Source organism: Musa acuminata, chromosome BXJ1-9 (genome assembly GCF_036884655.1).
Source record: "Musa acuminata AAA Group cultivar baxijiao chromosome BXJ1-9, Cavendish_Baxijiao_AAA, whole genome shotgun sequence".
NCBI classification, from domain to species: domain Eukaryota; kingdom Viridiplantae; phylum Streptophyta; class Magnoliopsida; order Zingiberales; family Musaceae; genus Musa; species Musa acuminata.
Genome location: NC_088335.1, coordinates 10514793 through 10645273, shown reverse-complemented (window position 1 = coordinate 10645273; position 130481 = coordinate 10514793). Strand labels below are relative to the sequence as shown.

Below are 130481 nucleotides of genomic sequence, written 5' to 3'. Positions count from 1 at the left end.
GAAATATAATATTTCTGCATATCTGATGATATTGCAAGCATAAGATTATAATTATATTATTATATAAAATAAATTTAATATTAAAATTTTAAAATTAAATAAATAATCTATTAAAATTATGATATATATAATATTTAGAATACATTTATTTGAATTGTAGAACGTACTTTGAGCAGTCTTGTATATAAATATTTAGAACATATTTATTTGAATTATAAAATTAAAAATTAAATAATAATATATTAAAATTAGGATATATTTATGTAAAGAGAAATAATCTTGTATATACTAGAGCAAAATAAAAATTAAAGGGAGACGAGAATAGATCATATATCGTATATACTATTTATTTATAGATAATAATGTACGATAAGTAATTTAGATAATCCTTCCCATCAAGGTTATCTCCTAATAAATCCTATCATAAGTAAATTTTATTTCTATTAACAGATAATTATAATCAGAATCCAATCAAAATTATAATATATTTTATTTAATTAAATAAGGTCATATAATCTAATATTCTCTTACTTGATCCATTAATTAGTAAAACATAAAATAATTTAAAATTAAAATAAATAAAATAATTTTTTTATAAAAAAATAATTTTATTTAATTAGATTTTAAAATTTTTGAAAAGTATTTTATATGTGAAAATAAATTTTAAAACAAGCTAATAAATCTAATAAGTATAATAATACTTTATTAATTTCAACTACTAATGCAAGTATTGTATACTATTAATGTTATATTCTCTTATATGTACCACAATACTATTAATCTTTTTTTAATATTTTTATAACTTATCTAATAATATTATAAGTATAAAATTATAATTATATTTTTGCTAAATAGATTTAATATCAAAATATAAAATTAAATAATAATAGATTATGATTGGAATGTGTATCTTTTGCTGACATTCAGAATATCTTTATTTGAATAAAGTACACTCGATAGTTCGGTTCGTAGAATGCAAAAATATTTATTTACAAAAGAATTAATTTCGTATTAGGATCACAATAAATGATGAAATAAAAACTAAAATGAGTTGAGAATAGATCTCATATCATACATAGTCTCTATAAGATCTTGTCTATTTATAATTGACAATAGAGGGTTTAAGATAAGTGATTATGAGAGTTTCTTCCATTTATGTCTCCTGACTATTATCGTAAGCCAACTTTCTTTCTATTAATTAATGATTATAATTAAAATCTAATCAGAACTAGAATATATCTTATCAAATTAAATAAGGCCACACAATCTAACATTCTCTTACATAGTCCACTAATTGATAAGATATAAAAGAATTTAAAATTAAATTAAATAAAAATTTATTTAAAAATAATTTTACTTAAATGAATTCTAAAAAATTTGATAAATATTTTACATATGATCATGAATTTTAAAACAAGCTAATACGTCCAATAAGCTAATATCTAAAATAGGAAATGATAAAGAAGTATCAACTTTCTTCTCCTTAATATCAAAATTAATTTTTCGAGAATTTTCACTCATACTAATTGTGTCATTTTTTAAAAAATCTTATATTATCAAATTCTATTATTCTCATACTATAATTAGGATAATTAAATATATATCTCTATGATTTTTTTGGATAACTAATAAAATATCTAAAAAATAATTTTTTAATCTAATTTCTTTTCATGTGAATTGAAGACTCTTATCTTTGTAGGGCAACCTTAGATATGTAGATGTCTCAAAATTGATTTCCAGCCGATCTCTAACTTGAATAGAATTGATGGAATAACCTTACTCATCATAACTATAATAAAATTTACCATCATTGTCAAATCTAGTAAAGTTAACTTTTTATTTAATTATCTATCGATTTTATTTATATATAATATCAATAATTTAATACTTTTCATGTATTAAATATAATAATCATATTTTGATAGATCATATATAAATGTGATGAGATATCTTTCTATTAAAATATAAATATGAAGTGATCTATATATATATCAGTATAAATAATCTTAAGAGTTCTTTATTTCTTATGATATTTTTCTTTATATGCTTAATTTTTTTTTCTTTAATATAATTTATACAAATATCAAAATCACTAAAATCTAAATCTTTCAAATATTATTCTTTATTAGTATTTCAATTCTTTCTTTGAAGATATACCTAAAATATCTATGCCAAAAGATGGAAAAAATTTTATTATTAAAATTATATTTTAATTCAACATTTGATTATAGGGTTATCAATATCTTTTCAAATTCGAGATTTAAATTAATTCTATACAAACCATCATATAAAATTCTAGAATAACTTTTATTGAATCATAAAATATACAAAGTTTATCATCATAAAAAATTAATATCTTACCTCATCAATTCTAGATAGAAAATTATTTTTTTAAAAAATAGTAATAATATAATATGTCTATAAGATTCATTAGATGACTAGTCTCTAGGTATAGGCAATAAGTTCTCACTACTGTCATTTTTGCTTTAAAATGATTTTCGATAACGATATATCTTCTATGTTCTTTTGATTTCCGGATTGAAAGAAATCTCTTTATATTATTGGTAACATGAGTTGATGTACTAGAATTAATCTATCAAATATTAGAGGAAACCTCTATAATGTTTGATTTAAAATATATAAAAGTTAAATTTATACTTTTCTTTTCGAACCAAGCATTTAATGCAGACATTTTTCATATATTCTTTCTTATCACAAATGAAGTACTTGATTATGAACATTTTATTTTCAGTAATCTGCTTAGCATTTTTAGACTCAATAAATTTGTTTTGTAGATGATACTTTAACCTTATTTTCCTATTATTTGCTCATTGAATAATAGTCAAAATATTATAAGATCTTTTTTATCTTAACCTTAATTCTTCCTATATATATACTAATTAGCTCATTCAAGTTTTATTTATCTTTATTTGTATTGTAGTTAATCTTAAATGGGCTAAACTAAGGAGGAAAGAATTAAGAATGAACTATATGAAGAAAGAAAAACTTATCCACACTTATACATAATGGTTTAAGTTTCACAGTCTTACAAGTCATATTAAGTATATGATCTTGAATCTCTCAAGTGTCATAGTAAGTTCTTTCGTTACTATATCAATCAATAACTTGTCAGCACATTTAAACCTATCTTTAATAGCCCTAAAATATTCTTGTGCATTAGTTATAAGCGATAATTAAGTCTTGATGTTATTTACAATTATCATTGTTATAAACATTCAACTAAGCTTATTATATCTTTTCTATATATTTATTTTATTAATTTATTCTATAGTACTATTATCATTCAAGTATGCGAGTTTTTTAATAAGTACTGATAGGTTAAGAGTACAAGGACACTAAGTATAAGAATGTATAAAAGGAAGTATTATTGTAAAATATAAAATGATATTAATACTTTGAGTTGTCAAAACATGATGAACTATTCATCTTGTCCATATTTCACCTTTAAATGAAACATTCGGTATTCACCTAGAATTATATAGAAAAGAATAATATAAAAAATATAAGGATATCTAAAATAGTATCATTTTACTATATTACATAATTATTCAAAGTAAATTTTAAGATTATCTAAATATTTAAATTGTGAATCATTGTGAATATTATTATTTTAATATTATTTAGGATTAATTTTTAATATAATTTTATAAATAATTTGTTCAAGTCAATTTAGTGGTGATAAGGCTAATATAATAATATAAATATAATTTAGAACATCTTATAAATGATATAGTGTGTTTGGTAATTCACACCCATAAGCCTTATATCCTATACTACTTTGGCAACTACTAATCAGATAAAACTTAGGGTTATAAGTTATAAATAATATTTACTAATTTTTTATTAATCAAATTTATACAAAAATAGTTTAATAATAAAATAATAATTATAATAATGATTAAATATTAATAAAAATAAAAGACAACTCACATGATGATTATAATCATGATAAAACATAAATCATATTTTTATTAAAAATAAATATTATTTTATAATTTTAAATATATATTTGTGAAAACTAAATAAATATCCAAGAACAATAATTAAAATTTAAGCATCACAATAAAAAAATTTACTAATATGTGAGAAATTCATAATTTATATTTTAATTATATAAAAGGTCCAAATCAATCTTATTTAATTGAACAGTCTAAATTGAGGCACAATGAATTAAGCAGTCCAAAATTAGACGATCCAAATTAGGCCCAACAACCAGTCCAATCAATCCAATCAAATAAAATTAGGGTTGTTCAAGGTCAAAATCTGGATTCGATCAAAATTAGGACACAAGATTGGTCAAAATCCCTTGTACAACCTTTCAAATAGGTCAAAATCACTTGTACAACCCTTCTTTAATCTTTCTCACCGCACACATGGTTATGCAACCTCCTTTGCCGTGCATAATTTCCCATCGGTCTGACTACAGCTACTGCGACCACACGCTCTTCACTAGTGGCCAATCTCCACCATCGACCAACATTGTTTGGCAACTCTGCAGTGCTGTCGCTCGTTGCCACACATTATCGTGCACGACCACCATAGTCACACGACGCAACCTACCAGCCGTCGTTGCCACATAACCTCCATACGGCGACGTCCTCTCCGTGGCCAGCTACCCCCCGGTCCAACGATCAATATCCTAGCAATGCAAACTCATACTATCGTAGCCTGTAAATAGGATATTTAATATAGAATTTATATATGTATATGCCTTGCAATTTTATTCATGATTTATATAATATGTAGATAGGCTATAGTAGACTTAATTATTCTATTTTGATTGATTTTTATGATCGTTTCAAGCTTATAAACATAGGTTATGTGGAGTCATCCCATACAGGTAAAACTTACTAGCAATAGGCTATGCAGATAATCATTTTGATCATAATGGACCATCTTGGATTCTTTTATCATATGATCGTTTATAATTTATGAAGTATATATTTATAATTTACATTGTCTATCAAGTGTTTACTGAAATGACTGCTTGTGGATCTCGAGTTGAATGCTTTCTTTAATATATCTTCTCTTTTGCAGGTCCTTAAGAGATTATAAGAGGTTTCAAGGAGATTAACCCTTTGCGAATGAACATATAAGGGCATCGCATGACATAGGAAAAACCAAATAAGTTAGTGACATCTTTGATAGTTACAGGTGCCCTGCAAGCCAATCACATAAGTGATGGCACGTGTAACATGTTGCACAAATTATTATTTATTATTTATTATTTATTATTATTATTATTATTATCATTATTATTATATTTTTCACTTTATATTGGATGATGAATATATTACGTTGTTCTTGTATTTATGCAATAAGAATTTGATCAAGATGAGATCATAATAATGAGACTAATTCATTTATAAATACAGACCCTAAATATCTTCGATCATAGGTTACTCGAGAGAGATACCGAGATAACTAGACAAACCAATGTACTTATTATATACCCGTTCATATGATGGAGACAACTGGTCTTATAACTACTTGTGTAGAGACACTAAGGACATAGTGCATGTGCTCATTAGAGAATGAGTTCACTGAATGATCTGCTTACAGAATGCTGGTTGGTTAATGATACCTTGATATCAAATAATTATTTTATAGTCTTAGTTATGCGTGTGGTCCTTAGACTTAAAGACACTAAAGATGCCCTATATGAGTACTTCGCTTTTTAATACCAGACTTATAGGTTTGAAGGTTCCAGATCTAACACAGTCGATCATCAAGAGTGGTAGCCAATCTTACAAAGATAATTGAGTGTCAATAGAGGATCATCCACTCTCGGTATCGAATATTCCATGTACTCTCACTCAAGCAAATCCTTATTCAGGGTCGATTAGATCATGATGAATCTGATAAGCATGAGATTCGAATTGAGAGAGAATGAGTTCTCTAGGAGAATCCGATTAGAATGAGACTCGGACAGATTTCATATAGGCCTGACAGTGCCATGCCCAATATATGATCTTTGGAATATTAGATAGATGAGGAACTATAGATACATGGTAACTAAAGGTAGGCAGGTCCAATGGCTTATATCCCCTTATACCGTTTGAGGACTATGACGTAGTAGCCTAGTGCTAATCATATATGTGCCCTATAAGCCAATCATGTGAGTGATGACACGTGTGACATGATATATATTCTTTTTGTTTATTATGTTATTTGATATTTTATCATTTTATCTTGTATACTATATATATTGTAATGTTTGTGGATCTATGCAATTAGAATCAGATCGTGATGAGATCACTATAATGAGACCGATTCACCTTTAAACATATACACTAAATAATCTCGGTCATAGGTCACTCAAGAGGGACATCGAGATAACTCGATAGACTAGTGTGTTGTAACCTCGTCCATATGATGGAGGCGGTTGGTCTCATAGCTAGTCATGTGGGGACACTAGGGATACTACGCAGGTGCTCATTGGAGAATGAGTTCACTAATTAATCCGCTTACAGAATGCTGGATGGTTAATGATACCTCGTTATCAAACAATGATTACGTCATCCCAATGGTATATCTGGTCTTTAGACTTGAGACACCAACGATATCCTATATGAGTACCCCACTCTTTGATATCAGACTTATAAAGCTGGATGTTCCAGATCTAGCACAACTGGTCATTGAGAGTGGCAACTGTTAGGATCGGAGCGGTAGTAAGAGGGGGGGGTGAATTAGTGCAGCGGATTAAAACTTCGGTTTTAGAAAAATCTTTCGTACGATAAGAACAGAACTTGAAAAGTTTAACTTGAAAGCGTATTCTTAAAGTTGCGCAGCAAGGGTAATAAGAAACTAAAGAGTAAGAAGGTATGCAGTAATGTAAATAACAATAATAAAATGCAAACCAGAGATTACGCCGATTTTAGAGTGGTTCGGTCAAATGACCTACATCCACTTGCAAGGCCCCTCTTCGATGAGGCTCCCACCTTCCACCAGCAAGTCTCTTGAAATGGAAGGATAAACACCCATCTTACAACCTTTTACAAGCAGCTCAACCTCTTACAAATTTTCAATAAGAAAGAAGGAGGAGAACTCTCTAGCAAATTGAAAACAAGACTTGCTAAGACTTTCTAAGACTTTTCTCTCAATCAAAATGCTTCTCAAAAGTTGTAATCTCAGCTGAGATTTGAGGGGTATTTATAGGCCTCAAGAGGATTCAAATTTTGGGCTCCAAAATTTGAATTCTCTTAGGGTTTCCGATGCTGGAGGTGCCACCGCCCAACGCTCGAGTGCTGGACGGTGCAACCGCCCAGCCAAGGAGGTGTCACCGCCCAGCTCTCGGGTGCTGGGCGGTTCCACTGCCCAGCCAGGCGGTGCCACCGCCTGGCTCTCCGATTCATTGGTTTGGCTTAATTTTAGCCCAAACCAAATCTGACTTTGGGCCCAGTTGGCCCCTAACCAAGATATAGGATTATCTCTTAATCCTAATCCTAATTACAAGTGAACTACATAACACAAAAACATCCTAAGCAAGTTTTCAACCGCGAATGTCGAGTCTTGTTCCGGCGAGCTTTCCGACGAATTCCTTCCGACGGACTCCCTGCAAGCTCCCAATCTTTGTGATGACTTTAACGAGTAGCCGAGCCTTCTCGGTGATCTCCGCGAGCCTCCGACGATTTCTTCGGCGAACTTTCGACACGTTCCCGATTTCTTCTCGGTTGGTTCCGACAGCATCTCCGATGATTCTTCGGTCTCTTAAACGTCCATCGAGCTTGACTCCGGTATCCTTGCTTTATGTTTTCTGGTTATCGTAGTTAATCCTGCACACTTAACTCAATAATATGGATTAGATCAATTAACCCACCAATTGATTATATCATCAAAATCCGAGATTCAACAATCTCCCCCTTTTTGATGATGACAATTAATTGATGATGGAGTTAAACATAACTCCCCCTATCTATATGCCATATTATGAGAAGATAAAAAAAACACTTGAATTCCATCCCATTGGATTCAAGCATAACCCGATAAGTTCTAATCGTAGAGCTTATCGTTATCCTCATTAAACAATAGTAAGTACGAAACTTCGATGAAAATCATAAGTTAAATGATAAGGGACGAATTTTGCTACGACAGAAGATAAAGATTTTCAATATAAATTTCATGATATCAATCTTGTGATATTTTCAAGGATTTGCAAGGCATATAAGACATTCATATCACACAAGTTTTTGTAATTCATATAAGTCATGCTATCGTTATGGTGTAAGTCATCACTTAGTCATCACTTCTCCCCCTTTGTCATCAACAAAAAGAGACAAGCCAGCTAATTGATGATCATAGAAAAAGGTTTAGCATTTAACAAAGTTCATCATTCAAATTTGCCAGAAATAGTTTATCCAAAAGACATCATCATTTATGCAGATTAAAACAGTAGTTATCTAAAAGGAAAGATCAGTTATCGTTCAATCGATGACAAACTTGAACTTGTTGTTAAAAGCAAACAGAACAGAATAAAAAGATACATCAATTTAATCTTTAGGAGGTAATCCATAGTGCTGATACATGATATCTATTTTTTCATTCATTTGTCGTAGTGTCTTCAAAATTTCAACTTGTTGATTCTGAATTTGTTCTTGCTGTGATTTGATCTGAGATAGCTCCGCCATAATGATATCTTCAGAGGAGGAAACAGGAGCTGAAGGTGCTGCGCCAAAGGGACTAGGAGGAGGAGATTCATTTCCCATAAGAATTGGTGTTTCGGGTTGTTCTATTGGTGGAGGAATTTGATCCGTCCTTCTAGGTTGCCTAACCCATATGTCATTGCTAAAAGTGCACATAAGTCTTTTCAGTAGGTTTTTATTTATTATGTTATATCGATCATTTTGAATAGATTCTTCATCGGGTGGAATGCAAATGTCATAGGCATGAAGAATTCTAGTGATTAACCTCCCATATGGCAATATAGTATCTTTAGTCATAATATCCTGCATGTGTTGGCGAATTAAGTACCCAAAACAATTATGCTGACCGGTCATAATCCAATACATGGTTCCTATTTCTATTTGACTTATTTCGTCAAGATGAAATTGTTTGGGGAATATGATGCTTGTGATAATGTGATGAAGAATTTTAGAGTTGAAAGGCAGTAAGTGTTCACAGCTCTTGGGTAGGAACTCAAGGTTTGGATTTGCAAAAATTGTTTTCACGGCTTCAGTATAGGTTGCTCCTATTGTTTTGACGTCCCATTTACCTTTAAAATAACATCCCCTATCTTTTTCAGTTATGCCAATTAGCTCACAAATAGTGCTGTCAAATATTCTAATGGGTGTTCCTAGAAGGTAAGTGCTTAGGCTATCGTTGTCCTCATAAAGGTTGGCATAGAACAATCTAACTAATCGCGGATAGATTGGTTCATCTATTTGTAGTAGAGGTAGAGCTTCTAGGTGTGCAAACCACCTAATGGGTTCTAAGTCCTTTAGTTCATCTAGATCAACGTATTTTCCCTTATGGATACATCGTGTTTCAAATTTTGGAAAGCTAAGGGCTGCCTCTTTTGATCTAAAAAGATCATGGTCAAATGAATCTCCTTCAATCCTTTTTCCTTTTGATCTCTTAGGAGCCATAATCTAGACAAGATGATGATGAAATTGTAAAAAATAAGCAAGGAAAAGAGGAAAGAAAAGAAGGAATGGGATACCAAAAAAGGGATTTCAAGTGTTACCTTATGGAGATTATGTTGAGAGATGGAAAGCTTGGACCACCAAGAATCCTTCTCCAATGCTTCTAAGAGTTAGAATGAGGGTTAGAGGGAATGGGAGAGGGTTTTGAGAGTGTTTTTTTCGGGTTGGAGGCGGTGTCACCGCCGGCCCTAACCCCTCGGGTTAGTAAGGCTCGCTTGGTCGGTGTCATCGCCAAACCGGTCGGTGCCACCGACTGGCGCCCGAGCGCCAGGCGGTGCAACCGCCGGATCTGGCGGTGCCATCGCTGACATCCCGCGGAGGAAAGAAAAAAATTTTTCTTCCTCCCTTTTGTTTAGCTTCTTCTCTCAAGATCATAAGTTATACTTTAATGGATCATTTTGAATTGAAGAAGAAGGAAGAAATCAAATTCACAGAAGAAAGGAAAAGGACGAGTCATTTTTCGTGAAGCTCATTTTAGGGACAATTTAACATGCCTAATTCCCTTCTAATGAATTCAAATTGATCTTCGTTCAAAGCTTTTGTAAATATATATGCTAATTGATGCTTTGTGTCGATGAATTCTAGAACAACATCATTGTTAAGGACATGATCGCGTATGAAATGATGCCTAACGTCGATGTGCTTAGTTCTAGAGTGCAGAATTGGATTTTTAGTAAGACATATGGCACTAGTATTATCACATTTTATGGGAATGTTTTTAAAGTGAATTCCATAGTCTTCTAATGTATTTTTCATCCAAATGACTTGTGCACAACATGCACTTGTAGCAATGTATTCGACTTCCGCCGTAGATAGTGCAACTAAATTTTGTTTCTTGGAAGTCCAAGAAACAAGTGCATGTCCTAAAAATTGGCATGTTCCGGATGTACTTTTTCTATCGATCCTGCATCCGCCAAAATCGGCGTCTGCATAAGCTATTAGATCAAATTTTTCAGATTTTGGATACCACAATCCTAAATTTGGAGTTCCTTTAAGATACTTGAATATTCTTTTAACACTCTTCAGATGAGATAATTTAGGATTAGATTGAAACTTAGCGTAAAGTCCTACATTAAACATAATATCTGGTCTAGTCGCGGTGAGGTAGAGTAGACTACCTATCATTCCCCTATATATTTTTTGATCGAAATTTTCACTATTTTCATCCATATCTAACTTAGTCGCAGTACTCATAGGGGTGTTTATTGCTTTTGAATTATCCTTGTTAAATCGTTTTAACAATTCTAATGTATATTTAGATTGGTTAAGAAATATACCATCACTAAGTTGTTTGATTTGTAATCCCAAAAAGAAAGTTAATTCACCCATTAAACTCATTTCAAATTCATGACTCATACATTTGGCAAATGATTCACATAGTGATTCATCCGAAGAGCCAAAAATAATATCGTCAACATAAATTTACACAATAAGAAAATTATTTTCAAAATGTTTAATAAACAATGTAGTATCAACCTTGCCTTTGGTAAAATTATTTAAAATAAGAAAGGAACTAAGCCTTTCATACCAAGCTCTAGGAGCTTGTTTCAAGCCATAGAGAGCTTTAGTTAATTTGAATACATGATTAGGAAGAAGAGAATTTTCAAATCCGGGAGGTTGTTCGACATATACTTCTTCGGAAATAAAACCATTCAAGAAAGCACTTTTGACATCCATTTGAAATAGTTTAAAATTATTACTACTAGCATAGGCAAGGAGCATCCTTATGGCTTCTAATCAAGCCACGGGAGCGAAGGTTTCTTCGTAATCGATACCTTCTTCTTGATTGAAACCTTTGGCCACTAATCTAGCCTTGTTTCTAACCACGATACCATTTTCGTCTTGCTTGTTTCTAAAGACCCACTTAGTACCTATGACTAAGTGGTCACTTGGTCTAGGAACAAGCTTCCGTACCTCATTCCTCTCAAATTGGTTCAATTCTCCTTGCATTGCAATGACCCAAAAATCATCTTTTAAGGCTTCGTCAATGCATTTAGGTTCAATTTGAGAAAGGAAAGCGGCGTTAGCACAAAAATTCTTGAAAGAAGAACGAGTTTGAACCCCTTTTGTTGTATCTCCTATAATTAGCTCCTTTGGATAAGCATCTACATACTTCCATTCTTTGGGTAAAGAAATTTCGGAAGAAGATGCATTCAAATGGCTATTTTGAGGAGGGGGTTCGTTTAAATTCAGATTATCAAAACCAAGATCATCATCAAAATCATTTTTCTTTAAATTAGAAATTTCATTAAAAACTACATGAATAGACTCTTCTATTACTAAGGTCCTTTTGTTAAAGATACGAAAGGCCTTAGAAACGGTGGAGTAACCAAGAAAAATGCCTTCATCGGATTTAGCATCAAATTTACCTAGGGCATCCTTTTCATTTAAAATGAAGCATTTACAACCAAAAACTTTAAAATAAGAAATATTTGGTTTTTTGTTATTCCATAATTCATAGGGAGTTTTTGATAGAGATGGTCTTATTAGGACCCTATTCATGATGTAATACATCGTATTTACGGCTTCGGCCCAAAAATATTTGGGTAAACTATGTTCATTTAACATAGTTCTTGCCATTTCTTGTAGGTTTCTATTTTTCCTTTCAACTACTCCATTTTGTTGAGGATTTCTTGGAGTTGAGAAGTTGTGATTGTACCTATTAACTTCGCAAAAATTTTGAAAGTCACGGTTTTGGAATTCACCACCGTGATCACTCCGAATTGATGAAATCATGAAGCCTTTTTCGTTTTGAGTGAGTTTACAAAATTTAGAGAAACACTTGAAGCAATCACTTTTGTGAGCTAAGAAATAGGTCCAAGTGTATCTAGAGTAGTCATCCACAATCACAAAAGCATATTTGCTTCCACCTAGACTTGTTGTATCAATTGGTCCAAATAAGTCCAAATGGATCAATTGTAATGGTCTAGTGGTGCTAATTTGATTTTTTGGTTTGAAGCTTGTTTTTATTTGTTTGCCTAGTTGACATGCATCACATACTTTATCCTTAATAAACTTCATATTCGGAATCCCTCGTACTAATTCTTGAGATGAGATTTTAGATATTGTTTTCATGCTTGCATGACCTAATCTCCTATGCCAAAGCCAAGCATCATCATTTACGGCGGAGAAACACATTTCATTACTTAGTTCATCAAGATTGATGGTATAGACATTATTTTGTTTTAAAGCAATCATAGTCATGTTATGATTTGGTTTTTCAATAATGCACATATTTGATTCAAATCTAACGATATAACCTTTATCGCATAGTTGACTAATACTCAAGAGATTATGTTTCAATCCATCAACTAGTAAAACATCATGAAAAACTAAATTTGTTACCAATAGTTCCCTTGCCAATGATTTTGCCTTTGTTGTTGTCTCCGAAGGTGACGTACCCTTCTTCTTTGCTAGTGAGCATAGAGAAATGAGATGGATCTCCAGTCATATGTCTTGAGCATCCACTATCGAGATACCATCTCTTGCTCCTAGCTTATGGGTTTGTCTACAAAAGAGGATGATTTTTAGGTACCCATTTGATTTTGGGTGCCTCAAAAATTGATCCACTAACCTTGTTATTTATTTTTGAATCCTTTATAGTTCCTTTAGGAACCCATATTAATTTTTGTGAACTAATTTTCCTAAATGGACATTTGTAGGCAATATGTCCGGATTTGCAACAGAAGTTGCATTTCATATAAGAGGAAACATGTAATGTAGGTCCTTTTTTGAAAGTGGTAGGATTTTGATGTAATCCTTTTACAAATCCAATTCCATTTCTATTTGCGATGTGACCCTTGTGTGCAAGGATCATATCTAATCTTTTGCTACGAAACCTTAAACTTGTTTAAGGTTTCCTTAAGAAGCAAATTTTCATTTTTTATTGCTTCTAAATGCTTACACTTAGAGCATGGAGGAGTTTGAAGACTATCAAACTTATCTTGTAGCAAAGCATGCTCTTTCTTTAAAATACTTAACTTCTTGCTAACAGTTCTACATTCATCAAATAATTCATGAAAAGCGATAGAGAGTTCTTCAAAAGATAAATCTTCATTAAATAAATCACATACCTCTTCTCCTAAAGCCATTAGCGCGTAATGAGCAACTTGCTCGGTGTTGGACTCCTCTTCTTCGGACGCGCTTGAATCATCTCATGTTGCCTTGAGCGCATTCTTCTTTGATGTCCTCTTTTTGGCTTGAGGACAATCGTTCTTGTAGTGTCCCGATTTTTTGCATTCATAGCAAATCACTTGGTCCTTCTTTTGTTCAAATTTATTTTTTATATTATTTTTAAATGTGTTCTTTCTTAAATATTTTTTAAATTTTTGAGTCAAAAGTGCAATGTCATTGTCACTGTCCTCATCACTTGATGTTCCTTTCAAGTGGTCTTCTTGTGATTTGAGTGCCATATCCTTCCTGTTCTTTAGAAGGGGGTTCTCGAGCTCGTTATAAGCTTGACATGTCATTTCGTAGGTCATTAGAGACCCAATGAGTTCTTCAAGAGGGAATGCTTTAAGGTCTTTGGCCTCTTGAATGGCCGTAACTTTTGGATCCCAACTTTTAGGGAGGGATCTTAAGATTTTAGTTACTAGTTCAAAGTTAGTAAAATCTTTACCAAGAGCTTTGAGTCCATTGATGACATCCGTAAACCGGGTGTACATGTCTCCGATGGACTCACTTGGTTTCATTCGAAAAAGTTCGTAAGAGTGCACAAGGATGTTGATTTTGGACTCTTTCACTCGGCTAGTGCCTTCATGAGTGACCTCAAGAGTTCTCCAAATATCAAAAGCCGAATCACACATTGAAACACGATTAAATTCGTTTTTGTCTAATGCACAAAACAAGGCATTCATAGCCTTTGCATTTAAAGCAAAAACATTCTTCTCCGATTCATTCCATTCGCTCATCGGAAGAGAAGATTTTTGAAATCCATTCTCGATAATAGACCAATGCTCAAGGTCCATAGAAATGAGGAAGATCCTCATGCGAGTCTTCCAATATGTGTAATCCGACCCATTAAACAAAGGTGGTCGTGCAATAGAATGACCCTCTTGCATGCTAGAGTAAGCCATCTCTCTTGGGTATTAAACCAAATATGAGAGATAACCTTGCTCTGATACCACTTGTTAGGATCGGAGCGGCACTGGGGGGGTGAATTAGTGCAGCGGATTAAAACTTCGGTTTTAGAAAAATCTTTCGTACGATAAGAACGGAACTTGAAAAGTTTAACTTGAAAGCGTATTCTTAAAGTTGCACAGCAAGGGTAATAAGTGTAGGGAAATCATGGGGGGCGACATCATATGCGCAGCGGAAGAACAAGAAAACAAAAATCCCCGATTCCCAAAAAGATGTTCGTCGTCGTGCGAAGATTGGTGCGCAAAATCCGCAAAACACAAAACTGCGTATAGAGATTGTGTTACCTAGGGAGATCGTATATCCCTATTTCCTTGCAGATCCTCAGGAGAGGGTGAAGGAGGTCAAGCGTCCTCCTCTCTAGCGATGATCCACACAGCAGGGTTGCGACGACGCTCCTCAAAACTCCAGGCCTACTCTGAGGTGGAGAGGGAGAGGAGAATAGGAAAGGCAAGCAAAGACTCTAGCCTATGAGGCTGTGAATCCCTCCTATTTATAGAGATCCCGTGTCAAAAACCCTAATGGGTCCTTTTCCCTAGTGGGTATTGGATCTGCATCCAATAAGACAAGGGCTCCGTCGGATATCTCATATCCGAACCTCTACTCATCGCAATGCCTACCATATGTGTGTGACCCTCTAGGCCCAATATCGAGCTGGCCGTGAGTCATACCTGTCAGAACTCCTTCTAACTAAGTGAATTATTATCTCTGTAATAATTCACTCGACTCATCGACTACGGAAGTACTAGGCCACTACGCCGTAGTCCCCAGACGATACAGGGGAATCCAATCCATTGGACCTGTCTGTCCTCAGTTACCATGTACCTATAGTCCCTCATCCATCTAATATCCCAGAGACCGTATATCGAGCATGGTGTTGTCAGACCCATACGGTTTCTACTTGAGTCTCGCTCTAATCGGATTCTCCCGGAGAACTCTTTCTCTCTCAACCCGAATGACCCTGGCCAGGGATTTGTCTGAGCAAGAACACATGGGATATTCCTCTCATGATACCGAGAGTGGATGATCCTCTATCGACACTCAATAGCCCTCGTAAGGTCGACTACCACTCCCAATGACCAGCTGTACTAGATCTGGGAACAGCCAAACCTATAAGTCTGGTATCAAAGAGTGGAGCACTCATACAGGACATCCTTGGTGTCTCAAGTCTAAGAACCAGATACACCACTAGGACTACGGAATCGTTGTCTGACAATAAGGCATCATCAACCATCCAGCATTCCGTAAGCGGATCAATCAGTGAACTCATTCTCCAATGAGCACCTGTACTGTATCCCTAGTGTCCCTACACGAGCAGCTATGAGACCAACTGCATCCATCATATGGACGGGTATACAGCACACCAGTCTATCCGGTTATCACGATGTCCCTCTCGAGTAACCTATGACCGGGATTATTTAGGATATGTGTTTAAAGGTGAATCGATCTCATTATCGTGATCTCATCACGATCCGATTCCCATTGCACAAATCCAAGGACATCACTATACATATGCATTTATGCAATAGTTATAAAGTGATATACGCCAAAAATATAATAAGCAAAAGATTCTGTATCAAGTCACACGTGCCATCACTCACGTGATTGGCTTGCTGGGCACTTATGACTAGCAATAAGAAACTAAAGCAGTAAGAAGGTATGCAATAATGTAAATGACAATAATAAAATGCAAACCAGAGATTACGCCGTTTTAGAGTGGTTCAGTCAAATGACCTACATCCACTTGCGAGGCCCCTCTTCGATGAGACTCCCACCTTCCACTAGCAAGTCTCTTGAAATGGAAGGGTAAACACCCCTCTTACAACCTTTTACAAGCAGCTCAACCTCTTACAAATTTTCAATAAGAAAGAAGGAGGAGAACTCTCTAGCAAATTGAAAACAAGACTTGCTAAGACTTTCTAAGACTTTTCTCTTAATCAAAATGCTTCTCAAAAGTTGTAATCTCAGCTGAGATTTGAGGGGTATTTATAGGCCTCAAGAGGATTCAAATTTTGGGCTCCAATGCTGGAGGTGCCACCGCCCAGCCAAGCGGTGCCACCGCCCAGCGCTCGGGTGCTGGACGGTGCAACCGCCCAGCCAAGGAGGTGTCACCGCCCAGCTCTCGGGTGCTGGGCGGTTCCATCGCACCGCCTGGCTCTCCGATTCATTGGTTTGGCTTAATTTTAGCCCAAACCAAATCTGACTTTGGGCCCAGTTGGCCCCTAACCAGGATATAGGATTATCTCTTAATCCTAATCCTAATTACAAGTGAACTACATAACACAAAAACATCCTAAGCAAGTTTTCAACCGCGAACGTCGAGTCTTGTTCCGGCGAGCTTTCCGACGAATTCCTTCCGACGGACTCCCTGCAAGCTCCCAATCTTTGTGATGACTTTAACGAGTAGCCGAGCCTTCTCGGTGATCTCCGCGAGCCTCCGACGATTTCTTCGGCGAACTTTCGACACGTTCCCGATTTCTTCTCGGTTGGTTTCGGTAGCATCTCCGATGATTCTTCGGTCTCTTAAACGTCCATCGAGCTCGACTCCGGTATCCTTGCTTTATGTTTTCTGGTTATCGTAGTTAATCCTGCACACTTAACTCAATAATATGGATTAGATCAATTAACCCACCAATTGATTATATCATCAAAATCCGAGATTCAATAGCAACCAATCTTACGAGGGCTATTGAGTGTCGATAGAGAATCATCCGCTCTCAGTGTCATAAGATGAATATCCCATATGTTCTTGCTCGAACAAATCTCTGGTCAAGGTTATTCAAATTGAGAGAGAAAGAGTTCCCTTGTAGAATTCGATTAAAGCGAGACTCGAGTAGAAATTATATGAGTTTGACAACACCATACCCAATATATGATCTTTGAGATATTAGATGGATGAGTGACTATAGATATACTATAACTGAGGATATATAGGTCAAAAGGATTGGATTCCCCTGTATCGTTTAAGGACTATGACATAGTGGTAAGGAAATCTAGAGATAACATCACATACGCAGCGGAAGAACAGTAGAGTTGCGGCGACGCTCCTCAAATCTCTAGTCCTAATATCGAGCTGGCCGTGAGTCATACCTGTTAGAACTCTTTCTGGCTTAGTGAATTATTATCTCTATAATAATTCACTCGACTTATCGATTGCGGACGTACTAAGCCACTATGTCATAGTCTCCAAACGATACAAAGGAATCTAATCCATTAGATATGACTGTCCTTAGTTACCATGTACATATAGTTTATTATCCATCTAATATCCATGAGACCGTATATCAAGTATGGTGCTATCATACCCATATGGTTTCTACACGAGTCTTGCTCTAATCGGGTTCTCCTAGAGAACTCTTTCTCTCTCAATCCAAATAACCCTGGCCAGGGATTTGTTTGAGTAAGAACACATAAGATATTCCTCTCATGACACCGAGAGTGGATGATCCTCTATCGACACTGAATAGTCTTCGTAAGGTTGGCTACCACTCTCGATGACCAACTGTGCTAGATTTAGAACTTCCAAACCTATAAGTCTAGTATCAAAGAGTGGAGTACTCATACAAGACATCCTTAGTGTCTAAAGTCTAAAGACTAGGAACACCATTGGGTAATGGAACCGCTGTCTGATAATTAGGTATCATTAACCATCTAGTATTTCATGAGCGAATCAATTAGATTCTCCAATGAGCACCTGCATTGTATCCCTAGTGTCCCCACATGAGCAGCTATAAGACCAATCGTCTCTATCATATGTATGGGTATACATTACACTAACCTATCTGATTATCTCGATGCCCATCTCAAGTAACCTATGACCAGGATTATTTAGGATCTATGTTTAAAGACGAATCAATCTTATTATCGTGATTTCATCATGATTTGATTCTCATTACACAGATCCATGGGTATCACAATATATTCATGCAACATGTAATATAAAATAATAAAATATTAAAATATAATAAATAAAAAGAGTGTATATCATGTTACACGTGTCATCACTCACATGATCGACTTGTAGGGCACCTATGACTAGTAATCTCCCACTTGATCTAAAGTCAATCACTTATGTGTCTGATCCCCATCAAACTCCTCTAATGCTCAAAGACAATATAACATAACGACTTTGTTAGTAGATCTGCAATATTATCTTTGGATGAAACTCTTTCCACTACTACATCTCCTTGGGTCACGATCTCTCTAAGTAGATAAAACCTCCTCAGAATGTGCTTAGACTTCGGATAAGACCTAGGTTCCTTCACTTAAATAATCGCTCCGTTGTTATCGCAATATAAGGGAATCAACTCTTTATTGCCTGACACAACTCCTAGATCTATGATGAACTTCTTCAGCTAAATTCTCTCCTTTACTGTCTCTACCGTAGCAATGTACTTCACGTTTGTGGTTAAGTCAGCAGTAGTATCTTGCTTGAAGCTCTTCCAGCATACTGCTCCTCCATTCGAGATATACATATACTCCGAATTCGACTTACTATTATCGACATTGAACTGGAAACTCGAGTCTGTGTAGCCTTCAACCTTGAGGTTACTACCTACATATACCAATAAAAGATTCTTAGTCCTTCACAAGTACTTAAGGATACACTTTACTGCTTTCTAATGCTCCAAGCCTGGATCTGCTTGATACCTACTCGTGATACTCAGAGCATGCGCTATATCAGGCCTGGTATATAACATGACATACATAATAGACTCTATCGCTAAGGTATAGGGTATCCTATCTATGTTCGCCCTTTCTTTAGGAGTCTTTGGAGACATACTCCTAGAAAGCGATATCCCATGTCTCATCGGTATAAGATATCTTTTGGATTTTCCATGCCAAACCTTTTGATAATGGTGTTTGTGTGCCTGGATTGGGACAAGCTAAGCATCCTCTTGGATCTATCTCTATAGATCTGAATCCCCAAGATATAAGATGATTCCTCTAAGTCCTTCATGGAGAAGTGTCTAGATAACCAAGATTTTACTGTGGATAACATTTATACATCATTCTCAATGATTAGAATGTCATCCACATATAACACCAAGAAGGTGATAGCACTCCTACTTACCTTCCTATACACACAAGACTCATCTTCGTTCTTAACGAAGTTATAAGATCCAATCGTCTCATCAAATCTTATATTCCAATTTTGAGAAGCTTGCTTCAGTCGATAAATGGACCTAAGTAACTTATACACCTTATTTAGGTAGTCCTTAGATACGAATCTCTTAGGCTGTATTATATACACCTCCTCCTCGAGGTTGCTATTAAGGAACGCTGTTTTCACATCCATCTGTCAGATCTTATAATCATAGTATGCTACAATAGTCAATAGAATTCAGATGAATTTTAGCATAGCTACGGGTGAGAAGGTTTCGTCATAGTCAACACATTATCTTTGATGATACCCTTTAGCCACTAGTCTTGCTTGAAGATTCACTTGTAATCGATGGGTACAATACCCTTGGGTGCATCAACTAGGTTTCAAACCTTATTGGAGTACATGGAATCCATCTAAAAATTTATGACTTCTTGTCACTTCCCGGAGTCTATACTCATAATAGCATCCTCGTAAGTCTAAGGATCAATATTCTCAATATCCTCTTCTCTAATATGTCTCACATATCTTTCAGGAGGATGAGATATTCTACCGGACCAACATAAAGTTGGAACTTGTGTGCTAGGTACCTGAACTGACTTGGGTTGTGGAGTGATGCTCAACTCTATCACACTCTCATTGTCTTTATCAAGAATGTGTTCTTTCTCAAGGAATTCTGTTCTCTTGGCTACAAAGACATTTTGGTCATCGGGATGATAGAAATAATACCCACAAGTTTCCTTGGGGTATCCCACAAACTTGCACCGCTCCATCCTCGATTCCAACTTATCGAGATTGTATCTTTTAAGAACAAATAGACTATAGATACACAGTAACTAATGACAAATAGATCTAAAGATGGTAGGGCTACTGCCCTCTTGTGCTACCACACCTAGCGCCATTGCTACATGTGCAGTCACTATAGATGGCAAGGCTGATAATTAAGGTGGGCTGCCACCCTCCATAGTGTTGTCATTCTTCAATCGTTGTCCATCGCAACTGTCCTTGCCCATCGTAGCCACTATCCATCGTAGGGCCTACAACCATCGCCCTCAATAAGGCCGCCACACTTTCACTTCATCACCGCGAATAGTCGCCACACAATAGCAACTCTTAACAAGGCCGACAACTCCAGTAGGCTATCGCCCTATACTACACCATCTCAAACAATAGGCCATCGACGGTAATCTATCAACCAAAACAACAATGTTTTTTCGTTCACAACTTCTCTTTATATATAAGGAATCTTGTATTAACGACAAATAAGCGAAAAGATAGAAGTGAGTGCAGACTTGATTGAGTTGCATTAAAACAAACATATCATATGAGGTAAGTGTCATATGATTAGAATAGTAACACCTTTTATAATGATAAGAACAAATCACATACAAAATAGATTTAATATTTTTACTATCTAAGTTAATTTTTATTTTGAAATATTTAACTCTAATACCAATTGTAAATATAAAATCATAATCATTTTATTATTCAAAATAAATTTAATGTTAGAATCTCGAATCAAATAATAATAGATTATATGTACCTTTCGATATTATTCAAAATATCTTTATTTGAATCGTAAATGTACTTTATAATTCAATCCATAGAATGCAATAACACAAAAAAAAAAATAGACTCGCTTTCTTTTCTTTTCTTTCATACGATCACTATAAATAATAAAATAAAAATTGAAAAGAGACAAAAATAGATCATGTATCGCAGTCACTAGAAGATCCTATTTGTTTATAAGCAAGAACAGAAGATAGTAAACAAAGTAAAACATTTGTTCTTTTTCGAAGAAAAGATGGTAAAATAATTTGTGTTTCAAGAGTGCCAGCAACCTAAATGGTCTCATCATCATAAAAGGAAGTGAAAAGAGAAGAGTCAAATAAAACACCACTTTTGTCATGGATATGCAATTCTTTTTCTCAAAATCAACACAGGCTGGACCCTGAAGCAGCCAACAAGTAGACATAAACATCGGGAAGAACTCACTAAATAAGAACTAGACATAAACATCGCCTATATATTTATAGGCGAGAGTAAAAAAAACCAAAGATAAATGATTAAGAGAGACTTCTATCACAATCAAACTGAGAAGAATAAGCTCAACAAAAGGTAAAATAATTTTTTTTTTTGAAAGAAAAGATGGTAGAATAATTTGTGTTCCATTTCAAGATTGCCAGCAACCTGAATGGCCACATCATCATAAAAGGGAGTGAGAAGAGAAGTGTCAAATAAAACACCACTTTTGTCATGGACATGCAATTCTTTTTCTAAAAATCAACGCAGGATGGACAGTGTACAAATCTAAAGCAGCCAACAAAAGAATTGTGCAGACATGAACATGGGGAAAAACTCACTAATACGTTTTCCCTCTCTTGTTGCATAAACTAATTATATCTAACACTTCTTCTCCAGAAACATGTATTTAATGCTCCGTAAGTAAATCTTCATTTTGATCACTCAAGTTTACTTATTACCTCATAGGAAATTAACATACAACTCCACTGTATTATTCTCATGCTTGTTCAATTTTTGTTACAGCAGCTGATGCTGTTTGACGATTAGCTGCGCGTATAGTAGCTCATTCCAAGAATCAGGCACCCCAGGCAAGCACCAATGACTGCAATCCTGATATCTCTCAGGCGATCTCCTCTCCTCCTCTGTCAAATTCTGCTTACGGTATATGGAAGGGTGGGCATCCTTCCTGTAGTCAGTCAATGTCGTAATATTTAGATAACCAACAGGGGTTTTCATTCCCTTAATTACTGATTCCAGAACAGTCATCTTCCATGGATAGGATGAAAGATATTTCTCATTCTTGATGGGTTCCGTCTCCTTGTCGCATTGCCCACCAGAATTCCATCGGCCACCACTAAACAATTAAACAGACTCAAATTTTAGCTACCGAAGCATTTGATGCTAAACCCTGTAACCGAGGCAATGAGGTTCATGAAATACCTGAAATGGGTGACAGAATAGCCTCTGAAGAAAACTAGGGAATTCTTGGAGTTTACATTGGCATCCACCCATTTGGCCCAAGTGTTGAGAGCTTTGTGAAATGCATTGACGACATTCAAGTCACTGTAAATATGGTTGCCTTCTTGATAGTAGTCTTTCCTGTTTGGAAATATCGTATCAGGAAACCATGCAAATAATACAAGGTTTGATTGTGAGACACTCTTGGTTACCCTTTTGAGGTCTTCTCATGTGTCCACCAGTGCCCTGTGTTAAAGACAAGAACATCTGCATCCTTGTACTTGGCCGATGATCTCTCGATTATGTCAAGCCTAAGTGTCTCCTTTTTGTTTCCATTGCTTCCGGGCGTCTCCCATTCCTGAACAAGGAACGGCGAGCGGAAGAACTCCACGGAACAATTGAAGTCCTAAACAGATAAATAGAAACAAATATTTCAATCACTGAGAAGATCATGAAAGCAACAGGAAAATAGACTAGGAACGGAGAAGAACCTCAAACACAAAAGAATAAGAGCCCTCTGTTCTGAATTCATGCCTGCCAGAGGCCTCAAAGACCTTCCTTTGATCCTCAATAGAGTTTCTCAGAATACAAACTAAAGACTCCCACATGTTTCTATTCAGTGAGTCACCAACAAACACCAGCCGTTTTCCTCTCAATCTCTCCAACATATCAGTTGCATTCAATCTAACACAGATATGAGCAAAACATTCAAGTCAGTTGACACACAGGAATCAAGCACATCAAAATCTATAATTTCTAATATTTCTCACCTTGGAATGCTGCAGCCATTAGGCAGCCAGCGGAGCTTCTGGTAAGCCCGATCAGGCCGGCCATTGTGATAACAATCAAAAGGTTCATCGATGTGAGGGCAGGACCCCTCAGGATAGAGTGGGTACGAATCATCTTTCACCCACCTTCCTTGAAAAATATCACAACCTTTCATAGCATTGATCCAATCCACCTGTTTCCTTCCATCACCACCAGAAGTTGGTGCTGACGAACCATTTCTTTTCACGAGCGAATCTGATAAACCTGAAGCCCCTTCCTTATCCTTCTTTGGAGTAGCTCCGGTACTCTTTGTAACTGAGGGAAGCCCACTGCTGGATTGGTTATTTGCTGCAGCTCCATTTTTAGGAGCATTAGTACCTGATTCCTTACCATTTGGGGGGACTGGACTTGCTTTCGAAGCAACCCCTTTTCCCGTCTGATTCTTCACTGGTAAATGCCCATTTTTCAAAGAGCCTACTCCAGTTGCAGTCTCATTATTCTTTAGAGGAGCTCCAGTTACTGTCAGGTTTTTCGCTGCCAAGATTGCATCTTTCTTAGAACCGTCTTCGACCTTAGTCTGATTCTTCGATGGCGAATCTCCAGATTTTGGAGGACCAACTCCGGATGTAGTCTGATTCTTCGTCGTCAAGGTTGTGGCTTTCGCAGAACCAACTCCATCCTTTCCTTGATCACTGGTCGAAATCCCGTTTCCTCCCTTTATCGTGTGGTTCTTCATGGAATCTCCACCTCCCTGCAACCCGCTTCCACTGGCCGTGCGATTTTTCTCCGCAACACCACTTTTCGGCAACCCAATTTCACTTGCCGTCTGGTTCTTCGCCGCCAATCCCCCACCTTTCTTCACCCCCACGCCCTCGACCGTCTTGTTACTCCCGGAAACTCCACCTGCTGCACTCGTCGCATTACCCCCCAAGATCCCGCCTTTCTGGGCCCCACCGCCGTCAGCCGGCATATTATCCGGCGAAGGCGCCACATTTTCCAGCGACGGCGGAGGAGAAGAAATGGGGAAGATGTAGGAGACAAGGGAGGATATTTGAGATCTGTAGGGAGCGGTGGAGACGTTGGCCGAAGTGAAGAGGCTGTTGAACCAAGGCGAGGTCTTTTCCGGTGGGCAGAAAGCTAAGTAAGCACTGAAGGCCACAAAGGCGAAGGCGGATCCGTATAGGAAGACCTTGGTCCTCCGAGTCCTGAAAGGACAGAAGAGTGCCTTCAAATCTGAGACAACGGCCGAACTCTGCGGAGGCTTTGCGGCTTCCTTCATGCCGCAGAACAAGAGAGCGAGGGAAGACGGAAAAAATTGGAAGAATAACGTAGTTCTCGGTGGCTTTTAGCCTCTCCAGCTTCAGGCAACGCCGAGGAGAAGTGGGAAGATAGACGGCAGGGGCGAGTCTAGAACTCTCCGCTGCCACAGAGAGTGTGAGAGTGCGGTGGGTCTGCAGAGTGTAGTCTTGCGATCATTTAAGAACTGCAACCGCGTTCCGAGACTGGCATTCGTATTCCCGTAATATTACTGTTCTGCCACACTGTTTCTCTTCTCATCGTCGGGATTGAATGCAGTCTCCGTTCCGATTTGGATCCAACTCTTTTGATCAATAGAAAAGAGACAAATATTCAAAGATTTTGTTATCTTATTATTAAGTGAATAAAAGCAACTCTTCCTGCCTTCTCTTTTTAACTACATATACATATATTTTAATATATTTGTAATTATTTTTATGAATCTATTTTGATTTTTTTTTTATACACGGGTCCGATGGCAATTGGACAGCCTCCTATCAAATCTCCGTAAGATTGTCAATTTAGGAGAACAATCTAAAGTCATAGATGTTGGAGTAATCAATTGCGAGAATGGCAAATGATATCATGTCGAGGCCCCCGTCGGTTCTCGACAGCAGTGGGACAGCAATTGCCGCGTGGGCCCCCTGCAATTTCACTTACCCCCAAAAGCCAGAGAGAGAGAGTGATGAGTGAAAGCACAGCCTCCTCCTTATGATATGGGTAGGCTTCAAGAGGACGTCGGCTGTCTTCTTGGAGTGAGTAATGAAGGGGGACGATGAAATATAGTGGAGGAAGAGATGGAAGGCATTGACATCGTGGTGTGTGAGAATAAATAAGCTGTGGGGGTGGTACTACATGGTCTATCCGTACAGGTGTGTGTCTCCCTCGTGAAGCCAACTGTACTAAATGTTGTTTCTTTTTATTTGTGCTCTTGTAAGTGTGAACTCACATTTCAGTGGTTCGAGTCGATGTTGCGGAGATCTCTTTTTGTGTTTCCGTCGGAAAGACTATATTAGAGCGCATATGATAAAACTTTAAGTTAGAATTGATTGAATGAGATTGAAGTATCGATCAAAATGAAGATAATGTGTCGATTTGTTAATGATGATGCATTCGGTCGAATATGGATGATATATTTTTTAAATGATGATGATAAGAATTTATATATCATAATCTCACGTCAAAAAGACTGAAGGGTTTGACGTGGGATGATAATAATTCACGCTGACAAACGAGATAAAATTGGAAAATGGAATGATAATTAAACCGCTATATTCAAACAGTAAGAAAACATTGGTCGGCAAGAACAAATGGGCACCTCCACCTCTCTCTCTCTCTCTCTCGTGGTGATGTAATTAGCACTGAATGGTAGTGATGGGGGAATGGCATTCTTTCACGCGTGGGGTAATTTTTCGTAAGTGGATGGGGAAAGGCATGGCATCGGAGGGTGGTCGCATGTCGAGTTGAAGTGGGACAATTAATGACCGGTTGACGACGAGGGAATGGAGGTCGTTGACATTTGGGTCGCACACAATCGACATTAATGATGAGCACGAATTGATCCATTCGTACATGTGAATTGACAGGATCGATTGTTCGAATGACGTGGCACCCTTAAGTTTGAAGATAAAACAAATTTATGTAGGCATATATACTAACACCAACATGCCAGATTTAACAATAATAATAACATTAAATAAATTCTTCAAAAATATCTTTTTTTATTTTTTAATAGAACTCTTCGATTTATTTTATTCCTGCATAGTATCTTAAAAATATATATATTATCCTTAACATCTATTTCATCGTATATCGTCGTCTTCGTTCTTCATTATCATCTTTCATCATCGTCTCTTTGGGGCCATCATGAAATACCTCTTAACAACTTCAGCTCTATTCTTCATCTCTTGCTCCCAATGTCTCCTTTGTGCTCATGCCCTCGAGAAAAAAAGAAAAAAAAAAGAAAAGACAAATACTACTGAGTGAAGATAGTAGGGTGAAGACAATGATAATGGCAACAAGAAAGATAGAGATGACGAGAACGATAATAAGGAGCCTCGATAGGCCTATAAGGACAAAGGAAGGAGGCGAGATGGAGGCAACAAGGATGGTAGTAAATCCTTCACGAGTGGGATAGAGGTGGTGAAGGGTCTCATAAAGCTTACGAGGACGACGACAAAGACGGTGGAGGTGACCATACGAAGGCACTCATGATTGGGTGAAGGCGACAAACAATAAGGAGGGGCGGAGGCGATGAATATCAAAGTTAAGGTGAGAGATATACTCTATCTTTCAAAAAAATAAAGGGGTGCTCTATTGAAAAAAAATAAAAAATTAAGATTTTTTTATGTCATGAAATTTTAGCAAACCTCACATACCTATTTTCTCATGCAATGAAAGTTTTTTTTATAAATAATAAATTATTAAGGTAAATATCTAACGAGATTATGAACATATGTTGGTGTCATATGTCAATTTCATATAAAATTATAAGTCTTCGATTTTAAAATTTTCTTAATCATATTCCCCTTTTTATTAAATATCTAAAATATTCTTTATAAAAAAAACACAATTACAATATTTTTTTATAAAATTGTAATTAAACTTTCGATAATAAAAAAAATGAAAATTTATTTTTTTGGAGCGGCACTTAGCATCTTATTATGGGGCATCAAGTCGTGGGGCCCGTCGCCCTTTGAACAGGGGCAGGACAATCACGTGCGATGCTACGATGGTTTCATTTCGTACATATGTTGCCCAATTAAATTCTTATAATTTTAAGATGTTGGATTATATATACATATCATGGTTTGATTCGAATCAAACCGAATCAGGTCAATAATTATAACGATTTCAAACCGAATAACAAATAAAATGCAATGAGCCCATTTCGAATCAGTAAAAAAAAAAAACTTAAATACATCCATAAATGATGAATTTATATTTTTAATAATCTAATAAATGGTTATTTATAGGGATACTTTTGAAAAATAAAAATAAAAATAAAAATAAAAGGATTAAAATAGTTGATCTAGTTTGAAATCAAAATCATAATGGGAATCATTAAGATAAAATTGGAACCATTGGTTTTGAATTGGAATCAAAACGGATTAACATCTATTCGATTTCTATTATAAATTTAGTAGCACCGAAATTATTATTGTTTTGAAATGGGGATTAGGGTTAAGAAAGAGAGACTAACAAGCAAAACTACAAATACCTTTTCCTTCCGAGTCTAATCACTCTGAGATGGTTTGGGTGTCTTCCTCCCGCTTAAGATTGCCATCATTGTGGTGATTTTTTGCTTGGTTGAGTAAATTACACCGATGGTGATGCTGCCTTTAGAGGCAACTATTTGCTCAAGCCAAAGTCAACCACATTATCAAGCCTCAGTAGACAATAGCAAATGGTCAGACTCCCCTTTACATTTTCATGGTTCACCAACCACAAAACTTGCCATATGAGAGAGGGGAATGAGGCAATGATTCATAAGTATTAGCGTATTATATAAATATTAATTAAACATAGGATGAGAGAGAGAGAGAGAGAGAGAGAGAGATGATATTTAAATTTATGATTTGGTCTCATCCATTCACATAAAAGCAAAGTGTTGGAAAAACATGTATAATTCTTTTTTTTTTGGGTTCCTCATCAAAATATTAACTTGATATCAAAATATAAATATAAATCATAATAACATAAATAATAGAACAATAAATCAATCACACAGTGAGATCAAATTTTTAACATAGAAAACCCAATACGGATAAAACCACAGGATCGTAGTCCACTTCAAACTTTCACTATCAATAATAATGATAATATATTTATAATAAATCTTTTTTAGAATAATCAGAGGATCACATTGATATCAAGAATATAGATCTTGGCTCAAGAATATCATATCATCGTCACATAGGATGAATCTCGAGAATTTTAGGTCTCACAAAGTGGGTATAGCAAGAAAGTACCTCAGAGAGAGTAAACTACAGATCAACACCATTAGGATTGTAGAGCTTGTTGCAAGGATTATCCGTATAAAATTTGGGTCAAAACTGATAATGTTTAGCCACTGATCATCAAACAAAAAAACTCAAAAAACTATATTTTCTCTCTCCTCCTTCTTTCTCTGTTCGTTTCTCCCTCCGTGCTCTGCCATCGCTATCTGTGTATGCTCTCGCATCTTCTCTTTGCCCTCGTGTCTTCTCAAAAAACTATATTTGCCCTCGCGTCTTCTCTTTTTTCTTTTAATAATTAATTTGGGCTCAAAAGATCCAATTGTCCAAGCCCACATATGGGTTGGACTCAACAATTCTCTCACTCCAACTTATAAGGTGAGCTATACCAAATCCGCTCTTCGCTTACATGTTTCAAGCTTCTCCTTAGGTAAAGACTTTGTCAACATATATAATTCATTCTCATTATTATACACCTTTTCCAACTGTAATTCTTTCAACTCAAGCATATCACGAATCCAGTGATATCTCACATCAATATGCTTGGATCTAGAATGATATGTTGAATTCTTAGAGAGGTGAATGACACTCTGATTGTCATAGTAAATAGTATATCTTTCCTGTTTCAAGCCTAATTCATATAGAAACTTTTTCATCCATAAAGCTTCCTTGCAGGCTTCAGTAATTACTATGTATTCTGCTTATGTGGTTGATAGAGTAATACAATTCTGTAACTTAGATTGCTAAGAGACTACTCCCCCTGCAAATGTCATCAAGAACCCCGAAGTGGACTTCCTAGAATCAATATCGCCTGCCACGTTTGCATCTATATACCCTTCTAACACAGGTTCATCATTGTCAAAACATAAACATAATATGAAAGTACATCTTAGATATCTTAATATTCATTTCACTGCTACCCAATATTCCTTACTAGGATTAGAGATAAATTGACTGACAACTTCAACTGCATGAGCTATATCTGGCCTAGTACAAACTATAGCATATATCAAACTACCTATTGCAGATGAGAAAGACACTCTGGACATTTCTTCTTTTTCTTTCTTACATGTAGGACATTGTTTTGAACTAAGCTTAAAATGACCTGCAAGTGGAGAATAAACTGCTTTGGCTTTACTCATGTTGAATCTTTCAAGAATCTTTTCAATGTAAGTCTCCTGAGATAGCCAAATCTTCATTTTCTTTCTATTATCCTATCACAAAGAATCTTAATGCCAAGCATTTGTTTTACCGATCCCAAGTCTTTCATGGCAAAAGGCTTACTTAACTCTCTTTTAAGTTTTTCAATTTTACTAGTATCATGGCCAACAATCAGCATATCATCAACATATAGCAGGAGAATAATAAAATCATCATTTAAATTTTTTTTCATAAATACACAATGATCAGATGTGGTTCTATTATACCTTTAGCTTATCATAAATGAATCAAACTTCTTGTACCAGTCTAGGTACCTATTTGAGTCCATATAAGCTTTTCCTAAGCTTACATACTATATTTTTTTTTCCCTTAACTTTGAAACATTCTGGTTGCTCCATGTAAATTTCTTCTTCTAAGTTACCATAAAAAAATATTATTTTCACATCAAGTTGCTCAATTTCTAAATTTAAGTGGGTAGTCAAACCAAGAACAACTCAGATATAGAACATTTTCACCACATGAGAAAATATTTCTTCAAAGTCAATACATTTCTTCTGATTGAATCCTTTCACAACTAGTCGTGCCTTGTATATTTGTTGTGAGTTATTATTTTCAAACTTCAATTTACAAACCTATTTATTCTTGAGAACTTTATTCTCTTTAGGCAACTTTACTAAGTCAGGAGTGGTTCTCAAACAAGGATCTCATCTCTTCTTGCATGACTTTAACCCACTCATTCTTGTGCTCATGTAAAATAGTTTCTTGATAAGTTTCTGACTTTCCTCTGTCAGTAAGCATAACATACTCATATGGAGGATATCTGGTAGATGGTTGTCGCTCTCTAGTGAATCTTCTCAACGTTTGACCACTGATCATCAAGTAGAAAACTTAAAAAACTATATTTTCTCTCTCCTCCTCCTCTTTGTTCCTTTCTCTCTTCTTGCATCGCCACCGCTCGCTGCGTGTGTCCAAGCCGAGCTGAACTCAACACAAATGATATTTTTATCAAATTAATAAAAATTAAGCATCTTCAGATTAAAATTAATGTGAGATATTATTTGATAAAAACCCAATAGGGAAGATTTTTTACTTAAAATTTCTATAGTTATGTTATGATCACAAGTTCTAGAAAGGTTAAACAATAAGGAAAGTATTCAATATATATATAACACTAATAAATATTTTTCAGAAAATTTATATAACTCAGCAGATCTAGTAATTTGTAGGCTTGAGCTTGAGCTCAACCCATTATATGAGTAAGAAATTGACTCCACGATCTGTTTCTTAATCCAACTAACGACTTTTTGATAGGTTAATCTGACGAGATACCTTGGTATTGGATGCAATCTATTAGAAGTTATATTGAGAAATCATTCAAAAAAAATCCAAAAGTTTTCATTATTTTTTAATCATAATTTTTTTTTATTCTCGTAGAGCATCTTTTGTATTCTAAAAGACAAGATTACTTCGTTTTGTTTATTGTCGTCCTATCGTGATCATCTTTGTCTTGTGAGATCTTATCATTTCTCTTTTCCAGTAACACTTTGTCATGATGTTGTTTTCCGGAACCTTACCTTTACCACTGTGAGACCCTATCATCTCCCTCCATCGTTATGTTCGTTATGTTCGTCTTATATCTTACGAGGCCTCACGTCCACTCTATTATTATCTCCCTTCCTTATCTCCTTCCCCACAACTATCTTAATCACTACTTAATCTTAATCACTACTTATAGAATTGGAAGGATCTTATGAGACAAAGGTAATTATAGAACAAGATAATTTTTTAAAATAAGAGATAACAAAAAAAAGATTATTCTTCAGTAAATATTTACTGAAAACATGGGTTATTTTTATAAATTTTCAAAATTATATCTATCTCGAATAAAAAATTCTCTTAATTCTCTTATCTCTCTCTCTCTCTTTATATATATATATACACGGACGGTCATGATCGGCTTCGCAGGTCTCACTGTCTACCGCGCCTCCGTTTCTTTTCTGACCCAATTTGCCATTTTCTGACGGCATACCTGCCTTTTTGAATGGAGAAATGTGGGCCCCAAACACCGAATCCGATCAGAGGGTGGCCGAGCCGGGCAACGGAAACGGCAGGAACGAGCGGAAAAGGGCATTCCCCGGGGCCCCGACCCACGTCTTCCAAAGCCGTCGACGTGGGAGACACGTCCCCACGCGGCCCTACTCCACCGACACCAATTCGCTGACGACGCGTCACGCGGAGATGGAGAAGCTTCCGAGACTTTTTCTTGAAATCGACGGTCGGATCTTGCTTAATATGGGTCCACATTGCCTTAACGGCTCCCAAACAATTAATTCAAATGAATTCCTTGGTTTCTGATGCGCTGACGCCTATAGAAGATAATTAACTTTCTTTTTAATTTTTCTTTTTCCAAAATGTTATTTAGATAAATAACATTCCAATTCTCAACTCGTTCGCGCTTTCCAAAAACAAAATCGAACACTTGAAAGAGGAAGAAGACTCCCGCTCTCTCTCTCTCTCTCTCTCTGGCCCGAACAAGCTTCTGTTGACTTGTTACCTAAGAATGGCGTTCGGTCAGCGGACGACGGGCTCATCGCTCTTCCTCCTCTTCGTATTCTTCTCGTTTTTCGGCGGCGGGGCACCCGACGATCTCGCCTCCGACCGCACCGCCCTCCTCGCCTTCCGCGCAGCCGTCGTCGGCGTCGCGCGGCGCTGGAACTCCACCAAGTCCTCCCCTTGCTCGTGGTCCGGGGTGACCTGCGCCACTGGCCGTGTGACCAAGCTCCGCCTCCCCGGATCCTACCTAGTCGGCCGAATACCGCCGGGAACCCTTGGCAAACTCACTGCCCTCCGCGTGCTCAGCCTCCGCTACAATCTCCTTTACGGCACCATACCGCAAGACTTCGCCGCCCTCACCAGCCTCCGCCACCTGTGTCTACAGCACAACCGCCTCTCTGGCGAGATCCCGACCGTCGTGTTCGCACTCCGCCATCTCGTCCGCCTCAACCTTGCTAATAACTCCCTCTCCGGCGCCATACCACCAGCGTTCAACGACCTCACCGGCCTCTCCACGTTGCTCCTCGAAGGCAACCGGCTCTCCGGTGCTCTCCCCGACCTCCACCTCCCCGGTCTCTGGCACTTCAATGTCTCCTTCAACCAGCTCAACGGTTCCATACCTGCGGGCCTCCGCAGCCTGCCAGCGAGCTCCTTTATTGGCAACACTCTTTGCGGAGGGCCCCTTCCCGCTTGCCCTGGCGAATTCCCACCGGCGCCGTCTCCATTGAACCCAAGAGGTGCCGGGGGAGGGAGCAAGAAACTCTCCGCCGGCGCCATCGCCGGGATAGCGATCGGCTCCGCCGCGGGCCTCTTGGTCCTCCTCCTCCTCCTGGTCTTATGTTGCCGGAAGAAGGAAAGAGGCGAAGCTGAGCCAAAGGCGGCGCGGAAGATGGAACCGGAGTCTGAGATGGCGCTGAGGAGCAATCGGGAGGTAGCTGATAACGCATCAGGGCCTCGCCCGACGCGGCCTCCGCCTCCAGCGGAGGCGATGGCCGGAACGTCGAGCGGAAGCGTTCGGAAGCTGGTTTTCATCGGGAAGCTTCAGAGGATATACGGCCTGGAGGACCTGCTGCGGGCGTCGGCGGAGGTGCTCGGGAAGGGGACGACCGGGACAACGTACAAGGCGATGCTGGAGATGGGGATGGTAGTGGTAGTGAAGCGCCTCCGGGACGTCAACCTCCCCGAAAAGGCGTTCCATGAAAGGATGGAAGCCATCGGCGCCACGGACCACCCGAACTTGGTGGTTCTGCAGGCTTACTACTACAGTAAGGATGAGAAACTTTTGGTGTACGAGTTTGTGCCCAACGGAAGCCTCTCTTCCGTCCTTCATGGTGAGCTCTCTCGTTCGAAGATTTCGTGACTTCGGATTGATAGCTGTTGCGTGTGTCACTTTCATCTTCTTCGGATTTCACGATCTTGTGCTATTTTCTCTTGTCAGCAATTAGGGTTTCGGATTTCATTACCTTTTCCTCGAGTTTTTCGTGATATTGCAATGGAAAATGTTCAAGTTCTTAGTGACTTGGTCTGTATTTTTGATTGTAGATATCCTTGTTAGCAGTTCATATATCTCACGCATTTCTTCAAACAAGTTGAAATCTCAACAGAGCTTAATTTTTCTTATTATTGACTTTTTGATGTTGCAATCTGTGATTCTTAAGATGTTGATGATATTTGAATAAGGCTTCATGTTGTGTAAAATCTCTCAACAGTGCTTAAGTTTGATTATTATTGGTCTTTTGATATTGCAATCTATGATTCTTAGATGTTGATGACATTTAAATAGGGCTTCATTCATGTGGAATTACTGGTAAGCATTCTACTAGATGTTTGTATGCTCTTAATTGAACTCCATTGGCAGGAAACACCCTTCTCGATTGGGAGACGAGATTGGAGATTGCTCTTGGAGCAGCTCAGGGCATCGAGTATATCCACTCGAAGGGCGCTGGTGTCTCTCACGGCAACATTAAGTCATCCAACGTTATTCTCTCAAGATCAAACAAAGCTTGTGTCGCTGACTTTGGCTTAAGCAGTTTAGGCTCTATTCCGATGCCCAATCAACGTGCAGCTGGCTATCGCGCACCTGAAGTCACCGACGTCCGAAAGGTCTCTCAGAAGGCAGATGTTTACAGCTTCGGCGTGCTCCTCATGGAGCTACTGACAGGAAAATCACCGGCACAGACGCTCAACGATGAGGACACTATCGACCTCCCCAGGTGGGTCCAGTCAGTCGTCAGGGAAGCATGGAACTCGGAGGTTTTTGATCTTGAATTGTCAAGGCACCAGAATGTCGAGGAGGAAATGGTGCAGCTGTTGCAGTTGGCCATTGATTGTGCTGTACAGTACCCAGAAAGTCGACCGTCGATGTCCGAGGTAGTGGCCCAGATCGAACAGATCCGCAGCAGTTTCAGCGTGAGGCAGCAGCAGCAAGGTGGCACCATATCTAGTGGTGTTAGGTTTTCATGAAGGTGACATATGCTCATTTGCACTTGGTCCTATTATCTCAAGGATATCTTCTTCCATGGATGAACCAACGTTTGGATGTTTGTGTGTTTATTATGGGAGCAAGTTGATGGTTCTTTTGTTCCATTTCTTTTAAGTTGAGCTGCTGTATGTTGGTTTTTAACTCTACAACTCATGTTACTATTTTCATTTATTACTTGTGGAGGCTTGTTTGGTGCTGAGGATGACTAACTTTAAAAGACCAATGATGTACTTTTACATTGAAGGAAGATGTTATGGTGGGGTTGGTGACTGCTTGCTCATTGATGTAATTGCATTCCACTCTTCATTACTTCAATCAACAAATGTAATTGCCTTGTAAACCTCTTATAATTCTGTTAAGGTTGTTTTATTCAGAGGTGGAAGGACTAGTTCCAGTTTGTCATGTTCAATATGCTAATGCAGAAGTCAGGGCTTCATTATTGGTCATTAAGGATGACCAAATCTAAATTTCTGGCTCCAGTTGTGTAATCTGTGTCTGCTTCTTGGTGGTGTCTAAAATGAATGGGGATTTTGACCTTTCATCATGTGATTCTTCTTAGTCATGAAATCTGAGGTGTTTCAGACTTGCCTCATGGTATATCCTAATAGCCTTTGCATATGCTTCCATGTAGACACAGTAGAAGATTAGACTTCTTAAGTAGACACTATTGATCTGCCAAGTCTTCTCAGGTGATTGAGATCATGTCACAAGTTGACCAATAACTAGGAGAAACTAGACCTAATCCAAGTTATTTCTAGTGTTCTTATCAATGAAAAATTAGGAGAAATTACATGCTGTCCAACTGTCTTTAAGCTCATTATTATTACCTTGTTATTTCTGTGCCTACCTCTGCCGGTGATAGCTGGATATTTATCATCAAATTGTAATTAATTGGATAAGCAACTTACCAAAAAAAAAATTGATTGGATAAGCCAGCAGCATTTCCAATTATTAAACCAACCATGGAAAGAGGATTAGGGTGGTAACTTTTGTCCAACCTTCCCTTAAGAATTTGAATGGGGCAAAAGCATTTGACTCACTTTAAATCCATATCAACTTCAAGTTTAAGCATCGAGACTACAATGGTTTAGATGGTTGGTCGCATGTTTGACTCAAATTTATTTGATTCTAGGAATTTGATTTATCTTTAAGTGTTAAATTCGGTTAAAATTTAGATCAAATTGAAAAGAAAATCATTTTTGGAGTAAAATTGGGTTCAGATAAATACTGGAGAATTATCTAAATGTAGCCATGTCACTTGAACAATGTAGCAAAATGTGAATTTGGACGCTTGCTTCATATCCAATGCTAACTTCGTGGAAAGAAGAGAAAGTTCACGATAAAAGCAACAGTTCATATCCAAAAGGCTTGATGTTAAGACTGATAAACCCTAAAGAGAAATGCTATGCTAAAGCAAAGCTTTGAGGCATATTTAAAACTTACCTCCGAGAATCTTAACATCTTGATTCTGCAACATGCCAGTATCTAATCATCTGAATCATGATATGGGATGGTAAAAGAGTATGGTTTACTTATGCTTTTAAGATATTCCTCTCATCTGAATTTTCTTTTGCTGCAAGTGTTGAATCCTTGAGTTCCACATTGAACTGTTGACCAATCTTGTATGATCATGATGATGATATATTCTTCCCAGCAATCATGATCATGAATAGTTTGTTTCTTTACACTTCACCATATAAACTATTGACTCAGATGCGCATTAGAATTTTGCATGAGCTTACGGTAAGCATGAAACATCAACTACTGCAACTTTCCAAGCATCATCTACCACCTTCTCTTTGCATCTCATGGAAGTTTAAACATGGAACTTCATATGATTTGCTATCATATTTCCCGATTGCATGAAATTGTGTTGCCAAGGCCTCCTTTAAGATTAGAAACAAAATATGTTAATTGTAATAAATTGATCTAATTATATTAGATTATGTGATCCTTGTGATTGAATTCTAATTATAATTATAAATTAATAGAAATAAAATTCAATTATAGTAGGATTCCTTAGGAGATCACATTGATGGAAATAACTTTTCTAATTACTTATCCTAAATCTTATGCTCTGGTTTATAAATAGGTAAGACTTCATAGAGACTACATGTAATGTGTGAAGATATGGATATGTAACATGATTGAGAGATTACAAAGATTCTCTTATCTCCCTTTAGTCATGTGAATTAGTCAATAAAAGATTACATATCTTCTCTCATATCCTTTGTCCCTAAATCCATTGATCATAGTGGTCCAATGGAGGATAGAAAGAGAGGAGAACATGAGTCTAGTTCTTCTTATAGTTCGATATTGCTATAGCTTTCGGTGTGCCTATAGATTATATAAAAGGTTTTTTGAGTATCATCCAAATGTATGCATCATAAATTTAGAGATATATTATTATTTAATTTCATAATATTAAAATCATTCGCTTAATAATAACATATTATGGTTTTTATGCTTACAATTGATATCAAAGCCATAGTTTTGGAATCAAATACTTCAAATCTATTTGTTAGCACCTCTTGCTCATGAAAATGTATCAATCAATTTTTATTTACGATACGTGAATAATTTCTCAATATTGTTGATTTGCTTTTCTATCTTGTCTATCATATCGCTTGCTTACGATGATGTAAGATTCCTCATATTTGATCGATGGATCGCTGTTGACTATCAACGATAATATTACTGAGAGCGACGACCTCCGATGATCGCCTGCCCAATCGCGAGCAATAACTGTATAGTATCGTTGTGTGCGGCAGCTGTAGCAGTGCCACTACCTATGACAACTATAGTGGCTACGCAACACTACATACGTGGCTATAGTAGCACTATTGCTACCTATAGTAGTTGCGGCAGCATGTGTTGATTGCGGTTGGCATCAATTGGACACCGAAGGTTGCATGTAATTGGCGGCTACTCATGGTGGCGGCAATCACTTCTCACATAGCGATTGTTGACGACTGTTGTGGCATCTAGCACAGTGGTCATGCCTCACACACAACGACGATCATGTCTCATGTAGCGACCACAAATGGCGACCGCTCACGACAACAATCTATGTGCAAAAAGTGAGATAGTTAGGGTCTATCTTAAAATGATTTTTCTACCCTTCAAATGAAAGAATTTTAGTTTGTATCCTTAAATTTTACCTTTCCTTTATGCCCTTTAGAAATAAATTTTTTTTATCATATATCTTAAACCAAAATTATACTTTTACCCTTTTAAAAATTTAAAATTTCTAATTTATATCCTCAATTATAAAACTAATTAATTTGATTTATTTTAATCAAATACTTTGATCAAACTTGATTATAACTATATTTTTATTACTCAATTAGGTTTAGATTCAACTAATTAAGTCTTGATCGAATTCAAGAAAAATTAATTTTTGATTTTGATTGATTTTAATTTTTTATTGACTTAATTGGGTTGATGTTTAGTCCAATTCTAAACTTATCTAATAAAATAAAGTTGACTAATATAAAGGTTCCATGCGAAATTTAAAAAATATATATAAATTATGATTTTCTTTTATGGTTTTCTCAAATGACTTATTGATTCATATTTTTCATTTGATAAATAAAAATTTAATTATTATTCTTAGATATTTATTTGATTATTCATATGTATACATTTAGAATTATAAAATAATATTTATTTTTTATATAACAGTATGATTTATATTTCATCATGATTATAGTTATCATATGAGTTTTTCTTTATACTAATCTATGTTTAATAATCATTATGGTTATTATTTTATTATTAAAATATTTTCAATATAAATTAAATTAAAATAAATTTAATAAATATTATTTTAACTTATATATCTAAGTTTTATCCGATTAGTAGTTGTCAAAATGACTTGGGATGATAGGCTTATAGGATATAAATTATAATAAAATTTTATTATTTATATAATATTTTATATTATTATATTGGTCTTATAGTCATCAAAGTGGTCTAGACTAATAACATATAAAATTATATTAAAAAATTAGTCTTAAGTGATATTAAAAAATAATATTCATAATTATACATATAATTAGAAGATTTAGATAATCTAAAAGTAGAATTTACTTTGAATAATTACGTGATGGGGTAGAACAGAATATCCTTATAATTAAGGTTGTATACCTAAATATAGTAATACTATTCCATGAGAATGATATTAGTTTTCCATAAATAATTTTGTGTGAACACCAAAAAGATAAAATAGAGATGATATCAATAATTCAACATTACCTAAAAAACTCAAATTATTAATATTATATTATGATAGTGATACTTTCTTAATTGTATTCCTGTAAATATCCATATATTTTTTGGATTAAATAACTTGATCATATACAATTTATAATGTATTAGATCTTTATCAGATTAGTTGAAAGGATCACAAACTTAAATACTAAAAGTTATGTAGAATAAATAATCAAGATAACTTATTAGGAAAAGTCTAAAATATTTTTTATAATTACTAATAATATTTAGACTTCATTATAATATATAATTAGCACACTAGAATATTTTAAAAATTAATTTAAACTTATTGATAAGTTATTAGTTGACACTTTAATGAAAGAACTAATTAAAATTTAATATGATAGTATTTGAGAAGTTTAAGATTATATCATCAATATGACTGACAAAGTTGTAAGCTTAAGACTATTGAGCATAAATATAATTACCATTTCTTATATAATTCATTCTTAATTTTCTTTTTTTAGCTTAATTTATTTAAAATTTATTATAACAAAAATAATAATAAGTAAAATTTTAATAAGCTAACTACTATATATGCTTAGAAAGAATTAAAATCAAAGTAGGAAAGACTCATAATATTTTGAATACTACTAAAGGAGTAGGAAATTATAAAAAAAATTAAAGCATAAATCACTCGAGTTTATAAATATTATATGCACCTATAAAAAAAAATCTTTGTATTACATTGCTACTTCTTTGGCAAGGAACATCATGTGAAGTGGCGTCATTTATGAAAGAATATAAAACTTGGTTTAAAAGGGAAAGGTGTAACTCAGACGTATGTATGTTTCAAATCAAACGATATAGAAACCTTTTTCTAATACTTAATAGATTGATTATAATACTTCAATATATGTTACCAATAATAGAGATTTATTTTACCGTGAAAACAAAAAATAAAATACTCATCATTATAAGAAATTATCTTAAGGCGAAAGTGATTATATTTGGTACTTATCGTTTATATCTAGAGACCATTCATTTGATGGATCATGAGGATATATGCTATCTTCTTATAATTTTAGAAATTTTAGTTCTTTACCTAAAATTGTCAAAGTATTATTTCCTTTTTAATGGTCATAAACTTAGTATGATTTAATAAAAGTTAACATTTGAATTTTGTGTAATAGCTTAACAAAATTAATGTGAATCTTGAGTTTAAATGATCTTATAATGAGATGAAAGATAGTTTCATAAACTTCTTGAGGTTATATATACTTATATTTATGGGTTACTCAATTTTTCTATTTTAGTGAAGAGTAATATTTTATCATATTTATATATAACATATATATATATATATATATATATATATATATATATATATATATATATATATATATATATATATAAAGTCTCATTTAGGTGTATATAAATGAAGTCGAGAGATAATTAAATAAAAAAATCAAAATTATCAGATCTGATAGGGGTGATAAATTTTATGATAGTTCTGATGAACCTGATTATAATTTTACTTTTTTTATTAGATTCTTAAGAAAATAGAGTATTTGTTCTTAGTTTGATTTATTAGATGTGTTAGAATAAGATTTTTAAAAGGTTAAATCATACTCTTATGGATATTATAAGAAATATGATAGGTTAGTTTTTCGTATCCAAATTAATGTGAGAAGCTCTAAAAATGATTATGTATATCTTAAATAGAGTTCCTAGTAAGTCAATTCTTAACTTTTTTTGAGTTATGCATTGATATGAAACCCAACTTAATATATTTACATATTTAGGATTGTCTGTAGAGATAAGCATCTTCAATTCATATATAAAAAAATTAGATTCAAGGATTATTTTGAATATTTTATTATTTATCTAAAAAAATTCAAAAGGGTACACATTTTATTGCCCTAATTATAATATAAGAACAGTTGAATCTAGTAATACAAGATTTTTAGAAAATAGTGAATCAGTGAGAGTAAAAATATAAAAATTTAATCTTAACAATGAGTTGATACAAGTTAGTACTCATTTATTATTTGAGAAATTATTATTACTTAAATCATTAAATAATTTAATAAAGATGAATAATAAAATAATATTAATAAATTCTCATATAATATTGATATCATTGCTAATGATCTTGTAGAATAATACAATCGATAGTTTTAATAATATCTCAAAGGGAAAGGAGACCCATCATTTCTAATTATTATGTGGTATATCTATAAGAATTAGATTATAATATAGCAATAAAAAAAATCCCATATTATTTTCATAAGTTATTAAAGATAGTAATTTTAAAAAGTGATATGATGTAATAAAAGAAGAGTTTAAATTAATGACTAGAATAGTATTTGAGAACTCATCGAATTGCCTAATAATTGTAAAAGAGTATTGCATAAACATAATCCAAAAGACAATATCAAATGATATAATGGGTAGATTTATGATTAAAGATTTTATTGATAAAAAATATATCGATCATAATGTGACATCTTTTTTATTTTTTTATATGAACACATTAAGAATCGTCATGACATTAGTGATATTATGATTTTGAGTTAATAGATATGAAAATAATTTTTTTGATTAAAGATTAGTTTTTTATGTGTTAACCTGACCAATTCATAGAGAAAATAAAAGAAATATAAAATTTAACCTAAACGATTAACAGAGAAAATAGAAAAATTAAAATTTAGTATAAAAATTTAAGAACTAACCTTTAACATGCCTTTAGATAATGGTATATAACGTTTCTTATTATTATTATTATTTTATATTTTTTTTAAAATATTGATTATTATTTATATATGAAGATCAATGGAAGAAAGTTTATTTTTTTAGTCTTATATATGGATAATATTTTAATTACGAGTAGTGATCTTGGTTTATTATATTGAACTAAGAAATTTCTCACTAAAAATTTTAAGATGGTTAATATGAATGAGACATATGACTATTTTAGAAATAATATATTGATCGAGTCTTAGAGAGATTTAGTATACAACTTTGTTCAACAAATGATAAAAGTAAAAAATTTCAATCAAAACAAAATAATTATTTTTTTTATAATGAGTTAGAAAAAATATTATTTATGTTTGCATAGTTAGAAGTATATTATATGCTCAAGTCTATGCCAAATTAGATATCAGTTTTGAAGTTAAAATATTAAGTAGATATTAGAGCTACTAGGAATGAAAATATTAAAAAACAACAAAAAAAATAATAAGATATTTGAATTATATGCTCACATATATAAAATTAGATCAACTTGAAATGACTATATTTTTCAAGTGTTGAATTTATAAATTACTTGAAGTTCACTTTACGATTTATATTTATATTAGTTATAAGGGCAATTTATAGGAAAAATATATAAAGTAATATATTATTATATTATTAATAATAAATTTTGATTTTGTGATATGCTTTGAGATCACTAATCAAGTTTTATGATTATGAAATTTTATCTTAGGACTTGGTATGATCAAACTTAATTACTAAGTCATTGAAGATATTTTATGGCATATTATAGTAGTTTTCTTTTTTTTAAATGATAAGTACTATTGTAACTCTATATATTATGGTATAAAGTACTGGATGATGAAAGAAAAATATCTAGAAATAACTAATGCTAATTAATAACTTGAGTTTTACTATACTGATTGTTAGTCCATTCACTTATAACCTAAAATGTTTAAAAAATATATGTTCATATGATTGAGTTTGTGAATGACCCATAAAAGATATAGTAATACATGTTTGAATAAACATTATAATAGATAATATTATTTATGTACTTAAAATTATTTATTTATGCTATTCTATTTATATTTATATATGGACATATCATTGAATATGATGACAAGATTGTCTTGACAAGATAAATTACAAAGATTATTTTAAACTACATTAGGAAAGACTAACAATATTATGATATATTGAAGAAAGTATAATATTGATGATATACAACAATTATGACTCATATTGCTAGTCAAACTTAATATAGTATTATTATATTTATTAGATTTATTGGCCTATTTTTTTTAATTCATGAGTATATGAATATTTTTCAAAATTCAGAATCCAGTTGGATAAAATTATTTTTAAAGAAATTTTATTTTTATTTATTTTTTATTTCAAAATTTTTTATTTTATTAATTAATAAGTGAAAGAATGTTAGATTATGTGGTCCTATCTAATTAGGTAAGATATATTATGGATGTGATCAAATTTTAATTATAATTATCGATTAATAAAAAATAAATTTAATCATGATAGGATTCCTATCTTGATAGAAGAAATTCTTCTAATTATTTATTTAGATCATTTGCTTTCGTTATGAGAATATTGACTATCGTCGCAACAAACGGGCCCTCAAGTCGCCATCTAAACGGCTACGAGACCCTTCGAATGATACTGTTCCCTCCAGACACCGCCACCGACAGAACCTCGAGTTACCGAGAACCCTGACTCCCAACACGCCTCTTCCAATATGCGTCATCTCGATCACTCTCCAATTATGCGTCTTCTTCCTATCGAAGAATCCGATTCTATAAACATGGGACCGCTGCTTTCCCCTTTTGATCGTCACCAAGTGCGTGATCCGATTGTTTTATTCCCCTATCTCTTTTCTTCTCACTTTTCATCCCTATGGCTGTGGAACGAAGCATCTAATATCAATATTACCGATCCTTTTTAGTTCCTCGAAGCGCCTCACCGTTGTCCAGGTGCCTCGATCCCCGTCCACTCTCTCTTCGCCTCAGCCGAGACGTTTTCCTGTGAGCGCAGAGCTGATTACCGGAAACCGGTAAAAAATGTCGTCTTTGAAGCCAGTCGGCAGTCGACAGACAGCTGTTGTGCATAGATTTGACCTAGGTGACGGAATTCAGCTTCAGGTATTGAGGTTGTTGAAAGAATTAATCGGATATCGGGTGTCATTTTGACTACTCTGTTTCCTGTCGACAGGCTAATGTTAATAGAGATTCCAATTCTTCGATTACCACAATCGAGCTCTTGAATTGCTCCAGACCGTTGATTCTTCACTGGGGAGGCATTTGTAGTGGAAAAAAGTGAGTTTTAGCGTACTGCAGTTTCCACTGGATTTGGGAATGTCTAGCTACAGTTCACTATCTTTTTTTTTTTCTTGTAGTCATTGGGTTCTTCCCAATTATTATCCTCCAGGGTCTAAAATCTACAAGGGGGAAGCTCTGCAGACACCATTTGCAAAGGTTCTTGTTTCCCCTTGTAACTTACTGGAACTTTGATATCTGTATCAATGGTTGGTACGACCAGAGATGTCTATTTTATATCTCATTTTATTTTTATGATGAACTGTGATCGAAATTCAGAAGGGAGCAACCTACTCAATTACTATTGAGTTGCATGACCCAAAGTTTGATGCGATTGAATACGTTCTGAAGGATGAAAAACATCATAAATGGTTAAGTACAAAAATTAGTTGTAGTATTTCATTTTTATGAAGCACATTTCTGAGCACTTTAATTATTTGCTATTTCAACCTTTTCTAGGTTTAAATCAAGCCAAGGGAACTTCCGGATTAATATACCAAAGTTTGAGGCTTGTGCTTCTCGTGCTATGATACCGAAGGATATTATAGAACACAAGGCATACTTAATCTGGGAAAGAAAAGGCAGACCAACAAACTCTCCACAGGAGAAAGAGGTCTGTTAGGCACGAAGAAACACAGAATTTTGGACTTGATTAGTTTCCTCAATACTTTAGTATCACAATATCTTTTGAATTTGAAGTTCGTTCAAAGTTTCTGACGATGCTATAAGAAGGTGGTTTCTGGCTATGAATGTGTTGACAGTTGCATGTTTAACCTTGCAGGAAGACTATGAAACTGCTTTAAGAGAGCTAAATGACCAATTATTAAGGGGCATGTCTATGGATGAAATTAGAAGCAGTCTAAAAAATCAGAATGTCCAAACTGTCTCTGGTTTTAAAGAACTACAGATGCCTGGAAATACCATAATCGCAGCTGTATATCACAAGCAATTTGATGTATCCCAGTGGTTATCTAAGCAATCTTTGGGACACATGAAAGGAACTCCTCTGTGTGGATCATCTCTAGTAAATCTTGTCGAGAAGACTCTGGGGACAGACAACGTCAAAATGAGACAAATTTATAATATCGGAAACAATGAGTTGGTGGTCAGTGCTTATCACTCTTGCTAGTCTTGTTTCCTTACACTATCTGCTAATCCGTTTGGTGTTTACAGGTCCTCTTGAAAAATGTAAGCAGTGAGTCCCACATTATTCTTGCTGTCAACCTCAAAGGTGATACAATTCTTCACTGGGGAGTATCAAGAACTTCAGCAGGAGAATGGTTGGTAAGTTAGTTTATTTACTTGAAAGTGACATGATTTATTGTATAATGTGATTATTGCAATTCTTAGAAAGTTAGAATACATATTTATTGAAAATTTTTTATTAAGGATTTTATCATAGGCTAGTCTTGTGATTTCTGGTTCATTTTTATCAAGGTCCCGCCACCAGAGATTTTGCCCGAGAGATCGAAGATGCTTAATGGAGCATGCCAGACTATCTTTAAAGAAATTTCAGATGGACAAAAACAGTTTCAGGCAAGATACTTGTTGCTTTTAGCAAGATAATGTTAGCTTAACATTCAATTTCTTGACATATCACAGAATCAATTGTGTTAGAGATGCCATGACAACCAATAAGCTACAAATAAGGTGCTAACATCAGTGTTTTGTATATCTAGTCTCAGCACTCTTTAAGTGTTTGTATCCTAAAATAATCAGCCAGCATCATACTAATTATCACTTCATTCCTGCTTATGTATATATCCAGTGAAATATGCACTTGGATTTGCAAAATGAACAATTGCAAAACTGTGTATTGAATGAAAATATAAAGTTCATTATAGCTATGACACTTGAAAAATGAAAAGGTTAGTATCGTACATTCATGTCATTGAGGGTAAGTGAAGTTTCTTGTTTATTCATGCAAACTATAATCTAGTAATAAGACAACTAAGTATTTCAAGACAGACAATGGATTGTGTCCAAATGGCAAATTAAAATGGATCTAGTATTGCAGAGGGATAACAACATTCATGGAACGTAACATGCACTGAATAGTGGTGACGCACTAACATAATGTCCAATTACTGCATTGAAATAATAATTGTTGGAGTTGGTACCATGATGTAAAGATCCTAGTCCACTCAGCCATTGTTTGATTTTAATGTAGGCCCTCACAGAAACTAATCTAAGCCAACTTGACCACGTTTAATATTTATCTAATACTTCATCCTTAAATTTTGTTTTTGTGCAGTACGTGGACATCAACCTCAGAGGAGGGCATCTTCTAGGTGTGCAGTTTGTGTTATGGTCTGGTGGGTCTTGGTTAAAGAACAATGGTTCAAATTTCTATATAGGCTTGAAATCATTGGAACAAGCAGGCGAAAAGGTTACTTTTATATTAATAATTTATAGGTTTCTTCTGCCTTGCTATAATTTGATTCTACAAATTTCATCATGAAAAAATCTAATAGAATTTGTATCAGAGGCAGTCTAATGTTTTATTTTCTCTATCAGTATATGGCTTTCAATACCCCTGCTCCTTTAGTTTCCATATATTATTTTTTCCACTAGTCTGTCTTAGAATTTTGCTTGAAGATTTTGTTTATGTTTTTAATATGAATATCAATTGAAGGCTCCTTAGTTTTGACAAGTCCTACACTTAGGTCTCCTGTTCTGCAGTTTCATTTTTGCTGAATTTCTTTAATTCTGGAGTCATATTATATAGCAGGGTGAAGGCAACAAGATTGAAATTTGCAAATGGCTACTTGATGAAATAGCTCAGAGAGAGAAGGATGCTGAGAGATCATTAATGCACAGGTAACCTCAAAAATTGGAGTTGTAGGCAATTCTCAACCATAGATTACTGATCTGAACATTTATTATTTGACTATTATTGTGGAAAAAGAATTTATAGAGTACTTTTCGAAAGGCTAAATTTAACAGAATTTTGACTGCTGATGGATTCCAATATCTTAAGCAGATTCAACATTGCAACAGAGTTGATGGAGCGTTGTCGACATGAAAGGGAGCTAGGTCTTATTGGGATGCTGGTTTGGTTGAGGTTCATGGCATGCAGACAGCTTTGTTGGAACAAAAATTACAATGTGAAACCACGGTTTGTGACAACATTTTTCCCTTCCTTGCATATTTTTTGTATATATTTTATTGTTACCCATCGACTTGACAGGTCCATACCTGTTCAATCTATATACAACTGATCATGGACCAGGTGAAGGTCTGGTTGATGGTCGTTCCAGTTCGTTCAGTCAGTTCCATTTTGAAAAAATAATTGTCTGATCATATGGTCACTTATAAATTGCTAATTAGTTGTACATAGTCCAAAGAAAATAAAACGATGCACTATTGGATAAGAAAGCTTAGAGAAACTTTAATGATGGGTACTTGTGGATAGGTCACTTATGAATTACTAATTGGCTGTAGATGTTTTTTGTCATCATGGAGTTAGTATCTCCAGATGAAACATGTGCTGCATATCTGGAGATGAAAAATGTGTGCCCCTTGTTGCTTTAGCCAATACAAAGGCATGTTTTTTCCTTGCCATGATTTGATGTTTGTATTCCTAACTTGATGAGAGGACAAACTTGAACACCCTGAAACTAAAATTGTTAGATACAGTATCTAAAATAAACTTTTTGAAGCATTATTTTGATTTTTTATGAGATAGATTAACATCAAAACAAGGGAAATGAGACATGAAAGGTGGAATTGGTATTGCCTGTAAAACTTTTTGCCTTAATTTTCATTTGCAATACAGGCATCAGCTACATATAGTGGTTGCATACGTTACCTTTGGGCATTCTATGGGCATTCTAGTCCCTCTAAGATATACATTGCTCTATGTAGCAGACCTAGCCACTGCTGCATTCTCTGAACTTATTTACATGTCTAGAAGAACTGTATGCTTGGTCCTTGGTTGCATGAGCTAAAACTGCCACTAGAAGATAAATATACCTATTGACCAATCTTATGAGTTTTCCTTGGTTAAAACCTTGTTGCCAATCTGAGGAAGTTTAAATTTTTACCAGGCATAAATTTTTTGATTTTTATAACTAAGACAATCAATGGAAAAGGGCTTGGGTGATGATGCTGGTGCCATAAAATAAGACAACAACATTCACAATTGAAATTTAGTTTGTTTCCCTTTATTAGTCGATGCTCAACATATTTACATATGCAAGAGTAGAATTGTCATGTTGGCTACAAAAACATAACTTGTCTTAATTCTGCAGAGAAATAAGTGCAGCTCAAGATAAGTTTACTGATTTACTGCAAAGAACATATCAGGACCAAAAAGATGATCGAGAAAATTTGAGATTAATAATGGCAACTGTAGGTCGTGGTGGTCAAGGTGATGTTGGTCAACGAATCCGAGATGAAATACTGATTTTACAGGTGGGAAACTTGTAATATGTACTCAAATAACTCATAAATAAACATTTTGTGCCCTGTTTATACTCTGTTCACTTCCATTTGGTATTTTGGTATAGAGGAATAATGACTGCAAGGGAGGTATGATGGAGGAATGGCACCAAAAACTGCATAATAATAGTAGCCCAGATGATGTCATCATATGCCAGGCAAGCCTCTTACTCATTTTTTTTCTTTAAATTCTTTCATTGACTTAGTCACTGTTTTGTATTATTTTGATCAGGCCCTACTGGATTATGTTAAAAGTAACTTTGATATAAGTATTTACTGGAGAACACTAAATTCAAATGGTTTGACTAAAGCCATTCTAGCCAGTTATGATAGGCCCATTGTTTCAGAGCCTCACTTCAGAGCTGATAAAAAGCAAGGGCTTATTCATGATCTTTCAGAGTACTTGAAGACTCTTAAGGTTTGTTTTAAATACTTTGTCATTGCTGTATGAGACTGAATTTGATTTATTTCATAGATTTTGTTGGACCAAGGATATATCAATGGCATTAATCACATGAACACCTTATTTGCTAGTTTGGTACAACTACTTAATCAAACACTTGGGTAGCTAGAAGCCTAGAACTACTAGCAAACTAGTGTATGTATGAGTAGCTTAGGTTTATCTTAGTGATTGCTTTGCTTCTGAACTGCTTTTGTGCTGTTGTCAGCTGCACAATAATTGTTACTCTTTAACCACATTTTTGTTTTGTGTAATTGCCTTGAACACAAGTTTTGATGTTTAATATCTAAATAGAAGTTGTGTTTGTGGTAGTTTCCAAGAAAAAGTATACCTGCTAACTTATCTTCATTTGACGGTGTGTTTAATGTAGTATCCAAATATTGTTTCTACTATGGTTCGTCTTTCCGGTCCATACCAGTGTACTGATTGGTATGATACATACCGATATATCAAGACATGATATGGTAGAACGTATCAATAGACCAATATGTACCATGCATACTGGTCCCTTATCAGACTGGCACATACCGCCTATACCGAGCGATATGTGGCGGTACGATGAACCTTGGTTTCTGTCATCTTTGAATTATAGAATATTTCAGAATGTACTTTGTTTATATTTGGAAAAGTGTTTATATCTTATTTTATCATACTTCCATAGGCTGTTCATTCTGGAGATGATCTTGAATCTGCAATTGCAACTTGCTTAGCACACTTGAATGAGGTAAGCTTCCTGATTGTCACAAATGAATCATCTCAGCTCTCATTATTTATCATGCAATTTATTACCTTCCAATCTCATGTTGTTTCTTAAAATTATGACAGAATTACGGCTTTATGAACACAGGCAATGGCCATTCTGATGGCTATTTTTCATTAAAGTTAAAGGTGCTGAGAGTATTTCACAGTCATTTTATCCATCGAGTCAATTGGATTGAAAGACAGTTTTCTGGATCCTTTTGCTGAGCATTCAATGCATTTACTTGTTTTGCTAGTTGAAAGTTGTATATCAAGTAACTCAGATTTTGTGTGGCAGGAGTCCTTGAATTTCATCCAATCACATGCAGGAGATAAGAATATTGTTCCTTTTATGGAGGTTGTAAGAATTCCTTATTAGCTATTTTTCCCTTTATATTTCTAGTGAATTTCTAATTCATGGATAGTTCATTGCCAGAAATTGTTAGAGGCACGTATTGAACTTCGTGGATTACTTTTTGGCACTACTAGAAGGTTGAAATATTTTATTTACCTGGACCTTGCTTTGGAGTTAGCTCTTAAAACATGTATGGAGAAGAGCTTTAGTGAACTTAAGAAAGCACCTATACAGGTAACTAGTAAAGTAGGATATATGGTTTCAATATTTGCTTTTTATCCATAAATCATTAATATGAAAGATGGCCATCTGTAGGGAATAATGTCTATGGTGTCTTTGATGTTAGAAAACTTGTGCCTGTCAACAGTTAACAATGAAGAACTCATTTTTATCACCAAGGTATGAAAGAAACATAATATGTCATAGTATCTTTTATCAATTTTGTAACTTGCTTCTTATTTCTATTCCTGCCTTGATGCGTCATATATGTAAAATGGTAAAGGCACTAAGGTTATGCACTTAAATTCACAAAAAACTCTATTCTATATTTTCAACTAATTCTGGATTGTTTTTCTTCAAGGACTGGTACCGTGTCTGTAACTTATTCAAGCCCAATGATCAACAGTGGTCTCTGCAAACAAAAGCTGTTCTTGACAGAATGCAGCTTGCACTAGCTGATAAGGCTCAATATTACCTGAAAATGATACAGCCAACTGCAGAATATCTAGGAAAATTGCTCAGAGTGGAGACTTGTGCTGTATGTTTCCAGATTTACATTGTTTAGCTACTTTCTTCTTGTTATGAATTAATTAATGCTAAGTTTTTTAAAGTTTGTGTATTTGATTTTCTGATAAAACTCTGTTTATGGAAGTTATTGACTATGCATTTCCTGATGAGAAATTTAACTCACCTAGTATGATGGGACACTTGACTCTGCATAGTGTTTTGGTTTTCTCATTATGGCTCCAATGGATGAAACTATGATAGTTCCTATTGTGCCCTTATGATTTCCAAGTGATGTGCCTCCTGCATATTTAGAATGGTACCTCATGTCAACCAAAAATAAAAAAAAAAAGCAGGAAAAGATTAAAGAACCTGCCAAATCCTTTTTGGAGGTAGTTGAAAAAGATAGTTCCCTTCCACAAGCAAGCATACACAGAGGAACTTTGCAATTTCAGATATGCTACCCACTTGGCCATTGTACTGATAGAGAGGTAGAAATCCTAGGCATGAAACACAATTACTGTCTTTTTGGCAAAATGTAATGAACAAGAGGAATGTCATTTTTGAATCATGCTAGAGAGGCTTCAATTGGTGTCAGTTATCTATGTTGTGTCGTAGCATCCAGAATGTGGACGCAAGGTACTTTCTCAGGTTTTTCATTGGTGAACCAGTAGTCCAATACTTGAGATTTATTTCATGTCCTTCAATGATCTTTATGGCCCATCAGTAAGAATAATGTAGTCTTTATTTGTTTACAAACTAATGCACACATTATTAATAAAACATTGCTCTCTCTACTATTTAGTTAGCTTTATACGTGAGTTTCTTAACTCAGGTTGCCAGCTTTACAGAGGAACTAATTAGGACAGGATGTGGAGCAACCCTTGCAATACTCGTTAATCATTTAAGTCCCATTCTTCGAAATATAGCAAACTTAGGCAGGTAAATGACTAAGTCAAACCATATTGTTGTTATAGATTGGGTTCCTTTGCTGCATCCAAATTGAAATGTTTTAACTTTTTTCTGGCAGTTGGCAGATAATCAGTCCAGTGGAAGTATGTGGTTTTGTAGATTGTGTAAATAAGCTGATAGAAGTTCAGAGCAAAGTCTTCAATAGGCCTACAATTTTAATATCAAACCGGGTAACCGGTGAGGAAGAGATTCCATATGGAGTTGTTGGTGTATTGACACCTGATATGCCTGATGTTCTTTCACATGTTGCCATTAGAGCAAGGAATAATAAGGTTTCATCTTGACAGTAAAATCCAAGTTTTTTCATGTGTCAGATACACAAAACTTTAATTGTGACATTAGCTGCTTGTGGATTCTTTATCAGAATATATTAAATGCTCACCTGCAGATTTGCTTTGCTTCATGCTTTGATCAAGATATCATTCAAGATTTGAAATCAAAGAAGGGAAAGGAAATTTCAATAACATTGAAAACATCAGGTCTAATATACAGGTATATTTATTTTGATTTGGTTGTTTCTTCAATATGCATGAGCTATTCTTTGTCTAAGGATTATTTTAAAATGCAGTGAATTCAAAAGCTCCTCTTCTTCCAACAAACTGAGTTCATTCTGTCCAAGAGTAACATTGCGAAAGAAGAATTTTAGTGGGAAATTTGCTATTTCAGCTGAGGAGTTCTCTTGTGAGATGGTAATTGTGTACTAATTGTGATGTCATAGTTTCTACATATCAGTAAAGACTTCAACCAAAGCATGAGTAGTAACCATTATACTGGCCTCTTCAGCAATTATTTTTTCTTTTGTCTCAGACCTTACAACAATTTAGAAGTTAGCACTCTTATTGCCTCTAAGTTCATTTGTGCTAAAATGAGATATTTATTGGAGTAAATAGAATGTCCTTCTAACAAATTGCCTTATCACCTATGATTTTAAGTTGAGAAGGCAGGTTGTGCCACATATCTTGCAGCCAAAGAAAAGGAAAAAAACTGTAGAATGGGAAGTAAATATCTTCTAACTTACCTGAAGATGATCTAGTAATAGCACATTCTGTTTCTGCATAATAGGAGGATACTGAAATGATAATGACAAATTCAATGAGTCCATTTGATTGCTTCTTATCTTGTTATGTATTATACATTTAATCATTGTGTGCGGCATCAATAATTGCCTTCCGTTTAACAGTATTTTACCGCATGTTATATGCAACACTTTGCACAAAAATTGACACAGGTTTTATGCTAGCTAATTTAAGCTAAACATGTTTCCAAGCTAATCGTATGCCTTTCCTAGTATTTTCTTCTGATTTTTCTTCTATTATTTTTTGGTTTTGTTGTTTAGAGACATATGAATTGTGTAATGATGTCTTAAGGAATGTTCACAATTGAAATATTTCAAAATTTATTTTTTTTGGTAAGTAGAAATCTTTCAAAATTTCTCTTTTCCTTCTAAGTATTTTCTGTTCTAAGTCTTTTGTGCACAACCCTAATTCTTTCTCCATTAACTATGTACTACATTGGAGAGTGATACAGTATAGTGTTATGTGAATTGTGAAGAATTTAAAGAATGAGATGAAAAATAAATGTATTTTTGCAAAAAAAATATTTGATGGAATGCTGATAAGGCAAACATCTCTAAACCATAATGGTGATTTGATTATTGAATGTTTCCTTGATAAGTTCCTGAAGATAGAAAAGTTAAGTTGGTTGCATATAGATTATAAGGTTATGCTTCTGCATGCTGGGATAGTTGTGAAGGAGATCTAGAGGAGAAAGGGCAGGATCTTATTTAAACATCACATTATATAGAACAACTACTGATGTAAGAAATCTCCTTTTAGATTATGACCAATGTTTATTCCAATAGTATCAAGAGTGTGCTGCATGGTAGAAGCACATCCATGATTTCAAGGGGTGTTCCTTAGATTTGCTAAATGATGTAATCATCCATTAATGACCGAGGTTCAGCAACTGGTAAGGTATCTAATTTGGTTGAGGACTCTAATAAGAGATTGGACTAGGTGTAGATGTTATTGAAGTTCTCAGAGGCAGGGAATGTGGCACTAAAGGCAAAGATGAAGCTATAAGAGAGGATTAATAACAAATCTAAGATGCATCATCACCCAGCAGGATGATTGACAAACTGAAGGGACACTGTAGTTGAGATCCCCTTATTAAGACCTACTAAAGCCACCCAAGACATAACAACGACTGAGGTTTTATGCCCTTGTGCTAGACTAGTCCCAATCAAATGCTTGAAAGGTAATGAAACAGACATGGACTAGTTATTTCTCATAATGAAAGTGGGTCAAGATGATTGTACATAGAGAAGAACAAGAAAATGAAGAAGGTACCTCCATGGACTCGATGGAGACAAGGAGTACAAGGAGGACTCCTAGGCTTATGGGATGAGGAATTGGATTACACCTAGCAACACAAACTATGTTACAACTAAAAACCAACACTTTAGTCTTGTAATAACTCATGGTAGTTGTAACTTGTAAATATCTTAGTGGTGAAGTTCTTGGGAACTTGAAGTTGCCAGTTGAAAAGCATCCCAATCCCTATTTCATTGGCTGGATTAAAAAGGTAAGCAATAACCTTATTCTATGAGTTCCAAGGTTCCATTCTCCACAGGCAAGTTCAAAGGAGCGCTGTGGCTAAGATAGAAACTTTTAGAAAGTTGACAGGTCGCCCAATGGCCTCAAACAATAATAATTACCTATCACAAGGCAATCAGACTCATGTCCCTCTCATGCCTTTGAGGGATCAAATCATTTGGGATTTGTGTGGCTGTATCCTATTTGGGCACTTGAATCAAAGAGAACATAATTGTTATTGCTAAGGAGAGTTATGATTGGACTTAGGCGAATAACGATTTTGGTAGATATGTGTAGTGTTTTATATATGCCAATTCATAGAGTGGCTTGCTCAACATATAGGCCTGTACATATGATGGAGAACCATCTAGTTTTACAATAGATTTTAGAAAAGTCTATTCTAGGCAAAGAAATTAATAAAAAGTCATCAATTAGTTGGCCTAAAAATTCTAAGAGTTGTGTTATAAACTAAAAAAGGTCTTTTGGTCTTTCTAGGGACTCCTTTTGTATTAAGTGCACTTTTACAATTTAGGTATCCTAGCAGTCACATTTTGAATTTCTAAAAAAGCATACTAATTCCCTAGGAGATTACTCTCGGGAATCATCATCTTCATTAATTGTACCAAAGCTCCTAAACCCCTATAAATAATGGAGCTTGTCAATGGATCAAGTACTTCGGATTTGAATGAAAAGAATTGCATCTTCTCTAGTCTCTTACTCTTCTCTCTTATTTCACACTTCTCTTTCTTTCTCTTCCTCTCTCTTTCTCTCTATTTTCCTGTTCTATTCTACATTAGTTTGGTATTAGAGCCCATCAAGAAAACTGCCCTGTACTCCATTGTGGTCTAACTAGCAACAAAAGCTTTGATCAACACTCAAGGATTCTTGTACCTCCAACACTTTACTGCTAGTGATTCCAATGAATGGAAGAGGATAAGTATCTTCCATACTTTCATTCGAAACGGGGAAAGAACTTGTAGATTGGTTATTGATGGGGGTAGAACTATGAATGTAGTATCAAAATTTGCTATCAACAGACTAAACCTTAAGGTAGAGTCACATCCAACCCCATTCAAAGTAACTTGGGTTGATAAAATCATTTTACTCGTGATCAAAAGATGCCTGGTACCAATCAAAATAAGCGATTACCTAGATGAGATCTATTGTGGGATCCTACCAATGGATGTTGCCCATATTTTTTTAGGTTGGCCTTGGTTGCATGACCTTGATGTTACCAATCATGGAAGAGAAAAAACCTATGCCTTTCCATACAAAAACAGAAACATCATGCTGCAACTTGCAAAAGGTCAAATAGGGAACTCCCAAGTCTCTTCCATAAGCCTCAACCACCAAGGGACTCCACTTATTGGATCTTAAATCTTTTGAAATAGAGATCCTAGACAACAAATTTTGTGTGACCATCATTGTTAAAAAAATTTGTAGTCCTTGCACTATTTCTAGCGTAAATCCTAAGGTTAAATCCTTATTAGATGAATTTTCTAGTGTCATGCCCTTGGAATTACCTAGTGAGTTGTCACCCTTATAAGAAATCCAACATGCTATTGACCTTGCAACCATTCCACTTGACTATCGTGCCTTAGAACTAACTCACTCCTTCACTCAGTATATTCGTGATTTGCATGCTAAGATTCGACTTAAAATCGTCCTAAGTAATGAAAGTTACAAACTTGCTACTAATGCACACTGTAGAACTCAGGAGTTTCAAGTTGGTGATTATGTCTTGGTTCACATTCGACTTGAGAGATTCCCTAAAACTCATTAAAAAACTTTCATGATCGAGCCATTGGTCCTTTCCCCATTAACCAAAACCTGGAATCTAATGCATATATGCTTGATTTGCTTTCCTACTTAAATATTAGTTCAGTTTTCAATGTGGAGGATATACTCCATAACATGATACTTTTGAGCCTCCTTTGTCTATCGATGTTCCTACAGGTGACAATCCTCCCGAAGCATTGATTCTCCCACAACATAAGAATGATGTAAATGTCATTCTTGATGACCATCTTGTTATGTCTACTACTAGCATTACTCAACACTTTCTTGTCAAGTGACATGATCGTCTAGCTTCCGATGTCACTTGGATTACTTTAGAGGAACTTTGTGAATAAACTTATTGGATTAGTACCTTGCAAAGTGAAGTTGAGTTCTTTTCCATCGAGGGAGAATGATGGAGAACTATCTAGATTTACAAAGGATTTCAGAAAAGTTTATTCTAGGCAAAGATATTAACAAAAAGTCATCAATTAGTTGACCTAGAAATTTTAAGAGTTGTGTTGAAAATTAAAAAATGTATTTTGATCTTTTTAGGGACTCCTTTTATATTTAGTGCACTCATTTACTATTTAGGTATTCTAGAAGTCACATTTTGAATTTTTAAGAAGCATACTAATTCTCTAGGAGATTACTTTTGGGAATTATTTTCATTAATTGTATCAAGGCTCCTAAATCCCTATAAATAATGGAACTTGTCAATGGATCAAGTACTTCAAATTTGAATAAAAAGAATTACATCTTCTTTAGTCTCTTACTCTCCTCGCTTATCACATGCTTCTCTTTCTTTCTCTTTCCCTCTTTTTCTCTCTATTTCCCTACTTTGTTCCAATGATTTAAATAGGCGTTCGAGCACTCGCCTAAGCTCTCGGGCGAGGCGAGGCCTGAGTGCCTCGTGTGTGCACCAAGCAACACGCTTCAATGAGGTGTCGCTTGGGCGCTCGCCTAAACGCAGGCACTGGGCGCTTCGGGCGAGTGCTTGATTCAATTACGCGAATCGAACTGGTTTAAGGCTAGTTCGGTTTGTAGTTTCTTACCTTAAAAGCTACGCTTCACGCCCGCGTGACCCCAAGGAACCCTAGTGCTGCTTCTGCCTCCGCTGTCGATGCTTTTTGCCACTGGCTTCATAACAGACTCAGCAGATCGAGCCTTCCTCTATTGTCGACGGACAAGTCCGATGGCCCTCGTAGCTTCCTTCCCCTATTGAGAGAGAGGGCCGTAGTTCCTCCGCCACTGACGGATGCCCTTTGGAGCTTCTATTGCTGTCGCTGCTGCTGTCCGCAACTTCCATCGTTGTCGTTGTTGCTGTCCGTAGCTTTCATCGTTGTCACTAATACTGTTCGCAGCTTCCCTCGTTGCTATTGCTACTGTCCACAGCTTCCGCCACTACCGCAACTATCTTAAACTAATCCTTCGTCGCTACTGCTATCTCCCTCACTAACATTTTTTTCTCCCCCCTCTAACTTTAAGTAATATATTGTTAACAGTATATTTTTTATTTAATATCATATTTTAGTTTAAATAATTATATTTTTAATTATATTATATATTTATTATATTTTAATATTTCCAAGAAGATTTTTTTCTCCCCCTCTAACTTAAGTAATATACTGTTAACAGTATATTTTTAATTTAATATCATATTTTAATTTAAATAATTATATTTTTAATTATATTATTTTTTATATTTTAATATTTCAATGAATATGTTTTTCTCCCCCACTAACTTAAGTAATATACTGTTAACAGTATATTTTTAATTTAATAATATTTTTTTAATTATTATATTTTTAATTATATTATATATTTTTATATTTTCATATTTTAAAGCGTCTCGCTTTGCTTGGGAGCACCTAGTGCCTCGGGCGTTTTGGGATCTTAACGCCTAGCGCTTTTTAAATCATTGCTTTGTTCTACATCAACATGCCATTACCCACTTCTGAGAATACGAAGGACGGCATTTTATGAGATTTGTGCTTGCCTTATCCTGAATCATGTGAAACATGGATTTTAGCATGTGTCGCAGACTTCGGGATAGATATTCAAAAGACAAGTCATCTCCTTTCCTTCAAAGAGATATGCAAATCATCTAATGCTTCTTAGCTGTTATTTAAAGAAATTGTATGGTGTACATTATCAACTCTTGACAAGAATTTCTTGAGTCATATTTGTATCACTTTGTGGCATATGTTCATTCTTTCCCAAACTTAAGTAATACAACAAATGAATAACCCCACAAATTGTTGTAAATATTGCAATCTGAACCTAACTTTGAATATATAATTTACAAGCATAACAAATCCTATCAATGGAAGTAAAACTTTGTGTTTGCCTAAATATTGTTAAGCATTGTGCTAAACAAGAGGTCACCGTTTTCATGAAGAACCCAAGAACTGCCTCAATTTTGGTTTCTTCCCAAGTTCATGGTTAAATACATGAACAAAACTTTGAGGTGTTGTTCGATCAATACGCATTTAATCTGAATCTAACGTAAGTTTCCTGTATTTCATACTCATATTCTAAATTGTTTCATTATGAGCATCCTTGTGTAGGTTGGAGCTAAAGCTAACAACATCGAATACATCAGAGGGAAACTTCCGTCATGGATAAAGCTGCCAAGATCTGTTGCACTTCCTTTTGGAGTTTTTGAAACTTCCATTTCTTCAGACATTAATAAGGTGATTTTCTTTCTATTCAGACAGTAAGAAATTTCTTTTGGGTCCAAGTGCAACTTTAGCTCTTAGTTAGTATGAATATTTTTATAAGTATCTAGTACAATATCACGATTTCTTTATGCTCACTTATTAATTGCTTTTCAGAAGATAACTTTGGTAGCAAAACATACTTATTTCGGAAAAAGAGGGTATATATCTTACGCTGCATTCAGACTGCTTCTTTCCAATTTTCAAGATGATTTTCTAAATGGGCTCAATCTAAAAGAGGATATATGATAATGATTTAACTAGCTTTTAGTTCATCATTATTTTTTTATACAGTTGTAGTGGGAACTTGCCAAATAATATCTTCAAGATCAAATTCTGTAATGAAGAGTTGACACCACTGCCTGTGATGTTCATACTAAGAGTCTCTAGGTAGATGTCTCATGATCTCCTTGTGCATATATTGATACTCCAAGGATGCATGAATCTCAAATACAAGTCCCCTGGTAATCGTCAACGTTGTCCTTGCAACCCTTATAAATGTATATGACTGGCTCAGATGTCCACCTATCCATATTCTCTCGCTATGCTTCTTACTAAAGCGTAAGGTTTTCTGAGTATCAAACTTCATCCTCAAAGCCCATTGTTTCGTGTTTGGTCACATGAAAATCCATGGTGAAATACTGCTTTGGACAGGTTATTCCTCCACCTTGACCTAACTAGTCATAGCGAGCATATTGTCATAGTGACAATTATCAGGATAATGCCAAATCCACGAAGATGAAGCCCAGATATATGGAAAATTAGGTTGGATTCATATATATGTCTAGACCACATCCTCATACAGAACTCTTTCAGGTCTATATGATCTATGTCAATTCTGTGTGGATCTAAGTTAGATCTATCAACATGTAGGTCTGATCCGCACAGATCTAAGCTGGATCTATGAATATCTAAGCCAGATCCATGATGATCAAGGCCAGTCCCAAATGGACACTAATGGATATATGGCCAGATCTGAACAGATTTTGGCACAATCACTAGTGGATCTTGGTCAGATCCATATATGTTAGGCAGAAGCATTCATGAAGTCATGTAGCATTCGTCCATAAACTTGAAAATCTATCATTTAATTCTATATGCATTAAATAATGACCTAAAGGAGAAGAAATCACAAGAATAAAAGTTCATTAAATTAATGATTTGAGGTTTACCTTTTCTAGGAGGAAAATGAGATGATTTATTAAGGTTGAACCTTCAATTGCTTGAGATTGGTCTCGGATATGAGATAAATCAATTTTAGAGAGCGTGATCACAAATCTTAGGTGAAGAAATGGGCCAAGAAACGGTTGAAACTGACAGAGGGCTGGAGAATTATAGAAGAGAGGTTTAAAAATGGTCTGACGGGTGGATTTTTGGATCCAAAAACTGGGGGGTATGCTTACTTCCTGGTACACTAGCTTCACCGATAAAAATGTCAGCAGTATGTCTGGTGTGGTAAGCATACAGGATGGTATTTGCATCTATGACCAAATGATATGGTTAGCATTTGAATCCTTAGTTTTCATAATAAATTTGAACAGTGAGGATTACTGCAACAATGATATCTAATTTTCTATAAACTGAAACTAGGAAGACTTTAGGTCAATTCAACCATCAATAGAATTAAATGGTGAAAAGTATCAAACGGTTAATTATGTTCACCATACTTTTGTGGAACTGGCATTTCATTATCTGAATTTTATAATGTTTTCTGATGCAGTTTCTGGTGAACCTCTTATAGATATGAGCATAAAGGTGATTGTATGGAGTTAACATCTTTAGTCAGTGCATAGAAATTTTCTTTTACTTTATAGTTTAATCTCATGAAACCAAGAATGATTATTCTCACAAATAAATTGAATGCATCAAAACCATTATTATTCTTCTGCAGCAGATAAAATAACAAATACTATTTCTGAAACCCTTTTTTAAAATGAATAAATTATTGGTTGATTCATTAGCAAACAATCTAGATGGCAGCAGTTAACTTACCTTTTCATTTTCTGTTGCTTTTTCTCAATCAAGATTTTTTTTCTCTTGTTTCAGGATCTGGCAAAGAAGATTTCTTTATTTAAAGGGCTTGTAAATGGTGGAGACATTGCAAAACTTCAAATGATACGCGACGCTATACTGGAAATGAAAGCTCCATTTCAGCTGGTAACTCTTATGGGTATATGTATTGTAACATTAGATTGATTACATTTTAATGTTTATCTTCTAGGTGAAACAGGTAAATTGATATTATGCATAAGATTTGTTTTGAAGTGGAATTGTACTGTGGCATGTGGCTATGCACATGATTGCAATGCCCTTGCTCCACTATGCAAAGCCCATGCCATTTACATTCCTGCATATCTGTATATCCCCATGGTAGTGCATGCACCCTTATCAAGTGTGAGTATCTGATTGAGACAGTGCCAGCTTGATAGTCACAGAGTCAATTGTGCATTGAACATAAGGCTCTAGGTCACAGTCAATTGTAAATGTACTTGGTCTCATGTAACTTAATATTGGTTTGATGTCTTATCTTAGTTTACATCATGGCGTGCCAACAAAGATAAAATTATAAAACAAGTCATAACAGTACTAATGGTCTAATATGACTAGATTTGATTGTGTATACCATTCCCTTGGAAAGTCAAAAAGAAAAAATAACTTCCTATCAATCTGCTTAGAATAATTCATATATTAATTTCAGAGAATTTCCTTTATCATAACACTGCCTACTGCCAGTCAATTGCCATCATTAGCAGATGACTGCTGTTTCTGGCATACCTATTTTCTCTGGCAATTGACATGTGTAGTCTGTGTTCATGCCATTTTTCCTTCAGATTTAGATTCAGAACTTTGGTTAAGACTCTTCCCCTCCATGGAAGAAAGAAATCATTGCAAGGCAGTTCAGTGCTCTTGACAACATGGAAAAAAAAAAGGTTAGAGATTTGTGTTAAAAGACTTGTTAATAGGAGTTCAATTATGTGTAGATCCCATGTACCGGAAACATGTTGGAATTGTTAGAAATATTTTTAGAATGTCATTGTCAGAAGGGTAATATGTGCCACTTATAAGTTGGAGCATAGAAGAAATATGATTTCAGATGGTATCTAAAGTCTAAACATATAATTTCACCACTGTTATATGACATTCTAAATCCATCAGACAAATAATCATTGAGTCAACAAGCAAACCAAATCATAGAAGCATATTTATATGAAAAAGATGAATCAGAATGAGGTCTATGACCTTTAGCACCATTTGTTGGACTAACTACAGGCTTAAATCCAATTCTTCCCTTAGATTTCATTATTCTTTTTTTTCTTTTGGTGATGTAAGTTGTGTTTTCAATAGTGGTATGGTTAAACACCACCAAACTGCTTTCGAAGACTACTTATAAGCATATATTTCACATTTTATAGATGATCTTATACTGTTTCCACAGATGAATGAGCTTAAACACAAGATGAAAAAATCATTCTTATATTGGCCTGGTGATGAGAGTGAGGAGAGGTGGAATCAAGCCTGGCAAGCCATAAAGAAGGTCCTTTTCTCAATACCTTAATGCTTTAGATTTGCATGTGGTTGCCATTGGTAGATGTCCATAATTTTTTTTGGAAAAGAAATTTAGTTGCAGTTAGTGCAACTATATGATTGAATTACTAATTTCATTTAGTGGCTATATCATGGGATCTCAACAAAAGCAAAGCATTATGTTGGTTATAAGTTCAAATTGCTTTTATTTTTTATCTTTTAATGGTTATTAAAAATAAAAAGTGCTCAATCTATGCTCTTAGAGCATGTGTAAACCTTTCATAGATTGACATCGCTTTTGACCAAGATGCTTTTGTAACATGTGTAACTTTTTCCATCTTCTGTAACTGGCTTTAAAATATCAAATTTTTGCTTTTAAATTATAATTTCAAGGTCAATTTTTTGAAATCAATTCCAAATTATGTCAGTTTTGCTTTCTGATGCTTAGTTTCCTTAGTAAGCAGCATTCAACCAGTTTATTTAATTTCAAAGTTTTGAGCTGAAAAATTGTTCATCTATAGCAAGATCATTCAAGTTCATGAATAAACTTTTAGTTATTAAGGTCAAGAGGAGGAATGCTTCATGGCATATCATCATAAAGTTCAACCTCAAGAAAAAACAATTAGAGTGGTTGTGGATTTCTCCACCTTTAATTCCAATTATCAGACCAGAAGGGTAGAGTTGACACCAAAATCATTAACACATTTTTTTCTTCTTTCCTTGATCTTAACTTAATGGAAAGATCTCTAACTTATTGTGTATTATTTCTTGTAGTCAAATATGGGTGTGTTTGATGCTATTTTAGTTGTCAAATAATGCCATGTGTAATCTGTCTCTTTTTTGTTCATATTTATAAAGGCCTTATACTTCACTTGTAACCTTCATGATGCAGGACTATTATGATTTACTTTATTTGGAATATACATATTATTTTAGAGGGTTCCTTGGAAACATGATAAGCTATTACCAAGATTATCCAAAGAGAAAGGAAAATGGAAGCCAAATAAATAAGGAAAGCGATGAACGTTGGGCTTGAATAAGGAAAATGGGTTAGTGGAGAATTCAAGACATGATTGAATATTCCATTCCCATTGAAAATTTTAATCATGATTAAAAAATCGACAAGTAAATCTATCAATTAAGTATCTTATAAAAAACGAATACAAGTTTTCTAAGAAAAAAAGAAATGACTGATATGCTTTGATTTATAGGATGTAACATTTCTTGATTGTATTCTTTCCCTTTAGTGTTTTTTTCTTTTTCTTTTGTACTACTTGTGAATCTATAACAGGGGAAAGAGTTTGTAATCTAGAAACATCATAATGTGATTTGATGAATATAATTTATTTTTACATAATATGTATGAGATCACATTTTCATTATCGATTGTCTGATTTCATCATCCATGGATGAGAAGTATGAAGTTGTGATGCCTTCTTTTCCAGAAGTTAATCCTTGAAACAGTGCAAGTCTAGTAGTTATTTTTTCTGATTGTTTAACTTATATAAAAGAGCTAATCTTTGAGACAGAGTGAGTTAGTAGTTGTCCTATCTGCTTTATTTAATTGTCTTAATATTTTTTTTATATCCCTTAACTATCAAATCATAGAATTTCTTTTACTTGTATATGTACTAATCTTACACTAGATTGGTATTAGATCCACTTGTCCTACAACTCTCCCCAAGAGGCTTGTGCTGGATTATGCCAACACAGGAGGGCATTGCAAACAAAGTTGAAATCCTTAACTATATGTGTGTTGGATGGCTTCCTTTTCTTAGTTGTTGGGAAAATTATAAAGGATGGTATCTATTGTAGCGAACAAACCATAGTGGTAATCGCCTCTTATTATAAGAATAAGGTGCTATTCTTGAGATCCAAATGCAGCCATGTTTTTTCTTTAGCAATTTATAATCTATTCCAAGGGTTCATATATTGATCACCTCCTCCTCCTTACCATGTCACCTTTGCCTCCGCTGCCTCCTCTTCTTCCTACCCTTCCTCTTCTGCCTCCTTTTCCTCCTATCCTTCCACCTCTACCTCCACCTCCTCTTCCCCACTTCTCTTTCTCTCGTCTGTGGTATTGGATCCTAATAACCTGCACTGATTCATCTGATATCCATAATGAAATGAAATTTTGATTCATGATATGGATACATTGTATATTGGTTGGCATGAAATATAATCATGCCATGCTAAAAAGTATCAACCAGATCTCATGCCATTTCACGACTATCCTTGATCTGCACATAATGGTGCAGAAAATGGAGAATTGGAAATTTGCTTAAGTGTATTTGACTTTTGACTGAATTTGGAACTGTCTGATCAAAACCACTCTTTGCAAAAATTCTTGGATTTGTCTCTAATTACTGCTATGATGTCAAATTCACTGGAGAACTAATGGATTACTACCACTATTTCAAGAACATTCAGGATGCATAATTTCTCATCAACATAAGATTTATGTTCTCCCTTTTGTCTATACTGGCTCAGTTAGATGTTCTAGCCACACCTACATAGGTGAGAATTATTTATTTTAAACCTCTTAGTTTCCATGAGATATAATTACAGAGGAATCCATGTGCCCAGCTCAGTTATATCATTTCAAAAGTTTTCCAAAGTAATCTTTATAAAATTGCAATAAGTGCTTGCATAAATATATTATGAAACTTCCAGGTTTGGGCTTCAAAATGGAATGAAAGAGCATATCTTAGTTGCAGAAAAGCTAAATTGGACCATGATGATCTCTGTATGGCTGTGTTAATTCAAGAAGTAATCAGTGCTGACTATGCTTTTGTTCTCCACACTCGAAATCCACTTTCAGGAAATCCCCATGAGATTTATGCCGAAGTAAGTCAATAACAACAAAATTTTAGACTATTTTTTCAGTGACCAAGTCACCAAACAATCATCTACTCTTTTATCGATGATCAGATAGTGAAGGGCTTGGGTGAGACTCTAGTGGGTGCCTATCCAGGACGATCGATGAGCTTTGTCACCAACAAGTCTGCACTAAATTCAGCCAGCGTAAGACATATGAAGTAGTTTTCTTTTTCGCTTTCAAGTACTCCTACATGTTCAAACTTATGATATTAATGGATGCATGAATGAAAAAGGAAATTGCATTCTGTAAAATAGCAGATACTGCAGTTCGTGCATTATATTTGAGGTTCTTTATATCTGATATATTTATGACAAAATTCTTGAATTGCTTTTCATAATAAACAGTTGAATGCTTGATTTCTTGAAAAGTTTTGTCTGATGTTGTTGAAGTTGGATTTCAAAAATTTATACATACATATGATAGAAAAAATAAATCAACCAAGTTGAGTTAAAATGATCTGAGTCACATATTTGGCTTCAAATCAGTCCATAGACATGTGTTGTTCTCTTTTGTCTTCTTTTCTTTTGTTATTTAATAAAATATAATTGAAAAAAAAATACCGAAGGAAGTTCTAGATTGTTTGGGTGTTTTGTATTAGTTTAGTATTCCTCATAACATTTCATATGGGTGGGAGTTTAAACAAAATATGATGCACCTGGACTCCTCAACTATATATTGGCTCTAGTGTCCTATTTTCTTATTCGCTAACTATCGTTTGATTGAATAGTATTAACAATTTGTAGTGGTTATATCTTAAGCAAAAGATCATTATATTTATGAAGTGTCTTTTTCGCTTTTTAAGCTAAGGAATATCTTGTATGACATCTGTAAAAGTAAATAGTAACTGTGCTGCCTAACCAGTAAAGTAAATAGTATTAACAAATAAGAGTATTGTGAGATACTGAAACTGCAGGATCACCAATTGAGGAGTAGTTTTCCAACCCACGACATTGCATCTCCATTTCAGGACCAAATCAAGCGTGTTGCTGTAATCCTTGATAAATTTGTAGATGGACAAATCGGATACTTGGAAGTTCCCTTCAAGTGCCAAAAATTACAGGAGCTTTTCGTACTTGTATCTTTCTTATAATGTAATACAGCATACATTATAAGAAATTCAATGATAATTGTTTCAGTTCAGTCCTTTAGATGAGAAAATCATGACATCATGAAATCTTGAAATTGCAAAATCATCAAACTTTCAAATCTTTGCCTCCGCTTCTTAAACTGTTGAAAGGCTTCTTGCTTATTATTTGGTTTTTGGCCAAACTTTTTGAGTCCTCTTAAGGTGCAAAATGTTAGAGAAAGTATTCAGTAATTAATCTATGAACATGTTCAAGCATAAATTACACATGTTTCCTAACATTATTGACCTCGTAAAGTATTGCATTTATTAGTTGATAAATATCTGATCAATGTAAAACAACTGAACAATATGCTTCTTGCTTGTTGATAAAACTAATCAGAACAAATTATGCATTAAGTCCCTCCACATTACCAACTGCTATCTTATTTTAGGCTTATGCCATCAGACTTTTTTATTACATTCTTTTATTTTTCAGATCATTGGTTATCCAAGCAAACAGATAGGTTTGTTTGTTAAAAAGTCTCTCATATTCAGATCAGACTCTAATGGTGAAGACTTGCACGGTTATGCTGGTGCGGGACTCTATGACAGGTTTTATATTTTTACTTACAGGCCATTGTTACTCTTAATATTTTCCTTCAACTTTTTTAATGAACTGTGGCAAAATAATAAGAATAAATCAGTAACATTCTGACATTCAAGTTCTTTATTTACTTAAATTACAGTGTAACCATGGATGAGGCGGAAAAGGTCCTACTGGACTACTCATCTGACCGTCTTATTTCTGATAAAAGCTTCCAACAGTCGATTTTCAAGAAGGTTGCAGAGGCTGGAAAGATTATCGAAGGTGTATATGGTTCTGCACAAGACATAGAAGGTGTAGTGAAGGACGGAGAGATTTACATTGTTCAAACAAGGCCTCAAATCTAGAATATATGACATAAATATGCATGAAAGCGAAGACTGGTAGTGAACTTTGGGCCACCTAGGTATTTGTTCCGTATATTTTCTCGTACCATTGCCATATAACTTGGTATACTAAATTATGCATCTTCATTGTCTAGGTATAATAAACAATTTTGCTCTTGCATCCTCAGCTTAAATAACAAGATTGTAAGTTATTTTTTCCATGATTAATATTCACAAAAGGAAAGGATAGCATGGACACAACTATGACCATCACCAAACTATATATGAAAGGTGACATGAAAATAGATTTGACAACGGACTTGGTAAGTCCCATTCTCTTGAGAACTTTCCAGTTAGTTTCAGAACTGTCATGGATTATACTTGCGTGAAGATAAAAAATTTGCAAATGTCTTTGGTTCTAGTACCATCAAAAAGACATTTTATTTGGCAGCCCCACCACTGCCCTGGAACAGTGTATTGTGAATAAATATTTATTTGGGTTGGACTGCTCATGATCAGTGTGAAGTCAAGTGAAATGTTGTTTTTCTGATTCCCTTAACAGGACTGCAAGCATGCTGCAATTACCAGTTTTGTATAACTGATTTCTAATCTAGATTAGAGAGAATTTCTTAGCTCAAACACTATGTAAGCCCATCTACATGTGTACCACTACTACTACAGATGATTTCTATAAAACTTTATGTGCTTAGGGGTGCGTGCCATATGTTTTCTGAAGATTTAATTAGTTGGTTATTGTCATTTCTTGCCATTCATCTGAACTTATGCATGGTTGATCCATGTAGAAACCTGCATCATCTTTCAAGCTTATTTAGCTTTTTGACTTTGTTGTGATATCTTTTGTTCATCCCTCAAACACCCACTAAAATAAGTCAAAGAGCATAAATCTTCATAGATCATAGCCTTTCTTGCGCACTTGCAATAATCATGGAGAATCATTCTGGAAGAAGTTGGACATCTTTCTATATCATGCATCAGGTCTGAATTGATTGAAATCTGCACAAAAAAGATGTCTGAGCCCATACTTTAAATATGAGAAATCATTACACTGCATGACAAAATAACAGCCCATACTTTAAATGAATTCTTTTAATGAGCTCCATTATCCAAGTGTTATACCTTCATCATTTGATGCATCAAGTTCATAAGAACACTATCATCTGAAGCTGATGGTCTAATCTTGGTTGAATTTAAGCTTTCATGAAGAGAGTTGAAGACTAAAATGCACCAGATAACAAGCAGATTACTAAAGCCAATGAAGTAGATGCTTTAGTCATGTACTTCAAATGGAGATGCTGTCATCATACATACACCCAAGACAAAAAGAAAGAAAAGAAATCATAGACCAGAAAGACAATGATTCACATATCACAAAGAAAGCTTAGGTGATCTGTACAGTGTATTAGATCTTTCCTCTCTATATAAAATCCAATAATTTCGAGAATTATTGGATAAAAGCATCCCAAACTGTGGATCAACTTTTACACATTCGAACATGATCCTGGATTGCATACAAAATGCAAGGTTTAGCACTGCAATCGTGTACGAGGCACATCAACCCTCACAGCACAAGACACCATCATAATCCTAGTCTGTTCTATTACTGTCATTACTGGAAATACAATGAGACAATGCGGGGCAAACACTGGCTGATGACAGGAGAAGAAATGAGAGCTGTTCCCTCTGCAGCATGGGAATCCCATGAAGCAGCAGGCGCACCATCCCACGATTTGCTCATGGATTCCAGAGGATGGTCGTCTCAGCAATCATGGAAGTGACGACATAGGGATCCTTGTTTGATGTTGGCCTCCGGTCTTCGAAATAACCTGAAGAGATCCACATAACACATCCATTGTGACTGAGGACGAACATTTCAGTTAAGCAAATCATCGAACAGTTGCAAGGAGATCACTGTCGAGCCAAGCAAAATCATGATCACTGAGAACAACGAAGAGCATAAGTTCGATCGTACAAGGAAGCAGCGTACCCATAAGAAGGTATTGATATCAGCAGTCTCGTGTCGCCCGGTGAGACGACGCTCGTTGCCTTCTCCGTATGCAGCGATGTGCTCCTTGTGCCTCTTGCCAAGAGCTTCTTGTCGGCCTCCTTGATGACTTCGTATCCTCCATCGCATCTCATGGACTTGGTGCTGCAAGCCACAAGAACAAGAATGAGAGCCTGATGGCAGTGTGAAGGTGCGCCGACATGGATTACCAGTAGTTCGTGTGAGCACCAGCACCATTCCAATCTCCCTGGCAGTCAGTCACAACAAAGAAATGGTTTCAGATACCATTTCAGGGGATTGCTGATGGGAAAAAAAAAAAAGAGAATGCAAACCTGACCTGGATTGGCTTCGGATCAAAAGAAAGAACTACACCTGCAATTTCGGTGATCCTGTGGATGAAAGAACATCGCAAGTAATCATGAGCTTGGAAGTGTTCTGTTCTCAGAATGATCGAAGCACGATGTTAACTGTCAAGTTTGCAGTGATTACCTCAAGAATGTAACGAGCAACCCACAGTTCATCACCAGCAGAGATAACAACGGCAGGGGCCAACTTGGAACTCCCACTGCATGCCGAAGATACGTAGCAACTGCTTAGAAACGTCATCGAGACAGACAAAGATGGCAGCTTTCACTGCAGAGAGAGACGCGAGGATTACCTGACTTCCCCAATAATGCCACCGATGTTGATACCAGCAAAAAGACGAGCCTTGTCATGATCATCAACCATGTCTCGGCCAAAAGCTTTTGTCTTCCCCGGCAGCACAGTAGTAGGGTCCCTGACATGAAATGAACATTACTATTTGTTGAGGAACAGGACTCACTGATACCTAAAAAGAATATAACGAAAATTCTTTTCCTAAATAAATCAACTAAATTTACATTTGATCAGAGAAACAAAAGCATGAGAGATGCATCTTCTGCTAAGCCTATCAAGAACTTAAAAAGACCCCAAAGAGTTGTACTCCCCTGTTCAATTCCATACCTATTGTTCGTTTAGAATGTGAAGCAAGGTCAGACTTTATTTAGAGAGAGAGAGAGAGAGAGAGAGAGAGAGAGTTAACATATCTAGGTATATAGATATAATAATTGCTTTGACTTGCATCCAAGTTAATCTAGTATTATTGTATTTATTAAATTTATTATATTATTTTAAAATTTATGATCATATATAAAATACTTTTTAAAACTTTTAAAATCTAATTAGATAAAATTATTTTAAAATAAATTTTATTTTAATTTTAAATTTTTTTGTATCTAACTAATGAATGGTCCAAATGAGATAATTATAGATTATGTGATCTTATTTAATTAGATAAGATATATTATATATCTGATTGGATTTTAATTATAATTATCACTCAATAAAAAAAAAATCTATTTATGATAAGATTCCTTATAAGATGATTTTGGTAATAGGAACTCTACTATATTTTATCCAAGACCTTACGTGTTGCCTATGACCTTGTGATGCACGATCATTCTCACGTATGATATGTTGTCGCCACCTGTGGTGCCTTCACTATGTGCATCCATCCATCGTCTGCACATCACCAACCCTCTATGGTCGATCATGACCCAACAACGATCGTGACCAGCAACATAATCGTAATCTTTGTGAAATGTGGTGTGCCTGTTATGTATGGCCTGCATGAAGCATGCAGGCATCACGATGCATGACCTTCTTGTTACGAACTTAATTGGTTTTACCTAAGTCTGTATGACACCTTTACATATCCGTCTGTAAAAATCAACCTCTCCAAAACCTCCTATGGTCTCTTAGGACCTACAAAAGATAAAATGGGTTAGAGAAAATATTTCATTCAGGATCCACAAGCAATCATTTAATAAATACTTTATAACTAATGCAAATTATAAATATAGACTCCACGAATGATCGTATAATAAATAGTCCAAGATAGTTCACTACAAATTGAAATCCCTACGACACAATCTTCATTTATAAACCTAAAATGACTATCAAAATCAACCAAAATAGGACTATAAAGCTCACGACCAATCCTCTACGTATTGTGTAAAGTATAAACAAAACTAAAAGACACGGACATACATGAGCATTATATCAAATATCCCGTTTTCAATTCTGTGCATACTCATTCTCATGGAGTTGATCGACAACTTGGCATTACATCACCCATAAGCATTCTCACGGAGTTGATCGACAACTTGGCATTACATCACCCATAAGCATTCTCAGAATTGATCGATAACTTGGCATTACATCACTCATAAGCATACAAGGAGCATGGAGGAATAGATTCAAAGATCAAACATAATATATCATGGATTAATTTAAAAATAATATTAATCTATCAAAAGATGAACAGATGTAATCATAAATAGATCTAAAATTTCTTAATAATATAAGTAATTTTGATTTTAAAACATGACTCTAACAATAATTGTAAGCATAAAAACTTTAAAAATGCTTCTATTATGCAAAAAATTTAATATTAGAATCTAAATCAAATAATAATATATCAAGATTAGGATTGTATACCATTTGATACCATTTGGAATATTTATTTTATCTATAAACTTATGGTCATCAAATGTTATATCAATATTGATTTGCGAGAAAAAGCATACTCATCTTCTTCTATTTTGTTATCCACCACTAAAGCTATGAAATAGAGACTAAGAAAAATTAAGAATAGATCATTTTATGTAATCCATAAGAGATTCTATCTATTTATAGGTGAGAATAGAGAGTCTAAAATAATAAAATAGAAGAATCCCTCCCATCAAAATAATCTCTTAGGGAATTTTATAATAAATAATTTTTTATTAATTGATAACTATAATTAAAATTTAATAAAATATATAATATATCTTATTTAATTAAATAAAATCATATAATCTAACATAGACACTCACAAATGACCATCTTGATAAGGTTATTGTAACTACCCACCAATTCCCTAAAAATGAATTGTAGCTACTGAGTGAGCTTAAAGACACACAAGTGGGACACAGTGGCATATTCTCGTGAAGCACTTTTAATCTCATAAAGATGACTTGAAATGGTTCAGTTCCAGCAACAAGGAGATTGACTGACTTAAGCTGCAATTCTGTTCCTTCACATCAGTTCCTGGATCAACTTGTCATCAATCAAAATCATCCGTCACCAAATGGTTTCCATGTGAGTTGGCAAGACGGCCAGTGCTACAATGAGAAGAAGATTCTTCTAAAAGACTGATGATTAGGGCCATCAAATGAAGACCACTAGTGCACATTGGCGACTTCCCGGAGAGCATCTGCTTATATGTCAGAATCTTATCTGCCAAGGCAAATGAAGCTGAGGACTGCAATTTTGCTGCAAACTACTCCAAAAGTAGTTTGAAGGCAATAGAATGATAAATGTGCTTACTGAATGAAAATATTTTCTCCTGGCTTTGATATACTCATCTGACAGGGCTCTCTCTTCTCATAGACCTTGTTCTTTACAAGTGTTATCTGATGATAAGTAGCAGTTGCTTTGGCTGGCACATCACTTTGGTTCATGAGATCAATGTAGTGAAATAATGCAGTCACATATTACAAAACATGTGATGTATCTGAGGCTTGATTGATGTGGATCTTTTGTAGTATCATGATTCTGTGTTTGAAGCTCAACCAGTGGTTGCTCCTACTAATTCAAATATCATGAGGGCTACCCAGAAAAGGTTCAAATTGAAGACAGAAACGTTGCACCACACTTTGCATGGCTTCTTGTTGGCATCAGACCTGTTCTTGGCCACCAAGCCTGCCTCCCAGATGTCTCATCTGTGGATATGTACTTTGTTTTCTTCATAAGACCTCTATATCGAAGCAGTTCATAAGATTACTCACATTTACGAATCCTACTACCTAAAATTTACATAAATTATCCTTTACACAATCTAGAGACGATTGAAAACCAAATGAAAGTACAAATTTCTAGCAGAGTCTAAAAAAAACGAAGCAATCAAACCGGTTACTTACAAACTGCCCATAAGCACAATGCAGCTTCAAACCATCCTACATCTTATAAACCTTCAGATACCTTAGTGTTGTTAGAATGGTTCGAGAAGGACTCAGAAGTTTCTCTTCAAGTTACAAAGCTTCAGTCAAACTCTGGAAGGGCCAACCTACTCACCTCAGTCATATACCTGTGGTCATAAGTTGTCAGAAAAAGATGCCCAGAAACAAAGCCAATAATTTGATAATGCAATGACAAATCCTATCACTCAGCCATCAGCAATACTGAATTCTATTTTAGACACTCAAAAGCAGATACTTTTGGCTCATGCTTTGAAGTCTCAGTTTCAATCATCTGCATACTGAATAATAGACATGTTATTCTCCTCTGAATATCTACAGTGGAGAACACACTAAAGGCCGGAATTCCAGAGTTCTGAGTTGTCTATTATTAATGAAATCATGCTGTTCAAATTCAACCAGTTGAGGGGATCACTTTTGCTAATCTTAATGCCCCATCTTCAAATGTATGATGCTAAAGTCTGAGACTAACAGTCATCATTATTTTGTAGGCTCCGAATAAACTGATGTCTGATTAATCAGTGAAGATTGAAGAATTTTAGAGATCTAAATCTCCAAGTCATTATCAAGACTTGTATTACTACGTACTCAACCTTCAAGCCATTCCAATCTCATATGTGGGTGCTACAAAACGTGAATTGTAGACAAAATAATAGGGAGAGAGTCTTCCCCAAGCTGGTAATAAAGTCGGTCGCATGACTCATGGATTCTTAATCTTGAAACTTTCTTCTCAAATGATGGTTTCCAATCCCGTGATGGAAACCACTTAAGCACAAGTTCTAAGTAGTGGGTCCATCTCACCTGATGTGTCATGATAACCCACCCCTATTGCTTTTGATGTGCAACTAATCAAGGTGTCAAAACAAACAGCTGATAGAGATTTGGAACCTTTATAACAAAGTCTTGGGATTGAATAAGGCAGATAACAAATATCTTTGTCTTTGTTTCGTGATTTTCGTACGATCGAATTTGATCTTCACCGTTTATCTTTCCTCAAATTTTGAATTGTGTGCTAAAAGAATAATGTTTAGCAAATCCAGATGTAGTGATGATGTTTAGACGTTTTTGGGTACTATTTTTAATCATTTTTCTTCCATTTTGATTGATAACTTTAGGCCTTATATATTGATGAAGCATCTCATTCAGCTAAATTACAGCTTAGATGGCAGTGGAAAACCATGTGTGGGAAAGAGAAATTCGACAATAAAGTATGTCTCCTCCATCTTCTTCGTATTCATTAAGCCCAATTGACACTTTTCACCAAAGGTCAAAGTCCAATGCTGATTGGTCAAACCAGAACCACTTATACTATTGACCAAGAAATCCAAAGTTCCCATTTCGACAAACTGAATTCAAATACTATTGGCTGCATTTGAACCTATTATGTAGAATATAATTGATGCTACTACTTCCAACACTCTACTATGTATCCTTTTATCCACACAATCCAAGTAGAAGTGGTCTCTGTAGCGTCTCTTTCGTTACCCACACACACACACAAGTGGAGGATAAGAATACTACATATCGAGCTGTCTTGGCTGCTGCAAGTCTTTGTGTGGAATACTAAATGTTCATTTCCTCGTTTATAGTTGCTAGAAGTAATTATATAAGTTCGACCACAGAGCAATCGATCGTCATGATAACACAGGCTTTCTGAAAGCAAGAGATAAGAATTCATGAACACCATACGATCAATCTCCACCAACCATTTTGGTGCAAGCACGCATCATAATCTCTTTCTATTTCCGAAGAAATATGGGCACATTAGTTTCACTTGACACGTAGATGAGACAGGCATAAGGTTCGAGAGTGGTTGAGCTATAAAGGAAAGAGAGGAGTTGATAGGCACTCTCTGTGTGCCCTCTTCTAATTCAAGTGGTTTTGTTGTGAGAGAATGGGGAGGAAGCCATGCTGTGAGAAGGTGGGGTTGAAGAAGGGGCTTTGGACAGCTGAGGAGGATAGGAAGCTCGTCAACTTCATGCTCAACCATGGGAAATGCTGCTGGAGAGCTGTGCCCGAGCTTGCAGGTTTGCTTCTCTTGTGATCAGGAGAGTATGATTTCTGGGAGGGAGTTCTGAGGGGAACAGGAGTGCTTGGGCTGAGCAAATGATCTGGTGTTGTTGATACAGGACTGCTGAGGTGTGGAAAGAGTTGCAGGCTAAGGTGGACAAACTATCTCAGGCCTGACCTGAGGAGGGGATTGCTATCGGACGCCGAGGAGAAGCTAGTCATCGACCTCCACTCTCAGCTCGGCAACAGGTTCTTTGCCCCCTCTCTCTCTCTCTCTCTCTCTCTCTCTCTCTCTCTCTCTCATGTGTAATGATATGTTATTATGTTTGTGTTGTTGGGCTCCCCACTTTAGCTGAAGCAAAAAGCCTTTCTATTTCCCTTTACTTCTTCTGGTAGATGGTCGAAGATTGCATCTCATCTCCCCGGTAGAACAGATAATGAAATTAAGAACCTGTGGAACACCCACATAAAGAAAAAGTTGAGGAAGATAGGCACCGATCCCCTGACTCACACGCCCATCATCCCTTCAGCCAACGAGCAGACCCACCAGCAGCCGAAGCAGCAACGGCGACACGTGGATGCTTGGTCTAATGGAGATCAGAAAGCCGAGGAGGCCACCTCAAAGTATTGTTGTGAGGTAGATGAAGCACCGGAAGCAGAAGAGAAGAGCGCAGTGGGCACGTCCGATCGTGCACCTGATATTGCTGATGCATCCCTTAGCAGCTGCCCCGAATTCTGCACTGATGAGGTGCCAATAATACAACCGCATGAGATACTGATCCCCTGTGGTTCTTCTTCTTCGTCTTCATCCTCATCATCATCATGCTCCTCCACCGGTTCATCGGCAAAAGCTGGGCCGATCGAACCTCCTTCATTCATGGAGTTGCCAGAATCCACGTATCTCTGGGGTGTGGATGACTTAACTGTATGGTCTTCCATTCATGGAGAGGAGCTATGGAAACATGACGTCTTCTGACTCTCTTTTCTGATGGTTTTGTGATTTGGCGAACAATGAAAATCCATTTTGCTGAAAAAATGATTGCAAAAAGATTCCAATGTTTTAGTCTTCTTAAGTTAAATGTGCAGAAAACACATTCAACTACTTGATTCGATGTACGTTCTCTATCATGAACTTAAATACAACCACAAAATGAAATAAATAGCTAGACACCAATATCCCTCAAAATGACAAGTTAATAGGTGAGTGAGTAACAATAAGGCTGCGGTCAATCAATCTACATGTACGTCATTTGGTCATGCTGAGAGAAAATGATGTGTGTATATATATATATATATATATATATATATATATATATATAGAGAGAGAGAGAGAGAGAGAGAGAGAGAGAGAGAGAGAGAGAGAGAGAGAGAGAGTTTGACTTCAATCCATGTTAATTGTTGTATTTAGTTGTACAATCCCATTATTTTATTATTATTGCTATAATATTCTTCTATCCATGTTGCGTTTTGACCATGTATGGATAGAAACATTTTAGATCCGGTGCCGATATTTTGATGTCTCGACGTTGAACTCCGAGATTAGTTTCTGCATGACTCTGATTACAATGAGGACAAATAGGTGCTGCATGGTCAAAGTGCTTCCATCATCAATTCAATACATGTATATATAAAACTCCAACCGCTGTATATATCCCACTGCAAGTCACCTCATTAAACATGTTCTTGGTTTGGACGACGATCCAAAGTTGCTAAAGTCTATAAAGCTGCACCACTATCAGAACAGGTTAAACTTGAAATTTATGGCACAAGGCACCTAGTTTTTGACTGTTTCTCGCTGGTCAATGCTAATGGTTCCAACTTTATGAATCTTTGAGTCGTGGTGGGGATGTTGTCATTCACGACCACAGTGGCTCTCTCTCTCTCTCTCTCTCTTTGACGTGGACTTGTAGTTAATGTCAAAGTCAACAAAAGTCTTGGTTGAAAATTGAGGTTGTGGCAACTAATGCATGCTGAGAATAAACATGACATCAGGCTTGCATCATTACTGTAATAATAATAATAATAATCATCATCATCATCATATTGATCATATTATACGAAGACTCTATAATTAAATGCCTTGTTATTCATCCCCATGACTCAAAACTCTTTATTCATGAAAAAACCCCTGTAGTAATAATAATAATATTATTATTATTAATTGTCAACCACTATATAAATTTCTTGTTGCCACAAATAGAATTAATTGATTAAATTGCATATCTATACCTTTTAATTCAATTATTTTTGTACTTACCTCTATTATTTTAATGGTACCATATATATAACTTGAATATATATGTGTATATCCTTGTAGTCAATATTTTTGTAAGTTTATTATCATTTGACTGAAAATTATTTAACACATTAGTAACCTTGAGAATGTGCGTGTGTGTTAGAAGAAGGAAGATACATGAAGAATGAGCAGATATATTGATACCTAAATGCTCATAATACTTTGATGGCTATTATATGAAATAACTTTCATTATTTATGTGCACAAATATGAGAGGTTGGAACTAATAGTCCAAATCCATTTGAATTATATGTATATTCTGACAATCTTCTCTTAAGTAATAGGTCCAAAAGCCTACCAAACTTTCTTGCTATCACAATCTCTCACTTGAAGCATATTAGAACTATTAAGTAACCCTAGAGTTAGGGTGTCATGAAACACATAATTCACTTGTTTGAATTCACATGTGGAGAGTTAATTGCTTATTTTGGACTGACTTGGAATATGGGTTCATTTTGTGCTCCCAATCATATCATAAACAAGGACCATATTGGACTGTGATACATATTTGTCAAGTTGAGTGTGTGTTACACTGCAATGTGTTACTTTTGTGAGTTGAAACAGAAGTCAATTCCAAATTGTTTCTTCTTTTGCATGTGATAACTGGAATCTGATTTTTTTTTTATTGAGGATATTTAATATGATGTGTTAGAGTTTTTTTTATTTCTTTTTAATCACTCATCTATATATATAATAAACTAATCATGTTAAGCTAATTAAGACTTTATATTTTTAAAGAGAGGAGTGGGGCTTTTTCTTTTCTTTTTTTTTTTGCTTTAACCTACTCTTTTTTTTTTTTACTTCATATGCTTAGTTAATATATTTTGCTTTTGGTAAGAAAAAAAGGTTTAGCAAAAAGAAAGAGAAGTTTGGTGGAATCTTTAGGTTCCACACAAAATCTACAAAGACTTCATGCATGGTTTCTTACTTTTGCAAGAGCCTGGTATCTTAGATCATAAATTAGAAAAAGAAAAACACTTTGACTCTAGATTTCAAAAAACTAATATTAATCCTAATTCTGTCATTTATCTTATAGCTATATGATGTGACTCAGTTTCCTTGTAGTTGTAATGGTCTGAAATGGGAGATGTTGTTATATGCTCATCTTTTCATAGGTGGGGTCCAATTACTCATTGTTTGATAATACATGCATGTGGTGACATGACATCAGTGAATTGATGTGATAGATGCTTGGGAAAGGAAATATGAAGTCCAAAATTTGAGAAGCTGAATCTCATATGAAAGCATTACACCATGTGAGCCACTCCTCCTTTTTTATCAAATCTTTTTATAACAAATAATGATTAAGAATATTTTGATCTTTTCTAAGATTTAAACAGTCTAATTGGTGAATTCTGATTCTGATTTTTCCTGTAACTATGTTCCAGAGACAAGGCAAAGATTGAAGACACATATGGAATGCTATAGTTGTTGATGTAGATTACCTATGACTCCCAATACCGACTTGCTTGGAGTTGCCTCATGAAAGAGAGCATAGTTTGTGGCCTCAGCTTTCGGATGATGATGGACATGAGAGAGATGTAGTGGTGCATTCTGAAATGTGAGGAGGAGCTGCTGCAAAGAAACTTCACTTTCAGTATTTTTCTGCGTATAAGAATCCATGAATTCAATCTCCCAATTGGGTGAAGATGAAGAGCACTGATTAATGACCCCACATGAGCTTCACCAACCTGCTGACCAAACCCAAATAGAAAGGTAATTTGCAGGCAACCTAATCTTTACTCTTATGTAAGCCAACAAGAATCAACCCTCAGTCCTTATTTTTAGATCAATTTCTCTTCATTGGAAATGCATGCAAAACATATCCTACATGTTCTGTTTGAGAGACTGGCAAGGAAAATTCGATGAATCATGCATGCTTCCCTGATATTAAATATAGTCTCTGACAAATTTGGAAGTATTGCTTTTATACCAAAATCAAAGTGTTTGTTTTTGCCTCTAAGAAAATAACATGCACAAAAGAAAAAGAATGAAAAAAAAAATTCAGCACAGAAGATACAATATAAGTTCTCCCTGTTAGATGATGCCATTTGCTTTCTTAGATGCAGATATTGAAAGGAATAAACAAGATAGAATGGACAACCATAGCCGAATTCCTTGCCTTCCTGTTCAATCAGTATGCATTATAAGAAGGATATTATGATCTGTAACATGACTCTGAAAAATATAAGGCTTGCTTAATTGATGTGCTGAAATTTCAAGCTTGAGTGAATTGTGTTTCTCAAGGAATCATCAGAAACTATTGTTAGTTTTCAGCAATCTTCTAAAAACTAACAAAATCTATCACCTGATATTGACATCATTTTTATTTTTCTCTAAGATAGAGAAATGATAACATTTAGAAGACAAATGATAAGAGATCTCTGGACAAGTCCTATTACATTTCAACAGAACTCTCTAATATGACAGTCCCCTATAATAACTTCTCTTGTCCAACATTATATGACATGCTCCACTGACCAAATAGTTGAATTGCACATTGCATGACTCTTCCGATAAACGTCACTTACTGCTTAGGGACTCCCCACTATCCATGCTGCCCTTCGGATGTGCCACAAACCAAGAGTCCTCTCGATTGCTTGAAAGATTGAGATCAGCTGATGAAGATATGCTTGACACATTGCAACTCTCAAATCCACTACCATTCTCTGGGCTTATCTTTGAACAAGAATAGGGCATGACACTGGTCATCCTGAAATGGAGCAAGCAAGTCAAGCAACGGACCCCTCTCTTGGGTGGATGGGAGAAATACCCAGATAAACAAGAAAATAAATATGTCATGGTCTTCATTTAGCTCCGAGTGTTATGTTTGGAATATAATTTCATAAAAAAAAACCTAGGAAATGGTCCTTGCTTGCATCTCAAAAGAAATAACATAAATATGTCATGGTCTTCATTTAGCACAAAGTATCATGCTTGAAATGAAATAAATTCACGAAAGAAACTAGGGATGGTCCTTAGTGTTATAGGTCATGCATTGGATCAAATCAGGTACAAAATCAAACAGATAATCCAATGGACATAGCTCATTAAGTAGCCAACTATTCTAAGAAATGAAATCAAATGAACGTGACAGACCCACCTCTCCTTGCGCTTTTCGAGGAATCGTGCCAGTGATGCCTTCCGAGCTTGAGGTACAGCTGCAGACATAGATGGCTATCTATTTAGTTGAACATGCTAAAACTGAAAAAACAAATTCCTATAGTGAGTAGGAAAAACAAATAGAACAATTGAGGTTTGTTTGATGTGCATGTGAAATACAAGGGTCTTCTCTAACCATAGATACTGACTGATGGATGTATTTCATGTATACAATACAATTGTTCACCTCAATACTTGGTGCACCTCAATATTCTGAAGAAACATAGCTTGCATGGAACCATGGAGAACATTACCTTTAGGAGTGCTAGTTTCCATGGTTTCTGAGCCTAAAGCAGCAGACAAAGTTTTGGTGACATTTTTCCGGTTTGTTGGGACCAGTGGATTACTAGCTTTAGGCCCTGTTGTATCATCATTGGTGCTTGAACCATTCCCTGAGCTACCCACTGTGTGAGATGCAATTGAAATCGGGCTTGAGAGACCCGAATGGGTTGATGTCATGCAAAATGGTTTAGGGATGGAGGTCTGCTTTAAACTTAAATCATTGGGTCCTGCCATTTTGATTGGCACTGTGGCTGTGGCTGGTACTTCAGGTCTAGGATTCATTGCATTAGATTCTTTACCCGCCAACAACATAATTGCTTGAGCCTGAAAAGAATTGCTAAATTAACGAAACAGTTTCACAACTGTGGTATCTTTCATATCATCCAACTAATGCCAACACCATGAGATATAAAATGAATACCTTATCCAATGGAACATCATTATACACGTTCACACAACCCGCATAAAAAATAGTTAGCTGAGCAGTCATATAAGTGGGTTGGGGCGCATTCCTAAAGAAAAAAATCAACCATATCATATTGTCAAAAGATAAAAAAAGCCAGTGTTTCATAATAGGAATCGAAGACTTATTTTGGAAGCATATACCCAATTAATTTTACCTTGAAGCAAAGGCTCCAACAAGAGGTCCACCAACAGGGGTGTTAACTGCAGCTCCACGTCTAAAAGTTTGCTGCTCAGTGTTGGTGACTGTTATATTAGGACCACCATGGGCATGCTGAACCTTGAAGAAAGGACTGCTGTGATGTGAGGCCAATGGAAATGTTTTAGCCTCATTTAATTGGTGATGCATAGCATCAAAGGAGTCAGTGTTCTGAGCTTGATATGCCTGCATGGGATATTGGCTGAAGCCTTGCCTATCAACACTCGAGCATTTCTACAAGATCGTGTGACACATGAACATGTCATTTCGGTAAGCAAAATGAAAGCTTCATTCATGATGTTTAGATTATCATGACAGACATGTATACCTGAGCTGCTAATGCATGGGGGGTTTTCTGATTGGCCTTAAAGGCATCCAAGGCTGATATGCACTGAAATCTAAATGATGAGTTCTTGTCGAAGACATGGTTTCTTGGTTGCTCCTCTTGGGAGGACTTGTAGAACATGAATTGATGCATGGCAGAGACCTTATTCGAGAAAGGCCACTTTACCGCCGAACCTCCTAAAAGATCTGAGAGTTACAAGGAAAATATAAACAAATTCAGAAGAGAAATTTGAAATAAATCAAAAGCACCAACAATTAATCTGACTATTGATTCTTATCACAAGCTGTCAATTATCCACTCAGACCTATGAAAAAAAAAAAAAAAAACCACCAGTTACAATATGATGCATTAGAACACCAAGTGCTCTGTTTTCCTTCCGCAATGGTTCTTCACATTAGGTTAGAATATAAAACACACACTCTCAAGTAGAACTTGAGCCATAGTATAATTAAAGCCACAAGATCTTAGTTTAAAGCTTCTTGCAAGAACGCCATCTAAATCTTTACACGTTGAGCTTCAGACCTTTTCGACAATTGACTAATAGCAAAAGGACATCAAAGCAAGACACCCTCATAAACCGGGCAATCCAATCTTCAGAAAATGAAAACAAACTAAATTCATCAAAAGAGTAAATAACTCAGCAAATTAGGTATCAGAACTAAAGAATTTCTGCTACAAGAGCGACAGAGGCGATCCAAGTCCCGGCCTTCGATAACCAGAAGTATTACCGTACCACATGCCCAATCCATTTATCAACGTTTACGCAAGATCACAGGACATCAAAAGCGCAAACAAAGAACACAAAGCCTAATCTCCGATCATTTTAGAAGACGATCATCCAAGATCGCATCTTTAGCCTCGAAAAGGAGAAAAAAGAGGGACACTCTTCGACAGAAAATGGAAGAGAAGATGAGAAACAAGGCACGGCTCAATGGACCCAACAGAAAAGCTTGAAGAAGGATGTAATACCCGGCTCCTCGCTGGTTTCCCTCCCGTAGATTCCCAAGAAATCCCTCTCCATCACTCGATCCGATCAAGGCAGAAATCCTACTGAAACAAAGCTTCCTTCCTTCCCCTCTTCGTCCCTCGTTGGAGAATTAATGAAGAGGACTGCATCAGAGGAAACCGGCTCGCTTCCGGTCGTTGATATAGGGATGGGAGGAGGGAAAGGGGGGACCTCGAGCGGCCAGATAGCGGGCGCTACCGGCTGGCGCCGGTTTCGGCCCACGTGCGCGCGCCCACCATTACATCGGTGCTGACCTCGCCGCGCCGTGGGGTGGTCCCCGTTGTTGGTCACGTGCTGTCGTTCGATTCAGCCAGCCAGCGAGCAGCGCGTGGGCCGTCGTTCACACGCATGCATTTAACGGTCACAAAAATGTATGGATCCCAAACAATAGCATAATTGTAACACCGTTACAACACGAACTTGTTGTCGAGTCTTCTTATGGTTCGTTGACACCTTTAATATATTACCGAAAAAGGATATTAATAATTAAGTTGTACAAGAAAAAAAATTACGATTCAGAGCTGCTTTTTCTTTTTTTTTTCCTAACATTTTAAGAAAATTTTTTATTAAAAAGAAAAAAATAATCCATACAAACTGAAAATTCCAAAAAAAAAATCTTGAACTATGTTTGTCGCACGTGAAAATTAGTGCCATTTGGTTAAAAAAAAATTAATTTTTCACTCTTCTTTGATTATTCTAATATTCTAATATTTTGTATAATTTTCATTTCAAATATAATTTGTTAATTAAACTTTTAATTAAATAAATTTTTTTCAAACTTATCTTAAATTATTACGATGAAGTCATCATGAATAATATGAGAAATTTCCGTTACTTATAATTTTTTTAATTTAATAACTTGTTTTATAGTATTTTACTTAAGTCCTGCAGAAAATGAAAATCTTCACTCTCCTTTGCCTAAGGTGAAAAATCTCTCTTATTAAACTTTTGTAATTATTTTAATTTTTTTGGACTTAAGTAACGGAAAAGAGACTAATGCTAAAAGAATAAATTAATAATAAAGCATTAACTCATATATATATATATATATATATATATATATATAGTGCCCGACTGAAGGCACAACTCGTGAACGTAGTAAAGTGGACGACACGGCAGACACCCACGAAGCAATTGGGGTGGGGTAGCGTGCCGTGCCTTTCGATTTGTGCCTTGAGTTGGAGATCGTGTTTGGTATAAATTTTTTTTGGTTATCTATTACAAAAAAAATTTCAGATTTGATGATCATAAAATAATTCGTTGATGCTACCTAGATTTTGTGAGATTAATGAAAATTATTCAACGTACTTGGGATGCAAAAAAAAATTATTTTGATTGGTTGATAGACAATACGGGGGAAGGCTAAAAGGGATAAAAAGAAAGAAAGAAAGAAAGAAAGAGATGGGAGAAGAGAAACGGTGGCTCTTCCACCACCTCGGTCGGGCCAATGCTCGTCGTCGGCAAGTGCTCCGCTTTGAGCAGGACAAAGAAAGGTGCAGCATGCCTCCATTGGCATATCTTGAGCCGCTGCTGTTGACTGAAGGAATTATTGGCCGGAATGATATGTATTGTATTATATTATACTCACACAGGCGTGCCAAAAGCCAAGCTTATCCACCCACACGCATTCATGTGCCCTCGTGACTCGAACAACTTGGCTTCCATCATCAATCATATTGCCAATGACACTGCCGCTGCTGTGAGCAGTGTCCAAACACCGAGGCCACGCAATCCCGTACCTCTCACTCTCTCTCTCTCTCTCTCTCTCTCTCTCTCGTGAAGGGTCAAATGATACACGAGTTACGTGATCGTCGAGATGCTTCGTCTCAGCTGGTATTTAGTTCGTCCGTAGATGAGTATCTGTAACTTCTGTTCTTCGATATTTCACTTGGGCTAAGCGTTGGGATTGCCAGCAATAGTGGTAACTTCAACTTGTTGTCTAACAAATCTAAATTGCAAGTTCAATTACTAGTAAATGTGCTGACAAATGAGAAGGAACTACTTTGCCTCGGATATGAGACAGAGAGCTGTCCATCCCTCACCTCCATCGCTCGTCGCCATATTCACGCAATGTTTGTTATCCATGTCCAATCTCCTTTTGGGTGTGTGGTGAACAAAGAATTGTTTGGAGCACATGTTCCTGTCGACTTGTGCACCGCTCGCTTGCATGTTCTTATTCCGCCCTCAACTCGCATTTTGGTACATCAGTGCGGAGGAATGTCTGTGGTTACAAATTTTCTAGTGATAATAAGTATTTCATCATATGAGGATTGATAGGAGGAAAACTAAATAGTTCAAACTAATATGTTACCAATGTAAGCTTGTAATCAGGTTTTTATCAAGGTAAAGAAACCAGACATGTCCATGGTTAATGAAGTTTTTGATCATCCGACGCATCTGCATAAGTTGCGGAGTCAACCTAATTCGGGCTTGATTCGATCACAAGGTTGGTGTCCAGATGACAGAGAGATTCAGATGAACATAATGCAAAATTATGTTACAGATGTGCTGGTAAGAATCACTCAACCAATGTGGCAAAGCATATCATATAAGCAAGAATCACTTGACCGATGTGTTAAGCATATCATATCAACATTTGCATTCACATGTGAATGAGTGTCCAGTAACTATGAATTTTTACTTTCGTTCAATAGTCCACATGTCACAGAACATTGAGATAAATTACATCACGGATATGTCCGACAAGAACCACTCAGCCAATGTGTCAGGATTCACATAACATATCATATCGACCAACGATTCACATATCATATCCGCGTGAAGCATATCGATATTCAGTGACAAACCAATTTTTGACGTTCGTTACATAATTTGTAACACCCATCAACTCATATCAATATTGAGTTCAAAATTTTCTTCATGAAATCAACAAGAACATTCTTACACTTTATACATCATCGGTATATTCGTCTGATCACACAGCAACCAATTGATTTTTTATTTTCTTTATCACCAATACATCCTTTCACCCGATGAGAACAAATAGAAACAACGTAGTGAGGAGAGAAATCGCTCAGTTCTTACGGTATCCAAAACAGCACATATTGAAAAGAATAGGAGTTTGACTGATCGAGTCAGCCAGCCACTTCATCGTTAGGACAAAGCTGCTGTACTATTTAGTGGTTCACTGGCTTCGAGGAGTTCATTGGTTAGGCCTGTGAAGACCATGGAATCTGTCTCTGTTGGCTTGAACTTGACAAGTGCTGAAGGGACCAAATCTTCCTCCTCCAGTGTTGTTGCCCTGGCTCCTGGTTTTGGGAAAGGAACCACTCGTAGCTTAGGTACTGCCGGCTGTAGGAGCTCAAACTCTAAACTGGGGTCCTTTAGAGCAGAGCTGACAAACTACAGAATACCATAAGAGTTAGAATACACACCTAAAAGCCCAACCAATATGATGATAATATTTAACATGAATAAAAATATATGAGCATTGCCGAACAGGGAAAAATAAGTCAAAATCTTTTACCCAATCATTTCTTTATTACATTGGTCTCAACAAACAAAATGGGAGGCATGGAAGTCTTCCAAAATTTGTACTTTAAGAATTCACATTTGATAGGCCCTTTCACATTAAGCTGCTAAACGAAGACTGAATCACCACATTCAGTTGCTTAACTAAATCACCAAAGTTATAACAATCTATTTTGTAATAGGTCAATTTACAGGATAAAAGAGCTTAAACATGAATAGCACAGGTGATCTAGACATTGACCATAAAATTGCCTGAATGATCTTCTAAAATCCAACGAAAGAAATTTTTTCTATATTCCAATAATACAAGAAATAAAAACCAGTATATACAAGCTAGCATTGAAGAATCGGAGGGAACAATTTTACTGCACAGCCATATATTCCTGACTTTGGTAGATAGAAAGAAGATAAACGATCTGGTATGTAGTAAAGCATTCATAATGTCAACAGTTAAATTAGCCACAAGATTAATGCAACCAATGATCCCTAAACTAAACCAAAATGGCACTTAAACCCTATGCTTAGCATTTTTCACAACAGCCCCTCAATTTTAGAACATTAGGACCATCTATCTCTGGCCGATTAGGGTGGTCCACTTGGCACAAACAGCCATTTCCAAGCTTTTTTCTGACAAGTTGGCTGCTAGCATGGCCATATTTTTCACATCAGTTGTCATCCCTAAATTCAGGTTTCGAGTTGACAAGAAAGAAGAAGAGGACGAACAAGCAGGGGAATGGAAGAGGAAGACAAAAAAGAGTGGTAGGAGGGAAGAAGGTGGTGGCGGAGGCAAAGAGGACAAGACTGAGGTGGTGGACGTAGAGGACGAGGAAGAATGGATGTGTTTTCATGCCCTATAAGACAGCCTTTTAAAGTATGCAACACTGCCACGGGTAGTCCTAACAAAGATGGCTTCAGTAGCAGTCTAATCTGCAGTTTAAAGTTAGGCATGAAACCAATGGCAACTTACAGATAAATTTTGGGAAATTCATACCTCATTGTAGTGACACCTGAGTTATCTCTAGCCCTTACAAGTAGCAGTCTAATGACTCTAATCTGAATTTCACTTGTTAAAACTTCAAGATATAGCCCTTCTAAAAACAACTGACTCCAATGCTGTGCTTGTACAACACCGCTAAAACCAATCATTTCTCTAAGACCAGTGCTGTGAAAAAACTTGGTTAACATGAAGAGTATCATTATAGTCACAAAAGAAAAAATAAATTATGAAATGGTGCTCAGACAAACTAGGACCAAAGTGCAATTTGATATGTAACCATCACAAATACTCGATTACTATATCTCGTCTTTCTATCAACCAAGAATGTTTACATCTTCTACAGTTTGCAAAAGAAATAATAATACTCTCGTACCAATACTAGCAAGGGGAATGAAAAACTTAATAAAAATAAAGTTTTAGGAATTAACCTCGTAAAGTGCTGTAGTAGGCTCCCAAGGAAGAAATACACCTTGAAGAAGCACTCCATCTGGAAACTGAACTCTAACAACTGCCCTTTTATACTTACGCTTAGCAGCCATGGCCTGCTTCTCCCGATATGATTTGGGAATTAATAGCTGAGAATCTGCCAACCTTTTCTTCCTTAGATCAGCTTCTCTCTTTAGCTCAGTGGAAGATAGATTATAGAAAGAATCTGGAAGGTCAATCCTTGCTGCTTCACTTTCAGGAACAGGAAAGAAAACTTTAACCTGTAAAATTAATTTGGTATGTGACCATTAAAGTAGACAATCAGAAGCATTCACTTGGCAGTATGCATCTTAACATCGCACAAAAGCCCACCCTCTTCTGTAAAATCTAGCTTATTTCTATATTAAAACAAAGAAAAAGCTTTAACCTGTAAAGAAAACTTTCAGGAACAGGAAAGAAAACTTTAGCCTGTAAAATTAATTTGGTATTTGACCATTAAAGTAGACAATCAGAAGCTTTCACCTGACAGTATGCATCTTAACATGACACAAAAGCCCACCCTTTTCAGTAAAATCTAGCTTATTTCTATATTAAAATAAAGTAAAGCAACAGAATAGCTAAATTTAAAGTAAAAGTAGTTCAATCTCATGCCTAGGGCAATCAACAATATCACAAGATATACAATTGCTGTTCTTTTATTTTTTGGTCGAATCTGTGTCTAAATTTCCTTGTTTCCTGATGGAGGAAGCTTCATTTCTTTTTGGTCTTGTTCACTGCTATATTGCAGACTGCAATATTGACCAACAAAGTCTTAAGTATGTGACCTGTGATTATCGTTTTTTCTAAATCATGAAACGACCAACATACACTGAAAACATCCATTCTCATTTGCAAGTCGACCTCATGTCTTCTTCTCAGCTCTTTTGCTTCATAAAAGTGAATTTCCTCATTTTCTTTTCTTGATCGAGATATTAGTCTTTTTTTTTTGTACTTTACATATTTAGGTAGCAGCTTTGGTTTCTTTATGTCATATAGTAGTTTTCTATTTTCACTAACAGTCTGCACCATATTACGACCAGGCATCAGACTGGTATGACACCATGATATCAACAGGCACCGAATATCAATGGGAAAATATAATCGAAAAACTTGTACCGAGTGGAAAGAGTGAAATAGGTGACACAAAGGAAAAAGTACTCTTCCTCCTGCTCTTCTACGGTGTTGCTTAAGGCTTACTTATCGCACTGAATAGCTAAGACATTAGAAGATCAGGTGCCGCAGAGAAGGAAGCCTTTCTTCTTTCTCTCTTAGGAATAAATGGATAAATAGAGGAAAGGTAAGCCAGTCAAGCGACAAGGATAGGTAAGTAACATAGAGAAGATGAGAAGATTGGGCAGCAAAGGTAAGGAATTGCCAAGTGTCCAGTCAAAAAAAGGAGGAATGAGGATGAAGAGAGGCAGCAATTCGAAGGCGACACAAGCTATGAGCTAAGAGATATAACGAAGCATATGTAGCAGATGACAGATAGAACGGGGAGAAAGAAACAAAAGAAGGCATAATATCAAGTACAAAAGAGGCTTACTTTTGTTTTCGGAAGTGAAATGAAAATTTCTTGACTTGCACATCTCCCTTCCGTGTTCTCATTTCAAAGCAAAGAAGAAGAAATCAAGAAAATTCCAGAGAGATTGTACAGAAATTATATGCTTGTTTGATACAGCTATCTATATTGTTATTCTTGCATTAACTACCAAATTTCAACCTTTGATACTGAATCAATGAACCAATAGAATTTAAACTAGTCAACTTCACTCCTATTATAGACCAGTGTTCAGGTCTCAGAGACAACCTCTATGAACATAGAGCTACGGTTGCATATATCGATCCTCTCTAGATGAATCAGTGGGAGCTCCTGGGTTTGCCCTAATATGATTTAAATGATAATTTTTTGCAGATCTAGATGGCTTCCTAACAAAAACCACTTCAACAGTTGCCTTATAAATAAAGAATTGGAACAATGCAACTAAGTACGCATTCTAAATTGCATAAACTAAATATTTCAAATTATTTCTAGATGCCAGTCATATCATGTCACAGGGAAGAGATTCTACAAGCACATACCTGCCTATCAATCTTCTTCGGCTCAATTGATCTCTGAGTTTTCACATCGGATACTACCACCGGAACAGAACCCTCTGACTTCCAACTCTCCAACAGTGTCGTTGCTTCTTTAATCACCGCAATCTGCTCCTCGGACGGGGCCTCCATAGTGGCCCAAACCTCGCCCTCCTCCTCCCCTAACCTAAACCCCACGGACTCCAGCAGCTCCACCCCTCCCCTGGCGCCCACGGCCTCCTTGATCTTCGGGTTCCCCATCCGTATCCGCCGGAACTTCTCGTTCTGGGGCTCCCTTGCCACGTTTCCCAGCAACTTCAGCACCACCTCCACCGCTCCCTGCGGGGGCCCCGAGGAGACGAACGCAGAGACCCGAGCGGCCACGTCGCTGCTGTCGGCCATCGCGGGATCGGGGGCGGCGGAGGCGTCGTGGGCGAGGCAGACGTCGAGGTGGGCGGAGACGTCGGCCTCGGTGGGGAAGGGGCGGGTGCATACGGGGCAGGCGAAGGGGGCGGGGACCGAGGGGCCGTTCTTGACCTGCCTACCGGAGGAGATGAGGGGATCGAAGGGGTCGAACTCGGCGGAGGAGGAAGAGGGAGACGGGGTGGGGCGGGAGGGAAGGGATCGGGGAGGCGGATTGGAAGGTCTTGGGTGAGACAAAGAGGAGGAGGAGGAGGAGGAGGAGGAGGGAGGAGTGCCGGAGCCTAAGACATGGCCTTGACCCTTGAACTTGGAGGAGGAGGTGGAGGAGAAGGGATTGTTCACCTTCTTCAGCAACCCCTTCATCTTGTCCTTCATGTCATCCATAACAACAATGGTAAGAATTATACTGGACTCGGAAATGTAGGATTGTGTTGCGATTTGTAGTAGAATTAGTTGGGAATAAGGGAAGGGAGGGAGAACGACGACGAAGAAGCATAAGGGGGGGTGTTGGGAGGAGACCGACGGGAGGAAGATCCTCGAGCATTATAAAAACGTCCCCACAGACGCATCCCAAAAGATCACTCTTCCCATTGGCTCTCATCATAAACGAGCCAGCCAAGCGGGTAAACAATTGAGCGTGAAATTTTGGGAACATCAAACATTATATAATAATAAAATATCCAACTAGGTGTGAAGGTAGATGCACGCCCCCATCGATCCCCACCTGCCGTTTCCGTGGGCCCCCCTCACTCACTCACGGACGCGTGGTGGGGCCCGACACGGTGTCGAACGTTTGGTTCGGAGTTTGAAGGCAATGGAGCCCGTTTTAGATTCGAAGTATCGATTCTAGATTTTCCAAAGAGAGACAAGACTTGCTCACTAAGATTGATCCTTGGTGACCAAGCTTTATAATTCGTACAGAAATGGATTGGAGATCGATCGGAACGAGTCTCGGTTTGTTAGATCATTTATTATAATATCAATATGTCAATCGTAGGTTTATTATTTTAAAAAAATAATATATGGCAAATAATGATAGGAAATTAATAGACACGCTAACACATTATTATAATAATATTTCTTTCCCTGTCATCCTTATAATGGAAAATCTTTTATATATATATATATATATATGGTAATTAAATAAATATTGAGAATATTTTAACATTTTTACGAATCAAATGGTCTAAATAGTAAATCTAATTAATTGGGAGTCTCGTTTTAAATATTTTCAATGCCTTCATTATATGCAAAGATAATATTTTAAGATATGTCAGTGTTTTAAATACTTATTTATCTTGGACAAATATATGGTATGAATGGGTGAGACCACACAATGAGTGAGTCAATCCCTCGCCTGCGAGGAGCAAACACTTGAATTAATCGAGGAAGGGTCAGCTCTGAGACTGGATTATGCGAGCATAGATTGATTGCCTCTGGGATTGGATTATGTTAGCAAGCAGGTCAAGCAACAGCTCAAGTTAGGCAAGATTATTATATCTTGTGGTACATCGAGTACGAGTTACGTATGACTCAAGATTGATGTGATGACCTATTATGGGATGTCTTCATCAGCCCACGGTGGTAGGGTTCAATTAGTAATCTCTTTATCATTTGTATACCAAATGTATAATTATACAAATTATATTTAAATCAATCCCAAAATTCAAAAACATTACTGTTTAATATGATTATTATATATACTATTATAATATATATATATATATATTAAAAAAATAAAAAAAAATAAATTCCTGTGGATAAATTACACTTGTATCTGCAAGTCACATCAAGTTTGGCACAAATCCTATAGCACTTTTTCTAGTCTTCCAAGTTCAGATCGTAGGGAAAATATTTGCACTCGCTTTACTTAGTTATTAATTATTTATTTTTTAGAAAAAAAAAATGTTCAGGATAGATGAAAGCGAGAAGCTTGGATAAGCACGGTTCTGCTGCTTATGGAAACAAATCCAAAGCTCTTAATCCCGTGGGAATCCCACCCTCTTGCCCATCCCATCTGCATCAGGAATTCCATGCAATGGAGAGTAAGTAGTAAAGAAAGCACTATCTGACAGCTTCGAGGGGACGAGGAAGCCGTAGGCAGCTTCGCATGTTCCCACCCACAATTCCTTTTCTTCTCTGACAAATCTACAAGATCTGGTGATTCTGTTGCTTCTACATTGACTTGGAGTAGTGAAGTGACTTGAAAATTTGGCAGCTTTGATGGTTGACTATGTGACAGCAAGAAACCTCGTTCTCTTCTGCAACAATCAATCACAAAAAGCCCATTAAACTAGTGGAAACGGTCTTAACTTCGCGAGAGAGGGTTGTCAGATTGAGTTGTATAGTTTTGGTCAGTAGCTTCCATGCACCACAACCATTTTGACCAAAATGCTACAACCATGAATGCAACAAAACAACTTGATTATGATGATACAAGACCTAACAAATCTGTGGAACATAGATCCAATTCACATGTTACTGTACTTGTAATTGTCTTTCATGATGCTACGTAGAATTAATTGCTTCTTTGTGATCTGAGTGATCAGGACTCAACCCATGAAAGCAGTTTCTCCCGCTAAGGCTAAGACTCCATAGGAAAGCATTGTGCATCGTGTTGTTTCTTTACAGACACGAACACTCCAACTAGCTTGATGACCTTCACAGCTGCAGCCATGGAGATACTGACAGTCTCATCCTTGTTACACCTATAACAGCATGTTCTTCATAGGATAAGCCTTTGGATCTTGCACTGTATACGGACGTACGCTTGTGCTTATTATGATTCGTTCGAGTCACCGAATTAACATCAGCAATGCAACCCCACCGAGCTAACTCACAGCCATGGTGGTTCACAGGGGTAATTGGGAAGCGGAGGAGGACTAAAGGGGTTCGGAAGGAGAAGAACGCGTACCTCCTTGCGTCCGGCGTCCACAGTTGACGTTGTTGGCTCCGGCGAGGGCGAGGGGCCACTGCCATCTTTTCCAGCACAAAGATGCATGATCTTCTGCGCGGCGTCGGTGGCGTCCTTGCTCTCCCGCATGAGCCTCTGCACCTGCGCCTTGGGCAGTCTCATCTTGAGGCGGACGGTTCCGTCCATGGCCTCCTCGGCCTCGACCGAGGGCGGCGCCGGGGTCGCGATGGCGAGGTCCGACATGGAGCGGCGGGCGAGCCGGAGGCTCTCCAGCCGCTCCTTGGCGCTCACGCGGAGCGCCCCGGACGAGGCCCTGCGGGGGGCGCGGCGGTCCGGCAGCCGGGGGAGCTCCACCATGAAGTAGAGCTTTCCCGGCTTGAGGGGCGCGTCCGGGTCCAGCGGCCGTGCCCGCAGCCCGAGGCGCTTCACCTCCTCGGCGTCGAGGAGGGTGTGGCCCGGATGGTCCCGCAGCGCCTGCGTGGCCTGCGCCGGTGGCTTCAGCTTCACCGTGGTGCCGTCCACCTTCATCACCTTAACCATCTTTTTCTTCCCACCCAAACTGTTGCCCATCTTTTCTCTCCTATGATGCACGCAATGGGGTTGCGGAAGTGAGCCAAGTGGAAACAGAGGAGGGGGAATAAAAAGGGTCGAGCAGGTGGTGGGCATTTACGAAGGTGGGTTCGGGTTGGGATGAGGCGTCAACTGAGGAGAGCAAAATGGAACCAAATTGCTATTCGAGAAACTGCGGTAGGGTGGTGTGAAGGGAATATAATTACCGGTCGGGCCGTGTTTTTACGGTCTGCGTTCTCACCCATCCAGATTTGCTCGCTTGAACAAAGTTGTACTTGCCGACGCCGTAACGACGGAAACAGAGCCATCACGGTCCGTTACTGACAACTGGTTTTGGAAGATGTCGCTGTGTTACAAAGCACGACATCACAACTATCTACTTGTTGATGGTCAGCGAGGGGAACACCAAACTCTTCCTCTTAGTTCTTGCCTTGGTTGGGACAACATCAATCATAGATTTAACCCTTGGAAGCTTGCATTGTTCCATGAAATAAGATCAAAATGAACAGGAATAACAACGACGGGGTGGCTTTTACTCAAACTCTTCCTCTTCTGATACTCAAAAACTATAATAATATCATTCTCAACCTACCCAAAATTAACTGTATCAGTTAGATAGCATGAGAAACTTTTAATTTTCTTAAGGTAGATTGAGAGATGGAATGTAATAATTAACACAATGGAAAGTCCTACCTGAAATTGACATACCCAGGTATGAAACCAGGTGATGCTTCCCTTCTTCTAGTTGCCGGGCATGCTGAGAGAAAACCTACTTCGAGCACGCCTGAATCCAATCATGTCAACCTTTTAGAAGTCAAAGATGCAGCCACCGCCCTCCTTAGAAATCAGCTCATCATCAGTCATTGCATGCTCGAATCTGATGATGGCTCAGGCACGCTTTTTGCTTCCAGTGTTCTGATCATGTTTACAGACATGAACAGTGCCCAAGATTGTGCACTCTTCCTCCCAAATCATGGTGGCAGCCATGAACTCATCCCACATCAGGAGCAGTAGCAGTAGATCTTTGAAGACAGAAAATGGAACAAGGATCTGCTTGTTGAGCATGAAATGCAGGCAGCAGAGTAACACTCTAGCAAGCATGCCAACTTGAAGTGTCTTTGACTAATTCCATTCCCAGGACACGGAGAAAACACAAATCTACAGATGTGTGGAAACAATAACAAAGCATTCCTCTAGCTTGAAATTAATCATGTCAAATGTGAATTAAGCATGGATGAACTGATAGAAACAATGTCAAAAGTTGTGGTCTTCATTTCTACCATTTTACTAATAGAAAACATACAAGCCTCATGCCTAACCTGAAAAGGAAGCTTTACTTGTCTTGGAGTCTTTTTCCTCCCAGAAACCTGAAGCAGTCTTCATGGTGAGGACAACTGCGCTTATAATTGGCCACATGATTGAAGACTAAATGCAAATCTTTGAAGTGCAGCAAAGTCTAAAGCTATCATGAAGTCTTTGAGCAGAATGACTCCTGTACACAAGCATATAGTAAAGCCGAGTTGGAATGGTTTGCTTGCCAGAACTGACCTAGTTGTTTTGGTTCAATTAGAACAATAACATGCTGCACAGGATACTAGATACGTTCGGTTCATCTTCCTCAACCTATTCCAATTTCTAGTGTGACCTAAATGTTCCAATGAAGTTTTTAGCATATTTTCGCTGTCGAAACTCTGAATCAACTAATACTAAGTTGAACAAATTTGTTTTTGTCGAACCCTATTTCCTAAAATAATTTCCATCAGTTCTAATTTATTTTACTACTGAGACTCTGACTACCCTCTTTGCTTTGTAGGCCCTAGTAGTGTCAAACTTGATACAACTACACAAGTCTTGAATTGGTGTGTCAAGGTAATTAGCTTGTCATAGTCTATAGGAGTTTGAAAAAGTAGTTTTAAGGAATAAACAGAAACTTTAGGATAATTATTTTGCTATAAGATAGGGCCAACCATTTTTTTACATGAGATGAGTACAGAATGCTTTGATATTATATATTATAGATTATATATCTGATGCTTGATAATTGATATGGTTTTTTTAACTTAATTTGAGCTTTATAAAATAGAGTTATCAACTTCAATAAATTCTTGAAAAGCATGTCTTGATGAGTGATTGATATTAATGTCATGACTAGGGAAGACTAAAAGCTCTTGCTTCATCTATTCAATCAATCTCAAGCAAGCGGCCTCTATAGTTTACAGGAGTAGTGTTGCCAGGAAATACATTGTGCTTTGCAATAGCTAAAGTCCATACCATCGTGATTAAAAATTAAAATAGAAATGGGAAAGGCTTAAAAATGGGGTAATTACACATTTTTCAATCAGATTTTGCATAAATGTATATTTCCAAGAGCTCTTGTGGATTCAGATATTGCCTTCAGCTTACCTACTAATTTCTCATGATTGTTTATACTTTATGGTTTCAGGTTTAGAACCTTTAAGACTCATAAAGGAATCAGTCAAGGTGATTTCTTGTCCTTTCATTTGTCCAATTTAGCTTTTAATTGTTATCTTACTTGTTCAATGATTACTGTACAAGAAGAAGATTACGCCTTTAGTTTGAGCTCTAGCAAGACTTATGGCATCCTTTACGCTTGCGATTTGTTATGGCATAATAGCCACATAAAACTTGGAAATTATTTTAAAGATAGTAAATTTTCATAAATTTGATGTTTTCTTCATTAATATAATTAATCCTAATCTTAAATTACCTGTTTGTGAAAGTCTTGGAATTAAAGCAGCATTATTTTGCCTTTTCTTTTTATATATTTCAAGTTACATAAAGTAACAATTTGCTCCAAGGTATAAAGTTTCAGCCAATAAATTATTGGCACTCTATCTCAACATCCGTTGTCTACTCCATCAACTCGCATTGGCTCAGTATCTTCATTGTGGGTCTTATACATGGAAAATTAAGAAATAATAGTGCTCTTTCTCTCTTAGAAAAAGAATTATGCGCCCAACACATGTAATGCCAATTGTCGTAAGAATCATGTATTTTGTCAAATGTCTAATAAAATTTAAACCACATAAAAATATTTTCCATCTATTTTATCAGGAAAGAAACAAGTCCAAATAACCATGCTGGCACATAAATTGTGAATGCAAAGTAAATAATACAAAAGACTGACAAAGATTTTTATAGTGCAGATTGTTCCATCTATACAGAGAGAATAACCAAAACAAAAGGAGGAGCAACCACACCAACTGTTTATTTTACACAATAAGTTGGAAAATAGCAAAAGGTACTTAACAATCCTTGCACACTTCTGCAAAGAATCAAATAACGAAAAAAAGTAGACAGACATGTAGTTGACATCAATGAGTTTCACTCACAAATAATGCAAGCTAGCCTTCAAGTATATATAAACCGAAATGAAGGTCAGCTATAGCATTTGCAACTTACAAAGATGCTCCAAGAGAGAAGTGGCCTTGCGCTTAGCTCGGTCCGTACCACTCTTTGCGAGCTCGGTCAGCGGTATAAGGGCACCTAATCTCCCAATGCATGCCAAATTCTCATTATCTTTCTTGCAAAGTGCAAGTAGTATAGCTGCTGCATTCTCCTTATTGCGAGGTTGGCCAGTCCTTAGCAGGTCAATCAGAAGTGGGATAGTGTTGGCCCTGGCTATTGCCATCTTTCCTTCTTGATGGCTCACAAGAACTGATAAAATGGTTAGTGCTTCATCTATCATGCCATTGCTCAATGGTTCCTGAAGCATCTTCAGCAAAGGTGACAGAATTCCAGCTCGAATAGCACGGGCTTTGTTTCCTTGATATATGCACAAGTTGAACAAGGCTGTCGCAGCATCTTTCTTTCCCCTGTGACTCCCACTATACAGTAACTCGATCAATGCATCAAAAGCTCCTGGTGCACTTCCAATTGTTATCTTATTGTCATCAATAAGTGATAAGCTAAAAATGGCAGCTGCTGCATTTTCTCTTGCTTCCATGCTTCCACCTCTGAGCACTTGAATGATTGGACCAATGGCACCAGCCAGTACTATTAATTCCTTGTTATGTTCATAAATAGAAAGGTTCAGTAGTGCTGTCACTGCATGTTCTTGGATTTTATGGTCATCAGCTGATAGCAGTTTCACAAGAACAGGAATTGCTCCGGCCTCTGCTATCAGAATCCGGTTGTCTGTGCTCCTTTTTGCCAGGGACCTTAGTTCAGCAGCAGCAGACCTCTGATCCTCCAAAGACCTACTTGAGATATTGCACACCAACACATCAATAGCAACTCTATCCGCTGTAAATTCATGAAAAGCTCCATCACTCTTCCTTATCCATCCACTCACTGTTTTGTGTGGCTGCTCAACCTTATGAAGTTCACACCACTGCATGATTAGACTTCTCAAAACATAGTTAGGGGTCAGTGTAAGATTTTGAAGTTTTTGCTGGGTCTTTGGACATGTTCTGTTGCCGCAATCTATCCATTTTTGTATATAAGCTCGCTCATAAGTCTGAAAGCATGCATAGAAAAAAATAAGCATTCAGAACCTATAAAATACTTGAGAATTTTCATAATTTGAAGACCTGGCTTATAATGTTCTTTTATACAGTTACCTGCCCTGTGGAAACTATAACAGGATCCTTCATTAGTTCCAGGGAAATTGGGCATCGGAAATCCTCAGGAATCTCCAAAGGGACAGGTCTCTTAAATACCTCCAGCATCTGCGAGGTTAAGTTAATTTGATTATCATCATTAACAACAGATATGAAGGAATCAGCTATCCTGGCCTTATTAAGTCCTGCTGTTATATCCGATGTTATATTATCCATATCATGGTTAGACTTTCCATTAACTTCTGCAACCAGCATAACTATGTCTTTGAAATCATGATCACCATCAACTGTGTCATCAATATGAAGTTCCGGAGAGCTGCTTGTCCTTTGCAGTTTGAGTTCTTTACCACATGTTTGTGACAGCATATCATATATCTCTGAAAATACTTTCAGATTTGTAGTTCCACTTTTCACAGTTGCTCTTCTTAGCTGAGCACGTATCAGCTCAACCTAATAACAAGCAAATAGCGTGGTAACTCAGAGAAAAAAGATGAAGTTACAGACTACACCTAGTTTATTCCCATCTTCTCCAAAAGAATCATAGACAATGCAGTGGAAATCTATTTTTCTCACACCTGTTCTTGGACTTCATCAGATATGCCAAAGTTTTCATATGGAATCTTCCCAAGAACCTTCTCTAGCTGCCATGTCACATACTGGAACTGGATATCAATGTTCTTTTCTACCAAATCCTACATGAAGTGCATAAAGATTGATCAGAGAAGAAACAGGATATAAATATCATACTGGAACACACATGCTTTAAGTCTCTCAAAAATTGCTGTCATGCACTACAAGGAAGAGACACCTATAATGAATAAATAATGATGAAGTCATTGAGTTATTGTTAAACATGCCTGCGAAACAAGATCATTCTAACATGCAATATCTTACAGCACATAAGAAGCAAATTTCAGACCTAATGATGTATAATGCGGAGAACTGTCATTATGAATTGATAGAAAAAGAATGTATGTACTAGTATGGCAGAATATATTGCATTCTGCAATAGTTTGTAGAAGGAAATGACACTATGTCTACATTTTGGACAATAAAGAGAGTAAAAAAGCGTAACATTGCACATCACATTACAAGCAAATAGTTCCAACGGAATATAGAAAAAAGGATTTTGTTCAACCACAGCTAGTAGGTTCTGTGAAGATGGAAGGAGTCGGTTACACAGCAGTTCACAACTAGGCACCTGATTTTTCTCATAATTTTGTGGGTGACATCAAACTATCATGATATGTATCAGTCAATTTTGTTAATTTTCTGTTGTAATGCTTGCCTAATTGCACGCAAACAACATTAATAAAGCCGATCTAGCAATAATGGATTGGAAGATGAGCAAAACTAGAATGATGACAACATGAACCATATAGATCCAATGATGTTGAGAGAAAACCAAACAAATAACTCTCCAGCTAAGCAAGCAAGAACGATGGGCATTCTTCGATTTCAGTTTTAGGAAGCTAGAATTCTCAGTGAGATTTGGGTAGGCTGTGGTTGCTCCTTAACGACTATGACCACATAGTAAACAGAGCATGATGCTAGTACTTAATATAGCAGAGTAATACATAGATGATTTGATCTACTAGATACACTTCAAAAAAAGAATCATTTACCGCAGAATCAAGAAATGGAAAAGAACAGAGACTCACAGAGGAGGCATTGTCCTGCCTCGGCCGGCGGCCAAGCAGAAGACACTTCTTGGCCGCTTCAAGCGCCATCAAGAGATCAGCCAAGCAAGACGTGACGTCCACCGGCGGGGAGGGGGAGGAGGAGGAGCAGGCCGCCTCCGAGGGAGGCAGCGACGGCGTAGCGTCGTCGGATCTGGCGGCGAAGTCCCAGATCTCCTCGAGGAAGTGGGAGAGGAGGGAGATCTTCCTGGAGAGGCGGAGGCAGCTGGCGCCGAGCGAGCTCGGAGCGGAGGCGGCGGCGAGGACGGGGCCCATAGCGGCGACTTCTTGGACAAGCGTAAGCATCGCCTCCGCCGTCGTCCGGATCTCCGGTGCGGCCATGGCGGCGGCAGAGGAAGAATAGGAGGAGGCGCGATCGCGCGTTCGCGGGAGGAGTGTGACAGAGGAGACGCCGATTCCAACGGCATCGCAATATAATTGAGGGAGGGATCAGTGGAGAGATTCGCGGGCGCAGAGACAGCGCGAAGACGAATAAAGAAAGCGACAAAAGAAGCGGCAACAGGAAAAGAAAAGAGCGGAGACATTTTCCGGGTACAGTTGGGAGGGAGGCCGAGGGATACACAGGCAAGACTTAACGACGGGTTGATACAGATAGGTACCACTGTCACATCTACCCGCCTCATGATTGGATGAGTCGATGAGTTGTGACGTTGTGATGGTATCCGGGATAGGGTTTAAACGATGGGTTGGAACGCGGGGTACGTGGTGGTGGGAAAGAAGGGCCAGTTGGGTACAGCTCTCGTCTTCGATGGGTGGAGTGCCTCAACTGGAACGTGGCGGAAGCTGGAGGAGTCGATGACAGCACAGCTGTAGCATAAACAAGTCGCATTGCAGGCCGTTTCCTCGGCGCGTTTGGACCCCCGCTTGTGTATTTGAATCGTCTCCACCACTGCTGCTTCACAAATCAATCGTTTGTTCCTGAGAAATGATAGAGACGCGCTTGTAAATGACACTACTATTCCAGCTCTCAACGGTCATGGACTTCTCCCATGACTTTAGCTTACATAGAATTAATAAATTCAAAAAAGAAGTCTTTTTCATTTTCTTTTTCTCAGCAGAGAGCATTTTCTTTTTATTTATTTACATAAAACGAGATTACTCTTACAACCATCCTGTCATCCCGCTGTCTCCACTTCTTGTCTAGGGTTATCATCGTGTCATCGTCTGCCATGGTCGAGTCCCCGAAGGGAAAGCGGGTGATGGTCTGTGAGGGCGACCTCGTCAGCATGTACGCTGTCTATTTCCTCATAGCTTCCACTTCCACCTTTCCTTTGTTGTCGCCCTAGATGATCTCACCAACGACTGTTATCGACTCCTTGAGGATCTCTCCCTATCGCATCCATTGTCGTGATTGCTCTAGTGTTGCCTTCCCTGTCTATGCCTTCATCGGGGGAGTCAAGGGAGGGCGATCACTGTGGGGGCTATCCATCAAGGTCGACAAATATGTACGATAGGGCAGAGGCGAGGCCTTAGCAACACCTCATTAGGGATGACCGAGGGTGATAGACGAGGATGAGAAAATAATCGATAGATGAGGGCAAGGGCTGTAAGGCAGAGACAATCACACGGATGTGGTGGCCGGCAGCGAGATGCGAAGGCGGCCACGATAGGAGGGCGACAATGAGGTCAACGATATTCTGGTATAAAAACTTGAGGTTTTTTTAAAGAAATTTATTCAATAATCCTATATTTGATCAATTCATGAGTGATTTATCAGTAAATTATAACTGCTTGGGACAATGATGATGTTGCCAATTTTAATTCTATGTGACTTCGTCGGTTTAAGTACTTGCATCACTATATACTTGGTACTTTAGAGGTGACTACATTTTGATGGATATTTTTAGGTGTAGTTCCATTGATGATATAAGCAACCATCTTTTCTAAGATATCCTAACAAGTCTGTGTTGAAAAGGTCAAGCTACTTCGATGCCTCTCATCATCGACAATCTAAGTGGTTAGTATATTTAGTTGAGCAACAATGTTTTGTTATATCTATAGCATGTCTGTCATTAGGGTGTCATAATGATTCGCCATGATAAAAAAAACATAGCAGATTCTATGAACCATGAAACAATCACATTGTGATGTTTAATGCATAGTACACTCATCTCTTTCTAAACTACAATATGATAGTCTCAGGATGAATCAGTCATTATCATGGTGATGACCAAAAATTTCCGTTAGGAACTTCTCATACTACGTATGAGTCCTCATTTTGTTGAGTGATAAGCTCAATTTGTATGAATAATTTTGATGTGAATGCAAGAACTTGATATAAAGCTTATAGGAAATATAATTTAGATGTTCATAGGATTTTCTCTAAACGATTAGATTGAGAAAAAAATTTTAGAATTTATACAAGAGAGAGTGATAGGGTTGAATTTGAATCAACTCAAAAGAGAATCTTATTTCTTGTATTTTATTATTCTCATATGGTAAAGGATTTTCTTTTTTATGAATTAGGTAATACATAAATCTTATACTTGCTATTTTTCTGCATTTATGATTTATTATTAATTTTCTAATATAGAAGAGAATATTCAGAAATATAAATGTAAATAAATTAAAAAAACAGAGTTCTATAGAAAATAAGTTTAATATGTAATTTACCCCCATTTGTCAACAGAGTGGTATGAATAGATGCAAAAAAGTCAATGAGTCGTGCCATGAATAGTGATTTTATTTAGCCAAGAGTGATTATATTTCTTGTTTCATTGATATTTACACTAAATAAAAGCAAAATTAACATGTCATAGTGGCATGTGGATCGGCAATCCATTAGTGGAGCAATTCTTTGAGCAGAAATCATTTTATAAGCTATAGATCATTTATTTGCTTTTAGTTTTTGTTATCTTGTTGTGTATTGAATGATTCACTTTGCCAGATAAGTGAAAAAAAAAACATAAAAAGAGCATCTAAAAACATAAAAGTTGTTTGTATTTGCAACATTGTGTTAATATTTAATTTACTTATCCGATGTGTATATTTGTTAGGACGAAAGTTGATAGAGAATATTCTGGCAACTAGACCAGCCCGTCAGTTGGTCGTCACCGAGACATCGACGTGGAAAGCAAGGGATAAATCATCACTCCACTCGATAGTAAGGCGGTAGCCTGTTGGCCACTGCAACCAACAACAAGCGGTATGGCTCGATCGTCGGGGGCAATGGGCCCCAGGCAACCAAGTTGACCCGCGCCCCTCTTTGGTCAGCCTTATAGGTGACAACATGTAAGGGAGCCGATCGGTGTGACCCTATTAGTCGTCAAAATTGACAAGAGATGCCCCTTTCTATCACCCTACGTTGACGACGTGTTACATGGGGTCGTACGGACTAGTTATGCAAATGTGCAAGAGTTATGGTAGTGTAGAGATGAACAATGACTTGTTTGAGTTTTCTTTTGGTTAGATGTTATAGTTATGTTCGAGTTTTGAAAATACTATAAACAGAGAAAATCCTACCATTTTATTTAGTAAGTTAGCATGTTTTAATTTTAAGATTGTCTATTTCTGTTGATAGCAATAATTAAAATTGAGATATGGCATCTTACTTTAACCAGAAGGTATTAATAGAAATAGAAATATAGTGTTATATTTCTATAACTAATTTCATATATTTTTAAAGAGAGACACATATGGTTTGATATATTTGCCTAAGGTAATGATTTCAAAGGAAGAATCTCAAGTCTTTTCTATTAATTAATAATATAATTATAAAAATTGAGCTAGCAAAAGGTCTTAAATACATTTTTGTGATGCATAAGAATAATAGAATATGAAGATAATATGTTATAATTTTTTGGTAAAACTACAGAGAAGTTGTGTACATGTAAGTTTTGCTAAGAGCAAAGAAGCATACAAAATTTTTGGATGAGTGGGAAAGTATGTTTACTTTCTAATTTCATCCATGAGAGTGTTAGGGATTCTTTTTTAATGAAAGGCTTTAAATGGGAATAAATATTTAATCTTTTTAGTTAAATCATAGTGTAAAATTAGCTAACTTGTGGGGTTAAAACGTACCTTGATTGGTGGAATTCGGTGAACCGTGTTCCACGTGATCCGCGATCAAGGTAGGCTCCTTTGCTTCGAAGTAGGGGAAACAACAATGCGAATCCAATCCCCCACCCTAAACACACTCTGCTGAATTCCACCAATAACACTCGAGAATTAGCCGATTCCACGTTCTTTTTAACTTCATCGCGTAGGAGAGCAGTAGAGGCCGTTCTACTTGCAATCAAAAGACGAAAAAGGAATTAGCTAAGTGTGGGACCCAGGTATTTTGCGTCCATTGATTGGTTGGATTCGCTGGACTGCGTTTGATAATGATCACTTTATCTGCATCCTTTTCTCTTTTTCTTGTCTCTCTCGTTTGTTCTCTTTCTCTCCAAACAAGAATATATAACGATTTGGTTGCCGGCTGCCGAAAGGAATACGGAGAGTGGTATTCCCGCAGTGAAAGTTGCGCACCTAGGGAGAGACTCCTGCGTCTGAGACAAGCCACCATCCATGAAACCGTGACTTACTATTGGTTGTTTCGTGGGTCCGCGAGTTGGGACCCATATCGTTTACTAATAGGAAGAAAAATCATTTACTAGTTTGCTGTTTTAGGCGAGGCGAGACAAGTGAAAAGGAGCCTGACACCGACTCCTCTTTCGGTGTCGTATCCTCGACTGTACATACAAAGTATAAAACGGTCACCACTCCCTTCGTCTTGCCGTCCGACCTCGATTTGGGAGTCGCAGACTTTTAACCCTCGCTGGACGGAGAGACAGAGAGTGAGAGAGCAGCGGTTGGGCGAGCGAATTAGTGAGAGAGATGAAGATCTTCGTCAAGACTCTCAAGGGCACCAACTTCGAGATCGATGTCAAGCCCGAGGACACGGTACCATCGCTTCCATTCTCTTTCTCCTTCGGTCCCATCACTTTCGCCAGCGAATCGACCGGTCTTTTTTTTGTTTTTGCCGTTTCTTCTGCCGATTTGATGCCCTAGCAGCCGGCTTGCACCGAATTTGGGCATGACGCATGTGTGGATGGGAGAATTTAATTCTTGATGAGAAGGTTTAAGAAAGATCCTGTTGTTGGAGATATTTGGATTGCTTCTCGTTGAATTGATTCTTTTCTTCAAATTTAGGGAATGTTTCCGCAATGGATCGGGTTAAGGGTGCTTTAGGGTTATCTGCATACTACATTTGAGTTCCGAAGGGATAAATAATTTAGAAGAGTTGTATGAATTGCATTTGTTATTGTATACATGAATAATTTAGTAGGGTTGTATCTATTGCATTTCTTATTATTTTACTTTCTATGATTTTTACTACAGTATTCGACTCTTGCGTAACGTTGATGTGAAAAGCAAACGCGTCGTGTCTGTCGATCTCTAATACATGGAAAAAGTATTTGGGGCAGAGACAGCGTGGATTGGACCCACATCGAACATAAATTTTCTAACTTGTTCTTTGATGTTTTGGGTTATACTTTTACGCGTAAATATTGACTGAACGAGTTTAGAAAAGAGAGTGTTGGATAAACAAGAAGGTTTGTTATTCAATATATTTAGAGGGCCAAAATTTATATGTTCCTTAACGCATTAATTTGGGTCCTTTTTTGTCAGAGAAATATGTGTTCGTATAGGTATCTTGTTGTCGAGTTAGAGATTGTGTAGTTTTTGTCATGTTACTATTTAAACAAGTTCATTGTTTCTACCATGTACGCTTTTATAAGTCCATAGTACAACAAAATTACATCATTATGCTCTATGACTATGAGAAATTTACACCAGTTGAAAATTTGATGCTCCGTCAAACACATGATAGCCATATCATTGAATGTTGTGAAGTGGTAAGTGACTTCATTTGATTTAATAATCACTTCCTATTAAATTCTTAGAGAAAAAGAAGAAAAGATCAAGATATTATTCCATTTTGAGAAAAAAGGGTTCCCAAAGTCTACAAGATCATCTCAAGTGTCTTCTATAGTCTAATATTTGTTCAAGGTGTGAAAATTTATCTCGTGTATAAAAATCTTGAGCTCCATGCCAACTAGATTACTCAAGGATTGCAATATTTCTTATCTTAATGACTATCTTTTTCTAATAGTTGCATGTGTGGGTGCGTGCAAGCGGAACAGGGGGCTCTTGCTTTTCTTATGCGTTCAATATGTATCATCAATGCCCTGTTAGTGCTCGCAAAAATGACTTTTCCCTGCCAGCATCAATGCCTAGTGGTGCAAAGGATCTACGTAGCCATCCTCAAATAGTTGCAACATTGAGATTTGTTGTTGTAGTTATGACAATTATCGACTTTCCTTGTGATCTTCACTACACACTCAAGTTTTTCTCAATCTAAGACTACTTTTATGTGTAGGTGAAACGTTCGGATAAATCATCATTTTTTTGTTCTAGGCGCAATAAAGACTTAACAAAATGCCATAAGAACTCGTAATTCTGCACTAGTATTGATAGCAAGATTTATTCGGTGCTGATACCAAATGTAGGTTAGATTGGTACATGCAGTTCTATACCTTTTTCAGTACCAATCAGACCAATTGTTCGAACCCTATATTCTATAACCCCTATTAAACCCTGTCTTCTATGCTTGATTACTTAATGAATCAAAATTTGTATTTTAGACTCTTTATGAACTATATATATTAAAAGCACACAAGTAAAGTCTTCTTAAAAGTGCATGAAGTTGGCACATGATATAAATGATGTATATGTTAAGATTTGAAATCTTGGTTCGGTGTTGATATCAGTTGGTAGACAGATGAATATGCATCGGCAAAAGGGCCTGAACCAGAGAGAAAAAGTGAGCGGTGGGTGAAGGAGTTATGCATGTCATACTCTTTCAGTGAGTGGCTATTGTTACCACCAAAATAAACAACATGCCATTTGGAAAGGTAGTTATACAACCACAATGTCATGTGGTTGGACGTCAACATTATAATTTTAGAACATTCACAATAACATTACTTCTACAATATTTGATTGACAAACCGTGTACCTTTTGATGTCAATTTTGAACATCAACTTGTTGTGGCGAATTTGACCAATGTGGCGATCTTGATGTGGTGGATTTGACCAGCGTGGCACGTTTTTCCAAATCTTGCCACATTTGAAGTTGGGAAAGAAGTATGATCTCGTGAGGTGATTTGGTTTTGGGCAAAGGTTTCCCATATACAAGAAGAATTCAACACATCTGGTCTCCATTCGGATGGTTCCAGTTTGTGGGGTGAAAAGGACAAGAAGAGTTCAAACTCCTGGATTTGGCACACTTCGTGGTAGGAACACTTGGTGGTTGATGGCCATGGGTTAATGATTAGGATGTATCACCTAGCGAGATGTATAGCCTGATGCCATTAAAATTTTCATTTATAGCAGGAGTATATCCATAATTAAGCACAACTGGCTATTTGTAGACAATGGAAATTTTGATGCTTGCCTAGTGTTGCATCATGTCATATTTTTTCTCAAGTTTCAAGCTTGAGATTGGTAAATTAGTAACTGTCGTGGCTTTAAAACCTTTTGACTGGCAGTATTGTTTTTTATTAGCATCAGACCCAAAGGACGCATGCTTCAATAACTTTGTTTAGGTATCTTTTGTCTTAGGTTTCTAGATACCTGAAGAATAAATGACAATTTTTTTAGAAGTTGATACATGAGGCTTTGAGCTAGCCAGTACTTGTTTCCAATGCATTTTATTTGTTACTTTAGAAGCACCAAGAAATTAATCAAGCCCCAGACACACGGATTTTAAGAAATAAGACTGTAGGCAATGAAGTTGTTCATGCAATAAAGAATTCATTTGGATATAGAAGTAAAAAACTATGCAACTTAAGCTACATAGGTAATCCATTATTCCAACCATATCCTTTGCATATTTTTTTATTACATTCTCCTGTCTCATATTTCTAATCACCCTTTCCCTCAAGTTTACACCCTTGCATGCCTTGTTGACTAGAAAGGGTGATCCAATGCACTAGTCTCACCTATGTGGACATGGATGTGCTGGACAGACTTTTACCCTGACTGTGGAGAGGCTATTTCTATATTTGAAAATTTGACGGTTAAGTTGCAACCAATCAATCTTACTATGGCATGAAGTCTACATGTCATTACTATAATTTCTCCAGCTTTTTGCCTTCAATTTATTTAATCAATGTATAATAAACAGTCTGATAATCATTTCCATATGGTTCCTCTGCAGGTTGCTGATGTAAAAAGATACATTGAGACTTCCCAAGGAAAAACTGTTTATCCAGCTGAACAGCAGATGCTTATACATCAAGGGAAAGTTCTTAAAGATGATACTACATTGGATGAGAATAAAGTTTCTGAAAATAGTTTTCTTGTTATAATGCTGAGTAAGGTAGCCCTTCACTTTTAAGACTCTATTCTGATTCTTGATCTTCTTATGTTTGTGGACAAGCTGATGAATGTTGGTCTTCTTCTAAGAGCTTACATGATTTGCCATTTCTTTTACTATGTTGCTGGCTTTCATAAATTGAGAAATATAAGACAACTTCTGCTTCACTGAGAATGGCAGTAGGAGCAAGGCTCTTCATTTTGTTTGTAGTTTACTTGATGTGAGGGATAGGGGAACACATCCACGGCTGGTGAATCCAAAATATCTTGGTTCCACAAATTTGTTTGACTTTCTGTGGTATGGACATTATGCTGCACATATGTAGTGATGGAATCACACATTTCTGAACCAATATAATCTCTCTTACAAAGAGGCTTGTCAACAGAATCAGAAACCTTTGACATTAACTATGGATTTAATTAAGTTTAATTGTGTAATTACTTTCCATGTATTATGTCATTAGTGTTATGGAATTACATGGAATTCATATATATTTACCAGTTATTAAATGTGTATTATGAAGTGAAAACACCTTAATGGAACTTGTCAATAATTCCAGATTAGCAGGATTCTGTTGTCATTTACCTTAAAATAACATGCTCTATTTGGCCTTTTTTTCTAATGAGGAGAGAGATGGTTCTCCTTTGCATCTTTTCAGCTGTTAGCACTCCTCTTATTGTGGCTGCCTTAATTTTACTAGTGATATTGCCCTAAACAGTTCCCAAATGTAGGGGAATAGCCACGCACTTGAATCCAAATATGGTCCACTGTTATTGTTGTGACATCTAGATTTCTCTATATGCTCATAACTTTTGACTAACAAATTAGGAGGCCTTGATAAAAATTTTATGCTTGTGTATAGTTTTCTTTTATAAACATATATGTGTGTTTATGTTTGTTGATTTAAGGTATAACTGTCCCCCTTCTTCTTGTGATTATTCTTTTATGGTGAATGATCGATGAGGAAGAACATAATCCTTCTTCCCCTTCCATGTTGACATGGAAATATTGATTCTTGGAACTTTGTGATTGTTTTTTTTTTAGGTTTAACTAAAGCAATCACATATCCTATCGAGATGTATAGTTTTACTTGTATTTCTTAGATTTGGTGCATTTGAATTATTCTTTTATGGTGAATGATCGATGAGGAAGAACAGAATCCTTCTTCCCCTTCCATGTTGACATGGAAATATTGATTCTTGGAACTTTGTGATTGTTTTTTTTTTTTTAGGTTTAACTAAAGCAATCACATATCCTATCGGGATGTATAGTTCTACTTGTATTTCTTAGATTTGGTGCATTTGAATTATTGATAATTCAGTAATGTTTTGCTAGTTGAGTTTAAACCATTTCAACAATTTCAGTTTCTGGAAGCTTTTTTTTTTGTTTTTGAATGTTGGACATTGAGTGTTTTGAGTTGTCTTATCTTTGAACTCTCATGTTTATTGTATGTAATTGTTTTATTTTTTATATGCTATGATCATAGTTTACTATTTTATATGATATGAAAACATTATTGTTTTCTAATTATTTTGAGTTGGCCCAAATAAGTTATAAATTCTTTGGTGCTGCTGTCATGCAAACTTCTATTGCAATGACTCCATTAGACACATTGGCACTTCCAAAAGTGTAGTTTACTTGGATCACATTTCTCTTTCTATAATAAGTCATAGAAAACAGGACTTTTAGGTCTTTGTGGGGTCATTAGCTTGCCCTGATTATTTACTGATGGCAGTAAAGATTTCAACCTTGATAAGGGGAATTAGATCGACTGCTGTTGGCAAAGTACATTCATGATGTTGTATAAAAATTATGGTATTGAGTAGAATTTCATATCTTAATAATTGTACTAACATTGCTTCTACTCGACTTGAATGACTAAGGTTCAGAAAGAACCTCTTTGCTCGCTAGTTAAGGCTATTAATCATCTCCAAACCCTGAATTTTCTGGGAGCCTCATGCATTAGGCCCATCATTAATTTGAGTTGCAGTTTACTTATCTGATTTTGGAAAATTTCATGATCAATTAATTAAAAGCTTTCACATGATTGCTCTTTTTTATGTCTGTGTTTTACTCGAATTTTTTAATATTTTTCTTTGGCATGGTTTAGTATTTCCAACTTAATTTTAAAGGTTTTTCTTGTATAAGTCGTGACCAACTATCACACTGAAATTTCATAGATAATAGAGACCTTCAGTTGTGATGCATGTGAAATTAGTAGTCTTCACTCTTCAGAATACCATTGTGGATAACTTATGAGAGGTATACTTTTTACACTTTGCAGTCGAAGGGATCATCTAGTGGAGCTTCAACAACCTCTGAAGCACCTCCAAGTCAGGTTAGAAGACAATTCATTGATGTATATAACAATCTCTAACCGTATCTTTGTCTTTCACTTTATTTTGCTCTTATATCTAATTTATAGTAAAATAAACACTCTGTCAAGGATAACAAATGTTTGGTGCTACGTATGCTTTCTTGAGTGCTTATATATGTTGTGCATATGTGATTGGAAAATGAAACATGCTTGTCAGAAAATCAAGTAATATAGCATTTAATCTTGTCAAGTTTGAACTTGATAGTTTGTTCAAGTTTTCGGTGGGCATTTGTTATTCATGCATATAGGGCATACCATCAAAGAATCCCCGTAAACTATCACTATATTATAATTGTTGGAAAATGCCTGACCTTGATGATGAGGTTCAACTGTTGTGACCAAATCCCAACTTTCTTTGGTCTTAGCATGCATTGGTGCATTTATAGTCCAGTAGACTATTGATGAACAGAACCAAAGGTGAATTCCAATTAGGAAAACTAAAATATGGCGAGATTGTCTATGTATCAAAGGAACATGCATTTTTGGCCTTCATCTGTCAGCATTGCTGCGATGTTGAAGCATATGGTTTGAATTGGATTTTTTCTTCTTATTTTAGGTGAGAACATAAAGTACTCTTATCAAAGTATAGGAGTCATTAGGGCATAATTTTTACTCTTCTGCTGTGTATTCGTTTGGCATCCAACTACCATTTATACTTCTTTGAGTGTCTTTTCCATGGAAAGTATGGATTTTAAGGTCATTAATAAGACACAATTTGACATGAAAGGATATGATCTTTATATTACCCTAGGTGGAGAAAGGGTCTTCACAGAAGAACAAGAGAGAAGTGGGAAGATTTAACTATGGATTTAAACTTATTTAACTTTATAAAATAAGAAAATATCCAGACATGTTAGTCTAAGCAAACTAATTTAACATTAAAATAAAATAAAAATCTAAAGTAGGCAAAATCTTATTCCCATTAGATGAATTTCAATAGAGATAGGACTCAAATCAGACTTGTAATTTGTAGTGAGCCGTTTTATTCCTGCTGGAAAAATTGGAAATCTTGCTTTGCAAATTGTTATAAGGGTCCCTGTTGAACGTGGTCAAAACATGCCTTATAAGTTGCTATTCTTATCACCAGTTGCCCAAAACAACCCTCATGGATTGAAAAGGGTCCTAGAGTAGCCATGTGAGTCCAGCTTGACGATAGGAGTTTGAACATGCTGTTCCAGAGAGTTCAATTTTGTTGCTTAAGATTGCTTTAATGAACATTTCATTAGTACCTTGATTCTTGTTTATGACTTATCTGTTACAAGGATACTAGAATTATAATTTTATGCAATTTGTAGTGCAACGAGCTTCATTCAGTTTCACGTCACAAGTACTCATTTTGATAATGAAAAATCTCAGATTTAATAGTTATGTTGAAACTAAGGGGCCGTAATGTGTGTTGATATCCACTACAACCAAGTCTTCTCCCATGAGTTAGTAAGCTATAATTATAAAAAAGAGAAAGTGAGCCTGCTTATTATTGGTTACTCTGCGATAAAGATAATGATCTGAAGGATAATAATTATAATAGAGTCCTGATTAGCTGGAAGTTTAGGGGATAAAAATTCATTAATCATCTAAATCTCTAAGCATTCATCCTATCCTACCTATGTTATTATTCGTGCCTTGCCCAGTTCTCTCTTTTCTAGTTATCTATGCTGCACCGTCTCATCCTGATGCCTGAGGACATCATTGGAGTTCATAGGTCATTGATTCGACATGACGATCATCATTGATGTTGCTAAAACATTTGGGATAGGAACCCTAGTGAGCAGAAAACTCTGTTTATTTCCTTTCTTTGCATTATCAATTATTTATTCTCATATTAGTGGTTCTATTTCATAAATCTTGGGCTATCGATAATAAATATCAGAATTCAGAACCACTAATGGATATAGCAGATAATCAATGGTTTGTTGATTGTTCAATAGTAAAACAAATCCAATTGGAGTGAAGAGAGGATAGGACCAGACAGAAAAGGAATGGAGCAAAAAGGCCTAAGAGTAAACCTCTATTGCTGTACCATCAGCCTACTATGGAACTAATGTTGGCCTTATAGCCACCAACTGCTAATCTGCATCAGTGGGATGGGTGGCAGCCAAAACTGCGACTGATTACACCGTCATCTGACAGTGGGGGACAGCCTAGACTACCATCCTTAACAATCACTAAGGCAGTGCTGCTGTGGCACTGGACATTAAAATGTGAAGGCACTGGTTTGGTCTCTCATGGAAGAGGAAAAAGAAAATGGAAGAGAAGATTTGGAAAGAAACCTAAAATTTTTTTTTAGTTTAAATTTTCGATGCAAGTCCATTTAAATTGTTGAATTCACTTGCCCATTCCTGAATATAATAGGTATTAGTTGCTCGCGAGTTTGGTCTGATTAGATTCAGACAATCTAATTTGGTTAATGCTCAACTAATGTAATCAGGGACCTTGTTGTAACAATAAAGGATTTCAATGCAAAGATTTAAGAAGATCTGATAGTAACAAGATATAATTAATCTTATCTTGATCAATATTACTTTGTTGCATCTTTAAGAGTTATGGATATACACATCTAGGCATATTTGAGAATGAATCTTCATTTGAATGTGATTGTGTACATTGAGGAAGTATTGAATATCATTTTTCTTACTGATGTGGTGTCAGCTAGATATTCTTCCTGTTTTGCAAGTCCTAATCTTGATGTCTTAAAAGTGCTAGACTGTGGATGCTGTCCTAAAGATTGCCCTTAGCATTACTTATCCTTTACTAGTTCCTTGTCAAACCTATACAGTATGCTGGTATAAACAGTGTCATAAAAGAAAGAACCAAAACAAGCAGGATAAAGGGGGGAAAATCAAAGATGCTGCATACCTGTTTTGCCTCTTTTGATTTAGATGCTGGAGTGGTAACATATTGAGCTATGATTGGTTTATCCCTGTAATTTTTTGAGATCTCAGCAAGATAATGAAAATGCTGAAGCTCTGAAGAAGCGTTGCATTAAATGGACATCTTGTGCTTGCTGGACACATGCTTGAGATGAATGATGCACCAAAATTTCTGAAAGCATAATGAATTTCTTTCTTGTATAGGCCCTACCTACCAATACTGCCACTCTTGTCCCTTTGGCACCAGCGTCAGCTCCTCAAGCATCTGCAGCAACATTGCCCCTGTAGGTTATTTATTGTCACATTCTTATTTTCCTGGTTATCATATTTACTTGATTTGTACAAACTCTCTTTACTATGATTTTGTTTTGTGGTACTGCCATGCTTCATCAAGCAGGATTCCTACAAGTGCTCCAGTTCCAACCGCCACAGCTGCTCCAGCTCCTGGATCTACCATATCGTGAGTTGCCTTTTTTGCTCATTGTGTAACTGGTGTCATTGTCCAGCTTTTGTTACAGGGACATACTGTAACAATTGTCTAAGCAACTAGAAGTTGGCTATATGCAGCAGTTGATGGGTTTTGGAGTTAGGAACCTTGCACAAATTTTGTTCTGCTATTTACCTGGCTAATTTATTTTGTTTCATAAGTTTTACTTGTTAACAAAATTCCATAAATTGATTTGAGGAAATTGTCTGACATTATCTTCTAGATTTATGGTTGTTTCATCATAGGTTACATATATTTCATTAATTTCATTATCTACTTATAAAAAAAGTGCATATATGTTTACATCTTGATGACATGTTTTAGTGATTTTCCAATATAATAGAGTTTGTGGTTCGTCAGGGTTCTTTTATGTTATTCTTTAATAGATCTATGTGGGTATGTGTGTCCACAAAGAGGTGAACTATTGGGTGGTCCTAATCCTGGGAAACTATCTTGTAAATAGACTTTGTCTTTAAAGCTATATTTGTGTTCAAGATTCAGATGTAGGAAAACCAGTCAATTTGACCCCTTCCTTTTGGTTGTTGTGCACAGAGATCTTTTTTTTTAGTTACAACCTCATAGTTGGACATTTTTTGTTTTCTTGCTTTCCAATCTAGCTTGTGCATATGCCTACGTATTTTAGTGTGGCTCTTGATCCACACTTCATACATCTTTCTTGTGATGTGAAGGTTGGGGATGTACTTTAGACTGATGTTTTGCTTTTTGGAGCTTGTTGTTGCTAGGTATCATGCCATTCTTTTTTGCTTCTTTTATACACGACCACTGTTATTTATAGTCTTTTCTTTTCTTAGTTTGTCTTTTCGTATTTTGTTTTGCTTCTTTTTTACACAACCACTGTCATGCATATTCTTTTTTAGCTTAGTTTTTTGTCTTTTGTTCTTCTTCCTCTTTTTATTTATTTTATCTTTTCTTTCTCTATTTCTGTTTCTGTTACTGTTTTTCTTTCTTGGTTACAAATATCTTGTTCAGGTGTCTCTGTTCTTTCTTGATATTCTGTTTTTTGGTATATGCTTTGGATATTTGAGCCAAGGTCTCTAGTGGATGTACTTTGTGTTTTGGGTATTCTCACAATCTTTAGACATTGATCCTATCTTTTTTTATGTTCGTCTGGGTCACTCTTTTATGTTTTTCTTTCTTTGAAGTTTCAAATAGTTATAAGCTTTTGGCTTTTCAGTATTGCATCCATAAACAGCTTAATGTTTTCATAAAGATGACTTTTCTAGAAACTATCCATGTCCATATTCTTAAAAACTGAGGATGAATTATTGCATACCAGGTCCATGTCTCACCTGGACTTATCATCTAACCCTCTTTACTGAAAATTGAAAATCCTCATGGGTTTTGAATTGTCATGTGTGGGCAGGAGTATGCACCTTTCTGTGGATTTCTTGTTACTGGCATTATGTGGCAAGGGTTTTGCATTGACATGGTTTACTAAAATATTATGCTTATGTAAGTTTAATCAAGGGAGTCTGTGTAGATTAAAATTCAATTATTTGCTCCCATCATAGTGGATTTGGAATTAGATTTCCCGAGTCTTATTAATAGCCTTTCCTAGTACTAGTTGTACATATAGTTTATTGGGTGGCCTTGCCCGTTGCAAGTCATGGGAACAGTAGGGTTTAGTGTGAATATGACTCTAATGCTAGTCCCAACTTGTTTTTTGAGGAGAGAAATACATAAAGGGAAAAATATTCATCATGGATTGAACGTGGCTGAGGAAGAAAGGATAAAATTTCATTTGGATGGTTGACTCAGGTTCGATCTTCATGAATTTTTGATACATTGTTCTTGACACAATGCTCCTCAATATAATCTCACTAAGAAGCCCCTAACACTCTATTCTGTGACATCTTTGTTGGTGCTATCTGATCTTTTTTCCTTAGTCTTTTGCTAAGATTATTCAATGAGCTAAAAATTATTTTTGATGATATTTGATATTCTATGTTGTAATCCTATTGACTTTGATTAATGGAAGAATATTATCTAGCTTGCCTGTGGATTTTCCTTTTACATTGAAGGGTTTTCTAAGCAAACACATTATCTTGTGGTTTGATATATTATTTGTAGGATTGGTCTAAGCATTGTGGTTTCTTATAAGTTATAACTATATTTGATGTTGATATTATTATTTGATTTACATACAGAGGGGAAAAATCCTATTAAAAATCAAATGTATAATTGTCATGCGAGGATTTCATTCTTCCTGCATGACACCCAACCATTTATCTTTCTGGTCATGTAACATAATCTCTTGATAACATTCTAACCCTCCCTTATAAGTAAAAGATAATCGTGAGGAGAATATCTCTGATAAGGTTGATGCTCTTTGGTGGATTTTTCAGGTTTAACCTATAGTTCTAAAAGACCTTGCTTAAGGATGTAAAGAAGTCATGACGCTAAGAAGCATGAAATGAGTCAGCTGAATCAACAACCTAAGTAGAATTCTAGGATGTGAGATCAACTCCATTGACGTCATATTTAATAAGACCACCATCGAATGCAAGCAACTAGATCTCTTTCTTTTTTTTTTTTTTCTTCATTACATTCTTTTGATTGTTCCCTTTTCAATTTCATTTTATTCCTAATTTGGATTTGGACCTTACTCTTGACTTCACGATTTTCAAAATTTCGAGAGCCTCTTGTATTGCGTCTCCACCTTTTTGTAATAAGGGCTCAGACTAGAAAACAAATCCTTGTTTGTTTCTTATAATTTCTTCATTGAAGATACTTTTTTATCCTCGTTCTATTTTCCCTCTCTATATAAATCAAACATAACAATTTAACACCAAAATACAAATTGCAACACTTAAGCCAATCAAACAAGCAATAAAAAGAATATCACAAACCACATGACGTTAAATTTTTATGGAAAAACTTTAGTGTGAATAAAAAACCCACATACAAGGGTCGATAAAATTCAAAAACTAATTAAGATCAATGAGATTACAAATAGTCCTCTGTAGATTAACCAGATGATATCAAATATCATCAAGAATAATTCTTGACTCATAAAATAATAACTCAAATGAGTTTTAGTAAACAAAGGAGAAAGATCGGGTCTCCACTAAAATGGTTCTCAGAAACATAAGATAGGAGGAGACTTCTCAAAGATCATCAATGTTATCTTATAGAGCATGGTGTGAAAACATACCAGAAAATCATGAAGATGTAACCTGAGTCAACCATCCAATCATCCATAGTTGCTTTTTCTTGTATGAAACATTCCTTTTTCTTCCTCGACATCTTTCAACCTATAATTACTATTTTTCTCCTTATGTGTTTCAATCCTCTAACAAGGTAGGGAATGTGGTTATATATATACTAAACTCTAAGTGTCCCGCTACTTGCCATATTGGCGAGACCATCCAAGTCACACATAAAACATTGGTTTGGTAATGGTGGATCATATTCACTTACCATCATCATCTGACAAGTTTTTATCAAGACCTGTCTTCACCACTTATCCTTTGCCAAAAAAAAGGAATTTTTGTTTCTAGGTTACTTTTAGTGAAGGTGCTAATCTTCCATATGATCTGTTCATCTTGAAATGTGTGAAATAGTGAGATAATTGAATGGAAATGGTGCACCTGTTGCTATTTTCTGCTTATTTCACTTTTTTTCTGGTTGAGGATTTTAAGTGCAAATTATTTGCCATTGCATTCTCCTCCCATTTTGCTTCCCATTTTGGTTGTGATTATGTGATAGTTCTTATTTGACTTTTGTTGCTTATGCATAAGCAGCACTGAAGTAGATGCATATGGTCAAGCAGCATCAAATCTTGTTGCTGGCAATACCTTGGAGCAAACCATCCAACAAATTCTTGACATGGGAGGAGGGACCTGGGACAGGGATACTGTTGTTCGTGCCTTGCGTGCTGCATATAACAACCCTGAGCGTGCTATTGAATATTTATACTCTGTAAGATTTATTTCTGAATTTTTCCTCCCTTTGTCTCTCTTGAAATTGTAAATGCGCAAATGTATTTTTCCCATGACAGTCATTGTTCTCTAATGCAATGTTGTTATGCCACACTGGAAACCAAACACAAAGGGAGAAAGATATTTGGGAGAGGCCTAAATTTGTTATGTGGGAAAATACCTAAGATTTTGAAGTCATCAGGTTGTCCTCTTCCTAAGACATGACCTAGCTGTAAAAACAAATGCCATGTCCTACAGAAACAATGCTAAAATTTTAGTTCTTAAACACTGTATTTTGACGTTAATTCTAGGTTTGAAGTAGTAGCTACACCCAAATAGTTCATTTTGGCCCAATTTACACTATGAATATTGGTTTGTGGATTTAGATCAATCAAACTTCGAGAATTGAATCAACTTGACAGATAGGATGCAACTTTATTTTTCATCTGTTTTTCCTGCATTATATTCCACTCCACTAGTGGGAGCCTAGATTTGCAATTGGTTAAGATAGGTTTTTGGCTTTTCATAAGAGAATTTCTCCTCTTATGTCGTATAATACCATGCATTTTTGGGCATAGGTAAGTTGAAAATTCATATTGGTCATAGTTCATTCTTTTTTGTGATGAAACACTGGTTTATTTAAATGTAACATGCGCTACACGATCTTATTGTTTTGTAAGAAGCAAAACATGAGATCTTCTCTGTAACAGTGTTCTAATAAGTTTATATATGTATATCAGGGCATTCCTGAGCATGCTGCAGCCCCACCAGTTGCACAAGCGCCTCCAAGTGGGCAAACAACCGATTCTCCTATCCAGGTGCCACAACCAGTTCAACCTGCAGTCCCTATGGGTGGTCCTAATGCTAATCCTTTGGACCTCTTTCCTCAGGTTACTGCAAAATGCAAACATTTAATTTACAAACTTCTGCCTTTTACAAATATTAGAAATTGACTAGTTTGTTTATGTCTCATACTGCAGGGTCTTCCAGATGTTGGGTCAAATGCTGGTGGTGGCAGCCTTGATTTTTTACAGAATAGTCCACAGGTTTCTTTAATTATACTTATAAAGTCAAGTGTCTAAAAGAGGAGTTCTTAAATTTTAAACTTTATTTCTCATCTTCTGTGCAGTTTCGAGCTTTGCAGGCTTTGGTACAGGCGAACCCTCAATTTTTGCAGGTCTTCTTATATTGCTTCCATATTCCATGACTGTTCCTAGTCAAACTATTCTGTTATTTAAGAATAGTCTCATGCCAGTTTCCTGTGATTGACAGCCCATGCTTCAAGAACTGGGAAAACAAAACCCTCAGATTTTGAGGCTCATTCAGGAACACCAGGGAGAGTTTCTGCGATTGATAAATGAGCCTGCTGAGGGAACTGAAGGGTGAGGAATTGTTGTATTGTTGCATCTATTTTAATTTTTCAGTGAGGATGTTGGTTGTTCTAACCTTTGCCTATCCACATAAAGTGGCAACTTTCTAGGTCAGGTGCCTGCTGGAATGCCACAAGCCCTAAGTGTCACTCCTGAGGAGCACGAAGCCATTGAACGTGTAAGTCAATCTTTTCTTCTATAAATCACCTTCATTGGCAGGGAAGGTGATGCTAGATAGTTGTAATATTCTGTTGTTTTTGTTGAACACCAAAGAGCTGCTTCGTAAGTCTGGCATCAATGAGAAATGTTGTGTTAGTCTTTCTGTGTTGTCATACAGTTTTTCTGTTTGCATTATAATTATACTATTTGATTGTTCTGTCTATACCAGCGAAGATCATTGTAAAGCCATCAAATTATAGTTTTGTAGATCTTTTATTATTTATTGACATCTTGTATGAGCCTGCCAAATTATGTCTGAGGTGATCTTAAAACTAAAAAGAACTGTGTACCTGTAAATCAATTTTAGATCCCAACAAAGCTTCAGAAGTATTTTAAAAGTTCTTACCTGAGCCATCTAGCTTATGTAAATCCACCCTGTATAAGTAGGTAAAGGCAGAGGATTTTTGTGGGATTCTGGTATGGAGAAACCAAGTCCAACGTTCATTGCTAGTTTGTTATGGCACTTTACCTGGGGACCTATGGCATGAAATGTTGGATAATGTTAGTTTTGAGTCGTGGCATGTGATTATGAGGTATTTTGGTCTTTGTGGCTCCTAATTTTGAAGGGAAAAAATAAAAATGCTTTTAGTAAGATGGTACGTTTATTTGTCCGCTTATGTTTCTATGACTTTTTTGTTTTAATTTTCAATAGTTATTCTTCTTTTTTTAGATTCTCTGTTCATACTGAAGGTTGGAGAATTTGTTATTGACTTACATGAAATAGACAGGTAAGATATGAGATTAGGTTTTCAACTTGATCATTAACGGCTGGGTTGTATTTGAAGTAATGACCTATAGAATATTGATTGCATTTAAAAGATGACCTGATCAGCCCAGTCCTACTCCTAGATCCAATTCTAGAGATCAATTTGGGCAGTCGTCTTGTTGCATTGTCGTATTGCATGATGGACTTCTTTAATTACAAAGAATGTGTCCTTTTTTTTATTTTGAGTCATGATGTATATTTTGTTTGCTAAGAGCCTTTTCTGTTAGGTTGAACTGGAAAGCAAAACTAATAAAGTTGCTGTTATGTTTGATTAAAGGCAAGTCGTTAATAAAGAAGCATATATATCATTTTGAATTTGTATGCGACTACTGAAATGCTTAAGAATGCAAAGCCACTCAGGCTAGCTTTTTAGAAACAACCCAAGCATGTGCTGGGTATTTGTGTTTATCTTATAAAGAAAGAGGACAGGCTACCATGAGAAGTCCTCTTATAAGACATTGTCGAATCACAAAGGTGCAGTTTTAGAATTGTTATGATTGAAAATTTTCAGTTTTTTATTATTTTGAAGAAAATTCATGAGGTGTTAGTTTTGTGTTGGTGCCCAAAGAATCTTAGACATTTTCATAGTTCTGATTGAACTATTATTGCCCAATTCAACTTCCATTTTCCCAAAACAATTTAGTTTCAAGAAAAATGTTCAGGAAGGACTGCACGCTATACTCTCTCTGGGGCTGTGGCATCTTTCCTGGAGGTTTATCTTCACTCAATAAAACAATCGTGGTTGACAGTTTTGTGACATTCCTATGGTGGTGACAGACAGTCTATTTGGCATTAATCAACATTGTTGCAATACAATGCTGTGGCAACAATGTACTTTCTCTTGGGTATGGATTTTATGAACAGCATGTGCGATTATTTGGATTAAATGAATATTGAAATCAGCCTACAAGTTGCAAATAGGGAGTTATTTGTTTTTTCATGATCAACTCTTACAATTAATTGAGATTTTATGGTGCTCTTTTCTCATGCATTAGGTGGATAAGACATCTTGACTCTTGGAATATGTATAAGATAGTTTAACCAATTTGTGGATTAGAAAGAAAACATCTTATTTGAAGCTGGCAATCAGTTTATTTATTTATAAGATAGATTATTTATTTTTTGCATCAGCTTCTAAAACTGTTCTATGCACTCGTTTCTGTTTATTACCTGAGTAAACAATTTCATGTGTCTCCTTATTCTGGCAGCTAGAAGCCATGGGCTTCGATCGGGCACTTGTGCTGCAGGTATTCTTTGCTTGCAACAAGAACGAGGAGCTCGCTGCCAACTATCTTTTGGATCATATGCATGAGTTTGAAGATTGATCTATGGAGGAGAGCCCATTGGAACAGCTTCCGCAGTGCTACAAACTAAATCGACAGCTTTCTATGGTATCATTGTGCTTCCTAAAAGCTTGTGGGATGTGGAATGAATGCTCTATACTTGGCTTATATATAGATACAGATATTTTAGTTTCGCTGAGACCACAACCGTGTATAAAGATTGTGCGATACCATAGACTAAGAGTTTGGATCATGCCTCATGTGTTGCTTTCTTCAAGAGTTAAAAATAATATTCTTTTAGGAAACATTGGGAATTCATTTATGTTACACTTCAAGTGACCGCTTCATGTTCATCAATAATCATACCCTTGATTTGCTAACAATTTCATGTCAATGGAAAGAGAACAATCTAAAACACATTATCACTGCACCGGATAGGTAGCACACTCACCGTCAAATTTTTGGATCCAAAGATACCCGCTATGGGTCTCCTTTTCCTTTCCGCGCCCTCTTTGCATCTCAGTCCTTCATTGCCTTCTCATATCTCACTTAATTTCTCACATAAACCCAAACAAATCCTCTCTTCAAACCTTAAACGTCACGAGTGAAACATTACCCACTCTCTTGGAATAGACTTGCATTATCTTTAGTTATCGAACCAAGAAACACTACAACTAATTCGAGTTGGCACTAAACTGGTACAGACCAAAAGCATTTCTATAGAAGCCGAATTAGGACAATCATATTCTTTTCGGGAAGGTAGGGGCTCTGGGGGGGGTAATGTGAAGATGAGGACAAATAATATTCGTCTGGAGCCAAAGTTTCCTACCAAAAAATGTGACCAAAAGTTTAATATGTACTTGGGTGGTGCTTAGGGTTTTGTGCATATTGTATTGGCCATTCCACTTCTGATCACCATTCAAAGTCTTAGACTTGCGCTTCACGCTAAAAAATGTTGACCACGTCCGCTGCATGATTATTTCTTTTGTCAGAAGTATTATTCTATGACATGATTTACGCACCTTCCTGCAAAATTTGTCATAGCATGGTCAAAGTCAAGGATCATAATATCCCAACCATTGACTTCAATCTTGCACAACTAGTTCTTTGTAAGTCCTTTCATTAAACTATCTACCGACTCCCTTATTACAAATATTTTCTTTCTTGTTTATGTCTGTTAAATCTTGTTATTTATAGGAAGGTTCCCAAACTCCTATTCTGCACACACATTTCTTGGTCTATTCTCAAATTATATTTAATTTTGACTTGAAGTAACATAAAAAGACTATACTACCCATTAGGTCCGACTTAAGTCGGCTCGTGACTTGACAAAAGAGGTTTTTGTGATGAAAATAATTCCTTATGAAGAATGATTGATCCAAATCAATTATAGGACTGAATTGGATTTAGATCATCCTCTAACACTAACAAATTCTTGAAAAATAATCCTTTTCTATCACCTTTTAAACTTAGGTAAATGATAATTATTTTTATTTAAACAATATTTTTATATATGAACAATGAAGTGTAACATAATTAACTAAGACATATAAATCCTATAACCAGGTACAATGAGTCAATCACTATGGCATAATAAAGATAGAGATAGATAAAAGTTGTACTATAATAATAAGAAAATACTCAAATGCATTTAATTTTATTATAAATATTTAAATATTATTTTATGTATATGTTTATATGATCCTAAAATATATGAACATTATGGTTTATTATTGATAGAGAGGATATTGTCGATCAATTAGTATCTAATATGTGTCATATACATAGCGTATAGGCTGAAAGAATGAGATAAAAATTGTCTCTCATTAGTTTGCCCTCATGTACATTGATTTAAGACAAGCGTTTCGGGTTGTCTCTATCTTTATTGCATATTTAAACAAAAGACCAAATTGAAGTTATTTGAGGTCGTTAAAGATTGTCTGATTGAAGAATATTCAATAGAATATGTCATTTATTTGCTACCAAGTATAAAAGCTCAGTTTAACTAAGAGGACACATTTTACCATAGATGATTTGTATTTATCTATCTCGAGTTACTAACTTAGGCATCTGAGGGGATCGACTCGAGAAACCTCTTTTGACCCTGGTCTTCATGCATGTTGTATTTCGGATGACCTTCTCGAAAGTTCGATATTTTCACATTAGAGGCACTTCGAATGACCTCCTCAGGAACTCAACATTTTCACCTTGGATAACCCTTTGTACACGAGTTTGAACTACATCAAGCTGACTGGGACATTAACAACATCTTCCCATAATATTTTTTGGTACTAGAAGAAGAGCTATATGTTACAAAAATACCCACCCATTGATCCTCTCAATAAATGCTCGAGCGAAAAGGCTTTGCCCCTGACCCACAATATTTTCACCTAAGGGGGATAGCAGTCATCCTTTCCGCATATTAGTGCATCCATCTCACTATAGATTCCAATATGATACTAGCACATATTCAATGACTCAGGCCTCTCACCCCTAGGAAAGGCCTCGTGTCACCTCTTCATCATTGTTGAGGTGTTTTTAAACCTCACTCAGCAAGTATATATGCTAATAGGGATGATATAAGTTATCACTCCGCTTTTGCCCTAACTAGTACAATAGATGATGCCACCAACTCAATTGTAGTCCTCGACTCTACCGCCATCAACACCTATTAAGATTTCCTAACTTAATGTAGTGCCAACATCTCAAGAGTACCCGAGACCTATTGAACTATCAGCCAAGGGGACACTTTAGTCCCTAATCATTGAATTTAGCATATTATACTACCCTCACTCTACCCTGCTTGAATTTGAGACCAAGTTAATGGACTTGATAGAGGATTCCCTAAGGATCCAATTATGAGAAATAGACTAACGTTTGAAGGAAATACAATAAGAGTTCCAACAATCAAAAGGGAAGGCGTTATCGACCCCACCTCAGGTTGGTCTCTAGTCATTTAGAAAATTTAGGAGGAACTGATTCCAATAAACTATTGTCTTCTATTTTTAGAATCATTCAATAATAGTGTCGATCCAATGGAGCACATTACAATGTTCCATGCCCATATGTCATCATAGATATCTTAATGTGTCACTCTTTCTTGACCATTTTAAGAGGTCTTGTGCAAAATGGTATGTTTGCCTGAAAATTGCTTTTCATCTGCTCTTTTGTTTGGCTAGCAAGGGAGTTCGAACTTCACGTATGCTCTCGACCTTCAACGGTAGCACTCCTTGGACTCAAGCAAAGGGTGGAAGAAATGCTTATAGGCCTTATCATTCGGTTCACAAATGAGATCCGAAACATAATAGATGCTCATCTATCTTTTATAATACAGACCTTCATGATGAGCCTTAGGCTGTCTTATCTCTTTTGGTTGTTGATAAAAAGACTACCAATGACTATACTCAAGGCACTTTAAAGGGTCAATAAATACATTGTTGTCAAAGCAATGCCCTCGGATAAGCGTGAAAAGTCACACAAGAGGCCTAAGTAGGAGCGGCCATAATTAGCCTTGACCTAGAGGTCATCGCAATGGAGAAGAAATGAATAACTCGAGTTATTTCACCCAAGGCCCGAGTTGACCCCTCTAAATATGACTAGAATTAAAGTTTTTCAAATAAAGGAGGAGATGCTCTTAAGAGACCCTCATCCATTGAAAACCCTGTTGGTGAAAAAAGAGAAGTCCAAGTACTATTGGTTCCATCGAGATTATAGCTATGATATCAAAGAACGTTACAACTTGAAAGAGCAAATTGAAGAGCTCAATCGAGCGGTTTATTTAAAAGCACTAAGAACTCTCACCCTGATCTCAAGAGTCAATGGAGAGACAAATTGATGCTATCATTGGGGGATAACTTCTTGGGTCGTAAGGCTTATGCTTAAGCTATCATTGAAAAATACTCGAGGATGGAAGGCAACTCGAAGATAACTTTTAAAAAGAAAAAGATATAGTACCTTGACCCAAATCATGATGATGCCTTAGTGATATCTGTGAGGATGATTAACGATTAGATGAAGAGGGTCATGATCGACATAGGTAGCTAAATTAATATCTTTTACTTTGATGCTTTTTGAAAACTTGGGCTATCAACTAATGACTTCTTCATCGATAAGGTTCACTAGTGACTCCATCTCCCCTCTAGGCTCAATATTGAGTTGGTCGTGAGTCATACCTATCAGAACTCCTTCTAGCTTAGTGAATTATTATCTTTATAATAATTCACTTAACTCATTGACTATAGAAGTACTAGGCCACTACATCACAATCCCGAGACGATACAGGGGAATCCAATCCATTAGATCTGTTTGTCCTTAGTTATCGTGTATCTATAGTCCCTCATCCATCTAATATCTCAAAGATCGTATATTAGGCATGTACTCTTAAACCCATATAGTTTATACTCGAGTTTTACTTTAATCAGATTCTCTCATAAAACTCTTTATTTCTCAATCTGAATAACCCTGGTTAGGGATGTGTCTGAACAAGAATATATAGAATATTTCTCTTATAACATCAAGAGCAGATGATCTTCTATCAATGGAATTGTTATAGTTTTTAAATCTATGCTGCACCTTGTCTTGTGTTTTAGATAGGGCTTTTGATGTCAAATTTGTTGGCACAAAAGGGGAAGAAAGGGCAACGATTGTTGCTACCCCTTGGATTGGCCAAAGGCTGCTTGCAGCCTTGGCCGAGAGCTCCAATTTACTACTCTTGGCATCGCCAAAAGTAGTAGGAATGAGAGCAGCATGGCTGCCCTCAACTTGTTGTATGGCAGCCCCTATAACCAGGTTTACTGACTACAAGGGGCACCCTTGGCAACCAAGGTTTCTTGGCCATAGGGGTTGCCCAAGCGACTAGGAGTTTTTGCCATATGGGGCATTTGCAATGATAATTTAATGGCTACAAGGGACTCCATGGTGGCTAGGGTTTCCTAGCTACGCAAGGCAATTCAGTGGCCTAGGATTCCTGGTTTTTACGAAGTCTCTATATGGTAAGATTTCCTTACTGAAGAAAGAACTACCTGCCATGTGGGGAACCTACCATCTGGGGCACCCTATGGTAGGGTTCCCAAAATACTACATATAATGAATTAAAATAATTTAATTAATTATTATTATATAGTAGTCCTATATGGTGATATGTACATGTGATGTATAACATGGACGGATGATCATATACCATGTGATATGTGTGTACATATGATGTGATTATGATCCTAAATAATCTCGGTCATAGGTTACCCAAGAGAGATATCGAGATAACCGGACATATTGGTGTGTTGTATACTCATCCATATGATGGATGCAGCTAGTCTCACAGATGCTCGTGTGGGGATACAGTACAGGTGCTTATTAAAGAATGAGTTTACTGATTAATCTACTTACGGAATGCTGGATGGTTGATGATGTCTTACTGTCAGACAGCGATTTCGTAGTCCTAGTGGTATATCTGGTCCTTAGACTTAAGATACCAAGAATGTCCTGTATGAGTACTTCACTCTTTGATACTAGACTTATAGATTCGAAAGTTCCAAATCTAGCACAATCGGTCATCGGGAGTGGTAACCAATCTTACGAGGGCTATTGAGTGTTGATAAAGGATTATCTGCTCTCAGTGTTATAAGAGGAATATCTCATATGTTCTTGCTTAAACAAATCCCTAGCTAGGGTCATTCGGATTGAGAGAGAAAGATTTCTCCCGGAGAATCCAATTAGAGTGAAACTAGAGCAAAAATCGTATATGTTTGACAGCACAATGCCCAGTATATAATCTCAATGATATTAGATGGATAAGGGACTATGATATACGGTAACTGAGGAAAGATACGTCCAATGGATTGGATTCCCCTGTATCATCTAGGGATTGCGGTGTAGTGGCCTAATACATCTGCAGTCGATGAGTTGAGTGAATTATTATAGAGATAATAATTATTATAAAGATAATAATTCACTCAACTCATCAATAGATGTCAGAACTCTTTCATTGAGTTAGAAGGAGTTAGTGAAGGAGTTCTAACATGTATGACTCATGGCCAACTCGATATTGGGCCTAGAGAGACACACATATGGTAGGCATTGTGATGAGTAGAGGTTCAGATATAAGATATCCGCCATAGCCCCTATCTTATTGGATATCTAATAAGCCCCTGAATTATTTGATCCTATGGATGAGATTCAATAAGTGTCAATGAGAGATTATTAGATAAAGATCCACTAATCTAAGAGGATTTGGTAGTTGGATGGAGATCTGATACCCAATAGGGCAGGACAAGGGACCTCTATAAATATGAGGGAACCAATTGTTCATAGGGTAGAGTCTTTTTGGGTTGTCATCTCCTATTCTCCTATCTCTTTCTCCTCCTCAAATAGTAAGCTTCGAGATTTGAGGAGCGTCATCACCGTCCTTTTGTGTGGATCACTATTAGAGAGGAGGATGCTTGACTTCTTTCACCCTCTCCTATAAATCTATAGGGATTCAGGGATATACGATCTCCCTAGATAACACAATCTTTTATATACATAGTTTTAAGTTTCATAGATTTTACGCATCAATCTTTTGCACAAATAACCTAGCTCTGATACCAGTAGTTGGTCTCATAGTTGCTCGTGTGGGGATACTAGGATTACAATATAGGTGCTCATTGGAGAATGAGTTCACTGATTGATCCGCTTATGGAATGTTGGATAGTTGATGATACCTTATTGCCAGATAGCGATTCTGTCATCCGAGTGGTATAACTAGTCCTTAGACTTGAGACATCAAGGATGTCTTATATGAGTACTCTACTCTTTGATATCAGACTTATAGGTTTAGATGTTCCAGATTTAGTACAGTCAATCATCGGGAGTGATAGCCAACCTTACGAGGGCTATTGAGTATCGATAGAGGGTCATCCACTCTCAATATCAAGAGAGAAATATCTCATGTATTCTTGCTCAAACAAATCCCTAGCTAGAGTCATTCAGATTGAGAGAGAGAAAGAGTTCTCCGGGAGAATCCGATTAGAGTGAGACTTGTGTAGAAACTGTATAGGCTTAATAGTACCATGCATGATATACGATCTTTGAGATATTAGATGGATGAGGGACTATAGGTACATGGTAACTAAGAATAGATATGTCCAAAGGATTGGATTTCCTTGTATCATTTTGGGACTATGGCATAGTGGCTAGTACGTTCATAGTCGATGAGTCAAGTGAATTATTATAAAAATAATAATTCACTAAGCCAGAAGGAGTTCTAATAAGTATGACTCAGCTCGATATTGAGCATAGAGAGTCACACACATATGATAGGCGTTACGACCAATAGAGGTTCGGATATGAGATATTTGTTGGAGCCCCTATCTTATTGGATATCCAATAAGCTCCTAAATTATTGGATCTTATGGATGAGATCCAATAAGAGTTAATAAGAGATTATTGGATAGAGACCATTAATCTAAGAGGCTTGGGTAGTTGGATGGAGATCTAATACCCAATATGGTAGGATCCATTATGGTTAAGTTGACAAGGGAGCCTCTATAAATAGGAGAGAACCAAAAACCCATAGACTAGAGGTTCTTTTTGGCTGTCTCCTCTTATTCTCCTTTCATCCTCTCCTCCTCATACTACACCCTCTATTTGGGGCGTGTAGGCAACAAGAATGGGCAGCCCCTTCTTGATTGCGTGGTGCGCGCGAAAAAGTATTTTGGACAGTGATTTGAGGAGCATTTTCGTAGCTCTTGTCATGCGGAGCACCGCTAGAAAGGAGGACAGTTGACCACATTCATCCTCTCCCACAAATCTGTAGGTTTTTAAGGATGTACGATCTCGTTAGATAATTCTCTTACACGTAGTTTTTTGTTTTCATGGGTTTTTGCGCACCAACTTTTGCACGATAATGAAACCTTCTTTTATGTAGGAATTCTAGGATTTTATTTTTCTATTCTTCCACTGTGTATATAATGTCACCCCAGATTTCCTAATAATTTGAGTAAGAACATATGAGATATTACTCTCATGACATCAAGAGCGGATGATCCTCTATCGACACTCAGTAACCCTCGTAAGATTGGCTACCACTTTCGATGACCAACTGTGTTAGATCTAGAACCTCCAAATCTATAAGTCTGGTATCAAAAAGTAGAGTACTCATACAAGACATCCTCGGTGTCTTAAGTCTAAGGATCAGATACATTA

General features: G+C 36.3%; 10 protein-coding genes across 19 annotated transcripts; 4 read left to right on the top strand and 6 right to left on the bottom strand.

Annotated features, from left to right (window-relative positions):
• Positions 1-22250: 22250 nt before the first annotated feature.
• On the bottom strand, positions 22251-25115 carry LOC103998023 (protein trichome birefringence). Its single transcript, XM_009419387.3, has 5 exons — positions 23655-25115; positions 23376-23568; positions 23097-23290; positions 22867-23025; positions 22251-22780 (listed from the first exon to the last, which is right to left on the bottom strand). The coding sequence occupies exons 1-5, from the start codon at positions 24929-24931 to the stop codon at positions 22444-22446; spliced, it is 2160 nt and encodes a 719-aa protein (XP_009417662.2). The 5' UTR covers positions 24932-25115; the 3' UTR covers positions 22251-22443.
• Positions 25116-32538: 7423 nt separating this feature from the next.
• Positions 32539-35389, top strand: LOC103998022 (probable inactive receptor kinase At1g48480). The gene is made up of 2 exons (XM_009419386.3): positions 32539-33949; positions 34477-35389. The coding sequence occupies exons 1-2, from the start codon at positions 32626-32628 to the stop codon at positions 35079-35081; spliced, it is 1929 nt and encodes a 642-aa protein (XP_009417661.2). The 5' UTR covers positions 32539-32625; the 3' UTR covers positions 35082-35389.
• An 8387-nt stretch (positions 35390-43776) lies between these two features.
• LOC135583717 (alpha-glucan water dikinase 2-like) lies at positions 43777-67803 on the top strand. Of its 7 annotated transcripts, none has more exons than XM_065083011.1 (32): positions 43777-43924; positions 44030-44225; positions 44296-44399; positions 44480-44558; positions 44679-44770; positions 44859-45012; positions 45181-45504; positions 45573-45683; positions 45837-45935; positions 46654-46788; positions 47131-47219; positions 47383-47517; positions 48653-48815; positions 48911-49000; positions 49075-49260; positions 49964-50026; positions 50128-50190; positions 50339-50398; positions 50477-50629; positions 50711-50794; positions 50976-51152; positions 51954-52060; positions 52149-52362; positions 52479-52582; positions 52659-52779; positions 59031-59156; positions 61227-61337; positions 62617-62715; positions 65379-65552; positions 65637-65729; positions 67149-67264; positions 67399-67803. In XM_065083011.1, the coding sequence occupies exons 2-32, from the start codon at positions 44145-44147 to the stop codon at positions 67601-67603; spliced, it is 3912 nt and encodes a 1303-aa protein (XP_064939083.1). In that variant the 5' UTR covers positions 43777-43924; positions 44030-44144; the 3' UTR covers positions 67604-67803. The 7 variants fall into 7 exon arrangements, with proteins under 7 accessions (XP_064939083.1, XP_064939081.1, XP_064939084.1 ...); XM_065083009.1 differs by having other exon boundaries at positions 43784-43924; positions 47128-47219; XM_065083012.1 differs by lacking the exon at positions 50128-50190 and having other exon boundaries at positions 43784-43924; positions 47128-47219.
• Positions 67804-69158: 1355 nt separating this feature from the next.
• Positions 69159-70487, bottom strand: LOC135594270 (glutamine synthetase root isozyme A-like). Its single transcript, XM_065084670.1, has 6 exons — positions 70264-70487; positions 70095-70170; positions 69943-69994; positions 69815-69852; positions 69588-69749; positions 69159-69426 (listed from the first exon to the last, which is right to left on the bottom strand). Exons 1-6 carry the CDS (start codon positions 70388-70390, stop codon positions 69360-69362), a joined length of 522 nt encoding a protein of 173 aa, XP_064940742.1. The 5' UTR covers positions 70391-70487; the 3' UTR covers positions 69159-69359.
• Positions 70488-75318: 4831 nt separating this feature from the next.
• Positions 75319-76679, top strand: LOC135594268 (transcription factor MYB20-like). Its single transcript, XM_065084669.1, has 3 exons — positions 75319-75672; positions 75775-75904; positions 76052-76679. The coding sequence occupies exons 1-3, from the start codon at positions 75540-75542 to the stop codon at positions 76629-76631; spliced, it is 843 nt and encodes a 280-aa protein (XP_064940741.1). The 5' UTR covers positions 75319-75539; the 3' UTR covers positions 76632-76679.
• Positions 76680-80260: 3581 nt separating this feature from the next.
• LOC135593163 (protein TIFY 6b-like) lies at positions 80261-83531 on the bottom strand. The gene is made up of 7 exons (XM_065083008.1): positions 83372-83531; positions 82385-82587; positions 82016-82290; positions 81817-81907; positions 81368-81719; positions 81055-81112; positions 80261-80664 (listed from the first exon to the last, which is right to left on the bottom strand). The coding sequence occupies exons 1-7, from the start codon at positions 83421-83423 to the stop codon at positions 80475-80477; spliced, it is 1221 nt and encodes a 406-aa protein (XP_064939080.1). The 5' UTR covers positions 83424-83531; the 3' UTR covers positions 80261-80474.
• Positions 83532-86268: 2737 nt separating this feature from the next.
• LOC103998018 (plant UBX domain-containing protein 2) lies at positions 86269-91417 on the bottom strand. Its single transcript, XM_009419382.3, has 3 exons — positions 90442-91417; positions 88326-88604; positions 86269-86771 (listed from the first exon to the last, which is right to left on the bottom strand). The coding sequence occupies exons 1-3, from the start codon at positions 91240-91242 to the stop codon at positions 86523-86525; spliced, it is 1329 nt and encodes a 442-aa protein (XP_009417657.3). The 5' UTR covers positions 91243-91417; the 3' UTR covers positions 86269-86522.
• Positions 91418-92701: 1284 nt separating this feature from the next.
• LOC103998017 (uncharacterized protein At1g66480) lies at positions 92702-94426 on the bottom strand. 2 transcript variants are annotated; one of them, XM_009419381.3, is made up of 2 exons: positions 93773-94425; positions 92702-93119 (listed from the first exon to the last, which is right to left on the bottom strand). In XM_009419381.3, exons 1-2 carry the CDS (start codon positions 94340-94342, stop codon positions 93090-93092), a joined length of 600 nt encoding a protein of 199 aa, XP_009417656.2. In that variant the 5' UTR covers positions 94343-94425; the 3' UTR covers positions 92702-93089. The 2 variants fall into 2 exon arrangements, with proteins under 2 accessions (XP_009417656.2, XP_018673900.2); XM_018818355.2 differs by lacking the exon at positions 92702-93119 and adding an exon at positions 93186-93566 and having other exon boundaries at positions 93773-94426.
• Positions 94427-95641: 1215 nt separating this feature from the next.
• LOC135593161 (U-box domain-containing protein 10-like) lies at positions 95642-101090 on the bottom strand. Of its 2 annotated transcripts, none has more exons than XM_065083006.1 (5): positions 100587-101090; positions 99501-99617; positions 98926-99375; positions 97766-98822; positions 95642-95709 (listed from the first exon to the last, which is right to left on the bottom strand). In XM_065083006.1, the coding sequence occupies exons 1-5, from the start codon at positions 100944-100946 to the stop codon at positions 95657-95659; spliced, it is 2037 nt and encodes a 678-aa protein (XP_064939078.1). In that variant the 5' UTR covers positions 100947-101090; the 3' UTR covers positions 95642-95656. The 2 variants fall into 2 exon arrangements, with proteins under 2 accessions (XP_064939078.1, XP_064939079.1); XM_065083007.1 differs by lacking the exon at positions 95642-95709 and adding an exon at positions 95817-95834 and having other exon boundaries at positions 100587-101089.
• A 4216-nt stretch (positions 101091-105306) lies between these two features.
• On the top strand, positions 105307-122635 carry LOC103998014 (ubiquitin receptor RAD23d). Of its 2 annotated transcripts, none has more exons than XM_065083005.1 (12): positions 105307-105506; positions 108829-108990; positions 111272-111325; positions 114439-114518; positions 114632-114694; positions 118486-118663; positions 119403-119552; positions 119643-119708; positions 119792-119839; positions 119935-120044; positions 120129-120210; positions 122226-122635. In XM_065083005.1, exons 1-12 carry the CDS (start codon positions 105441-105443, stop codon positions 122340-122342), a joined length of 1176 nt encoding a protein of 391 aa, XP_064939077.1. In that variant the 5' UTR covers positions 105307-105440; the 3' UTR covers positions 122343-122635. The 2 variants fall into 2 exon arrangements, with proteins under 2 accessions (XP_064939077.1, XP_018686625.2); XM_018831080.2 differs by having other exon boundaries at positions 105329-105506; positions 111272-111346; positions 122226-122553.
• Positions 122636-130481: the final 7846 nt, after the last annotated feature.

What these genes read in the sequence shown, in the direction of transcription:
- LOC103998023 (XM_009419387.3), bottom strand. Translation starts at nt 24,931, where the DNA reads ATGAAGGAAGCCGCAAAGCCTCCGCAGAGTTCGGCCGTTGTCTCAGAT. An exon ending in AATGGCTGCAGCATTCCAAG is followed by an intron (nt 23,569 to 23,654) that starts GTGAGAAATATT and finishes TATCTGTGTTAG; the next exon opens with ATTGAATGCAACTGATATGT. An exon ending in CATGAGAAGACCTCAAAAGG is followed by an intron (nt 23,026 to 23,096) that starts GTAACCAAGAGT and finishes ATTTCCAAACAG; the next exon opens with GAAAGACTACTATCAAGAAG.
- LOC103998022 (XM_009419386.3), top strand. Translation starts at nt 32,626, where the DNA reads ATGGCGTTCGGTCAGCGGACGACGGGCTCATCGCTCTTCCTCCTCTTC. An exon ending in CCTCTCTTCCGTCCTTCATG is followed by an intron (nt 33,950 to 34,476) that starts GTGAGCTCTCTC and finishes CTCCATTGGCAG; the next exon opens with GAAACACCCTTCTCGATTGG.
- LOC135583717 (XM_065083009.1), top strand. Translation starts at nt 44,145, where the DNA reads ATGTCGTCTTTGAAGCCAGTCGGCAGTCGACAGACAGCTGTTGTGCAT. An exon ending in AACTCATTTTTATCACCAAG is followed by an intron (nt 50,795 to 50,975) that starts GTATGAAAGAAA and finishes TTTTTCTTCAAG; the next exon opens with GACTGGTACCGTGTCTGTAA. An exon ending in CCTGGCAAGCCATAAAGAAG is followed by an intron (nt 62,716 to 65,378) that starts GTCCTTTTCTCA and finishes TGAAACTTCCAG; the next exon opens with GTTTGGGCTTCAAAATGGAA.
- LOC135594270 (XM_065084670.1), bottom strand. Translation starts at nt 70,390, where the DNA reads ATGTCAGGGACCCTACTACTGTGCTGCCGGGGAAGACAAAAGCTTTTG. An exon ending in GGCATTATTGGGGAAGTCAG is followed by an intron (nt 70,171 to 70,263) that starts GTAATCCTCGCG and finishes TTCGGCATGCAG; the next exon opens with TGGGAGTTCCAAGTTGGCCC. An exon ending in ATATCAATACCTTCTTATGG is followed by an intron (nt 69,427 to 69,587) that starts GTACGCTGCTTC and finishes GGATCTCTTCAG; the next exon opens with GTTATTTCGAAGACCGGAGG.
- LOC135594268 (XM_065084669.1), top strand. Translation starts at nt 75,540, where the DNA reads ATGGGGAGGAAGCCATGCTGTGAGAAGGTGGGGTTGAAGAAGGGGCTT. An exon ending in AGCTGTGCCCGAGCTTGCAG is followed by an intron (nt 75,673 to 75,774) that starts GTTTGCTTCTCT and finishes TTGTTGATACAG; the next exon opens with GACTGCTGAGGTGTGGAAAG. An exon ending in CACTCTCAGCTCGGCAACAG is followed by an intron (nt 75,905 to 76,051) that starts GTTCTTTGCCCC and finishes TTCTTCTGGTAG; the next exon opens with ATGGTCGAAGATTGCATCTC.
- LOC135593163 (XM_065083008.1), bottom strand. Translation starts at nt 83,423, where the DNA reads ATGGAGAGGGATTTCTTGGGAATCTACGGGAGGGAAACCAGCGAGGAG. An exon ending in GGAAACCAGCGAGGAGCCGG is followed by an intron (nt 82,588 to 83,371) that starts GTATTACATCCT and finishes TGTAACTCTCAG; the next exon opens with ATCTTTTAGGAGGTTCGGCG. An exon ending in ATGATGTTCCATTGGATAAG is followed by an intron (nt 81,720 to 81,816) that starts GTATTCATTTTA and finishes AATTCTTTTCAG; the next exon opens with GCTCAAGCAATTATGTTGTT.
- LOC103998018 (XM_009419382.3), bottom strand. Translation starts at nt 91,242, where the DNA reads ATGGATGACATGAAGGACAAGATGAAGGGGTTGCTGAAGAAGGTGAAC. An exon ending in CGAAGAAGATTGATAGGCAG is followed by an intron (nt 88,605 to 90,441) that starts GTATGTGCTTGT and finishes TTAATTTTACAG; the next exon opens with GTTAAAGTTTTCTTTCCTGT. An exon ending in CTACTACAGCACTTTACGAG is followed by an intron (nt 86,772 to 88,325) that starts GTTAATTCCTAA and finishes GGTATTCTGTAG; the next exon opens with TTTGTCAGCTCTGCTCTAAA.
- LOC103998017 (XM_009419381.3), bottom strand. Translation starts at nt 94,342, where the DNA reads ATGGGCAACAGTTTGGGTGGGAAGAAAAAGATGGTTAAGGTGATGAAG. An exon ending in TGGACGCCGGACGCAAGGAG is followed by an intron (nt 93,120 to 93,772) that starts GTACGCGTTCTT and finishes TGATTGTTGCAG; the next exon opens with AAGAGAACGAGGTTTCTTGC.
- LOC135593161 (XM_065083006.1), bottom strand. Translation starts at nt 100,946, where the DNA reads ATGGCCGCACCGGAGATCCGGACGACGGCGGAGGCGATGCTTACGCTT. An exon ending in CTGATGAAGTCCAAGAACAG is followed by an intron (nt 99,376 to 99,500) that starts GTGTGAGAAAAA and finishes GCTTGTTATTAG; the next exon opens with GTTGAGCTGATACGTGCTCA. An exon ending in TTCTCTCTTGGAGCATCTTT is followed by an intron (nt 95,710 to 97,765) that starts GTAAGTTGCAAA and finishes AGACTGCTTCAG; the next exon opens with GTTTCTGGGAGGAAAAAGAC.
- LOC103998014 (XM_018831080.2), top strand. Translation starts at nt 105,441, where the DNA reads ATGAAGATCTTCGTCAAGACTCTCAAGGGCACCAACTTCGAGATCGAT. An exon ending in CGAACCCTCAATTTTTGCAG is followed by an intron (nt 119,840 to 119,934) that starts GTCTTCTTATAT and finishes TGTGATTGACAG; the next exon opens with CCCATGCTTCAAGAACTGGG. An exon ending in AGCACGAAGCCATTGAACGT is followed by an intron (nt 120,211 to 122,225) that starts GTAAGTCAATCT and finishes TTATTCTGGCAG; the next exon opens with CTAGAAGCCATGGGCTTCGA.